We start from the raw sequence: 113,069 nt of genomic DNA on the forward strand, positions 1-113,069 counted from the left end.
GTTTTTTCCACAGATGGAATCCGGGTTCTGGTCACCGGAAAGCAGACTCGCCCTCGATAACCTCAGGTAAGAAAAGGGGGTTGGGCTCATCTCCCTCACAAGCGCCTAAACGACTTACTGAAGAATAAGATCAGCAAGCTATGTGCCACGTTGCATAAAACCATTAGCACAACTATCCCTTAGGAACACACCTAGTTCTGGACGTCACCCCATCAGAAAGTGACAGAGAGACTTGTGAATGCGCAAGTACCTGCTACTAGAAGTAAGGTACAGGGAGGAAGTACAGCTCAAGTTTTGAATTATGAAATGCATGTCTGTCTCTCTGAGCTAACAAAAGCTGCAAAGTTAATTTCTAAACAGGTAACCAAAGGAAAGGAAAAGCGCGCCACCGCTGATGTCAACCTCCCAATTGTGCACATGGGCGACGGGGTGTATGTGAGGAACTTTGTCTGAAAAAGGAAGGACCCAAAATTCGACGGTTCTTTTACCGTGAGGATGGCCACCCCCACTGCCGTCAAGGTAGATGGCAGAAAGCCATTTGGATGTTTGGATGAATCCTGCATAATGTCAAATATGGCCAGCGATGTAAATGGAACAAAAATAGCCCCCCTCCAACTCTGCATTTGGACAATTTTTTGAATCAGCAAAATTAAAGTTATGTATTTTTGTTTGCTTTTTCCCTTTTTGTCTTTAGACACTATTGTTTCTACTATTGCTTCCTTATAGTAATGCATATTTTAGTTTTAATATCACACACCTGTGAAGAGAGCTGTCTACTCATACCAATGTATCTCATAGTATTCATACTAGGCTGTTGGATAACATGTGGTTTCAACATGTCAGACATAGGATTAGAAAGTGCCAATGAATGGTATTTTGTGTGCTAATTAAATCCTCATGCCACAGGATCCGATAGGTTACACTCAACTAAAGAAGTGACCCGAAGCACAGCTTTATGTCTTTTGCATCTCTACATGAGTAGGATTAAGGCCTGAATGCAGCCAACACATATTTGGGTAGTACAATATCTAGTTAATGCTACAAAATATGACTCTTTAGCAGAGGTTTTATATATCCTTACAGAAAGGCAGGACATTAAGAATGAGCTACCATGAATGAAGAAAACAGGTCGTCCTAACACTGCAGAACGAATACAAATGGTCTTAGGTTTAGGGATTTTAGGAGTGACACGCCTGCCCACCGAGTGTAATAGTTACTTAGTAAATCCTTTACCTCCAGATTGTTTTCGTAGGCCAAGATTTAAAGTTACTGGATCAGTTTATGCCCATGATCAATGGCATTCCGATATTGAATTCTCTTGTAAGGCCATGTCTTTATGGAATGGTACTGATATTAGTCAAGATGCTGTAAAAAAAAGTGTGCGTGCATATGGGATTTGTAGGAACCTGGGGTCACCAGGCCCTATAGGCGGTAGCGTGGCGCGAGCCGGTCGGGCAACCAGAGGGCTATGTGTTAAGCAACCATACACCACACGCTTCTCATGGACTAGAGTCACACACAATAAGGGACGCCACACCGTTTAAATTATGCAAATACTTCAAGTTTATCCAAGTATAGCTGGTCAGATGCAGTTCAGGAAATAACAAGGTAATACATGAATCATAATACCGTTGTGACATTACATTCGACACTCTGGGTGATATCTATGCAGTGCCTAACCTTGGTCTAGCGCCGTGCGCGCTTACGTAAAGTCTTTCCCTGAACCGGCCGTCTAACTAAGCGTAATACTTGAAAGGGGACACATTGGGTTCACTAACATGGCGCCTGTAGAACTGAGCGCTCCTCGTGATCAAGGGCCCCTAGTACTGTGAAGCAAGGCATATAAACATAGCGCTACGCGCAATCAGTTGCATGTGGATACGTTTGCGTAGAACATTTAATACATCGCGTGACTCGTAATCAGTCGCATGTCATTACCTTTTAGCAGAGCATATAACACAGTGCGCTACTCGCATTCCTGGGCATGTAACTACTTTCGAGCAGAGCATATAACACAATGCGCTACTCCCATTCCTTGGCATGTAATTACTTTCGAGCAGAACATGTAACACAGTGCGCTACTCGCATTCCTTGGCATGTAATGACTTTCGAGCAGAGCATATAACACAATGCGCTACTCGCATTCCTTGGCATGTAATTACTTTCGAGCAGAGCATATAACACAATGCGCTACTCGCATTCCTTGGCATATAGTTACTTTCGAGCAGTGCATATACCACATGGGGTTACTCGCCGTCCCGGTCCCTCCGGCTGAGGAAGCAGAGTCGGTGGCGTGAAGCGCCACACGAGAGTAATGTCTGTCAGTACTTGGAACGGCTTCCAGCGGGGAAGATTACTGGACTTGAGGAGCGAGTCCCTATGCTCCGGTGCAGTTCACAGAGCACCGCGCTCAGTAACACAGGAGGGGGGACACGGACAGGATCCCTCGGCGGGGTCTCTCCGTCGCGCAGGCAGGGGAGGGGATTCCCACGGAGGGGACAACCCGGGCCAAGTGCGGTGTGGTTTCCAGACCAGCAGGGGGCGCACCAGGGGGGATCTCGGCCTCCGGGCTTACCTCCGTCTCGGCGTCAGCAGGCGTCCGTCCTCACGACGTTGGGGGAACTCGGCCCCGACCTTGCGCTTCTCCTCACACGGCTGCGACGGCAGCGACGGGGCCCCGGACTTCGCCTGGGCCTCGCGACACAGCAGGGCACTCTCCCAGGCCTCCAGGCCGCGGCGGTGAGCGCGCTGGCTTCGTCGTCGCAGGGGGGGGGCTCAAATTAAGGATGGGGATATGGTGCTCAGCGGAGCACGCTGCCGGGGGTCCCAGACCAGGGCAGGGAGCGCGGGGGTCACAGCGCTAGTACCTGGTCGATCCCCGGTGGCTTGGCAATCGGCTTAGTATTTTGTTCACTAGGGTAGCTTGGACACGCAGTCTCAGCTCTGGCATTCAAGGCTTACAGCTCGCTCTTGTCATGCAGTCTTGGTTCTTAAAGTTAGGTTTCAGTTCTCAGTTGACAGATGAAGTCTTTTGGCGCAGATGTATCTGGCGCCCTTAAGGGGTTCTGTTACAGGGGTAGGGATGGCGAGGGCGACTAGGTCCTTCCTAGTCAGGCTGGCAGAGAGTCTCTGGGTCCTCCTACTACTGGGCAAGATCAGTGGGATTCACAGGGCACCTCACTCACTTAAGAGGCAGTACCTAAATCCTGTCACTCTCAGAGGCATAAGTCCCTGGCTAGGCCCTACCGCCTACACTCCTGGTGGATTCTTCCAGCTCTGCTTCACCCCAATGGCCAACTCACCACAAAAGCTTCCCTCCCACTCTTAAGTAGCCCTAGGTCAGGTGACCTCTAGCCAAGGCGGCAAAAGTAAAACCCCACCTCCCTTCTAGAAGGTTCCAGCTTCTTCCAGGAGCTTCCCCACTCTAACTATGGGACAAAAAGGTGGGCTGGTATCGCAACATTGTTGTGGGTCCCAGCCAGCTCCTGGCAGCTAGGGTGCTACTATGAAAAACGACCACCCTGCAGTAGCAGGGGTCTGTGGCAGCCATCTTGGGAGAAGGGAGCACCTGCACCTTAACACTGCCTGGCAATGAAAAGGCGCCCGGAGACCTAGTCCAACATAAAAATGAGGGTGGAAAAAATGAGGCACGATACAAAAATAGAAGGGGAGACCACCCTAGGGCTGACAGGTCCAACAGGATTATATTATTGGGCAATACACTTGGATGGATAGTACAGTGAGTCCTCAGCCACAGTGACTCCTCAGACAGTCATGAGATTAACATATGTTGCTTTATGTTTCAAAGGAAACGGCACCCTTAATGTTGGACAGAATATCAACTGCAGTGCCACAATAGATAAGGCCAATATGCAGGGAGGGAACCTCCAGTCTCATGGACTATTATTAGCAATGTGGAGAACTATTGTACACTCAGCTACTGCCGAACTGGAGAGGCCTCTGCTCACTTGTGTTTTTGCACACCCATGTCTTGGTAATTCCAGGAGTCAATATTACAAAGCTACATGTACACCCCATGAGCCGTCCAACTACTTTGTTACATCATCACCGAAGAAGAAGAGGGACAGAATATTTTGGCCCTACCACTTGGAATTATGTTCCCCAAGTAACATAACATGTGTATTTATAAATCGCACATTCAACCATGGGCAGCTTGGCGTTGAATAACAAATGTTTATTGTTACACAACTCAATGGTACTCATTTTATCGACCTCAGAAGGATGAAAAGCTGAGTGGACCTGCTGGGATTTGAACCTGTGACCATGAGGTCAAACACAGGTCCCTACGGTGGACACATTAGTCTACTATGCCGCCAGACCCATACAGGTTGTTTAATGATGCTCTGTTATTCTTTGGAAGCATTCTGCCATTCGTTCAGGCAAAGGCAATTGCTCAATGACTACAAATAGCTAGATGGGAACTTCTAAAAACAATTAATACCACGAAAGATGGATTTAATGCCATAGAGAATTATGTTTATTCAGCATCGTTATGTACTTGACCTTATGACGGCCATGGAAGGAGGGATTTGTGCCAAGATACGAACTGCTTTGAGAATGATGCAGACAATGAAACTTTGTCAGAGGCTGTACAAAGTTTGCATAATCTACAGAAGAAAATGGTAGATGGAGGAGGTGCCCCAGATAATTGGCTTAACGGGTAATTTGCTTTAGTACCATCCTGGATTCCGGGACTATTAAACGCTTTATTGCCAGCCCTTGTTACACTGTTGTTAATATGTTGTGATATACAATTAATTATAGCATATTGTAGAAGGATCATTCCAAAGGCGGGAGGGATGTTTACATTTAGGGCCCCTACACTAGTAGTAGATTGTCAGGGCAATACATATCATCTAGTGCCAAGTACAAACACAGGATTAGAGCCAGCAGTTTAAATATAAACAAGAGGGGGGAAAGTTAGAGCGGAAACTAAATGTAACTAAGTTGCCCTACCGCAAACATCAATAGAGAGTTTCACAGAGTTATACATGGTGAAAGAGCAGTACAGGCCTGAGTTCCACAATGATGCAAGAAAGTGAAGTGTTCACTAGGAAATAGAGTGCATGATCAGCAAAGTCTTAGTTAAAGGAAAACTCAGGTTTGCAAGCCTAAAGGAATTTATGGTCACAGCACAACAAGCGCGCATTTTGTGTTCTTGGTAAATTGAAAACGTGACTGAAGGATATGAACAGGAGATAGAGTTAGCCAAGAGTACACAGAATCTGATAAGAAGTCTTGGGAGCAGAACAATAAAACACACATGCATACGAAAGAAGCAAATAAATGGTTTGTTATCCATTGTTAGAATTACGATAAAGAATGTGTAGAGAAAAGGTCAGGAGTTTGAAAACATAGGTGATTTGATATTTTTATAACAAATATGTAATTATTGAGTAACTTTTTCGTTACCTTTTGCGAAATCACATTGTTCGTGTGACTATTTAAGAGGCTGCCTGCGAGCAGCCATTTGAGACCAGCTGTTTACGTATGAAGGGATAGCTATTCTCCCTGCCAAGACAGCAAACCTGCTGTTGCCTTGTCAAGAGGATTCCTGTTTTTTATTATTACAGTTTCACCGCAACAATTTGTAACATTATCTCAATTTATTTTAATAGTTTATTGTTTTGTGTTTCTGTTTCCACATGGGAAAATATTGGATTTCACTTCTGTTCTTATTCTTTTACTGGCATGGACATAAAAATACAGACTTGGCAGGTAAAATACACTGCACCCAGTTCTTATTCATGCCTCTCAAGTCAAATGATTTAGGAGTTGGCCACCCTCTTTTACAAGACCTTCACCCTCAAAATAAATTAAGTGCACCCCACTGACTGGAATTGGGTCACCTGTTAATAATAGTTATCCATTGATTTCAAAGGGATCACCATACAAAAGTCCTTGATGTCATCATTCTTGGAGATTCAAAAGGTCGAGACTTGTGCACACATGCCTGCCAAATGTACCCATCTCAAGTGTATTAACTTCAGCACCAACCTGAAGCATAGCTGCCACGTTTCCCAGGTCCATGCGTAATGTGCTTGTCAAGTCCAAGTTTTTTTCTTTGAATTCTGGAACTTGTAGTCTTGTTTATTCCATTATAAAGCAGGATTCTAAGTCCCATAATTCAAAGGAAAAAACCTGGACTGCATTAGCACATCACGCCTGGACCAAGGAAACTAAGCAGCTATGCTTCGGATTTTTGTAATTAACACTTAATTGGACTCTGAAACCGGTAATTTCGCTTTAAACACAAGTATGAGGTTGTAATGCCATGACGCAACTGATGATAGCCAAAATATAAAGATGGGGATTAAAGTAAGTAAACTATCGCTTTAATTAAATACTTCGCACAGGGATATAATCAAATGTACTATGGTGAAACGCTTCCGTGTGGTAATGGAAGACACTTTCTTGAATTTTGAAGATACTATTTCTATTTTTACAAAATGTTTGACCCATGGCTCCGCTCTCCCTGTTAATCTGCTTGCTCGCCCATCTCTAGTTTAAAATGCCACACGTGTGCCACAACGCTCCTCGGCAGCGCTAAATCTGCAAAAGTCGCACTTTCAACCAGAGCTCCTCCTAATGTTCATCTGACAGAGACAGACGTAGAACCTTCCTCCTATTCGCCAACCGTGGGGGCGGGGCTACTCGGTGTTTTGTGTGTCAAGCCCCGCCCCTTCCTCAGGTCATCCAAGCTGTCTATTGGCAACATGGCTGCCTCCTGGGGAAGGTTACTGCGAGCTGGGGTGAGACTGCAACTTTGGGGCCATAGCGAAATATTGCATGAGACAGCAGCAGAGTTGGTGATGTTGTGGAGTGACGGTAGCGAGCGAGACTAGTGCAAGAATAGGGGTGACAATAGAGACTGGGACAGAGAAGACGTGAGACTGCTGCCCGAGCATTGCATGGGGGTAACGTTGGGTCTGGAACCCTGTTAGGAGGGTGAAGCTTCAGCCTTTGTGAGGGAGGAGAGATAGTGGGACACAAGCCCTGGAATGTGGTTGAAGAGGGACTCTTTAATTTTCCTCTTGCAGCTGTCGAAGTGATATTTTTTTTTCTTTTTTCGGAGTTTCATATAGAGCGAACTTGACCCGAAGGTAGAGCGCTTTACATGAGCACCAGTTGCATAACAGACGGACATATTCATTTTAGTTGCGCATGGGGAGATTAAGTGACTTGCCCAGAATCACAGGGTGTTGAGCGTCCCTGCCGAGACTCGAACCCGGTTCCGCAGCTTTGTGGTCGACCGCCCTAGCAATAAGGACCACATCCTCACCTATGGGGGAGGGGGGGGGGGGGGGGGGGGATTAGTCGGCGTGGGCGAAACTCGAAAATGAGGATGAAATAGCTTTCGGGTCGTTCATCCAGGGACTATCTCATCCACCTCAGTGTTGGCCACAAATACTGTGGTTTTTTTTAGCTCATGCTTGCATTGTAAAGAAAAGAAACTGCAAGTCTCGAACGCCACGTGCTGTTGGCCAAAAACTCCAGGATTGGGTGGGACTAAGTGTTATACAAACTTGGGACACTTGAGCAGCCATCCAGATAGCGTGGTTGTGTTCGAGGCAGAGAGAAAGCTCTTTCAATATCGGTTAATATGTTGCAAGTCTTTTCGAAGAGAGTGTGTTAGTTAGCCTGAGCGGAAGAGAAGAGGGAATGGCTTGGATAAAGATAGAATCCAAAGAGGTTCCAGAGAGTGAGCAACTTCAAGAAATATAACCCAAGGATAAAGGGAGTCAGCTGCCCAATTAATTGTAGATACATTTAAGTATAGAGTTAGTGAGACGACACGCAGGAAAGAGGGGGGCAGCTTCAGAGCAGGCGCCGGGGAATCTAGCTGCCAGGGTACAGTAGAGATGCAAAGCAGTCCTTTAGGGAGTTGTAGCATTTATATAGCGCTTCACTGAGCAAGACAGCGCATTATCGGGTGCATACAGGCGCGCAACGCCCACTGGGCATAAAGTGCTTTAATACCCCCCTTCCTCGGTCGTTCTCTATCTCTATTGCCCTCGCAGCTGCAGCCTCAGGATACGGGATTCTTTCTGCAGACGGTTTTGCTGGGCTATTGTACTTAGCAGGCAGTCCAAACACCTTTAAAAGTGGAGGAGGCTTTTTTTTCTTTAAAAAAAAAAAATAATTTCATCCTTTTGCTGTCTGCGGTCGACCTCTCTCTCTTCAGCCCATTTGCAAGGTTTCAAATACTTGGTGGGAACAGTTGAAAGACCCCATTAGCATATCTCTCTACTCTCCCCATTGACAAATACAATGTAGCGGCTACTTGTCACATCTTAACTTCCAAAAAGGGGAAATAACACGCATACCTTTATTTTTAAATGTAGTTGAGCAAGATAGTTATATTGTCATTTTTATAGTGCTTTCCCTACATAGGCTTGTGAGACCCAAGACGCTATTGCATCTGGAAAAATAAAATTAAGAGGTCATGAAGATGTCAAACAAAGCCTTAACACAAGGAAAGACAAGGAGATATCCATTTCCTGGCAGATTTTTTCAAAGTGACACCAGAAAACCTGGAAAAATTGCAGCTTCATCTGTTAAATTGTGTTATCTAAGGCAAATATTTTATTTCACAAAAGCTCTTTTTTTACCTCATATCAAGTATTTCTCGATGCTGTGGGATCATGTGACCTATTAATGTCGAAGCTTCACACTTTAAAGAAAGACATTATTTTAAAACAACTTTATCATATTTTATGTCATACTTTGTGTGATTTATATAGCAACCATTTTTAGGGTTCGTGCATGGGCTCTAAGATCTGAGCAAGGCCATTTGCTCGGTTCTGCTCTTCCTGTAAATTTATTGGCCACCTCTAGCGTCAACACATGGCAGGAGAGCATCTCTGAACATCATGTACATCTGTGGCGGCCAGTGAGGAAACAGATTTGCTTAATTGATCGCTTTTGTGCTCTGACACCCCCACTCCCTCGCAAGATCCTCCACTCCCTCGCGAGATAGCACGGATGCCAGACCTTCCGGTGTAGAACAATTTCAGATGATGCTGTTGCAGTACGGAGGAAGCCTGCTGAGAAACTTTGCAGTGGCACTTGGCAAGCAACTATTTACCGGGGACCCAGGAGTCACTGACCCGATGTGGTGGTAAGCGGCAACCATTTCACTGCTTAGTAGCGCCCAGCTTGAAGTCATCAGTAGCAGCTGAGCTTTCGGAAATTGCAGCATGGTCAAAGCGGGGTGGGAGCCACCAGGCTCCGCTCTGAGGTAAGGTGAGACATTCTGTATTGAGGATTTGACTCGGCGAGTCTTCTTTCTAGCCAAGGGTCCCTGTTTAGGGCCCTACCCCTTCCTTTCTCCGCTACGCTCTGTGCCCTAGAAGAAATAATTTGAGTTGCATGTGGATAAAAAAAAATAGGCCTGCAACAGGAGTATGCAGCAGATGCATCTGAGGGGAGTTACAGGTACCACGCTGCTCAATCTAAAAGCTAGAAGGCGCGCTGCGCAATCGCGCATTATTGCAACCCGAAGAGAAAAAGGCAACCTGTCCCCGGTGTTCCTGGCTACTTTTGAAGACTAGTATATCATCTATAACTGTGTCTTCTAATACAAGTATTCCAGCTGACAACACTGAGGTGGTTAATCTCCCTCAGTTCGTTACTAGAGAGGGGGTGACGCAGATGGCCAGCATGATCCTACAAAATATTGTCACGAAGGAGCAGGAAATTCGAAAAATGCAGATAAAGGTTCTCAATACTACCTTTTTGTTTTCTAAAATTTGAAAGACTGGAACAGAGATCGTGACTGCAGGGCCAGAGGGGTTGATGCTAGAGAGATCAATGCCAGGCCCAGTTTCATTTGAGTCGGTACCGTACGACACGCACCCTCTGTTATGTAGAGTGCAAGATGCATCAAGTTCTTTGTTAAAACCCACACCAAAGGTAGTATGTGACCAGTCAGGATGAGGGGTCTACAAAACTACTTCTCCAATTCTATTTTCTCACAAACTACTAGACAGATTTACACCAAACTAAGCAAAGGTACTTCCCGGAGTAAACATTCCAAGTTTTGTGTAATTCTGTTCAGCTGTCTTATTTTTATTTTTATCTCAGTCAACCGCTTCCTGTAAGAATTTAAATGAGAAACATCACTATTTTTTGGACCCCCTTCCCATTTGTTTTGCCTTCAGTTGGTGGTCCAGCATTAATGCCATTTCGACGTGCCATGCCAAACCCCAGTGGATGGAGGTTTTTCTTTTTAAAATGTAAAACTCATGAGAGATGGAGCAGATTTCATATTACAAATGCTTTACACCTGGAAACAACTTTCTTATGATCACGCGCCTTCTTTACTGCGATTTTACCTTACAGCACAAAATAACCCCATGCATCCTTGTTTTGGTTAAATTATTTTAACACAAATATGTGAAAAATATGTACTAGTTTCACAAACTTGTTCTAGAGAAAATTACACACACCTTGACATAGACAAATGGGTAATTTTGTATGATTTGTAATCCTTTGGTTCAATACCTATCTAGGATGGAGTACTTAGGCTTTATGCCCGCCATCACAGAGCACTGCGTTTATTTGTTTGAAGAAAGGACATTGGCTGTTACTGCATTGAACATTGTGTGTTGGAGAGGAACATACTGTTACTTCATGTATGATGTGAATGGACCATACTGTGAATGTGCATGGGGGTTGCAGAAAATGGAGGTAGCTATGTTAATCTAGATCTCTATTAAATCAGGCTCTGCATTGCAATTTGTGTGAACACATTACTTCACAAAGAGTGTGACGGGGAATTCAGTGCATCAGTTGATGTAATTGTCATATTCAAACTCTGAAATGTTGATTTTCAGAGAAAGGTGGCATATGTTCTAGGTCTCTCACAAGAGAACAAGTCAGTGGAGGTGGTTGATTTTCTTACACCTCTTAATTATGGCAATAATTGGCATTGATTGTTTTCACTGGTTTTACGGTGCCCATCAGCACCCACTGAATACATTTCAGAAGAAAGTTGCGCACAAGTGCAGTCTTGCAGTTCATATCTCGTGCTGACAATATGTCTGGGCTATGCACTAGTATAGGTTGGCAGCAGAATACTGGAGACCCTGGATTCTGAGGAAAAGTTACCAAACCATAAATGTCTGTAGTTGACAAACTCTGAGAAGTTGATTGGAAAGTAACAGATGTCCCCCTAGCCCTGATTTATTGCCTTGAAGACTGTGCAGAAATAGAAATTTTGAGAATTGATAAAATGATTACATTACCCTATAGTCCCCCCCCCCCCCAACACTGGAGTATAGCTGTAGTAAAGGCCAACGTAAATCTTTGTTCCCCTGTTTCTCCTTTGTTGTGTTATGTGGATTTGTAGCGCACATTATCAACCGGGTAAGAGTCTAGCCCCACCTAGGGCTGACGGGGCTCTTTGAAGAGCCAGGTCTTCACCTTCTTGAGGAATTCAAGAAAAGGAACAGGCTCTAGGAGAATGACCAGCCTCCGGAACTGTGTTAGTGTGTGTGTGTGTTAGTTTGTGTGTGTTAGTCCAGCTGAGCAGGAGTGTCTGGAGGGTTTGTGGAAGGACAGGAGTCTGTTTAGGTAGGTGGGGACTATGTTGTTGTGTAGTGCTATTAAATAGTGAGCAAGGACTTTCTGTATTGGAAGCCAGTGTATCTCCATTAAGTGTGGTGTGGGTACTGCGTGGGAGGTTTAGGGTAAGTCTAGCTGCCCAGTTCTGAATATTTTGAAGTCCTCCGGTGAGTTGCTTGCTGATTCCTGCATAGAGGGTGTTCTTGTTGTCCAGTTTGATGACTATGGCGTGTCTGACGGTCTTCAGGTTGTTGCTTAGGAGCCATTTGAAGATTTTCCTCAGTATGTTGAGGGCATGGAAGTAGGATGCAGTGATGGCATGACTTGCGCAGTCATGTCCTGTTTGATTTCAGTGATGATCCTGAGGTCTCTGGCATGGGCGTGGGTCTAAGGTTGCCAGGTTACCAGTTGGAGTCCCATAGTAAGGTTGTTGCAAATCACTATTTCTGTCTTGTTGGTGTTTAGCTTGAGATAGTTGACCTCATCCAGCTGGCAACTTCGATCATGCAGGCTGTTAATTTTTTCAGTGCATTGTGGGTCTTGTCCAAGAGGGAGGTTTTAACTTGTGTGGCATCAGCGTAGGAGAGTATGTTGATGTTGTGGACGGCTATGGCTAGAGGGAGCATATACTCATTGAAGAGGGTAGGGCTGATGGACGAGCCTTGTGGCACTCCACAGACAAGTTTGAGAGTTTCCGATGAGTATGAAGTCAGGTTGACGGCTTATGTTCTGCCTGTCGGGAAGGTGCATATTTAGTGGAGAGCGGGTCCTTGGATGCCAATAACTTGCAGGCATAAGAAAAAGGTTGGAATGTCAAATACTGCAGAGAGGTCCAGAAGAATGAGGTCTGCCATGTCTCCTCTGTCCAGGACCATACATATGTCATCTGTGGCAGTGATGAGTGTTCTTTCTATGCTGTGGTCCTTTGTGGTGATAAATGGCATGCATAGGTTTTCATTGGGTTCAGTGGTTTCCTACAGGTGCTAAATACTGGGCTGGTGGCAATTTTGAAATAAATCAAGAAGTAATAGTGTTTTGTGGCTCTTCTCTTTTGGCGAAGAAGCCTTGTCCCATGAGGGATAGCTCAGGTGTTTGGGGCAGAACCTCTGGTTATACTGAAAGACAGCTTGGCTATTTAAATGCTCTATATATCATTTGTGTGTAATATGAAGGACACCTCTGCTTCCTGAAGCAGGAACCATTCCGATCAGTATCTCATAGTGCAAACAAATGTAAAAATTGCTGTAAGCCTATCTATGGAGAGGCCGTACAGCAAAACTGCTCGACTTCCATATTATTGGTATTGTATCACTGTGTCATTCCTTTCTAACTAGTGTAGTTTGGCAGCAAAATACTTGTGAACCCTAACTCTATTGTCAAATAAAGCCAGGTCTGTAAAATGCAGATAGCTCGGAGTATAATAGATTACCAATGCAATACACAAGGAAAACACACTTTGTGCTTAACACGTTTCAATTTATACATCAACCTTTTTCTTGTAATTATTAAAAGGTATTTAAGAACCACCTTTACAGAGACCGAGTCATTCTCCCAGACGGCGTTTTGAAGAAATTAGTAGCAAATTGCGCATTTTATCAAGCACATTGCCCATTCAAAATTTACCAGAAATATATTTTAGTGGTTTTGATACTGTTTGTGCTGTGGGTCTTAAAAGAGAATTGAAGCTGGTTGTTATAATAATATTACGAGACATTATTTCTGTTTTTTTCAGAGACATATAGCCACAGAACAAAGCACCAGCCTTTTGGCTCACTGCATCGATGAAGCTTGGTCATGCATTTCATATGAGAACTGCTCAATGTGGCGTACTAATAAAAATTATGATATGCTTAATTAAGATAGTGCAGATTCAAGCACTGCAAATAACATGTTATAATATTACCAACTGAGTGGTATTCAGTCTATTTCAAGAGGAATGAACGATGAATCTGGAATAAATCTGTCTTGCTAGTCATACACCCCAACCAGGTGTGTTAACCCACTAAGCTCAATTTTTTGAGACCTGTACATGAGTGCAACCTCCAACAAGCAAATATTGCAACATCCTGATGAGCGGACTGTAAACATACCTTTGGCCAACAATCTGGCAAGAGCGCCTTTCTATACATGCAATCATAAATACTTCATGAGCACGTTATACTGCCAGGAAGGTATTGCCAGAAAATTGGTAAAAACGGCCAACATTTTAAAATAAATTTAGAAAAACTTGTTTAATGTACTTTCTACGGAAATCTGTTCAACCTGCTTGTTACTTCATTTCTCTCAACCGCTCCTTTAATGTTCTGTGTAAGTAGTCTATAAACGTCAAATCGGCATAATCATGTTTGTTCCAATAGTATTGGGTTTCTCCAATATGTTTTAATTGTATAGTTTCACTATTTTGTTGTATTGGCTCTTAGAATAAGGCTGCTCCCAATTGTTTGAAGTATTGGCTCTGCCTCCATTGCTTGTTGTCACTTGTCACCCCCGCCCCGCCCCTCAGCTCTGGTCTAGTTGCGCCCCTGCGTAAATGGCACACTACGCTTCAGTGTAGTGTATGGCGTGCGTGGTAGGCAGAGTGTTGTATTTGCTGTGATGCTGGTAAGTGTGTTGGTGTATTGCATGAGTGATCAGAGAAGTGGTCTTATCTTGTGATACATTGTCTAGAGCTGTGATTTAGGAGAAGGTCTGAGTGACAGGTGCACAAAATGTAATTGTAATTAGCTGGTGGTAATAATTTGTTCCTTGTTATGTTTCTTATTTACCCTTTTTTCGGTGCTTGTCTTTTAACCTAGTCATTAATCAAACCTTGCAGGTTCTTAAAGCCCGGTCTGTGTCCTTTGCCGCTCCTTCCCCTGTAGCCTTGCAGGCCTGCGCTCGAACCCATCTTCCTACAGCCTGCGCCCTCCAGAAGCCAGCCTTCAGCACTAGTGAGTACAGCAGCACTGCAAGGGCGCCAGGGGCCACGGTGCAGGTTAAAGTGATGTGCCCCCTTTCCATTGGTTATGCAGTAAAATACAGCTATACTTGGGGATTAGTGGGCCCCTGCAAGCAGTGGCTCCCTATGTTACTGCATCTGCTGCACTTTTGTTAGCTATGCCCGGGTAAGAGCAACTGGTGTGAACCCAGCTTGGAGCTCACAGAGGGTCATGGGGGGCATATCACTTCACTTGCATTTATCATGTTGAACATAATTTTGGGAAATGTATACCTTTGTCTGATTTATCATTTTTTCACTGCATAAACAACTCTCTCAGTGGTGTTTAGTTATTTTCATACCGGCCGTGCCTAGACCCTGTAAGGGTTTAGCTTGCAGTTTTAGTAATACGCTCTCGAACATGGAGGTGCTGTCATCGGGGTCATCCTCCCTTTTTTCCAAATACGTAAGATTTGATAGATTGTGTGCCACTGACTTATCTTTGAAGCTAAGTAAACCTGCTTCGGTTTTCAATGGGAACCACGTGGGTCTGGATGGAAATACATTGCAATAAGTGGCATATTTTGTGGTGATGAGAACAGTCTGTGCTCATTAGATTCTATAAATGGCTCACTCTGTGATAAATATCAGTGTGAGCCACATCCCAGGTATGGCAGCAGCACACATTTGGAGGCCACCAGCTGCCCCTCCAGTAGGATGACCCTCTCACTCCAGCTCCATAGGGGGCACTGTCTCCAGCAATTAAAGTTTCACCTACAAATCACTGTTTTCAGGGCTGTCAGTCCAGTTCAATGGAAGTAAAACAAGACATACGACAGATAGCAGTCGTTTATAATAAAGAAAAGTACAGTAATAGAAACAGTGACCTTGATGGAGGTGGTCACCCTAGTTCCATATGAAACCAGCTCTAGCTTTGCTTCTCCCAATGTCGCACGGATAGACAGACACTGCAGGCATCAAACCACCTCTACTCTGGAGGTAAAATATTTAATGATTTGCCTATAATTAAATTCCATGTTAGCACTCTAGTAAAATTTAACACAAATTGGTAACTTAATCGTTTTACCCTTAACAGCTTCACTTTTGTCAAATGCCTTTGCTGATCTCAAATTGAGGCCCTCCTGTGTAAACCAGATTTACAACAGCCTCTAATTTCATTAAGTTAATTCTCACTATACTATTGTTCATTTTTTGCTGACACCGTTAACGTGTTCTTTTGAGCTGGCCACCCATAAGCCGTGACGGATCACTGACCGAATATCCGAACCAAAAATAGTGCGTGGGCAGAATATCTTATCAAAAATATCTAGGACAAAAGTATCGAGAAGATAAGTGCAAATAGGGAAGTACAGATTTACAATTCTTAACTCTACATCTACGTACCTTGAAGATGTATCTATCATCAAGGTACATATATGTGGAGCTATATATAGTAAAATTTTATTTACCTATACAAACTTACCTTCGCGATATTTTTGTCCTCTACATTCTTAACACCATATTTTGTCCCACTATATTTTTGGTTCCGCTATTCTGCTACACCCGTGAGCAAAATCCAATCACCCAAATAAATGATTTGTGGGGTTATACCGGATCTATAGGAACCCCCGTTCCACTCAGGATACATATTTTTGTAGTACTCTTGGGGGGGAAATACTGGTAAGCTCTTGATCATCATGATTTGTTAATTCTTGTGGAATTTTTACCGCGTTCCTAGGAGAGGGACTTCTGGGTTTCACATGGTTCTTTGCTGCAGTATTTTTGAGAAACAAAAAGCCAGAGATGTCTGGATCCATTTGTCAGTGTATTGAGACTGACGAATGTGGGGTGTCTTCCATTATAACCCCAATACACATTCAGCACGAAAAAAGGCAGACGTTGCTCTGATTAGCCACGGAGCAATACTGATGTAAAGAACATGGTAGAGATGGAGCAGCAGTAGGACACAGTCTGTTGGGTTACACCTGAAGGCCGTGCAGTGTCTGTTCATCATATAAAATGTGAAGACCAGCCCAAGTTCACGATGTATGTCTGACCATCCGTTGACTGTTTCTCTAATGTGGATTTTTGCCTGGCAGGTTGCTCGCGGTTCATGCCAGCAGTCACCCAGCATGCACCTTTCTTCAAAGGTACAGCTGTGGTGAACGGCGAGTTCAAGGACCTGAATCTAGACGACTTCAAAGGAAAGTATCTGGTGCTCTTTTTCTACCCCCTCGACTTGTGAGTATGACTGCCTGGCAGCAGGCTTTTTAATTTTGTTCCCAAACATTGTGGTTCCTTCAGGTGGCCCTCTTTTCTGCAAATTCAGATGAGGCAACATGATGTGTAGCTTGTTATTGAGAGCCATTTGTCTTTTTTGATGTATTTGCTTTGTAGACAGGATGGTAGTTTAATTTCTGATTGATGGCTTTTTTTGTTTAGAAAGTGTTTGCTGTTTTTATGATGTAGCCTGTCCTGAAAATATTGTTATTCACTAATTGACCTCAGTCTTGAATTTGATATACTTTGCTATCATGAAAACATGCAGTTGCTTTTTCGGATGTTTTTTTGTTTAAAACGTAAAGACATGGTCACACGTAGACTTTTGGAAATATGCCATTAAAGTACTGTATCTTAGTCAAACATACCTAGTATGCTAATGTTTGGTGCCTATCCCTTTTTAGTTCACCACTTTACTTTCACACACAATGTGTCTGGCAAACAACTTTAGTGCGATCCTTGTTACAGGCCAAGAGCTGTCACAAAACGGACAGCTGTAGCGCAATAATTTTTTATGTGAGGATCCCAGATCTCCGCATGAACAACAGCGATGCGAGCTTCTCAAAACTCAACCAGCGCAGAAGTAATGCAAGTTACATTCTCACACACAGCACAGGCAGCAGCCTTGCAACATCCCTCACAAACGCTTAGTACAGGTTCAGCAGCAGCACAGACAACAGCCTAAGCTTCTGTCACGCACAGATCACTAATACAGCATAGTCACAAAAGAGCGATTTCCCTCACACTGCAGATACTCAGCACAAGCTTCCTTCATATACATGAAACAATGAGGTTGATCAACAGTGAAAGCTTCATCCCAATGTAAAGGGAGGTGTTTTCTCTCTATAGTGCCCGAAGTCCATTTTAGGTACTTGAAGTTAATGTTGCTTGATGTCAGCAGGGCCACTATATTCTATTCCTGACCTTTCCTATTACGAATCCTTTTTTTCAGAAATGTTAGTCTAATTGAAGTGAACCAGTACTAAGAGTCTTGAAACATATATGGTTGTTAAATGACAATCCAGGAATTGGAGGGTGGTGTCGCTGGTGATGGAGCCTCCGGTAATCCTGTTGTTGGTGCCCCTTGTCCTTCCCTGACTCTAAATTACCCAAATTGTGATCTGGTCAAGCTACTAGTATAGTTTCTGAAACAAAAGAAAATCTTATTTAAAAAAAAAAAAACTCTGAGCACCGGTTTTGTGTATCTGCACATATTGTGGGCTAGGAGACTGATCATACAACAGTAGGTAGAAAAAAAGCTTGGCGCCTCCTTCTCCTCTTCCCATGTGCAACTGAGAGGCAGAGTTGGAGAAATCCAGGCATGACTCGGGCCTTTATTTCTGTCTCAATATCTCTGTGTTTATCATTCTGAGCTTTCATGTTCATGAAAAATTACTTTGAAAAATACATCTGTTTATTTGAGAGATGCTTAAAAAGGAAGTAATTGCATTTTAATACATTAACGGCCCTAGCAATAACTAGCCTTTTCTTTCCCATCCTAGTGTGAGATTCTTCGTTCTTCATCAGTTATAAAAGTAAAACAAACCTCGGAATATTTTTATGGCAGATACTAGTTTTGGTATCCTTATAATAATCGTTACTAATTACACAAACGATGGAAACAGATTTTTTTATTTTTTTTACTCCTTTTCCAGGAATATTGCATTGTCCATCTACTTGAATGCTGTTGGGAGTGTTTAGGGAATGTAACCTTTTCAAAATGGCATCTTAATTCAAGAAGTAAACAAGACAGTCTCTTAGCGGCAACTTCAGTCTTTGCATACATGTGCTTGTGGAGGCAAAATGTAAAGAATACTTTTTCTGCAGGCACCACTTCTGTAATATCAGTGGTGTAGTGTATCCCAAGTGCTATTAGCCGTAGTGATGCCCCAGGCATCTCCCCACTTAACTCACTAAAAAGCTGTGCAAGTAAAGATGCGAAGGGCTGGTGGGTTCACCTATCTGGTGTGGGAGGTTCTAATACCCTCCTGTTAAACCTGTTGAGCAGTAGGGAGTGTGGGATCATCCAAACTTTGATTGCACTTGTGCCTGTAGAACAGCTTCTCCCTTGACCTTTTAATAGGACAGGAGGACAAGTGTGCATTAAGTGGAATTTTAGACAGTCTAATAATAGGGAGACCTCCCAGGAGAGGATAGAGCTAGAAAGGCTTGCTACTCTGGTTAGCTCATAGAAGAGGACACTTTGGTCTGCTATGAAAGGCAGTACTCCTGTTTGCAGGAGAAAACACCCTCACGTACCCAGCTCCAGAGCATCATCGCAGGCCGTGATTAAAGACCTCTGTGTCCTTGGTAAGAGCTGAACTACAAGGGGTCGGATTGAGACGAAGCATCCAGATATTATTTTATCTGGATTACGACCATTTTCTCAAATACGTAGAGCATGATGGTTAGGTTGCTCGTACTCTGATCGTTAAAGGTATTTTCGGAAAGTCTGACAATAACCTCTTTAAAATATGACATCCTTTCTCTTTGTCAAGGCGATGGAATCTTGATGTTGGTGTGGCATAGAGATTCAAGCTTTCTGCTTTTTGTGGCTGTAAATTAGTCTTCGGTTGTCTTCTAATCTGCTTGCTCGGTTTGGAAAACATTAAATGGCTTTAGTAAACAAAGCAGACAGCTGTTCATTTGCCATTTGTATTCATAAAAGGATCTCGATGCAGCATAAGCGGATGGTTTGGTGATCAAGCTGAATAGTTTGTCGGTGATATTCAGATTTAGCAGTTTTTCCAGAACACTCCTGTTGCTATTAAGATGGCCTTGGGATAAGCTGCAGAACACTGTTTGGAGTTCATGTCGCATCTCTTGATTTATCGTTTTCTCTTTGCTCTTTCATTGTTAGTTTTAGCAAGATGGTCATTGAATCAGTTGATTCCATAGGGTGCCTTGTGGTTTATCACTTGCTTTGAATCTTTACTTGAATTGCCCCCTGCAGAAAAGCCACGTTGAAGTTAGGGTGTTTTAGAGATGGGGGTGGCAGATGTTGCAGATATGGTAGTGAAGTAATGTGTTAGAGTTGGAGCCATGTCATTGATGTTTCATCAGATTTGAAGTGATGGTCACCTGCCGTGTTTTGTTGGCTTAATTTGTTTAATATGTTTGAAAGACATGTGGGGTTTCTGGAAATGGGTAAAGGACTGGAGTACATTGACTCGTGTGTAAAGTTGTGCACTAGGATAATAAATATCCAGAGTAGAGATTACGATTACGAAGTAAGGTATCCAAAAAATATTAGTATTTTCTTACTCTGTCTGATCAACTCAGTGTGACAAAACATTGCAATGATGGCATGCTGAGGGTAGGGGAATTTTGGATCCACAGGAAGATGAAATACATGGAGGCAAGGGAATTTTTTGCCAATGTAAATGCCATCTGTTGCCCATCATATGGAGATGTGTCCTATCTTGAAGCTATGTTGGAGTATATTGCCCAGTTCTAGAACCCTAATCAGACCTCCACTAGAGTACTAAACCGCATTCTAGGGGCCATGTTTGGCACATCATCCAATGTCCTTGCTCTACTAAAGCATTGTTTGTTTCTAGAGTTTCACCCCCTCTCTAAAAAGACAACGTATTGGCAGCCTGTCTACAAGTGATTAAATGGAGGATGATTTCACCATGCGTCCTATGAAGGAAGGGATCATTTATTCCAGTGTGAATACAGTGTAAGAAATGAGGGTAGGTGTCCCTGTTTGAGACACAATAAAAACGTACATCTGGTAGAGTAAAATTCACTTTCTAACTAGAGTACACAATAGGAGAGTGCTTGCAACATTAGACTATTTTAAAGGCAGTTCGGTCTTGAAATGGCCTGCAGCAATCAATCAATCAAAGAACTTTATTTCGATCACTGTAGATCATAAAAGTACTCCATTAAACAAGACACTTACAACACAGATACAAACAAGACATATTATAAATAATCATTCACAATCTATTTACAATAGCACAATAGAGCGATCAGAATGCACCATTTGTACCATGAGAGTTCATTACAGTAGCAGCATGGCGGAGCAATAAAAATTACATCATTATTTGTACTTACAAATCTCATCATAGGACACTCTTAAAGCAGCAATAAAATATATAAAAAAGCTTAAAGAATGTAAAAGAACAATGTTCGCTTAAAATAGCACAAGGCACCCGACACGCGTTAGCAGGAACCATACAGCATGGCACCGCCTAGGAAATATCAGGGGAATAGTTGGTATGCCAGATCCACATAGCCAGTAGGATCTTGGTTATACAAAATACGATCATACACATGTATTTGTCTAAAGTATTCTATAGGCCTCCTTGTACTTTCTTACTCCCAGAGTTCTGCATAGTGGGGCTATCCATTTAGATCGAGATTGGTAGTACAAGGGGCAGAAAAATAGATCGTGCTCAAGTGACTCAGGTACCCCTTGGCAATAGGGACAGTTTCCTTCAACCCTGTCTCCTGCTTTGCCCCCTTTTCCTTTTAAATTATTTACAGGTAGGCAGCCATACTTAAACTGCAAGTATAGTTTCCTTGCTAGCGGGGGTTCAATTTCATCTATCCTAGCTCAAAGGACGGTGTCTGTTTAAAATTCATAAAAGCAACCGAAAGTGATCCTTTACAATTCATTATCAAATCGGTCTCAGGAGTTCCCCGGTATACAGCTTTGAGACTGAGTTTGCTAATCTGACTAAGGGTTTCTAGTTGACTCCAATATGCATCTAATCCTAGTTTTTGTAACAGTTTTAGCTGTGCGTAACCAGGGAATCTTGTCCACACAAGTTGGTTTCATTAATTCACGGAGACCCAGCCTGTAAGACGCAAGTGCTGCAGTGGACCATAGCCAGTGCCAAAACAGGAGTATTCTAAGAGCAATTTTATGGGCAATTCTTTTCTGGCCTAGATCTAGATAGAGTGAAATCAACGGGGTGGACATCGGAAGATTTAACAGGGATCTAAATAATTTTTATTCAATTACTGACAGATCGCTACAGTTTGAATAGCCACACAGCTCCGCACCATATAGGGCTGCACCTAGGGCTATGACGTTATAGATCTCTAGCGCCGGTGCCATCTTTCTGGATATGGTTTTCCTATGAATTTTCGCTATATTCTCCGTTTGATGAATCGGGGCTAGCTGCACTCATTCCAGTTGTGGAGCCCAACTCCTGTTCTGAGTGAGTTTGATAATCAAACTCAGTCACTAGTTCTAGGGGGGCGCGACCCACATACAGATGCTTCTTGCATTTGGTCCTAAGGCTTGTTGGAAAAAAAAGCATACATTTTGTTTTGGAGCTGTTTAGCTCCTACCCCTGTTCCAGGCAGAATGCCTGAAAATCATTTAACAGCTGTTGGAGCCCCTGTGGCGACTACAATATGAGTAGTGTTATCCGCAAAAAGGAGAGCAGGGACCCATTGCCCTCTTATTTTCGTAGAGTCACAACCATCCCTGCTCAAAAAGCTAAAGTCCCCATTGATGAACAGGGTGAACAGAGTAGTGAATGACCTGCAGCAGGAAGCAGTGATGATAAAAACGGTATCTGGATCAAAGGATTTGATCAAAAGGAGGCAGGGGCATTGAGAAAATGAGGTAAACCTGAACACCATGCATCCGTACAGAGCAGATACGAACTGTCTGCGATTGATGGAGGTGCTTTTATGTCGGCATATGCTTTGGCATTCAGCCATGGTGTTAGTCAGGGGAGATCCACTTCCTGAAATTCACATTCTATGCATGCATTAGGGATGCACAGAGGTATGTAGCTATACTGACCCAAAGACGAGCAAACTCCTACTGAAATATTGAAAAAGACAAGGTGCTGAATTATTGAAGGAAAGATGACATGTTATCATTGCACAAACAAAGCCTCTATGCTGGGGGTTATGTAAGCTATATGTCATCCACAGAAAATGTATCTTCTGCATCATTCTAGAACGTAGAAAGCTGGCAGGTAGTCCAGGCAGACTTGGGTTCTAAAGTAATCCTGGCTGTCCCAATTGACCACATGGTGTGGTCCACAAGAAATTCCTCTACCTCCTGTGCCTCCGTTTTGATACCTGGATAACCTAATCAGGTGACAGGTAGTCTGAACACCAGTATTATATGCTAAACAAAAGATGAATGTTATATTCACACATTTGTTTCAAACCTTCTCTCATGACCCTGCATGACCACCTATCTAACTTAATATGGCTGATATGTACCCATTACTTAAGCAATATCACCGGGTGGGCACATAAGTGGCCACATTCTGCCCTGGACTGGGGTGTCAGCTAAAGGGTGTATCTGACTGCACACACTTTCACGCACAAGGGCTGATAAGTCACGGGGTAGGAATTCTTTGTGCCCCTAGTATCATTCTCCGTCTTAGCAGCAACACAGGTTAAAAGGAGCTAGTTATGTATTGCTCGGACCTCAGGGTGTGAGCAGATTACCTCCTCCTTTCCATTAATACAGTCTCAGGTAGGGGAGATCTTTTCACATGTTTGCTCTGTCCAGTAGTTGGTAAACCTTTTTGCTTCAGTATTGTCTTCATTTTTGTGAAGTCCAGTTGAGCATAGAGATGTTTTGATTGAATGGCTTGTCTAGCCAATGACCAGGTCCGAGTGTGCCTGTTTCATGTATATATATGTGCGGGGGTAATGAGCTCACTGCTAAAGCTGTGTGAGGGAGTGCAGCATGTTGAGTTTGGTTTTTCCCTAATCCCTTAAAAGAACAGTGCAAAGGAAATGAAAAATTGAGCATTTATTCATCCTTTTCTATAATATCTCCTTAATAGTTTGTGCTTTTTTGTTATAATGTACAAGTTGTAAATGTGTCCGTAAAGGAGAGATTTAGAAACACCTTGTATAGTAAGGGGCTATTTCTGGTGACACTTGCTCCAAATAACAGTTGATTGTGTTAGCTTGTGCCACTGATGCATACGTCTGTTTTCAGCACTTTCGTGTGTCCTACGGAAATTGTGGCCTTCAGTGACAAAGCAAATGAATTTCATGATGTGAACTGTGAAGTTGTGGCTGTGTCGGTGGATTCGCACTTCAGCCATCTCGCCTGGATCAATACGCCAAGGAAGGTAAGGGCAGCTACCTTGTCATTTGGCTTACTATCTCTGTCAACGAGGTTATGCAAGCAGCCATGTTTCTCTCTGACTGTATCCACCACAAACAAAAAAACATAGAAACTGCCCTAGTGCGGACTGTTCCTTACAGTAGGAACAGTCCCAACTGAAACTGCACCGTGGCTGTCTATCCTCATAGGAAGGACAGTGCATTACTCTCTACATATAGTTTGAGTGGGGAGTCCCAAATGGTTTAAAGTGTCCTTGTCTATCTCTCAGAAGGGCATTTCTCTAATGTGCCCCCTACTTCCCTCCCAACATAGTCTTCGGCTGAGTGTCTTCTAGGCCAAGAAAACTACTCTGTTTTCCTTCTCCTCAGCCTCCCCCCAACCACTACCCTACCTTCCTGGCATCCACTTGTCATATTAACCTTCTCCTGTACAGTACTTTGTTAGATAGGGTTGAACTTTACAAAGCCAGTGCATTGCTGTGCATATGAATTTGAAAGCCGCAAGAGCGAGAGCGTCGGCGTCAGCGAGAGCAGTGAGAAACAGCGGAACGACAGTGAGCGCGGCCGGTGGCCGAAGGCGGGGGCCGAAGGATTAAGTACCAGGGCCAATCCCACCGACACCGCCGGACGAACCGACCGGAACGCGGGTGAAGCTAAGGGGGGGCCTGGGTAAAAAATCACCCTCTGCGAGCCCGACCGGCATGCCCGACTGGCGAAGAGCAGCACCGGGCTACTAATCACGGCCCCGCTGCTAGCCGAAATCGCTAGCGGAGCGAAGCAGAGCAGAGGTCCGCCGTCAACGGAGGGGAGGCGCTGCCCCCGGAGGATTACTAGCGGGCAGCAGGCAAATCTTCATCCCTCAACCTGGTGAGATCCTTTAGTCGCCGATGCTGTTGTTGTTGTTGGAAAAAACTGCATGTGGCGAAAGCTATAGGTGTAATAGGAAATCTGCAAGCCTTCCAGGCTTTGACCAGTCCCACTGCACCCCCTAGGCCCGCCCTGCCCCCTACCTCCCTTACTAGTGGGCAATCAGGCCGTGGCTGAGTGGAGGCTCCGGTGCGCGCCCCATTGGAAAACTGGATAACTGAAACTACACACGTACATAGAAGCAGGAGTCAAACCCAGATGACCCGAACACAACAACCTATCAATTAATTTTGTGAGTACAGTTACTTTCGTAATAACAATAACAACAACAAACTGTTTTTTGGGCAGTATCGATCACCTCCCAGTAAAATAAAACGTGTACTTGGTTACTATCCCGAAGCACACGCCCAGGAAAAACATGAGATCCGGCAGGACAAGAAAAGATCTATCTAGCACTAAATTGGCACAAAAAGCAAAGAAACCAACAAAAAGGAAAAAAATGCTAGACAACGGAAATCATGAATATAGTTTTGAGGCTTTTGTTAATGACGAACTGGACGTCCAGAAAGCAAAAAATGCTAAGCTTGAGACCAACAAACACCCTATACCGCATCCAAATCCAAGCGGAAATACAATCTCAGCGGATGATGAGCTAGCCAACTGGAATCCAGACCAACCCGGCCATTTCAAAATCGACACTAAGCGGACTACGCCAGCACCAAACGAAAAGCCAAAATCAAATTCAACAATCAATCAAACAACCACCCATATGGGAGATTCACGCCTAGACCCAGGAAATAAGAGTAACAAACACAGAGGGCTCATCCAAGCAAAAGAACTCGTATTCCTTTCAACCCAAGATCTTTACCAAATTTGCGTTTCTGAAAGACCCAGCATCCATAATATTTTCCAAGTCAAGTAACATTAAGGGCCTGCAAACACCCTTAGACCCAAGTAACTTCAATTTTAATTCTACCCCTGAAGTTGATACGAAACCAAAACTAAAGCAAACAGTGGCACAAATCCATTTGACGGACTTACAAAAAACTAACTTAACATTACAACTAGAACTTGAACAAAATGAATCAGATAACAGGCACCTCCATAATGTACAGTTCACAAAAGAACGCGTTATAAAAAATGTTGACATCTTAAAAAGGACAAAAATCAAATCCGGGACCAGATAATGTAATAGAAGCCTGTGCTCAACTTAAAAACGCGGACACGGGGGCCTTTGCCTCCAAAATTGATAAAAACTATACACAGACACAATCTTGCAGTCCCTTGATGCAATCTAAAGACAAAAAACAAGTCTTGTCCCCAACATCAAAGCAAGTATCCTTAATAACTATTCCCTACGAGAGCCTTAAAAAACCAAAGGATCCTCAATCCTTGGAGACAACACCTAAATGTAACTCGCCATCACAACTGCAAAACGCAGCCACAAGTATCAATCAGGCTAGCGCACAGAATTCAGAGTATCGCCCTGACCAAATACTAGAACAATCTTCTCTGCTACTCGCTTGCGCTACCTCCTCAGATTGCCAATTAACCAATGAACGCAAAGCTCAAATAACAGTCGACTTCCACCCTCAAGGGACTAGCCAACCGCAACTTCCCAATAGTCAATCGCAACATCAGCCAGCTTACGCATGCGAAGTACGACCAAACGCAAACGACCTAATTTTACGGCATAGACAAGCGCAGACCAACAATGACTGGTGTCGAAAGGAATCAACAATCTCAGAGAAAGAGGAATGCGAAAGAGACGTAAAATCCTCACCGAGGTCTAATCTGGCGACTGCCTATAACTCGGACTATGACATGTCCTTCCTAGCCTCCCAAGAATGGGAGGACTTAGTAGCCTCATATAACAATAAGTCTCAAAATAACAAAACCAGCCCAAAGGCAAAAGCCAGCGACAAACGTAAACAGTCCAAAGAAGTTCTCTGGGAAACTATTCTTAGTACCATGCAATACTCAACAGAAGCATTAAAATACCAGTCACACAAAATGGACCTACAATTGTCAGTACTCCAAACCCTGGCAGAATTTACATCTGCTATTGACACAAAGTTGGCCGACCTAAACGGGTTAATTAGAAGAGGACAGGATGCAGTTCTTAATGACAAACTCCTCCAGCAAGATTGTACCTGTGCTCCAATTATAGATAAACTCTCCATGTTACCATCACTACTTAGTGACATATTGTCTATAGCCGCGGTCACACCTCAAACAAGACAAAGTCTGGTTTCACCTACAAAGGAGACAACAAAATCAGCAGCACAACACCCGGAAAACCTACCCCTAATCGAAAGTTTACCTTCGATTAAGATGTACGGAATAGACTAGCACAGGGCGCTGCAATCCCCCAAAGTTTCCCCCTCAGGGAATGCTCCAACAAACCAAGCATCACCTAGCAAGGAAAACACAGGGAAAAACACTGGCCACAGAAATAAAAGGAACGGGAGAAAAAAGAAAAACACGGCCCGCGCCCAACCTTTGCTCACCTGGCTGTCACAAGATCAAGTAGTAACGAAACCAAAAATAACCAACAACCGAAATTCCCCTACGTTGCACCCGGTTGAAAGCCCTACAAGAAACCCCTCTTCAATTGGAACGACGACGTAAATTGACCCACAAACTCGCATTAAAATAAACCAATCACTGGCAAGTCCAATTGACAGCGACAAGATCAATGTTTGTTCCAAACTGGACACATCCTTAATCCTCGTAACCCAGGAGTCCCATGAAAATAAGCAATCTATGCCCACGCAAAAAAAGGCCCTAATATCAAACAAGGTAAATGAGAGCTTACAGCTTCAAGAGTCAACGGTAAGAACACAAAGCCATGAATCATCAAAAATCCAATATTTGTCTACTCCCAGAGGTCTAGAAGATAAAGGTTGGCACTCCCAAATTAAATCACTAAAAGAAAATAAAAAAAGTAGCCCGGATAATCGCGCACAAGATAGCTCTAGTGCACCCCAAGCCAGAAGTGTGGCCTCTCCAAGCAGACACCAAACCGACGATCACATCAAAATAGAGGTCTCCAACACGATTATTTTTGCCCCCAGATATAAGTCGCGTGGTCGGATAGACACTCTAAATAGGGGGAACATACTACGCCTCTTACAAGCCATTCCGTCCCTAACAACGATTCATAGCTCCGACCTATTGTTTGTTGAATTTCTACCAAATTACAACTTAACACACTCGGAAGCCTCCAAAACAACTTGGAAAACACCGGAGATAGCAGCTAGAATCAGCAAAGAAGTAACAATATTTCAAAATTGGGGGATAGCACTAACAATAGTGCCCAAACCACAATACCCAACCCCATTTTTAACTTCAGATAGCCCACAACGCACAACAACGTCAATTTTAAGGGGTGCAAGAAGTTGCACTCCAACAGTCAACCAGTTCATCTTAAAGGACTCTTCGGCCATGAGCCGAAGGCAAGATTTACAACGGACTATATTGTTAACAAATTCAAACTGACAAAAGACATCGCCTACACTGTTCCCTTACAAGGACCTTCATGAAATTAAAATAAGCACCTGGAACATTAATGGCCTAAGCTCCAAGCAACATGACCCGGAATTCTTGAACTACCTCAAAACGTTCGATATTATATTACTCCAGGAGACCTGTGAGGATACACCCTTTGACCTCCCCGGATATATCTCATGCTTCAAACCTGCAATAAAAAACACCAGATTTGGTCGCCGTTCGGGCGGCCTACTCCTCTTCTCCTCTATACTGAAATTTGGCGAGATGCGCCCGCTAACAATGCAAATCACCTCCCCAAGCTGCATACAAGCCTCAGTAATCAAAATGTCCCTTGACCAGAAAACTCAAAAGTTAATACTGATAAACGTCTACCTTCATTCGAAAAACAAAATACAATCATCAAAGGAAGTGGTCAAAGAATTAGCAAGAACAATGGATGAGGAAAATACCGACAAAGTCATCCTGGCAGGAGATTTTAACATGCACCTCTTCGGTACAACACAGGAAGACGATCTCTGCCTTGATTTGACTGGCATTTGGGGAGTCCCTAACCAAGGCAAAGCATCGGTAAACAAATCTACGAAGAGCTCATTACTCTTCTTGTCAGAACTCGAACACCTAAATCTGAGGGCAGTCAACGGCCGATTCAAAGAAGATAACCCTCCAGCTCCAACGTATCACTCTTCCAAAACATCAACGACAATTGATTTCACTTTTACTACATTAACTATGTTCAATAAAATTGTATCATTCAGTATAGGTAATAACACATTCAGCGACCACATGCCACAAGAGATGGTACTTCACTCTACAGCCATACTGCACCAGGAGGCTGAAACAATAATCGTCTCGGTGGGAACAATAAATCTTCACCGTATTAGGTGTAACTCAACAAGCATAGAACCCGTAGCTGTACAGGCTAAAGACGTGCTGAAGGAAGCTCAAGACAACTTAGCCCACCCATTGGAAATATGGGAGACCTTCACCGTCTCACTCGGAAAAAGATTTCCTGTAAATAAAAGTTCAAAAACGTATATAAACGCCCGTCCTAACTGGGAAAACAATAGTCCAAACTCGAAAAAACTGAAAACAATAAATTACACATTAAGACAATTACGGAGACGACCTGGTAACCAACACCTGCGAAAGTCGCTTCGAGAAACCAAAGCTCTCCTAAAAAAGAGAAGATGGCTAAGACGCACAACAAAGAACAATGATTTTTGGGCCAAATTGATATATGATGCCAAACAAAAAAACAGTGCTAAATTTTGGCAATCAATAAATAAACTGCAACAACCGCAGCATTGCGGAATTAATTCCAACATTTCCGAAGAGGCCTGGGCGAACTTTCTTTTTAACCATTTCAACAATAACGATGAATTAATAAGTCACCTTAAACCTCAAGCCTCTGGGAGTTGCATCAAGACTAATAATCAATTTGCCCTCCACAGCCAGTACTCACTTGATAACTTCAAAGGAATAGTGCCAGTTCAAAATGTAGAGCACTCCATAGATGCTATAGCAGAATTACTCACAAACGGAGAGAATACGACCCAAAACACCAAATTGATTATGGAACAAATAGCAAAGGGCCGATCATCAGGAGCTCCAGGTCCCTAACGGCATTCTACCAATACTGTTTAAAAGTGACCCGGACTTCTGGAGCAAGGCACTGGAACCCATCTTCCAATACGCAGCTACAAATTCCATAATCCCAGACTCATGGAAAGGCTCAATTATAAGCCCAATCTACAAGCATGGGGCAAGGGCAGATCCAAAAAACTACCGTTTAATTACCCTGATTGACATAGAGGCTAAATATTTTGCTGGGCTCCTTTTAAAAGAAATATCTACCTAGGCTGAAGACAACAAGCTAATTCCCCTGACCCAAACTGGCTTTCGGAAAAGGCAAGGAACTATTACCAACATAATGGCACTGACTCTGCTCATGGATGCGGCTAAACAGGGAAAATACCCACTTTTCCTATGTTTTATAGACCTCACCGCCGCCTTTGACCATGTCGACCGTACTAAACTATGGCAAAAACTTGACAGCTGGGGAATTCCTTCCAACCTACTTTCCCAATTAAGGAACCTGCATACCAACACATGGGTTAGGATAAAGCTTGCAAATGGCGGTAAAATATCGCGAAAAATTCCCACCACAAAAGGTCTTCAACAAGGATGTGTTTTAGCGCCCACGCAATTCGATCTTGCAGATCTACCAGAGACACTGAGTAGCAGCGTAGGCCACGCACCAAAACTTGGGAATGTTCCCTTACCTTGCCTGTTATACGCAGGCGACCTGGTTTTGATCAGCAGAACTCCAGTTGGCCTACAACACTTACTGAACGCCACTTTAAAATTCTCGCAGGATAACGCATTAAAAATAAACTTCAACAAAACAAAAACCATGGCGGTTAACTACCACAAGAGAAAACACCACAGCTGGTTCCTAGACGGACACCGCCTGGATCAAGGTGCTAACTACAAATACTTAGGGGTCATACTGGACCAGAATAACTCAGTAAAACCTCAACTAGAAGCTGTGCGCAGAAAGGGGGTAACAACATACCTAACAATCAAACCCCTGAAGAAGCACTTACTGGACTTGTCATTTGACCCCCTGCTTAAAATCATGCAAGCAAAATTCCAGCCAACTAACTACTACGGGAGTGAAACGCTGAAAGGAAAAGATGCCGCAACCCTGGAAAACATAATATCCAAGGCATATCGCGCAATTTTCCATCTCCCCAGAACGGCCTCCCCCGCTCAAATTCGACTAGAATTTGGACTCCAAAAACAGTCCTTGGAGCGCATGGGAGCCTATGTGAAATGCTGGCATAAAATTAAACACGATGTTAAGGGATCCCTGAACGAGCTACTATGGACAGAACTTTCCCTCCCAAGAAATACTCGGCAAACGCATACCTTCAGGAAGCTATAAAACAATTGGGGTTAATAGAACTATGGGAAGTCCAGGGTAACCATCAAATCTTTAAAAAAACAGTCACAAAGGTATCTCGTACCCTATCTGCACTAGAGAATAAAAATACTCTAGCTAAAAGATCGCACGGCTGGATGGTCTTACATACTTACAACAACCTAACACCCCAACCATACCTGAAAGTGGGCTTAAAAACTATCGTAAAGGAAAAATTCCTCCGATTAAGATTGGGGGCAGGCCCTTTCAATCAATTCTTGCCTCCCTGGGAGAGAGAGGATGAAAATGATCAATGCCGGCTATGTAGTAGCGGACAGAAGATGCAATTCATATCATATGCATTTGTAAAAAGTTAAAAGACATCAGGAGTATCCTATTAAAACCCGTCTTTAAACAACACGGTGCCAGAACATGCAGACAAGCATTAATGTTGTGCTTTAACCCTGACCGGGTGCAGCTAAACTGTAGGCTAATTAAATTTCTTGACATTACCACAAAGAGACTGGAGAAAAAAAACCTGGACTGAGTCGTCGAAAGACCAAGTTTAGATAAAATTCTGACTTAGTCACCTTCAGCTACAGTTGCTATAGCAACAATAGCTAACTTTTGCAAATTGTGCTAATAATTTTTACCGACCGTGATAAAAAAGTTTTTATTGTACATAGTGATTTTATTAGTAATGAGTGGAATTTTACCTCTGTATATGCAAAGGTTTTAATTAATCATGCATAATAAATAAACCTAAAACCAGTGCATAGCTTACAATACATGCTAACAGTGCAGAACTAAGCTCTATTAGACTTTTTTACACTTCAAACTTGTATTTAGGATCTCTTGACAAGTTGTGCTGGTGGGTGGGAAGGCTTCATTTTAGGATGACAGACATAACATTTACTTGGGCTTTGTCTTGTTAACGAAGTTTATAAATAAATTAGCAAATAAAAAAGGTAACCAAATATTTGTATTAATACAATGTGTAATCTCTGCTTTCTAAAACAATCTGAGATGAGTTCACACATTTATGGTTTGGGCTCACTAGCACGAATAAAAAACAAGCATTGGCATAGCCAATAGGTCTCGCCTTTGGGACCTTATAAGTGTTTAGCCATGCAACAGTTGCAGAACTAAATACTTATAAGGTCCCAAAAGCGAGACCTATTGGGTATGCAAAGCGGCCCTGCGGCCGTGAAAGTGATAACGATCAAACATCAAAGCGGCCGCGAAAGTGAAAGTAATTGCGGTAAAGCGCGGCGCACATGCACTGTAGCTCTAGGCTGGCCTGGTAGCACTTTTTGAAGCCCTCTCAATAAGTCTCGCCAGACCAGCGCATGCCAGGCGAGATCTAAAAATAGCCCAAAAGCTAGACAAATTTATGATTTCACAGAGCGGTTGCTTTGTTTTCCACATATTTACTGGAAATGTTCATGAAATTAAAAGAATGAGGTCGTAAGAGAATCGTGGCTGCTTGCATACCATTGTTGACAGTAATTATTAAATGGCATTAATGTATATGTCTTAGAACTATGTGAAATTGTACAGTAGATTTGGCAAAAGTATATTTTTTTAAAAGATTCACATGAAACAGTGTCTCTGAAATCTTATAGAAACAAAGCACTAAGTAGAAATATATTGCCATTATACCTTCCACACACTTACAAGTAACAGACACACCCCACGCATAGATCATGGCTAGGAAATTGACATCATAGATCAAAAGGTTGCAGGTGTTTTGTAGCAGGGAGTTACTGGTTGCAGTGGATACAGAGGGAGAACATAATTCAAGTGTGAAACGAGGATATATATATATATATATATATAGATAGATATATATATATATATATATATTTCACTTAAAAAACCATAGGTTTCACACATGTTATAGTTAGCTGGACATTTCACTCGTAAAAAACCAATGAAATTCCCCCGTTATAGTTACTGCAGGCAACTATAACTCACGCGACCGCAATCCTCTGCTGATGACGTCAGATATTACATCACTGTATTTAGACACTTATTTACCCATGTCTTCTTTCATTAATCTTTAGCTATACATATATTACAAATATTTATTTTTCATAAAGACACATATGTCATCAGTGATGTAATATCTGACGTCATCAGCAGAGGATTGCGGTCGCGTGAGTTATAGTTGCCTGCAGTAACTATAACGGGGGAATTTTATTGGTTTTTTACGAGTGTAATGTCCAGCTAACTATAACGTGTGTGAAACCTATGGTTTCTTCAGTGAATTTGTACGGTTTTTTAAATGCTAAGTTATGTATTTATTAATTATTTTTTTTCAGGTTTTTCACCGTGCACGCACCGTGAATTTTATTTAATTTTTTTAAATCGCGAGGTGCGCGCACCCTGCGCACGCTGTGGGCGCTCGGTGCGCTGCGCGCACCGAGCACCCACGGTTCGCAGTTCGTGCCGTGCGCGCAGGGTGCGCGCACCTCGCGATTTTTAAAAAATAAAAAAGATTGTTTTTTCCTCCCTTGGGGGTCCTTCTGTGACCCCCTGACCAAGGCTAGGGGGTCAGGAACTGTCCACTCTGCCCCCTTTTCACGTTCTCCACCTTTTTTTTTCACCCTCAGACTGCGAGAGACAAAATGGCGGCCGACACTTCCTGGTTTCGACAGATTCGAATCTTTACCGACATCTAACAACCAATCAGAATTGCGCACGGCAGGGTGCGCGCACGGTGCGCGCGCATAGATATTGATATGCTTTTAAATGCTATTTTCTCAGGAAATACTGAACTGATTTACACCAGTCCTGCAAAAGGCACTTCCTTGACCTTATGGCTACCTCTCTGCCAAATTTCACGTAATTCTGTTCAGCCGTTCGGGCTGTAGCTGTGTCTAAAGGTCCTATGGAAAATAACATGGGGAAAACGCGTTTTGGGACCCCCCTTTTTTCTCGGCCCCCGCTTGACGAATCACCCCGAGACTTTCAGGGTAGGAGCCGAGCGGAGCGCCCCATTAGTTTTGAAAATTACGCGAGGATTCGTCAACCGGCGCCAAAGTTATTCAAGATAGAATTTTGAGATTTCCTATGGAAACTAGGTTGTAACTATAACTATCTACTGGCGACTGCCAGTAGATAATATAATATATATATATATATATATATATATATATATATATATATATATATATACTTTTTTTTTGTTTAATTTTTTTTCTTTTATTGAAAGGCTGATGAATGAACCTCGCAGTAGAAACAGTTGAGACAAATGTGATCTGTACAAGATCCCAAAGTGTTTTGAGATGTTAGAAAATAAACATCTGTCTCCTGCCCTCGTAATTCACTATTTAGCAGTTGGACCACACCTCCTTCACTTGGAGTAGTACCAGTGAACACAGCACATTTCGAGATGCTGCACACACAGAGATGTAACATTGGCAGATCTCAGTCTTTAAACAAGAAACGGTAAAGACTCGTGGCAATCAATCAAAACTTTACAATTGTATTTGAAGACTGAGGTAAAGTCTGATTGTTCATCCTGAGCATGCCTCATTTTATTAATCAAAAAATCCTTAACTTCTGCCATGAAAATATTAGTGATTTAAATGAATGTTCTTCCAAGATGTTGATGAAGGATGTCTGGTTCGATTAAGACATCTAAGCAATGGGTGCTGTAAGTGACTCACCTTATTGTGATCCTAGGTTGTGACAAACGCAGTTGTTTTTAATCCTTTTTTAATCATCTTAAGTGCTTGAGGGAGAGTGGTCATCTTAGACAATATCCGACACAACATCCGTTGCAGCTGTGGACTGTGCTCACCATCCCGCTCAGTATTTTCACTGGTCCTTAACTTGCGGAAGAGATGTGCTCAATCCGAGTAGTAGAGCTGACCCCAAACAGGATAGTTGAAATAGAACAAACTTGTAAGACAAAATGGTACACTTTCTGACCGCTGACCTAATGGACTTCTCTCATACAGCAGCATCATTGAAGCGGGCGACAAGTCCTTGTTGACACTGCCACAGGCCTACCTGCTGTCACAAATTCCACCTCAGCTGAACCCTCAAAGTGGTGCCACAGTGACCTACAAGCACTGTTGAGCTAAAAGTGTTTATTTAAATTCCATGACGTGCTGACGTATAGAAGCTGTGTCATGTGATAACTGACTGAGCCCTAGGTCATCAAATATGCACCTGCCCTCTTTGATGACCTCTTGCAGTTATGTACAATATCTCCCACAGAAATAGGAGAGGCTAGAGACACCTTTGTAAGCGGTGGAGTGGAAATATTCAACTCCGAGAATCCATGATACACTGAATTTTCAGATGCCAGCTACTGCTCCATAGAACATCTGACCACCGGATGCTCTGTTAGTCCAGTGTCATACTTCATCTTGTTGACATTCTACGGAAGTCGGGATTGAGCTCTACATCTTTTTTGATAGAAATCACGGACCTAGTTTTAGCCACTCAATCCTTAATACAATATATGGTACTACTGGGGGGCTTCAGCTCTGGATGGATTAACTACAGAAACAACAACCCACAGAAGTATTTGACAGCTTCTGTGAAACCCGCATCACTAGCATGATCTCTGCCTCCACGATTAGTTAGAAATCACCGTACATTGTAGTACCTGTGGCTTGCAGACATCACACTTTGGTGCCCAGTCTAAGCCCTTGTCACTGTGTTCTCAGATCTAATTACACTCTGTTTCGCTGGCAAACACATATGTAGAAGCTTGAGGAAGATGACCATACCGATAACTCTTCAACTGATTTAGGTCCTTGCCTTCAGTTAGGCAAGCCTTTAACAACTCCTTGACATCTGAAACTTGTGGGGCGCAAAAGTAACGGCTGAGTGTCCTGTGGCGAGCGAGCCTGACTGTCATAATGGAGGTTCGGTGGGGGGGGGGGTCGGTGTCGGGACTCACCCCGAGAAGTTTTTTTTTTTTAAAAGAGTGGGCAAATGGTGCATTTTCAAGCAAATTTGAGAAAGCAAGAAGGTCAATGAGGCAGTTGTGAAAGTGTAGGTGTAGTTATGACCTGAAAAAAGATTTCATATGATGATGTAGGTAGTTGCTTATTTAATATAGCCGCAGAACTTCATAACAGACTTTAAGATAACACTACTGAGTACATCTAGGATTTCCTTATTTATTGATATACCTTTACAAATAAAATCTACTGAGTAAACACAAGTTATTGTGATTTGTCTGATTGGACACTATGATAAAGTGTTTCCAAAATAAAGATTTTTTGCAGACTCTAAGTAGGGCAGTTATTTCATAACTGTCTTTTAAAAGCACACACTTCACAGCTTAGCTGGTAGCTGCCTTACAATACCCCTCAAAAATAATAAATGTGTCATCAGGAAGCAATTTTTTGGTAACTGTCTTTTAAAAGCACACACATTACAAATCATAGGTGGTGCTCCCTTACACTACCTCTCAAAAAAAATAAACTTGAATCAGGAAGCTTCATGAGATTCCATCAATTAAAGGCAATACCGGCTTCCAGGCACCCTTTACATATGCAGAGTGACCAGTTGAGCGCATTTACATTTCTTTCTGGGATGCAGGCACGCTGGCAAGAAGGCTTGTTTTGCTGTCTGCCCCTCCCTCGGTTTCACAGCACAGGAGACTCTTGCCTTACACTTCTGCTAAAGCATTATTTCAATGGATGGAGAAGGAGGGAGTGTGACATGAGGCCGCTGCATAGCAGCAAGTTCTCGGTTGTTTGTTTACGTCCACATTACCATGTTTTCAGTGTGTTTGTATTTGACATTTCGAAGCATTAGGAGTATCTGGTTGAGTGACCCTGTATTCCAAGACGAACAAAGTAGCTATATCCGTTTTAAGGCATACATATCTGCAATTTGCGAAGCCTGAAATCACAGTATAAAGCATGAAATCCCTATATATTTTTAATGCCTTTTTCAAATATTTTAATTGAACTAGGAAAACAAATGTGTCTGGCAACTAAGCAAGAAATTGAGTGCCCCCGGTTTCAAGCTGTACTTGCATACTTTAAGGTGTGCAATACCTTCCAGCTTGCAATTCCTTTGCAATTTTAAATGGAAGTTAAGAATGAAACGAGAGGGATAGAGACTGCATGAGAGGTTGAAAATATTGAAACAACGTTTGATATGGAACCGGCACGCACTCTAGAAAAGGCTGTGCACTTCGGGTTACAGAAAGCTCTCTATAGCAGTAGCAGTGCTGACCCCATATCAAGCGTCACATCAATCATTCCTTTGTTTGCCAACCACACTAACCTGCCATTTTGGGACATTGGGTCGTCTCCTTCACTGTCGGAATGGTTGTCTTTTAGTTCATGTCCGTCGTGCCCTTCAGATTCCCCGCCACACACATAATCCCACCCAGCCATATGCAACTTAAGCCTGGTCAGTGGCCACAGCAGAGGTCACTTTCCATCTGGTCTCACGTCTTTGGCTTCGCAAACTTGTGCAAACTGTTAACCGCGTTTGGCACATGATTCACTAAGAGTGTCGAAGTGAGACGAGACTCAGACTGCTGAGCTATATTGCTCAGTGAGTCTTCACTCGAACTTGGCTTGTACAAAATCACGGTATGAAGCAAATGGTAAGTAACGTGTGCATTTTTTTAATCCGAAAAATTAAATAGTAAAAACCTGCCCACCAGACATTGAAAAGTCCACAAACCGCTAAAACCAGCCCACCAGTGAGGCCAGCTCACATGACACGTACAGATTGCCTTATGCCAATCTGACCCTGGGTCCGAAGGCGGTGAGAGGGAGAGAAAGGAGGACTTTGAGGAAGAGAAAGTGGAGGCTTAAATCAGCCAAATGATGGAAAACATGCTCTAGGCTCTCAGAAGTGATAGCGTGACAGACAGGTAAACAGGGCACTCTAACCCTCACATGGCCCATACCCTTTAAGAGAGTTTGACTTGCAGTCTCTGCTTCATCCTCCAGCAGTCCTTCGGACGTCAATGTCACCCGACCAACGTGCTCTGACCTGCTTGCTATCGATGCATGCTCCTGAGACTAGTTTTTGCATGGGGAGACTAGACTATCTCTAATGGGTCTCCCTTCCTCGAGACACACTCAGGCATGCACATACTGCAGTGCGGACCTTCATCATGAAGCAGGCATATCAATTGCAGGGCAATAGCTCGATTGATCGAACTCACCTGAATCACTCACACGATTAGAGAGATGGACTCCACTCATTGATCGGATGATATGCGCTTGTGATCGGAGTCAGGGCAAAAATGTGAGGTGTTGTCTACTCCGTATGGTGGGCTCCCTCTCGCACCAACTTTTGGCGCACTGGAAGAGGGGGTAGAAACACTGGCGGGGCAGCCCTGCCCAGCAACGGCAGAAATGGCCAATCACTGCGTGGCTTTACAAGAAGCCTTAAGGTAGTTGGTCCTGCTCCGTGGGCAGAGACTCCCACCCCCGCGGTACCACGGTTTCTGAAGAGACCTAAACTGGGCCGAGCAATCACGTCTGGCACCAATCCAGACACTGCCTCCTTGTTGTAAGTCAGCATGAAAGCAGCGGATTGGCTTAAGCAGGCAAATTCCCCGCTCAATAGGAGACCGGGGTTTGCAGCTTTGATCAGTCCCCAGTCCCTAATGTGCAGGTGCAGTTGGCCTCGAGCGCATGTCGGGCTGGCCGAAGAGAGGTAGCCGGCCAACCTGAGATGCGCTCTTTGGGCCTAGGTGCCGTGCACTCGTTCGATTGTCTCAGTAACGGAAATTCCACCCACTTCACAGCCGCTGATGCCAACGGCTGAAGGATGACTCAGACTGCTACGGGCACCCGGGCACACATGAAGATAAAGGAAAGTCAAAGTATTTTTTTTTTAATGAAAGTTTATTTAATACACACATAAAGTGGAGTTCAGGGGGCCAAAATATGAGTGGGGCAACGCTCCAAGGCAGGAACCGCCCCTGTTGAGCTGTTAAATGAACACCAGACCGCACTGCTGTAGCTTCAACTAGTCTAGAAAAACAAATCCGACTTTAAAGGCTGCCAGTAAGTGGATCCGCTGTCATCGAGCCAAGGTGAAGAGACTGGGGCACATCCTGGCACAGGAGGGGACATCAGATACAGCTAACAGGACCTGGCCTGGCAGTTCGGGCTGGACTGTTCCTATGGGGCACAGGGTCAAGACTGATTTGCATATGCTGGGTCCAAACTGGAATGGCATGGTGAGCAAAAAAACGATGGATTTAGGCCCAGATCTCTGTACTGGGGTGAATGTATGACATTGTTCTGCATTCTGTCCATCAACAGTTTTTGCATTAGTCACCCCGAGTGGGACGGGTATGCTCAGACACGAGTCCCGTGCTCTCCATGCCACTGGAATCAAGCTATCCTGGCTGAAGAGGGGTGAAATCCCGAAACCGGTCCTAGGATGCTTGTATCCAGTTCAGGGAGGACCTGGACTGGCAGTTCGGGCTGGACTGTTCCCATGGGGCACAGGGTCAAGACTGATTTGCATATGGCTGGGTCCAAACTGGAATGGCATGGTGAGCAAAAAAACAATGGATTTAGGCCCAGATCTCTGAACTGGGTTTAATGCAGCGCCATGATGCTCCCTCCGGAGCGAACGCTGCGCTTTAGAAATACCCCCTCAAATATCAAATATCAAAAATGTATGACCTTGTTCTGCGTTCTGTCCATCAACAGTTCTTTTGACAGTACCAGCTCTAGGGCACATGAGTAGTCCTAATGAAGCCTGGGGGGCAAAAAAGGCACAATCTATCCTATTGCTGGACTACACATAAAAACAAAACAGTAATTTAAAATATTTCAACAAGTGACAAAACTGAAGGCAACCAAGAAAGCGTATTACACTTCATCCCAGCACTGCAAAAATGACACCGCCTTTGAGGCAAAATTAAAAAAGATCAGAAACACCGCACCAACCACAGCTAAGTCATCCATCCCTCACTTCCTTTGGTAACAAGAGTCACACACAAGTACTTTATATGGCTGGAAACTGGAACAAAGCGTCAGATTGAGATTACCTTGCATAGTTAAAAGATTTATAACCCGAATACCTGCAAAAGCTCGTTAACCAAATGACACACAAGTGTGTGCTGAGTAAAGATGACCTGCAACAACTCTTAAAACTAGGGAGCAACTACCCGACCCACCTGAACAGTCTCAAATGCAGGGAAGTAGCAGGAATGCAGGATGTTTTATGATTTATAAAACCACTAATTATAAACCTATTCTACATTGGCTTAAGATCGGACATCGGCAAAAGACGTGATTGATAAAATACCATGGTCACTAGGTCAGAAGCGTGTGCTGGTGGGAGTTAAGCCTGGAAACGGGTGTTTTAAAAATCGGTAGCTTTGCTGTCTGGGGCATTGCCTCTGTGTGAAAGTATATGTATTTGTGATCGGAAATGATTGCATGAAGTGGGTGCACCGGTCTTAAAAGAAAACTGTCATTGTCATGTTTATCTCGCTTTTACCTTCTAGAATGGCGGATTGGGAAAGATGCATATCTCGCTTCTGTCAGATCTTACAAAGCAGATTTCTCGAGATTATGGAGTCCTTCTGGAGGGTCAAGGGATAGCATTGAGGTAAGGAGCATTTTGATCATTAGTTTGTGTGTGCAACAGCTGCTGGCATTTTGCACTTCTGGATATTCATCTTACAGTACTCTTCTCTAGAATACTTCTGTCACCTCTCCCTGATAATCCCCTTCTTGATAGGACTCTGCTCCAGCTCTGTGTTACTCCTTGCCCCCATCTTCTCAGCGCCTTTGTTTTTGGTCCCTTTCCTTCTCTTTTTACTTTGCATTAAACAGTTCTTTTTTCCTTGGTGCTTAAAGTTTTATTTTTACTTCAATTTTTTAGCTCTGTGTCTCAAGTCTATTTGTTTTGCTTTCCACTTGAATCTTTGTGTTATCGATTCAGTCATAAAGTCACATCTATTGAGGTGTTGTGTATGTCTCATATAAATTATGCCAATTTCAGCACAATTTGCTACCTTTACATGAATAACACAAGTCAAAGATCTTAAAATAGTTTGTATGGGACTTGAGAAAAAGAAGTAAGGAGATCCATGCCTGAATGAATCTGCTTTTTTTTTTTATAGGTTCTTTTGGTCACAATCAATTTAGAAGCTAAAGTGAACTTCCCATAGTGCCTATCTTATCCAAATATGTATGAACCTATACCTGCCAAAAGGTCCTAGGCACTGAAGCTCCTGACAGTGGATACACCACTTAAATCTTCTTTGTTGCTGTCCCTGAGAAATGGTGGCTTAGAAAACTGGTAGCTCCCAGGAAATTGCCACCAGGCGATTAGTTGGCATCAAAAGGATGTTCCGTGCAAAGAGTACAGTAAACGCAGAGGAATTAAGTCAACTTGAATGTATTCAATTAGAGAGCATGTTAATCACAGTGTTTCTCACTGGATGCAGAAGGCGATGAGGGTTACTTGTAGGATGAATCCAAAGTATCCCATTTACTCACCCAGAAGTCCAACATCCTTTGGTCAGACGATAGAGCTAATGCCTCCATCAACCCCCCCCCCCCCCCCCCCCTAAAGCCATCAATTGGTAAATTCTTACCTTCTCGGTTTACAGAGAGGGTTAGTTAATAGTTTTGCATTTTATAAGGCTGAACGCTAGTGTTCGCCTGTCCATCTTTAATCCAATTACAGACCATCCCTCAAAAAGTCTGATAGGAAATACAGGAATTGCTCTTATGGCTCTTCTAGTGTTTTTTTAGTTCTGCTTCTTATGGTGTGATAGAAAACGCTTGTGAAAGGGCCACAAACTGTGTCTCATCCGTATTCTCAGAGGCAGAGATGGTAAAAAGTCTGTCAGAGTAGTTTCTGTACAGGCTTCTCGACATTAGGTGGTTCTAACCCACTTTCTAGGGTGATCTGAGATAGAATTGAGCAGTTGATTAAAGCCTTACCACATTATCTCCTTCTGAATCACGTGTTGTTTTAGGAGAGTCCAAACTCTAAAGACTGGGGAGGGGGGGGGGGGGGGGGGGGGGGGTGTTAAGTGTACAGAGCATTGCTAAAAGAAAGATGACTGCTTGCTTCAGACTAACAGTAAACAAAGATGTGCGTGTTTACCCAATTGCATTTACTTTTAAGATTAGTTTGTATTTTTTGGTTGCAGTGGCTGTCAATGCAAGCATATGTTCAAAAGCCTTTTTGGCAGCACAGGATTTTGAAGCACTTCATTTAAAAACCTCTTAAAGAATGTAGGGAGGATGAACTTGTGAAAATGGGAAACAAAAACTCCACAGTCACAATTGTTATCTTATTAAATGTTCAGAAAATAGGGTGTGGCCAAGCCACCGACCAACATGGTCGCGAGGCATTGAAGCTCCGCCAGTCGCCCACAGTCCAGCAGTAATATCCCCGTAATCAAGAGATCTCAGCTCTGCCTGGCACCAGGGGGCTGCCCACACCGTGTCGATCGCACAGCTATACTTGGATTGAGCCCGGATGGCGGCTAGACGGGGTGGCATGCGATCAACGCCCGGCGGGGAGGAGTGAAGCATCGTCTGAGCCACTCCCGCTGCAAGCGCGGCCCACTTTGGTCGCAGATGCCTGCGACAGCGAAACTCTCGGCTTGACGATACGCCGATAATCGGGGTGAGTCCGTCAGGCACTGGTTACGGCTTGTGCTCTTCTCCCCCTCCCTCCCCCCCCCTCCTCCCCCCCCCCCCCCCCCGAGTGCTCCTCCATCCCGCTGGTTTGTGGCCCGTTCGGCCCGCATCACCCGACCCTACTGCCCCATAAGCCCCGTGGGACAGGGCCCGTCTTGGGCCTGGGGATCATGATCTCAGACTGCAGTGAGTGCGGGCCGGGGGGCTTTGGCGATTGAGCCGCTGTACCCGTTGTCCGGCGTCGCCTCTGTGAAGGCGGGCGGCCAGCTGGTTCCCGGCCTGTGACTCTGGCATCTGGCCTTGGGTTTCTCCTTTATGCCCTGCTCCGCCCCAACAGTCCGTCTTCTGGGCCGCATTGCCTCTATGCAGCTTGTCGCTCACCTCCCGCGGCCCTGAGTCTCAGACACACGCGGGGAGAGACCCTGCATCCACAACGCGTCTTCGTCGAAACCATACTTGTTTGGCAGGGAGGCCTTCACCCCAGGCTTAGTGGTGGAGCGCGCACACCGCTCACTGGGCCTTTGACCAAATCCTGGCCTTCCCCCACAGCCCATCATTGCCCGCATAATGAACTTTCGCGACCGTGACACAGCATTGCGCCTCGCCAGAGAGAAGGGGGACACGGACTGGCAAGGCTCCAAAGTAGTGCTCTACCCTGACTTCACACTCATGGTGCTGTAAATACAATGGGGTCAGGCCACACTCAGGAACTTGGGTCTGAAATACGGCGTGTTGTACCCGGCGAGACTGCGAGTCGATGTCAACGGCCGGTCACAAATTTTCAACGCACCCACGGAGGCACAGGAATTCTGCCACATTTACAGACAGAACAGCAGCCAGGCAAGGGCAGACGAGAGTAGCTCCTCACCCCAGGGCAGAGATCCAACGCAAGCATGGAACTGTTTTCAAGCTCTGGCACAGGCTGACTGTCGCATCCTACTGGGCGATCGACCGAGGTCATTCTTAATTTGGGATATTAATGTTCATCATTCCAAAATGTTTCTATTGACTTTTGACTGGCATGGCGTTGCCTCCCCTCGTGGTGTACACCTTTTGGTTTAATTTCTTGGGATTCGGATGTACCGGGTTGGGGTTTTTCTATTGCAGCTTGAAGTCTATTGGTACATCTTGATGCGTATTCAAATTTGGGGTTTGCCTCGCTCCCTTTTGGACGTGGCTGGGTGTGGGGTGGAGGTGGGATAGGCAGATCTATTCCAGACTGGGGAAAATGGTCATTGTTTCAACGTTTTATAGTTGGCTGCAGGATCGTTCACTGTCACAGATTTTTTTTATTATGGTTGTTTTATATGCATGACTCGATGTTACGCTCCCCCAATTGTTCAACTGGGTAATGTAGCTGGTCCTTAAGGTTTGTCCCTGATGGCTTGGAACGTCAGAGGCTTCAACGATCATCGCAAAAGGAGACTTGTTGTTAGTTATCTTCTCAGGCACAGAGTAGATATCGCCTATTTACTAGAAACGCACTTGCCTAAAACTGACCTGCTCCGATTTGCGGCGAGTTGGGGGACACACACGTTCTTTTCCAATTTTAGCGGCTGTGCTAGAGGCACGACCATCCTTATTCACAAAAGGGTCCCCTTCAGCTTGGGTTCTGTTATGGGGGGATAGCGATGGCCGATACATCATTGTCACGGGATCTCTCATGGGGCACAGGATGGCTCTGGTGTGCGTGTAAGCCCCAAACACTGACTCTCCTGATTTTTTCCATGCATTGCATGCTCAACTACTAAAATTAGAACCCTGCTTACTCTTGCTGGGAGGGGATTTTAACTTGCTCCTTAATCCTGTATTAGATGGTACTACCACATCCCCTGACACTAATACGCGTGCGCGGTGCGCCCTCCTGGCCCTAGTCGAGCAGCGCTCTCTCCGAGATATTTGGCACCTGCGCAACCCCGACATCACCGAATATACACATTACGCTGGTCAATATAATACCTGGATGAGAACTGACTTCTGGCTGGTTTCCCCAGGCATTTCTAACTGGTACCGGACAATTGAGACGCTCCCGAGGATGTATTCTGACCACTCCCCGGTCCAGCTCCTCCTGCAGGTCCCACTTCCGGAGTGTTTTGAACGACAATGGCGCTTCCTGAGTCGCACTCTTCTCGATGACTTTTTCACTGAAGAAGTGCGCAAAGCCATTGAAGACTACTTCACTATCATTAATGGCTCACTTGACACTTGGACAGTCCTGTGGGAGGGCTACAAAGCATACATTAGAGGCGTTTGCATAGCAAAACACGCAGGAGTGCTTAAAAGTCTCCGCACCACGATCTCCCGTATCGAACACGACCTTGCTGACCTAGATGCCTCCACCTTACACTCTGCTGTTCCGGACGCAACAGGTCGACGGTTAGCTCTCCTTATAGAATTCCGGGAGGCCGCGGACCGTGAAATATTGTATCTAGGCAAGTATCAAACCACCAGGCGGTACGGAGAGGGAGAGCGACTGGGTTGTGTACTGGCACAGATCTTGAGACCCCTTTACAGTAAAGCCTGCATCACTGAGCTGCGTTCTTCTACATATCAGACACTCTCCTCGACTTCGGAGATTCGTGATGAATTCCCGGATTATTTCACGGCCTTGTATACCACCAGAACAGGGCATGACACTTTGGCACAGGAAGATTATCTGTCAGAAATTGCATTGGGTTATCTGGAAAAACACATGCAAGACTTCCTTGCAGAACCAATCTCAGATGCCGACGTTCTTGGTGCCATTGATACCATCCGCTGTTCCTTTGCCCCTGGGCTGGACGGCTTCACCGGGAAATTTTACAAGACATACAAAGAGCTTCTGGCCCAGCAGCTGATTGAGGTGTACGCAGAGGCCCTTGAGAAACAGATTTCTGCCCCCCACGCTTAGAGAAGCGGTTGTGATCCTGCTTTCGAAACCTGGCAAAGATCCGACGCTATGTGGGTCCTACAGACCATTATCCTTCTTAAACTTGTATTATAAAATCTTAGCCAAGATCATTGCCAACCGCCTATCCCAATTGATGGAGTTTATCATATCCCGGCCTAATATGGCTTTATCCCCCATCTATCCACCTCTTTGAACTTTAGGACACTCTTTTTGGTCCTCCACAGAATTGATCCCGCGCACCGGCTGCCCCGATCCTGTTAGACATCGAGAAGGCCTTTGATTCCCTTGAATAGCCCTTTTGCATTTCCGTTATGCAACGCATGGGCATGCCAGCGGGCTTTATAGCCATCACCGCCCTGTTGTACTGTCGTCCCACTGCACGACTCCACCTCAACGGTACCCTGTCTCGTCCCTTTTCACTCTCCCATGGCACACGCTAAGGCTGTCCCTTATCTCCATTATTGTTTGTTTTAGCTATGGATCCCTTAATCCGCCACTTCCAGGAGCGGCACCTTCAGAGGAGCTTACAATTCAACACTGGCCCCCTTCTTGTCTCTCTCTATGCCGACGACACTATCCTCTATGTCGGAGATCCTCGTGTCAACCTAGAACCGCTCATTAGAGAAATACTACGATTTGGCCAATTCTCCGGCGTAGGCATCAACTGGCGTAAATCTGTGATTTTCCCCTTAACTCCTAGCACTACCCAGTGGGAGTGTTAATTCCCTCTTGAATGGTGTGCTGACTCCGTTAAATACTTAGGCATCCATATTCATCTCGACACCGCCCAGATCGTTCGCCTTAACTACGGGCAAGCAATCGCCACCCTTGAGGCTCAGATGGAGAGGTGCTTGCGTTTACCATTGTCCATAGCCGGTAGGGTAGCCATCCTTAAGATGATAGTGCTCCCCAAATTTTTATATCTTTTCAATAATATCCCCATACCCCTCAGTAACTTTTTTTTTTCTTGACATTACGCACGCACCTTATACGACTGGTCTGGGGTGGTAAGCAGGCTTGCGTCCGCTGGCAGGTTCTCACTCTCCCATACGAGGTGGGTATAGTGTGCCGGATCTCCAATTGTATTATCTGGTGGCCCAATGCTGCTATTCCTACGCATGGTTTCACCCAGACGCCAGGATCCCATATATCCGCTCGGAAGAAGATTTCGTCCTTCCTGAGCAGTTGTCCACCATTCTACCCAAAGGGGTTCCTAATGACATACAGACAGTGTCCACTACCAGCTGGGCCTGGGATAAGCTGAGAGGGGTCACCGGTGCCGCCGTCCTGTACTCCTCTGACTTGCCTGTCCCAAACACCAGCTGGCTACCAATCACCGGTGAACTGTTAATGTTAATACAACGCACTTTAACCAAATTTGATATTTCCACATTGGGAGACTTGTACTCAGAGGGGCATATCTTCTCCTTGTCGGAAGTTACCCATTTCCGTGACGTCACCTTTAGGGACAGCTTTGTACTAAGTCGAATCCGCTTGTCCTGGTCTCCCCCTAGAACCGGCCTCGTTTCCACCTCTCACACTGTTAATCGATAGTACGGGCGGGGCCCATCTAATTTCTAAACTATACAAGGTATGCGCTTCACTGCGGGCAGTCCATGATGGCAAGGTTCGCTCTGACTGGGAGGCGGATTTACTACACCCCATAACAGACGATCAGTGGGCTAAGTGCTGCGCAGTAACAAAGGACGTCTCTCTCAATGGCAGGCATAAACTGCCTCATTTTAAGTTTTTACGCAGAATCCATTTTACCCCTGCCAAAGCTCACAGACTGGATCCAACCAGACCACATACCTGTCGCAAGTGCGCTGCCCCGCAAACTGATTTTGCACACCTCACATGGACCTGTCCTACACTCCGAACATACTGGGAAGATGTACACAGCACACTAGGGGCCATGACAAAGCTGAACCTTGCCCCCATATCGGTAGTGGCACTATTGGGGTACACAGTGAACGTCCCCAAAAAGGTCAGACGTTTTGCATCCCTCTGTTTGCTCCTTGCCAAAAGGGAAATTTCTCTATTGTGGGGCCACAAAACAGCTCTTTCCCTTCAGGGCTGGCTGCGAAGCATGGCGTACTGTAATACCAACTATGAGGTGTATGCCGGTATTCTGCCCAGCTCTTCCCGGCCTAAAGACATTTGGGGTCCCTACAGATCATATGTAGAAAGCAGTCGGCAAGCCTCGGTTTCCCAATTAGAGCAGGGTATAGTCCCGGAAGGTGTGGGATGAGGAGCTCCTCTCCCCATCCTGCTTGTATTTCGTACCCCTTCCACCCTCCGCAAGGTGTGGTTATTTGCTGACACTATGGCTCTCTTTGTCTGTGAACTCAACAGGGGACTTGAATTGGGCCGCCAGTTGCTGTAGCCATGGTATACAGCTGGGGATCAACCTGTGGGACTTTGTATTCCTTAAACCCTGTTTCTACATCTTAGACATCATGCAACTTACGTCATGTCTGTTTTGTACTGATGATATTATGATATTATGTTCCTTTTCAAGTATTCCTTTTGGTGTAACGTCATTGTCTGTGAATTTGTAAAAATGCACTGCCTTGCTTTTTGCCGAAAACCATAAATAAAGTAAAAAAAAAAATGTTCAGAAAATATTGTCAGACAACGAGTTTTAGGCCATTGTGCTCAAGTCTAGATTCAAAGGTTTGCAGTATGGAAAGTTTCCTGTCAGACGGGGCTTAGCATTGAATGTTGTTTGGAAATGAGGACGTAACGGAAGTAATATGTTCTAAAAAGCACAGGTACCTAAACAAAAAAAGTATGTCATTTGAGTGCATAACTTGCCATAACACTTCATTTATTACCTTGCTTAGCTGCACAAATTCTTATTAAAGGTTCAACCTGGATAGTGGGTCTGTTGTCTTTGCGCAACATCAAACCACATTGTGATTTTATGGAGCAGAAGCAACCAATTTTATGTTCACTTGATGGGAGGAATAGGCCTACCGCTACAGTCCTCAAGTACGGCCACTGCATCTTGAGTTTCAAGTCTCTCATCTGAAAAAAAAACAGTGTCTCATCATAGCAATTAAATCTGCTAGACAGTCTAGTTAGCTGAGTGCTCTGTCGGGTCAAAAGTCACTCGATGTTTTTCTGAGCTAAAGAACGATGATGGATTCAACCCAGATCTGTGACTGGGGGTGAATGTCTGAACAGCGTCAGCGCACCGTCCATCATCTCCTTGTGTTTGCTTTGTTTGCCATAAGTTGGCAGGGTATGACCAGACGTGGGTCCCTGGCTCACTTTGCCACTGGATTCAAGCTAGCCTGGCTGATGAGGGCTCTTAGCCCGAAACCGGTCCCAGGATGCTTGTTTCCGGTCCAGGGAAGACCTGGCTTGGCAGTTCGCGCTGGACTGTTCCCATGAGGCACAGGGTCAAGAATGATTTGCATATAGCTATGTCTGAACTGGGATGGCGAAGTGAGCAAAAGAACGATGATGCATTCAACCCAGATCTGTGACTGGGGGCGAGTGTCTGAACAGTGTCGGCGCTCCGCCCATCATCTCCTTGTGTTTGCTTAGGTTGCGTGTTACCAGAATGGGACTGGGGACTGCAACAATGAATACTACCAGTTTGATCAGGCAGGTAGAGTGAAGTTCGGCTGTGGTGAAAATGTCTGGTGAAGACGTAAGAGCTGTTTGCAGGGTAAGCAAGTTATATAAGAATTGTCTCAAATCACGGTGGCATCCTTCAAGAACCAGAAGTCCCTCTGTGTGTGCCCGACCGAAAGCTAGAGTCTCTTGGCTCTCTCTAAAGCGAGATCTGCAAAGCAACCATATGAAAGTAATTTAATGCATTCTTCAAACATTACCATTTAGACTTAGGTGGTCAGTCATTCTCTCCTCGAACCAGTAAACGAATACTCATTCCGCAATTGTCTTCTCACTACCATCCTTTCTGCATGTTTCAGAATATTTCATGCTCAAGAAAAGACATGTGGAGTTAAGACAATAAACATGAACTAGACAGCAAACCTAGTCTAATTTTTTTTATAATTAAGGTACCCCAGCCAAATCTAGTCAGTCTGCTCCAGTTGAAGGCCACCACAAGTTACCGCATCGACAGTCTAGAACTTAATACAGAGGTGCTGGAATCGACCCCAGAATCAGATGGGGGGGAAAAGCAAGGAGAAGATACCATAAGAAAACTCTTTTCAAAGACCATTTTGCAATTATTGAAGAGTCCACTAGATGACCATATCCTACATTAAATGTTCCCAGCATGAATTGTAAGTGTGCAAGTTTTTTTCCAAAGAAGTCTTTCGAGTCACAAGGTTCTGTGACTCCTCTTCTTGGTTGCAATGCACATGGTCCTTGACTCCTTTGTTAGATCTGGTTTCATTTCCGCTGTCTGGTTGGGATGTGTGTTCCTTTGCTCCGGTTCATCACCGTCTTCGGTCATACCTGTAAAACCGTCAGTATTGTTTGCGAACGCGGTTTGATACTTGCATCACTATTTCGAACATTGATGTTGAATTAGACCGAGGGACTTAATTCGGTCACAGCCCACTAGGTCCTACACTCTTCAGTGTGGAATTCCTCTTTGTCAATCTCGACAAAGAATGTCCAGTCTGTGATGAAACTGACGCATTTCTGTTTCTGCCCCAAATTTGATGCCAATTTTTCACGCACTGATCTACAACTGGTGTGTAACTTGTGCCGTTCCCTAGACCACGAGGAGATGACCTGCGAAGCATGCAGGTCTTTTCAATCTAAGAAAACCATCAGGGATCAAAAGGCTTGACGAATGAAGTTGTCTCGACTAGCAGTCAAAATCAGAAGATCTGGAGACCAAGGAGGAGGCTCGTCCATCGGTCTCAGATGATGGCAGCTACTCTCCGGATCAATGCGCCTGGACCCACATGGAACAAGACATTCCTCCATGGTAGCCTGTGAGTACTTCTCCCCTACCACAGCAGATGTCAACCAAAAGTCGATTGCATCCAACTGAAAAGGCAAAGACTGTTGTTGGGCCATGGTCGACATTGACCCGTTTTCAAAACATCAAGCTCCAGCTCAGCACTGGAAAAACAGTCCTGACAGCAGGTTGGGGAATCGAGGCCATCCACATCGGAGTGGAGCTGACGGAGCCAAACAACCACCTGGCATCAGCACTGAAAAAATCGTCTTTGAAGATGAAACAATCACCCCCAAAAAACCAAGTGCTGAAACAAGCAGCAGAGCCAAAAAAGCATACTCTTTTGTAACCCCTGTCGAAACAGTAGAACCAGTGATAGAGAGACTTAACCAGAATTTGACTCTCGCCAAAAGCATCTGGTCATTCACCCAGACACAGGTCGTATCATCGCCAGACCTCCTCACTCAGACAGTTGTCTTTTGAGGAAGCCATAAATCTGCCTTTGCCTTTTCCTTCAAAGAAGGACGACAAAGCCACTAGTTCACTACATAACATTTAACCACTTCTGCCTCCTGTGCACTCTTCTCCACAACTCTCTCCAGTTCACACTTGGACACACTCTCCAGAGGGTTAAATGCATTCATACACAGAGGGTGGAGATCACTATTCACTCTCATCTCAAGATGATCTCTGAGATACTTAAAATACAGATCCACATGATAATACCGATCCAGATTTGTATCCATTTAGATCTTCCCCTCAGGATGATACCGCAACCTATTATGATCTCATAGGTAGGGCAGCCACATACCATAAAGTGCCTCTACACACACAGCCATTAGAGGAGGATTTCCTGTTTAAAACACTCTCATCCAATCAGTGCCGTATTTACCAACGCTCAATCATGGGTATGCTCATGCACACACAGGACATATTTAATGACCCAGTCAAAGCTAAGGTAATTGCTCCCAGGGTTGATTTTAAAAAGTACAAATCCTCACCTATTGACCCAACCTACATCAAGGGTCAGCTTACACCTGATTCACTGCTAAGGGCTACAACTTGTCAAAGAGCAACTTCTCAGACATCTGGTGATGCTCTGCCACCAGACAAAAGGTAAAAAGATAGATGCAGCGGGTAAGACAGTGGCTGCACAATCTGCCAACCATTGGAAAATTGTAAACTCCATTGATCTCCCTGAAGAATATAAAAAGCGGGCATATCAGATCGCCCCAGACAGCAAGCTCATATTAACCACCATACGGTGATGCTGCAGACACAGCTGCAAGGGCATTAATTCAAGTGTTTTTATTAGACACCATGCCTGATTTTAAAGCTGAAGTTCAGCAGAACCTGTCAGCTCTCCCCTTTGGCGGGAAACATCTGTCTAGCCTTTAGGTAGACACCCTTTTTGAGAAAATCAAAAAAAGAGAACGAGATGGCTAAATCCCATTGCAACTGGGCTCCTTTCACCACTTCTCATTGAGGATCCAAGGCACCATCCCCTGAGACCTCCACTGCCTATCATAAGACACATACACAAACATCCTCTCACAGAGGATATTACCAAGGCTCCTACAGGGGGCAACAATTCGCAGAGGCAGGTGCAGCTTTACCAAGCTTACTACATGCTCCTCTAAACCTTCACTTACCTGCTGTTCCCCCTGATCATACAACACCTGTCAGGGGATGACTTTAGCAGTGCTTTCGTGCATGGTGGACCATCACCTCTGACCATTGTTTGTTGGATATTATCCAACATGGTTATTTCCTAGAGTTCACATCCACACCTCCAAACATTTCACTGCAAAAGCACTGTCTACAGGCCATCAGCAGCTGCTTCGACAAAGCCCAAGTTCTCCTACAAAAGGAGCTATGAAACTTGTGCCATTAAACCAGCAAGGCACAGGGGTCTATTCACTATACTTCCTAATACCCAAAACTGACAAATCTCTTAAGCCAATCCTAGAACTAAGACCCCTAAACACGTACATTATATCAGAACATTTTCACATGGTCACTCTGCAGGATGTCATCCCTCTACTTCAACAAGGCAACTTCATGGTAGCATTGGACCTGAAGGACGCCTACTTTCACATACCAGTTCACCCAGCACATCGCAATTACCTCAGGTTTGCATGCATTTCAAGGTCAACACTTTCAATTTAAAGTGCTTCCGTTCAGGGTCACTGCATCTCCAAGGGTAGTCACCAAATGTCTAGCGGTAGTAGCAACTCATTTGCGAAGGCAAAACATACACGTTTTCCTGTATCTATATGACTGGCTCATTAAAAAGTACAGCGTATCGGAGCTATTTTCATCACACTCAGGCAGCAATAAAGCCTTACCTGCGAGTCATCCTCAACTCGCACAAGGGGTTAGCTTGCACAAATACAGCAATGATTCAATCCTTCCAAACACTAATTCCACAGTTTCAAACTCAACAGCGTATTCCAGTATGAACACTTATGTCTCCTAGTAACTATGACTTCATGCACAGCAATAGTACCTCATACCAGACTAATATGTATCCATTGCTAGAATGCGTAGCGCATCAGTGGTCTGAAGTGGATGCTCTGCTGGAGAATCTAGTGTTGATAAACCATCAAGATTGCCACTCTCTGCAGTGGTGGAACTCCCACAATCTGTGTCAGCCTTTCCTAGAACCATTACAAAGGAAGCATCACTTATGGGTTTGGAAGCGTACTCAAAGGAGCTACCTGTGAAGAGCCACTGGACATCTAGCCAAATTCATCTCCACATGAGTCACTTAGAGCTGAAAGCATTCCTTCTCACCTCAGTCAAGGTGATTCTCATCAAAATAGACAACATGATTACCATGTACTAACTGCAAGGGGGGCACCAGGTCACCTCGGCTATCTCCACTAGCGCAGATAATCTGGAGGTATGCTCTCCAGCACAACATTCACCTCTTAGTGGTGTACATACCGGGGTGGACAACAGTTTTACAGGTCCTTTCAGCAGGAGACCGCAACAAGTACACAAGTGGGAGCTCAACCCACTAGTCCTCCACCTAATCTTCAAACCGTGGGGACACCCAGACGTAGACCTCTTTCCCACAGCAGAAAACCCCAAATGCCTAAACTTTGTCTCCAGGTTCAAACGGCCACACACTATGGATTAGTTGGTCAGGGATATTTGCTTACGCTTTTCTGCCTCTCCCACTACTTCTGTATGTGCTTCACAAACTACAGCAGACGTCTCTGACCCTCATCCTAGTGGCTCCCACATGGGCCAGACAACCATGTTTAACCACACTTTTAGAATTCGGTGGCTCCTCACCAGATACTTACCAACTGGCAGGACCTTCTAACACAAAACCAGGGAGAAGTATGATCTCTCGATCTTGCAATCTGGCTCCTGCGGTCCTAGAATTCAGATATTTGAATTTACTTGGAGCGTATGGACATTCTAAAATAATCCAGAAGGCCCACCATTAGAGCCCGTTATGTGGCCAAGTGGAAACGCTTTGTACACTATTGTCATTCAAAAAATATCAACATATTAACAGCAAAGGCACAGAACATTGTCTGTTACCTGCTGTTTACAAAGTTCAGGGTTCGCTTTTACTTCCATAGAGATATACTTAACTGCAGTTGCAGCATAGCTACAAAATGGAGCACACCTCTATCTTCAGGGTCCCTGTAGGTAAAGTTTTTTACAGGGGCCTCAAAAGAGTTATCACACCCAGAGTTACTCCTACTCCAGGTTGGATTCCCAACATTGTGCTAACAAGGTAATGGGACCCCTATTCGAACCTCTCAATGCAAAGTTGCATTTCACATTGCAATCATTCCTCTCAGATGTGTCGGTGAACTTCAAGCATGAACTCTAGAAAAACCATTCTTCCAGCTTCATAAAGACAAGATGGTACTATGTACCAACCCTAACTTCCTTCCAAAAGTAGTACCTGAATTCCACTCGAACCAGTATATTGAGTTGCCTGTATTCTTTCCTCGGCCAGATTCAGTTTCTGAAAGAGCTTTACTCACATTGGTAAATGGGGCACTTAAGTACTTTATTGATAGAACTTAACCATTCAGAAAGACTCAACAACTCTTTCTGGCATTCAACAAGCCACACAGAGGAAGAGCGATTTCTAAATTAGGCATAGCACGTTGGCTTAAAAAATATATCCAAGCCTATTATGCAAAAGCCAAACAAGCTCTCCCTATCCCTCCAAAAGTTCACTCTACTTGGAAAAAGGAGCTGCTATGGCTTTCCTAGGAAATATACCCATGGCTGACATATGTAAGGCAGCTACATGGACCACACTGCACCCGTTTACCAAACATTACCGTGTTGATCTCATGGCCAGTTGGCAAGCCTCTGTAGGCCAAGCGGTTCGATGCACATTATTTCAAGCAAATTCACCCCCCATTGCTTTGGATAGAGAAAACTGCTTAACAGTCTATTCTAAGCATGTGTATCTACAGTATGTTAAATGTTACCCTGTAAGCATCTTCTTGTGGCATGTAGTGCTGTTGATCCAGATACGCCCACCCTCCTCCCCGGAATCCTGTGCCTATCCGCCTCTTTCTCTGTCAAACTCTTTGAAATATCAAACAGTTTAACAGAGAGAAAGAGGCAGATAGGCTAGCTAAAATTGATAAATTCATGGATATAAACATGTTAAGATTCAGTCAAATGTTCAGACTTTACATTTAAAGTCTGGTGTTTACCTGTCTTTTTATTTTGATGCACATTTTCCATACAACTTAGTCCCTCAACAATTCTTCTCAAATAGCTTTCTTTGATGTGTGATGGGTAGGGTATGTTTGCACTAGGGATTTGAGAAGGGACTCGCCCGTCTTATACAGGTGGGTTCTGCAAAATCTCACTATGGTCATTGCAATTCTAGACCTCCCAAGTCTGCAGTGTTGGGACCGGTTCCACGTGCACTAAAGGTCAGCAGAAATGTGTGTGCTGTGAAAGCAGGACACATGCAGAGGCAAGCACAGCCCCTGAACACCCCAGGGTTTAACCTTGCTCCTCCAGTTCCTCCCTCTGTCAGAGAACTCAGTGTTTATTAATACTGACACAAGAGGAACAGAAATACGTTGTTCATCACACTTTCTACATCTCTCACACTCGGGCACCGACTTTATATGTGAGGTCCTGGTGTTGCTGCAGGGAAAACGTGATGAACTGCTAAAAACATATGGAAAGCATGGAGGGTCCTATGTGACCGTGTACAGATATTTCTTTGATATCGGCACAGCAATCCGTACTTTCTACTTTATCTGCACCCCCCCCCAACCCCCCCCCCCAACTTACTACACCTGTTTTTATCTTAAAGAATCTCCCTCCTTTAACGTTGGACACAAATTTGATACATCATTTGCACAGTCAGAATGTTTTTTTTTTTTTTTTGCAGTTTTGTATAGTGCATACTGGACCCGAAGGAATGCAGGCGCTTTCCACAAGCACCAGTTGCATTTCAGATGGACACATTCCTTTTTATGCACAGGGAGATTAAGTGATTTGCCCCGAATCACAGGATGTTTGATGCTCCCGCTAGACTCTAACCTGAATCCCCAGCTTCAAAGTCGCTTTAGCTGGAGCATGTCAACACAGTGAATAATAATTAAAAAGCGTATCTTATTTTCAGACTTAAAATAAATGTTTAATTTAATGGTCAGAAATAGTTGGATACTGCGTAAAGCCTTATAATACAGGCAGTGATGAAGACTTGCACGGTCCCCAAAATTAAGACTTACCTTTTCCTCAGGGTCAGTACATAATCCATTCATTCCCTGGAATATTAAATGTCTATAATGATAGCTTTGAATCAATATATCACTGAAGTTTTTTTTTTTTTAAAAAGGTGGAAGATTTCCCTTTTCATTAAATCAATCCACCTTGCCATGTACTTGAACGATATAAAGTAATGAGCAGTGGCAGGACATTCCAACGGGAGAGCTAGCGTTCGAGAGCGCGTTCCACGATAACGAATATCTGTAAATAATATCTGAAGATTACCACGAGAACGGTGTATAAAAACACTACTTCCAATCCGAGACTCTCCAATCATTCTTTTATGGGAGAAAATAAATCCTGGAATTCAAAATGTTATACCCACCATTATTTGGGATTACATTTCAAAATAGAATTTGGAAATTAATACGGAAAATAAAATACAGCAAAACCTTGTGACCAACAAAATGTTTTTATTTTGCAGTCTTATATAGCGCAATCTCAACCCAAAGGTATTGGAGCGGCTGTTGAGCCTTCCGCTGAGACTCTAACTCAGTTGCCCAGCTTCAAAGTCGGCCACACTAGCCGTTACGACACATCCACGTTTGGAGTCAATAACCTAAAATTAGATTTATTTTTGGTTCACAATCTGCAGGCAGTATTTTTATTTGTGTACGCACACCCGAGACATCCTGGCACTAGAGGGCTACAAGTGAAACTTCACACAAAGAGAGAACATATTCAATACTTCATACGTATGAGAGTAGTTTTAAAATAAATTAACTGTCCACAGCTCCAGCCCCCACAAACGATTCATCCTTGCCTGCTTCCAAAAGGTTATGCGATAGAAACTTTCCCCTCTCTTCAGCAGATTCCCACGGTACTAACCTGTTATGCAGCCGGCTCCCCGCCTTCTGCAGGAGCTGGCATTGCTACTGCAAGCAGGGAGCTGCTAGAAATGCAGCTCCCTGTGTGCTGGAGCAATCATTCCATGTTTTTTCCTCCCACATGACAGCCGGCAAGAAAACAGATGAGAATTCCCCTCCCAGCAACTGAGAGCAGTTTGACAGTTCCCTCTCGCTGGGAGCGGAGTTATGTTTGCTCTAGCTTCCAAGTGAAAGCAAATTATGTCCCGGGGGTGCGCACCCTAGGAGATAGTTGGAGCCGGGCCTGAGGGGTGGCGGTCACCAGTGTCAGAACCTAACCTTTTTTTCAAAATTTCCACAGGAGCAGATGTTTAGCCCCCTGAATCCCTCCGGTGATTGTCGACAAGATCAGAGTATTTTCTAAAAATCTTTGTCTGACATCCACCCTTGGAATAGTGGTTCCCCAGTGTGTACACCACTCCACATAACGCGAAGCTCTCTGAGAATTATCCTGACTCTGAACTCCCAGAACAGGTTCAATAACGTGAATTCGGAATTTCGTCTTTTCTCTGGACAGACTTTTAAAAAGGTTAAAGTATTCTTGCTCCCTCATGAAGGACCCATTTAAAATGGAAACCTTTTCTTCCGCGCCTCGCTTATTTCCGACGATCTCCGTAACAATGTTTATATTTATCTTTAAACCCTTTCGAGTTGAATCTTCATTCAAAGCTGAAACGGCAACAATGTCTCAGCTTAATGCAGTCTTTTCAAACGTGCGATCGTAAACATTGCTTACACGGAGAAAAATACAGTTGAAGTGCACTGCTTCAAATGCCTCGTGCGCTGTTGTTAAAATGCTACAGCGCAAGGCAAAGACTAGAATGTCAACCCTAAACAACATGGCAGACGCCATGTTGGAGGTACGCGCTTTTAACGCAGCACAAAATACACTGCAACAAACTCCAAAGATGAGGGTGTCTTCTCAACCAGCGTGGATATAGAGCAGGATAAAACTGATGTTTCTTATTAGGGAGAGGAGAGGCAAGCAATCGTTTTCCTGACACCCAGGGCCATTAATGGCTCCAGAAGGGGGGCTGCCCCGTCTTTAGAATGCGTGGGCCAGCCTCAGGGAGGTGGTGGTCCCCAGGGCTGTATATGGCCCGGGGGCTGCATGGCCCCCTTCCATTATTATAAACATGGCCCTGGGGAGGTGGTGGTTCCCAGGGCCATTTTGGAAAATGGAAGGGGGTCTGCTCAGCTCCCCTCATAATGCCTCAGTGAGGTGGTGGTCCTCAGGGCTTGTAGAGCCTCAGGAGGAGGACTGCGTGGTCCTTCTCCACTGTTTTATAGAACTCTGCCAGCTCCGGGCAGGTGGCGGTTCCCGGGGCCATGATTGACTATTGGTAGGGGGGCCTTGAGCTCCCGCTTTGTTAAAATAAAAATAAGCCTCCGTACCTGGCCGACCACTTCTCCCTATTCCCTTCTTTCGCTGGAGACCCCTCCTTGTAGTCCATTACACAGCTGTAGTGTAGAATAACCACTAGACATTTACACAATGAAGTAGCACTTACTAATTAACCAGTAGAAAGAACTCCAGTTGTGTAGACATTTTGTGAAAACTAGGGCTCCTGTTGCATAAAGGGGCAACTGTCTGTATGTTCTGGCCCAGTCCCTCACATAGCTACTGACACAGCCACTCAGGCATCAACTCGCATACCCATACAGTCACTCACACACCCAGTCACCGACTCACAAAACCACTCACATACCCACTTGCACACCCTCAAACCTTTTCTCTCTCTCTCTCTCTCACACACACACCCACTCACACAGACACACAACCACTCACAAATCCATGCAACCACACACATCCAGTGACCGACCTATACAGCTACTCACACGAAGTCACTGACCGATACACCCACACTCAAAGGTTACACTTAGGAAATGTAAAAACCTTGGTAATTTACTGGAAAAAACAAAGGTTATAGTGACTTTATAGTTAGGCTCAGATTTCACTTGTACAAAACCAGTGAAATTCAACAGTTCTGATTATCAGAGCTAACTATAAATTACACCCCTGCAATCCCTGCTTATGACCTCACATATTACATCACTCATGACATGGTCATTGGCATCACTGATGATATCATCAAGTGGGTGTAAGAGTTTAGGAATGTTAAATATACTAAGCTACTACAAAAGTTGGATTAGTACACTAGGTGTACTGCGGAGTGATACCATTTCTAACATATGTGATCTGAGTGACTGTGTGACTGTCTGGATCAGTGTGTGAGTGGCTGTATAGGTTAGTGAGGTAAGGTTTCGGACTAGCTGAGTGAGTGGTTGTGGAAGTGTTTCTATGGGTGTGCAAGTGGCTCTGTGGGTGTGAGAGTGACTGTGATTGCTTGTGTGGGTATATGTGTGGGTATGTGAGTAGATTTGTAGGTGGATGTGTGAGTAGTTGTGTGGGTGTGTAAGTGGTTTTATGGGTAGGTGACCAAGTGTATGTGTCTGTGTAGGTGAGTGACTGGGTGTCTGAGTACCTGTATGGATGAATGAGTGGTTTAGTAAGTGGATGTATAAGTGAGGGAGTGGGTTTGTGGGTGCCTGTATGGGTTACAGACTGTATGTGTGAGGGACTGTATGGGTGTATGACTGGGTATGTGAGTGGCTATATGAGTGAGTGGGTGCGTGAGTGGATTTATCGATGGATGAGTGATTGAGTGTATGTCATTGTATGGGGTCTGTGAATGGGTGAATGGTTGCGTGGACATATGATTGGGTGTATGAGAGGCTGCATGGGGGTCTGAGGGGGTGTCAATGTCATCAGTGATGTCATTTTAGATATCAGTGATGTCACTGATATGTCAGAAGTGATGTAATATGTGAGGTCATAAGCAGTGCATTGCGGTGATGTAACTTATAGTTTGCCCAGGTACCTATAACTGCTGAATTTCTATGGTTTTGTGCATTGGAATCTGAGCCTAACTAAAACATCCCTTTAACCTTTGATTTTTTTCAGTGAATTTCTAAGGTTTTTTAGAATTCTATTTCGTAACTATAATACCTCTGTAACCTTTGGTTGTTTTCAATGAATTTTAATGGTTTTTTACATTTGAAATCCTAACTGTAACCTTTGAGAGTGGGTGTGTGTGAATGGCTGTATAGGTAGGTGTGTGGGTGTGGCTATATGGCTCTCTAGGTGTGTGAGTGGCTGTATGGGTATGTATATGTCTCAGAGTGCCTGTGTGGGTCTGTGAGTGGGCGCATGAGTCAGTGGGTTCATGAGTCTCTCAGTGGGTCTGTGAGGGAATGCGTGAGTTGCTGAGTGATTCTGTGAGTAAGTGGGTGTGAGTCTCTGGGTGTTTGGTGTCTGAGTGGGTCTTGGAATGGATGCATGAGTGTTTGAGTGGGTGTGTGAGTCTGAGTGGGTCTGAGTGTGTCAGTCTGTGAGGGGTATGTGAGTGAATGGGTCTGTGATTGTATGTGTGTCAGTCCGAGTGGGTGCATGAATGTTTGAATGGTTCTGTGAGTGGGTGCTTCAGTGGGTCTGAGTGGGTGCATGAGTGAGTCTGAGTGGGTGCGTGAGTGTCTGAGTGGGTCTGTGAATGGGTGTATAGGTCTGTGAGTGTGAATCTGTGAGTGGGTGCGAGTCTGTGACTGGGTGCTTGAGTGTATGAGTGGGTATATGAGTAGGTGCGTGTTAGAACTCTGAGCCACCACGTCCCTGGGGTATTGTTTTATCACTAGAGGGGGGCCATGGAGGCCCCCCTCCTGGGGCTTTATCATGTCTCAGGGACCATCACCTCCCCGTGCTAAATTTACAGAGTAAGCAGGGTGGCCGCTTGGAGGCCCCAGAGACCACCACCTCTTGGGGCCGATTACAAAAATTATGGAGAAGAGGGTCCTGTGGCCCCCCTCTCTGGGCCAATTTTGGCCTGGGGAACCACATCCTGTGGGGCCTGGCCACAACTACCTGGGTGTCCCAGAACCACCCAAAGTGCTTTACCCCCTCCTGCGTCTTTACTGTGCCCTGGGGACCACCACCCCCGGAGCTAAATTTACAAAATAAGCAAGGGGCCTGTGTGGACCCCACGGGCCCCAGGGCCACCACCTCCCCAGGGGCTAGTACAATCATATCTTAGCAACCTGGTTAAAACTCAACTCTCAACCGAATTACAAATCTGAAATCTACCACCAGGCCTGTTAAACTATTTCATCAACTGAAACAGCCCTATAGCCTACACTAATTCGACCCTGCAGTCTTGACTTACAAATCAGTGGTCTCCATAGGTATCTAAATGTTGTAAATTGATGTAAAGTCATCTTTGTCACGTACAAACTTTCCAAATTTAAATAACCCTATATCGAATGGTGGCACTGCTCGTGGTGGAAGTAGCGCTGTTTAGGGAACAGACACATTAAAAATTAGGCATGTAACTCATTACAAAGTTCCCATTGACTATGCTTACTACTAATTTAACTTTTTCTTCTTCATCTATGCTTTAGAGGTCTATAAGCACAAGCCATCCCAACTGTGTCTAGTTTTCACTAGCTATAATTTCAAATTGTCTTCAGGATAGCTGCACTGTTGCTTTAAGAATTTTTTGTGAAAGCTTGTACTGTCAGTTAATGTTCTTGGTCCTTTTTCATTTCGCACAGGGGCCTCTTCATTATTGATCCAAATGGCATTGTGAAACATTTGAGTGTGAATGACCTCCCAGTTGGTCGCAGTGTGGAAGAAACACTGCGCCTGGTGAAAGCCTTCCAATATGTGGAGTCGCACGGGGAGGTGTGCCCTGCCAATTGGACCCCGGATTCCCCAACGGTATGTAACGAAGTAGTTGAGCAATGCTGGAGGTATTGGAATGCTGTTGGCACAATCCTTGTAGGTATAAACATCATGAATGAGTGAAGTCTCACAGATCCAATAGGTCCAGAGCAACATAGCATACTGAACAAAAAAACAATGCAGGATGAGATTGGTGGGCCTGTGGTCTTGAGCTATGTAAGGCTTTATGTAACACTCATGCACAGAAACCCTCTGAAATGGAACTAATTACCTACTCCATTTTTTACTGCCCTTAGGTTGTTTTGTTTATTTATTGAATCTATTATTGTGCTTTTATCAAAAGCTTTGTACAAAACCTATCCAAACAAAACCAGTAAACAAATTAAAAGGTTGTTTTAGCAATTTTTAAATATTTTTATTAAGGTTTTTCTGTATGAAAGAAATAATTAAGCAGAACTCGTACCAAGTTCTACATGTTCACATGTAACACGCTAGAGTACACAACTGTGACAACTGTGACACTAGAACATTTCATCTGCCCACATATTCCAGGATAGGTGTTGTAGCATAGAGGGTTAATATGTCTCCTGCAAAGCACATTATATAACACGCAGTTGACCGCTTTTTGTTTTGTGTAAATGGAGAAGTGGATTACAGCTTTTAATACATTGATAGGTTTGTTACTTGCACTTCATAAATTGTAATACTTCTACTACACACAAATGAGCTATGAAGGACATGTGACTCCTACACCTTGTGACACTCACTGTCTTATTTAACACATCCTGTACACTGATATGCACTCGTATGATGTATTGTCAATGTGGAATGTGTACTAGTTATGTGACACCCAGCATTGGGATGAGTGATGCTAAAGTGCTGTAAAAGAAGTAAAAAAAAAAAAAAAAAGTGGTATTTAAATTGTCTGTATAAATACTGGGTCAGACTAATACATCTGACATTCTAACAGTGCATGCATATCTCTCATATACAGGGACTGAACAAAGTCAAAAGCATGCCTCTCCTTACTACTTAAGTGATATGGTGTGAGCCTTTGTTTCCCCTCTATTGAATCTATGCGTGAGGGTTCCGATAGCTCACAGCAGGATACTCCCAACAAAAGGAGGCCTGATAGCCCCTTAACTTTGGCTTTTGTTATGAACGAGCTGGAATCTAGTAAGCCCCTTCCCCGACAGCACATTGCTGCTCGGAACAAAATCAGACAACATGCAGGTGCTGTTGAAAGTGTCCTGGTGTCTGAAAATTACACATGGACAAGTTCAGCTTATTTCTGTGGGCTTAACCTCTTTGCAGGGTAGACTGCGAAAATAGTGGGTAGATTCCATTTAACCGTGTGTACCCGCGACGTGTACCCCGGGTCTACCCAAATCAGTTTTCCATGGGGTTCGTAATGCAGGTAAGTTGTCTGTCACCATGGATAAGGTAGCTTGATAAATCAATGAGGTGAGTCTGCGTCCCCCACCGAGGGGAAGGTCTGCAGCAAGTCGTGTGGGGAGCTCAGCCGAGCTCGCCAGTTAAAGACTGCTCATCAAATGCATAAGTTTGGCGTAGGTCACAAATTCCATCAGTGGCAAGCCATCTTCCCCAACCAGCTCATCGAACTTGTGAGCCCTGCCTTTTGCGAAGTAGTCTGCTACGGTTTCAAGTCCCTGTGTAACCCACTTTCATCCTGTGTGCCATGAAAAGCCCTTCCCCAGTCGTGAGTAAGCCAGACATGGAAGTGCAGGCGCAATCAGCGGGCTATGCTATGTCTTTTGGACAACAGATTTAAAGCAACTGAGTGCCAGGCTAAGTATCTCAGAGCGCCGAACTGCTTTTAGCTGCACCCTCCGTGTCAACCCCCCCAAGGACGCACCTGCAGCACAGGTCTCCCACCTCCTCCAACTTTGCAGCATTTGTTTTAGCAAAAAGTTATAAGATGCAGATCTAACAGTAGACTGGCCAGAAGCTCAAAAGAGTGGAAGTGCAGGGAAGTCTGAGGGATAAGAGCAACCGGGCTAAGGGAGGCCAGAGGACGCATGTCCAGAAGAGGAGGAAACCAGCATTGGCATAGCCAATAGGTACCGCCTTTGGGACCTTATAAGTGTTTAGCTGTGCATCACAACATCCCCCACTGGGCACATTTCTGTAATGGAATTAGTGCCCATGTAAAGTACTTTGATACCTTCATTTGCGCTATATAAAAATGCAAAAAATAAAAAGGAATGAAAGGAAAAGTGCTTTCAGGGTCTGGAGGTGGGGGGAGTGAAAAGATGCACTCTGTAGAGTGATTGAATAAAGAATGTTTGGATGTGAGGGCGATCTGGCTGGGTTTGATTTGGAGGGGGGGGGGGGGGAGAGGCACCAGAGGACAGAGGAAGTGAAAACGAAAACACAACCACTCTGTGGAATGCTCAAAGTAAAACAATTCAGTCACTTTCCAACCTAAATAAATACATATCAAAGATGAGCATGATGGCTTTGAAGAAAAACAAGCTTTGAAGTGCTTGGCTCCGCGTATCCTGCTGCTACATACTGACCAATGGGGTGATGCCATAAAAGAGCAACAAAGGCTTTTTAAGGATGCATCAATGTCCAGATGTGCTTCAAATGTTTCATATTTAGATCACCATCCACTTAGATTTGTTCACCTCAAGTACCCTTTCTCATTGGTAATAGAGTAAGGTTATAACATTTTGTACACATGTTGCAATAAACAGCTTTTCAAAAAGTATATGTTATGTTATGTTATAATACACTTATAGCGCACACAGATACTGGAGTGTCCCGGCGCGGGAGGTGACCGTGAGAGTGAAGGTTCTGAGGTTCAGATCGGCATATTAAAGAGTAGGGTCTTTAATTGTTTCTTGAATAGCCTAGGATCCTGAGTGTTCCGAAGTTCCGTGGGAAGGGAGTTCCAGGCTACCGCTGCTTTGACGGAAAGGTAGCAACCCCCCAAACGCGTCCTGCGGAAACGGGGGACCACAGCCAGCCGTTGCCCAGCCGAACGCAGAGATCTGCAGGGGACATAGAAGGCAAAGCGCTTCCTAAGATACGTCGGCCCTAATCCATACAAGGCTCTGTGAATCATAGTGAGGGCTTTGAATTAAACTCTGTGGGCCATCGGAGATCCCGCAAATTCTGTTTAACGCTTGACCTTCCTGAAATGCTCAGCAGAAGTCTGGCAGCCGCATTCTGTATTTGCAATTTGTTTAACAGGTAGCCAGGGATGCCAATGTATAGAGCATTGGCATAGTCGATGCGTGACAGGATAATAGTACGGGCCACCATTTCTTTGGCTGGCCTAGGTGGCAAGGAAAAAAACTTTATAAGTGATTTGAGAGTACCAAAGCATACCCCAGCAAGCCTCTTAATCTGCACAGAGAACCTAAGGTCTTCAGCCAACCAAACCCCCAAGTTCTTAGCAGGGTTACCCACTGAGCTGTGCCGAGGGTACTCTAAGGGCCACAAAGTTTCCCTGAAAGATGGGGGGGAAGGATCCATACAGCAGGACCTCCGACTTGTCCTCGTTGCACTTCAGCTGTGCTTGTGCAAGCCATTTGAAAACGGTAGAGACACATTTCTGGGCTATATCCGAGGACAGGTCGTTATCCTTCCAAGTGAAGAGGAGCTGGGTATCATCTGCATAGGCTATGATCTTGGCTCCCAGTTCCTCAGCAAGATAAATTAGGGCCGTGATATAAATATTAAAGAGCAGAGGACTCGGAGTAGGGCCCTGCGGTACTCCTGTGGACCCCTTTCTATGGGCCGACGAAAATGGTGGCATCCAAAACTGCTGGGTGCGATCCTTTAGAAAGGATTTGAGCCAATCCCAGGCATGGCCAGTCACTCCAATGCTCGCAAGTCAGGCAAGCAGTTGTTGGTGGGGCACCGTATCAAAGGCAGCAGAGAGCTCTAGTAAAATCAGAGCCGCTCTGCCACCTGCGTCCAAGCACTCCCTTATTGCCTCCGACATTTCGACGAGAGCAGTCTCCGTGCTGTATGACGCCCTGAATCCAGATTGGTCAGGGTGGAGAGCACCGGATGACTCAACATAGGCGTCCAGCTGTCTAAATACAGCTTTTTCGCACACCTTTGCCACTGCTGGAAGAAGGGAGATAGGGCAATAGCTGGCAAGTTTGGTAGGGTCTAGCATGGGCTTTTTTAGAAGTGGCAGCAGTTTAGCCTGTTTCCATGACCATGGAACCGTGGTGGTCTGGAGAGACAAATGTATGATGGTATTACCCTCTAGGTTAACCACCTCCACAGCCCCTGCTAATAGCCTAGCTAGACACGGGTCTGTGGGAGAGCCCGACATAAGTGATTTGAGTATAGACAGTGTGTCCGACAAAGCAGTGGGAGAGAATTCCATCAGCGGGAGAGCTGACGGAATGGGAACTGAGAAGTACGGGATGTGGGACACTGCCTGCTCAAGAGAGCCAGTCCCTAGACTGTCCTTAATTGTCTGTATTTTCTCGATAAAGGATGACCGCTCCTCACACCAATTTGCCGAGGCCGGGAGAGTAATGTGTTCAGCGCAGGGTGATAGGAAGCTCTGGACGATGGAGAAAATTTCCTTACTGTTGTTGTTGGTTAATTATTGTTAATTGTCATTAAAAGCTTTAAACACGAACCAACTACTCCCCAAGAACAAAAATTGTAAGCAGCACAAATAAATTAACTTAACAGAATGTAACAATGTATTATACATGAAATCTGGAGTGTTCAGCTAATTTATTTTTCTGCAAACTTGACTATCAAATGATTAATTGTAAAGACCTGCTTGATAACGCAAGTGGTACTTGCTCAGTTTGAAAGATGGCTTGTTACAAGAATTAATGTTTCAAAGCACTGATTTACTAAGCAATGCTTCGCATTCTTCCAGTGTAAAGTATCCTTTAAAAGTACAGTGTGGTAGTCCTGTGTGGACCTGATTTAAAATAACCCAAAAGCATTTCGAGCCAGTGGCTCTTATTCAAGGAGTGGTAAGATCATGCGTGAATTGCTGTGTCAGTCTGTCAATCCTGTTGAACTTCCAGGATGATTCAGCTTTGTTTCCTTGCTGATTTACGCATAAACCCGTTTCGCCATAAAGGAGTTTGGTAACCTACCTGAAATATCCCGAAACTACACCAGGAAAGACAAGCTGGCACAGCAGTCTTTGGAGTGCGCCCAAAGTGCATTTCAAAAGTGAGCTCTGCATTAAATGGTGACCTGAGTGGCAGGCGGATTCTCCAGCCTTTGAAGACTTCATCTCCTGGAGATCTATTACCAATGGCTCTAAACTCTTATGGAGACTACACGATTCTTCCTGTTTCATTAGTGCTATGTGAGCCACAGAAATAAAACAAAAAGTGAACTTGGCCAAGCTAGCACGCTGAGACTGTCCACATAAGGAAATGAGCGGGGGGATTCCATCAAGTGTCTATAGGCCCCTCTCCACCACTGGCTCACCTCATTGTGGACTGGCAATGTGCGCACATAGTTTCCTGATAGCTGTTGCGCTTTTAGGCTGGTGTCTCTGCGCGTATTTAAGGAAGACAAAATACGCAAGTTCTTGTGGGTCAGACTGTGAGATGCAGGTGCATTGCATGCTGTTAAACAGAGATGTCCTGTATGGACAACATACACTTTGGGAAAGCGGACAGCAGAGTGCCTCATCAAGTTCTCTGTAACCCCACCATTCCTCACTCCCAAGCCATTAAATTGTTTCCGGGAGGGAAGAGTGGTGGGATCGTGGCCAAGCAGGTGGGGAAGTGGTCATGAAAAGTCTGAACATATATGAATAGTAACCATAAACCCACCATTCCCGACCCCTGTTTGAAAACTAGAAACTGTAGTTCCTTGCGTAGAATGAAAGGAGGTGTGCTGGCTTTCATTAGACAAAGAGGGGTTATGCCTTTTCACTTGAGGTGGATAAATATTGTCCAGAGATGCAAAATGAGATGGAGGTTAAAACTGGAGTTAGAGCAGATAAGATGATGTTGCAACACCTTTACATTTTCAGCAAAGCCATGTCTCGTGTATTTTGTCTAGTAAGCTAGTCCATAACAGATTTCAAGTTGAGAGTGAATCCAGAGTGCCATCCAATATGTACCCTCCATGTCGCAAAGGAGAATGGACTGAGGGATTTAGGTTACTGGATGTTCTAAACGTGAAGCGAGCTTCAAAGTTTAGTGCTCTTTGGATCTTGCACCTGCAATGTTTTAAATTCACTTGAACAAAGTTTGCACAAGTAACATTTGTCCCTGTCTCTGGTATCTTGCTTGCAGATCAAACCCAGCCCACAGGGCTCCAAGGAGTATTTTGAGAAGGTGAACTGATGGTATCCAGATTGGGTCACAACACTGTTGATGAAGACTGTCTGCTGCTGCTGAAAGAACCAGATCTCCGTATTGAAGGAGCTGTTCCTGTCTCCAGGGATGGCATTAGGCAATGATGTGATGCATAACATTTCATTTTCACAGTGAAGAATAATGGAAAAAAAGAGATTTGATATTCTGTGACCGCTAAGTAGATGGCTGAGAGATTTTATTTTAATTAAAGATCATGGATTCCATTTGTCTGGCTCCTACATTGCAAATGACAGTACTGCACCAGACGTTCTGTGGTTGCCTAGAGAACACTACTGTATGTTAGCAGTATCTCATAGAAGTGACTTCAGCCTACAGAAAGGATCTCTTGATAGGTACAATGCCAACACTGATCACGGTGGCAGAGGTGTAGGGGACAAGCCGTTTTTCTTAATTTACAGACCACGAGAACGGATAGTGTCAAAGCTGAGCTGTGCTTGGTTAGAGAGATGTGTACATGTGCTTTCTAAGTGAATTTAACTCACAACAGGGAAGCTTTGTACAGGAAATGGAGAAAGTGAATTTAACTCTGTAGGAGAGTAGGATCTGCACTTATGTTGCCCCCACTTTTTTTCTGATGTATACACTGGTTTCTGGCTATAGTCTGGCTGGGTCCCTGCTAATCAGGGTCCCAGTCTCTCTGTTCTCTCTAAACAACTTTGAGTGCATACTAGATGCACTAGTGATTGGATACTGTGGTGCCTTATGAGCCCCTAGTATATGGTACCCTAGGTACCAAGGGCATAGGTACTTCACGGGCCTACCAGGGGCTGAAGCATGTATTATGCCACCCCTGGGAAGCAGACTAAATCTGACACTACAGGCCTGCTACTGCAGCCTGGGTGAGGCAGTGTTAGCACTCCTCACTGAGGTATAGTTTCCTATATCTCACCATACACACACACATAAACCTATCAGCCACCCTTATGGCAGGCCCTATCAATCCTGAGGGCAGGGTGCTTGGTTTACAATGTGAGAGGGTGCCTCTGCCTGAGCAGGGCCCCTCTGCAGCTGACAGGGTCTATTCCTTGTGGCTGTTTGTGGATGCGGTTAAACCATATACTCTTAAGTGCATTATAACCTCCCGGTTAATGCTAACTTTGGAATGACTGCATCAAAACATGTCGTGTTTGGTGTCAAACAACTTGGAATCATACCCCCACACCAGTAACTGGTGTGGGAGTATGATCCCACCCTTCTAGAGATCGTACCTAATGTGGTAACACGGTAGAAATCTGAAAGAGCCCTGGCATCACAAAAGGATGCCACCAGCACAGACACTGGGCTGCCCTCCTGCTGCTGACTGAAACTCGTAGTGGAGAAGGCCCAACAATAGGCATCCTGTCACAGGGAGGTGTCACTACCTTCCAGAGAGGATTTAGTGTATTGGGACTGGGTGGGTGCACTCCTAGAGTGCTTTGAAGTCCTGCACTGGGGGAGCAGTAGGCTCCTCTGTGCATATGCCAGCTCAAACCGGTTCAGGGGCTACCTGCCCCTGCTCTGGCGCGAAACTGGACAAAGGGAAGTGGGTGTAACCACCCCCTACCCTGACTCTCCCAGAGGAGTGGTCCTAGAGCTAGTCCCTCCCCTATCTTCAGTATAAGATAGCAAATCTTGCCATTGCAAAGCAGATAACCCTGGACAACGCTCTACAAAGAAGAATCCTGGCCCTTCGACGTTCCACTACCTTTGGAAGACAGAAGAATCTCCCTTGGAGTCAAGGAGTGACTCCCCTGCTTGGCAGGCACCAAAAACTTGAATCAACGGTCGCAAACTTTCCTGCTCCTGCCGGAGTCCGAAGTCCCTGCAGCCCCAGAAGTGGATTTCCTGACTTCTCGACGGCCATTGTGAGTCCCCAGCAGAGCTGAGGCGAGTGGACCCCACGAGTGACGAGTAACAGCAATACCCGGGTACCGTGCACTATTGTCGAGTGCAACCCCTTCACGACGTTCTACGAACTTGTGCTTTGGACCACTTGTGGCCCAAGCCTCCAGCAGGTTTTGCAGCGAAAATCAGAGGCTTACCCTGCCCCGAGTGACCATGGGTTCCTGTGAAGCATTTCCTCAAGAGGTGTCTTCGCGATCCCTTGCCCGTTGGCTTGTGGGTCCCACGAAGACTTTCTTATCGACTCAAAGGGCTCCCCTGGTTGCTCCAGGCCTGCCCTCACTCACCCTCGCTGGGTGAGTCCCTCAGACCTTGCTGGTCTGCACCATCGACTTTCTTCACTCCACACGAGACTTGCTGTTGCCAAGGCTTGTTGGCTCCAATCTGGTTGCCGACACTGCAGTCAGCTGCAGACGTCGTGGGACACTCCGAATACAGCTGCTGGTCATCGTCGATCCTTCCTAGACCTTGTGAACGAAGAGTCAAAACACCCTCGATCACCTGAAATCACCCGACATCCGTGGGCATCCATCTTCCTGGCCCCGGGTCACTGGCAAGTGACTGTGAACACTGTCCCTTCAATTTTCAGGTCATCTGCATCTTGAATCCAACCTTGGATTCCACCGGACACTTCTTCAGTCTTCGCAAGCAGCAAGTCTTCTTTGGTCTCCATAGAAAACAGCGATGCGACCCGACACCAAAAGACACCTATGCACCCGGCTTCCCTGGGTGAGGTAACTCATGTACTCCGGTGCCCTAGTGTGTGTTGGCCCTCGAATTACTTACCTTGTAAGTGGCTTGCTTGTAGACTTCCTCGAAATACCCTAAAACTTTAAAAATCAAACCACAACTTGCTCCATTATAATCAATAGGGAACCCGCGGCTGTGTTCACACACTGCATGCGTCTGCCGTGGGTCTGTTGCTTACCTGCTTTCACTGCAGTAGTGAAGCCCCAGCAATTCTACAGGCCCTAGGCCTTGTCATTCTGCAAGTCGACTTTCCTAAACCTCTTTTTTAGTATATGGTCTGGTACGCCCCTAGGGCCCCAGCCATATTTGTGCTTAACTTATTGTGAAACGTTGATATTTGAATGTGTTCCTGGCTTCTAATCTCATAAAGAGATTAGTAGAGTGTGTCTAGAAATAAATAACATATATATTTGATATATATACCTGTGTGGTGTCCTTTCATATGGTAATTCAAGAGATTATAAGGTAAAACAACCTGCTTTAGATTCCTCTGAGACGTAGCCTGAAGGCTGCTCTCTACAGCTATCACTAGGTTAGCTTTCTTTAAAAGGTTGTCTTAAACCTATCTCCCATAATAGTCGAATTGGACTGGTGCAAGGTGGCCACTATAACTAGTGACCAGCATATGCCAGGTCAACTTCTCACATTGGTGGGCAGCGTGTGGGATTCCAGCTTGCCATTGTTTTACCAGAAAATCTCTCTTTGAATTACTAACTGAAAACCACTAAAGGTACTCAAGGTACATATAAAAGTCAAGCTTAGTATCAATAAGTTCCACTGAACTTAGAGCTGTTTGTGAAGGGATAGCACACCCTTGCTACAGCTCAAGCTAGGATCAGTAGGCCACAAACTAGTGTAGGTAGTGCAACACTGCATAACACTAGAATGTCCTCAAGGGATGGAGCCAGTGGGTCCACCCAACCTCAGTATAAGGACATGACCTTCTTTGACTTGAAGGCCATGTGTGTTGCAAGACACCTGGGATTAGGACAGTGTCCCTCCACACAACACCTGATGAATCTACTTATAGCAGATGATCTTAGGCTGGCTCTAGGAGCTGGTGGATCTGGATCAGGGGGTGGGTCAGCCATAGTCTCTGGGTCTGATGATGAAAATCAAGATGACCTGGAGTCTGTTATTGAAGGGCCAGGCCCAGAAAGGTCTGAACAGGACAGAGGAATTCTCCCTAAGAGAGTTGGCAGAGTGGAAGAGAGACCTAGGTCCCTTTCAATGGAATCTAACCACTCATATCACTATGACAAGGATTCTGTCCATCAGAGGAACTCCTACTTACATAGAGAGACCTCCTCTGAAAGAAGGTATAAGATGCTCCAGTATGAGGAAGCTAGGCTTGCCCTCAGAACCAAGCAATTGGCTTTAGATAGAGAAGCCTTTGAGCTCTAGAGAGCTTCTAGAAAAGAGGGGTTAGATACCCCTGGTGGCAGCAACAGTGTCCCTAGAGGCAGAGATCACATTCCAGACAATAGGAAACCTGTCCAAGGTTGTTCCTCCCTACCAGAGTGGGGATGATATCCACAAATGGATAACTGCTATGGAGAGGGCCTGTAAAGTTCAACAGGTCCCCCAGAAACAGTGGGCAGCAATCTTGTGGCTCTCCTTTTCTGATAAAGGTAGAGACAAGCTCCTCACTGTTAGAGATGACAAGCTCCTCACTGTTAGAGAAGAGGATGCTAATGACTATGAAGCCCTGAAGAGTGCATTAATAGATGGGTTTGGCTTAACCACTAAACAGTATAGGTTGAAGTTCAGAGATACCCAGAAAGCACAGACTCAGGATTGGACTGACTTTGTTGATTGTGCAACCAAGGCTGTGGAAGGTTGGCTGGTTGGTAGCAGAGTTACTGATTTTAAGGTATTGTATAATCTTATCATGAGAGTACAGATCCTTAATAATTGCCAAAACCAGTTGTTGCATCAGTACCTGGTAGACTCGGATCTGACCTCTCCCCAAGAATTGGGAAAGAAGGCGGACAAAGGGGTCAGAACCAGGGTGAGGCAGAAAACCCAGAACCAAGGGGGTGACACCAAGAAGCAAGATCCTAAAGGCTCAGATAAAGGTGGGGATAAGGCAAAAGACCAGAAGTCTTCACAAGGGCCCCAAAAATCTGCATCTGGTGGGGATTCACAGTCTACAAAGGGAAAAGGCCAAAAGAAGCACTGGTGCAAATTCTGTAAACAGAAAGGGCACTGGACGTCTGATTGTACCAAGTCCAAAGACCAAACCACCACCACTCCAGCCCATAAGGCACCTGTTCCCCCTAGTGCAGTCATTGGTGGAGGTGGTAATCAGAATAAGGGTGTAGTAGGGTTGACCCTGGGTTCTGATGTGGACTCTGGCCTAGTCAGAGTACCAACACAGGCATTGCTAGTTTGTGAGGGAGACCTTGATATGTCCTTCCTAGTGAGCACCAGTAATCTGAGCACGTACAAACAGCAGCCTATAATAAATGGCAAACAGGCTTTGGCATTCAGGGACACAGGTGCTAGTGTCACCATGATGGCAGAGGATCTAGTGGACCATGCACAGATCATCCTGGGTGAAATGAACCAGGTTACCAATGCAAGCAATGTCGGGACCAACCATAGTCTGGCAGTTGTGAATTTCTACTGGGGAGGGGTAACTGGCCTCAAAAAGGTAGTAGTCAGTGCAGACCTCCCTGTTGAATGTTTGTTGGGCAATGATCTGGAGACTTCAGCCTGGTCTGAAGTGGAGCTATGGACTCATGCTGAGATGTTGGGCATACCTGCAGAGGTATTTGCTGTGACCAGGTCACAGGCCAAAATGCATAAAACTGAATCCAGCTCTGGATCCTGAAACTATGGACCAGATGCTACCCAAGAGGAGGAGCAGTAGGGTTAAGGCTGTGCCTTCCCCTCTGTCTCAGATCTCAGATTCCCCTCCTGAGGGAGGAGCAGCAGAGCCTGAAGAAGGAACTGCCCCAGAGGAACTTGAGCCTGGTCGGGTTGAGTTCTTGGGGGCAGGGGGACCTTCCAGGGAAGATCTGAGTGAGGAGCAACAGTGCTGCCCCTCTCTTGAACCCCTCAGACAGCAAGCTGCTGCTGAAGCTGCTGGGAGTGCTAGTGGGTCCCATAAAGTTTATTGGGATGAGGGACTCCTATGTTCTGAGGTTAGAGATCCTACCCCTGGAGCCACCAGAAGGTTGGTAATGCCTCAGAAGTTTAGGGGGTTCCTCTTGACCCTAGCACATGATATCCCATTGGCAGGACACTTGGGCCAAAACAAGACCTGGGACAGGCTTGTCCCACATTTTCATTGGCCACACATGTCAGAGGACACCAAGGAGTTGTCGCTCCTGTGTCACTTGCCAAGCCAGTGGCAAGTCAGGTGGCACAACAAAGGCCCCCCTGATACCACTACCTGTGGTGGGGGTTCCCTTTGAAAGGGTAGGGATTGACATTTTTGGTCCCCTTGACCCTCCAACAGCATCTGGGCACAGGTTTATCCTGGTGGTAGTGGATCATGCCACCAGGTACCCAGAGGCAATTCCCCTCAGGACCACTACAGCCCCTGTAGTGGCAGGAGCCCTCATTGGAGTCTTCTCCAGAGAGGGTTTCCCTAAGGAGGTTATAACTGACAGAGGTACAAACTTCATGTCAGGGTATCTAAATGCAATGTGGCAGGAGTGTGGTATCAACTACAAATTCACTACTCCCTATCACCCACAATGCAATGTGTTAGTTGAAAGGTTCAACAAAACCCTAAATGGAATGATTAAAGGCCTCCCAGAAAAGCTTAGGCGAAAATGGGACCTTTGCCTTCTGTTTGCATACAGGGAGGTCCCACAGAAGGGGGTTGGCTACAGCCCTTTTGAACTTCTGTTTGCACACCCTGTAAGAGGCCCATTATGTTTGGTGTCAAACCTCCCAAACAGAATGTGATGGACTATGTACTTGGTCACCGCTCCGGGATGGCAGAGTACATGAAGAAGGCAACCAAAAACCTTGAGGCTAGCCAAGAATTACAAAAACCTTGGTATGACCAAAAGGCTGTCCTGACTGTTTATCAGCCAGGCCAGAAAGTGTGGGTGTTGGAGCCTGTGGCACCAGCAGCTCTCCATGACCAATGGAGTGGCCCCCATACAATTGTTGAGAAAAAGGGAGAAGTCACCTACTTGGTGGATCTTGGAACTCCCAGGAGCCCCCTTAGGGTGATCCATGTCAACAGACTAAAGCCATATGTGGACAGGGCTGACATGGGCTTGCTCATGGCAACTGATGAGGACCAGGAGGAGGAGAGTGACCCTCTCTCTGACCTGCTCTCACAGAACCCTGATGATGGGTCAATTGATGGTGTTGCTTTGGCAAGCAGCCTCACTGATCATCAGTAAACTGAATGCAGACAAGTTCTGCAACAGTTCAGACATATGTTTATCCTGACCCCAAGTCAGACTTCCTGGTGCACCCATGAGGTGGACACTGGAGACAGTCTGCCTGTCAAGAGTAAAATCTATAGGCAACATGACCATGTCAGGGACTGTATCAGGACTGAAGTCCAGAAAATGTTTCGAACTAGGCGTTCTTGAGCCTTCAGACAGCCCTTGGGCTAGTCCAGTAGTCCTTGTGCCTAAACATCATACCCAGGGTGGTAAGAAAGAAATGAGGTTTTGTGTTGACTACAGAGGCCTCAATGCAGTCACCAGGACTGATGCCTATCCAATTCCAAGGGCAGATGAACCAATAGATACTTTGGCCTCAGCCAAGCACCTCAGTACATTTGACCTAACAGCTGGCTACTGGCAAATCAAGTTAGCGGATGATGCCAAGGCCAAAACAGCATTTTCAACCCCTGGTGGGCACTATCACTTTGTGGCAATGCCCTTTTGGTTTGAAAAATGCACCTGCCACTTTTCAGAGGTTGGTGAATAAAGTTCTGACTGGTATGGAAACCTATTGCTCAGCTTATCTTGATGATATTGATGTCTTTAGTTCCACCTGGCAGGATCACCTGGTCCACCTCAGAAATGTTTTGGAGGCCCTGCAAAAAGCAGGCCTCACTATCAAGACCACTAAGTGCCAGATAGGGCAGAGTCAGGTTGTGTACCTGGGCCACCTTGTAGGTGGAGGCCAGGTTCAACCATTGCAGAGCAAAATCCAGACCATAATGGAATGGGTAGCTCCAACAACCCAGACACAGGTTAGAGCCTTTTTAGGCCTGACTGGGTACTATAGGAGGTTTGTTAAGGGATATGGATCTATAGTGACCCCCTTAAATGATCTTACCTCCAAGAAAATGCCAAAAGAGGTTCAGTGGACAGCTAGCTTTCAAAAGGCATTTGATGACCTCAAGCAGGCAATGTGCACTGCCCCCATCTTGCAGAGTCCAGACTACAAAAAGTTAATTGTTCAAACAGATGCTTCAGAGCTGGGTGTGGGAGCTGTACTGTCTCAACTTAATGATGAAGGTCAAGACCAGCCAGTGGCTTTCATAAGCAGAAGGCTGACCCCTAGAGAGAAACGTTGGTCAGCTATAGAGAGGGACGCCTTTGCTGCGGTGTGGGCCCTGAAGAAGCTGAGGCCATACTTGTTTGGCACTCACTTCATAGTTCAGACTGACCACAAGCCCCTCCTATGGCTCAAACAGATAAAAGGTGAAAATCCTAAACTGCTCAGGTGGTCCATTTCACTACAGGGGATGGACTATACAGTGGAACATAGACCTGGGACCCAACATGCCAATGCAGATAGACTCTCAAGGTATTTCCACTTAGAACATGAAGACTCAACTGGTCAAGGTTAGTTTAATGTCCCTGCGTTTGGGGGGGTTGTTTAAGAGAGTAGGATCTGCACTTATGTTGCCCCCACTTTTTTTCTGATGTATACACTGGTTTCTGGCTATAGTCTACGCTGGGTCCCTGCTAATCAGGGCCCCAATCTCTCTGTTCTCTCTAAACAACTTTGAGTGCATACTAGATGCACTAGTGATTGGATACTGTGGTGCCTTTGCTGGAGCAGAGTTTTCAGTTTGAAAATTCTGGGGCTTTTGAAGCTCTGGCATGTCTATTCGTTGTATTAATTTATTAATAATTAATAATTAATTATTTGTCTTGTGCAAGTGCGTTTATATTAATCAATCCGTTTGTCCTAACAAGAGAAAGTTACACGTGAGTGTGCATAAATGTGCTGTTTTAAAAAATAACGTGCGTGTTTTCATGTTTAAACGTTGCTATGTGCTGTTTATTTTTGAGCACAAAACGCTTTCTGAATTAATGCTTTTCTATGTTGCAAGTGCTAGATAGATGCATACACATAAGGGTATTAGTGGGGTTAACACTGTTTAATCACTATGCTGTAGTAATGTTGTTTTTGTCTCTTTTAATTAAGATGGTTTATTAAGGCCTATGTTGGCCTAAGAAAAGATGGCCGAATTATGAGCCTGGCTGTGATTTATAATATGAAAACTGTGACGAGGGAGACCCCTGCTGGAAATGGTCCTGAAGCTAACTGACCATGGTCCTTGTTGAAAAACTTTCCATGAGGACAGCAGCAGTTTTTGGGAAGTCTCCAAGAGAAGTGAAAGTGTCCTTGGCAGCCTTGGGAAACAAAGGAGCCTTAGAGAGAAGCTCTGAACTGTGGCTCGATGGCCGAGGAGAAGCAGGATAATTGTGATACATGTTTTATTTTCTTGGTTCCTGTTCCGTAGTTTTCGTTATGTGTATTTTTCCTGAGCGGAGATTCTCAAATGTAGCAATGTTACATCCTTTCCTTCTCGCTCTGCTCAGCAAGTCCGGCGGACATTATAGTTTTTTCTATGTTCCCAATGTATCTTTCTATTGTTTAGAAACTATAAGAGATGTTAGCCTAGAGAGGGTTTTTGCCACTTGCCATTTTGCCTTTGCCGCGTACCGAATCTGCGTTGCTGAGGATTGATGCTGACGGGACTTCGTCTTGAGAGACATTTACAGAGAGACTTGTCCTGACCCGTTCTGACATTTAGCTAGAATAGGTAACTATGAGAAATGATTTGATTTCCTTTGACTAATTTTAGATAAAGCAATATAATTTTAAACATGGTGTTGGATATTCTTTCTTGTCAATTATTGGGTTTGCATTATTGATTATTGTTGTATATATTGTATAGGTTATGCTTAGGGACAGTCACAAAAACCAGGTCTTATCGACCTCGGTATAGATGCAGGGTGTTAGGAGTGTTTTCCTTCCACAGGTTTATTGCTGGTAGAGTATTTGAGCGTATGTTAGTGAAATGGGCCCTAGCGTATGATGTATGCATGTGCGTGTAACTGTGAGATTACTCTATCCGTGGTAGTGGGAATATTGTACACACCCTGATCTCTATCAATTTCCTGGTAGCAGAGATTGATGGTTTTTGATGATTGTCTTGATTAGATAAGATTGTTTTTATTGATTATTGATTATTGGTTCATGTTGGTATATGTACTAATACTATATGTTGGAGTCGTAATGTTGAGTTATATGTATTGCTTCTGGAACTTGGAAGCTGTAGCAGTTCCGTAGTAGGGCAGAGGGAAGTAAATGCTGCTCTCGGGAAAGACTGAATGGTGAGGAATAACGTGTGACAATTGAAGTTGCGCGTCACATTGTCTGGGTTCGGAATTTGTGACATCGTCGTATGTTACTATTAGATATTTCTGGTATATAAGGAGTGTGTATGATAGTGAAGGTTATCTGTGAAACTCTGGTCTTAAGTCCCAGGGATCCGTAAGGATTTCCGTTAAAGCTTCTCGCGGGAGGAGTAATAGGTATTCTCTGAGCTTATTTGAAGAACTGGGCAAAGAATGTTTGCTTAGTTAATGTGTGTTATAATTCTGTAGTGGAGCAGATTGTCTGTTCTCGGGAAGCAGGATTCTGTGCGTATGTACTATATTTCCTTTGTATGAATGTGCGTGAATGTTTGTACATTTAGTTGATTGTAAGACTCTTTGGACAAGTCCTAGAGGAAACGGTTAATGAATGTATGTTAGTAGGGCAGAGTAGTAGAAGTGCTACTGTGTCAATGAAAGGTTTCTTATGAAATAGACTCTCTTTTACTATTCTGTGGTTAGCGAAGCAGACAATGGAGATGTTTTTATGTTGTAACTAATAGATTTTGTAGAAATTTTGACACGCAGTCTACTGAAAAGATTTTGTAAAGGAGGGGTAGACGAGTGACAGAAGACAGGAGACAAACTGCAGCGACTGTTGACGTCAGAAAGACCGCGCTCTGATTGGATGGTAGATCAGAATAGTGCTCGCGCTAGGATTGGTGCGTTAGTGTGAGCCGCGCAAGGATTGGAAGAGTTATTTAGTGACGTAGACGTTCCAGGATTGGTGCGTTAGTTTGAGTCGCGCTGCAATTGGTTGAAAATTCGTATTGTATATTTATAATACGGAAAGAGTAGAGAGTTCTTTGTAAACGCTAAAATGTATTACCAAGAAGAGAAAAAGAAGAAAACATTTTTTGGTAAAGTTAAAAAGTGGTTTAGCAAGGATAAAGATGTTAAAACAAGAAAGGGTGAGTTGTTACCTCCACCGAAAACACCTGCATCCTTCATGGCTGCAAGACATGGGTTTCATACCTGTATATGGTTGGAGAATTGGGTTAGGTATACTAAAGAAGATGGTGTTCTAGCATTTCCAGAACGTGGTTCATTTAATCTGGCCGTGTTGAGAAATTTACGGGAAAAGATGCTATGTCTTGACCCGAAACCGAGACCTACACAGTTTGAGGCTTTAGTGGAATGGGAAGAGGAAGTACATGAGAGAGAGAAACAAAGATCTGGAGGGTACTATAGGTATATGTTTGGGAGGAGACATGATCGTGAGACTCATCATGATCGAATGAAAAGGTGGCGAGATGTTAGTATGTCAGAGGGATTATATCCGATGAGAACAGTTGAAGGAGGAGCAGAAAGGGTTACTGAGTCAGAAATAAGAAAATATGGAGTTAATGAGTACGAGGATGAGGTCTTGAATGACATGATTTACAAAAGACCACCTCCATATAGACCAGAACCGGACAAAAGTACACCAGTTGTTTCTCCGATAAGAGATACAGTTTGTGTTAGTGAGACAGAAAATGAGACACCTGAGGTAAGGCGTGATCATTACCTTGATAAGAATGCCAGACAATTAGCCAGAACTACAACAGAGTTGACTGAGAAGATTAGGGAGTTAACAAAGAATCTAGAAGCTGTTACGGTGCCTGTAACAATAGGTCCAGTTATGCCTGTATTTGACAAACAAAGGACAGGTGAGAATGGACTGGTGATTCCATATGTTGGGAATAATCTGACAAATTCAGTTGGTCCTTCAGGAGATTCAGGCAAAAGAGCAGAAAGAAATGACCTGAGACAATCAAGACATAACACATGTAGTGAAATATTGGATGCTAGTGAAGCTAGTTGTTCAGGGATGCCGATTTTAGAACCGCAAAAGAGAGTGGTTCCAGTGAGGAAAAACTGCTGAAATAACAGTTGATGATTTGAATGATTGGATGAAGGTTCTACAGAAAAAGGATAAAGATTCACAAATAATTGATGTAGCTAAGTTACGTGTAGAACTAGAAGAGCTTGTCACAGGAACAGTTCCAACAGAGATTCTGAAGAGTCATCATGATGGTGAACTAATGTTTATGTGCAAGAGTGTTACCTGGAGAGCAAGAAATACACATGACAGGCTAAGAGCAATAGCAAATGAACAGGGAGTTGACATTGATAAAGTGAAAGCTTTACAAAGAACTTACAGGATGGATTTTACAGAGAAGGATATTGAAAATTTGAATGCTACTGGTAGAACAGGACAGATTAAGGAAATGGTAGCATTATTGCGAAGATGGGGTGATGTAGAAAAGTGGAAGGATAGGTGGTACAAGAAAAGAGATGAGGCTGAAGATAGAACAACTTATTCAGCATTTCCAGTGAGAGAAAAGGAGAAACCAGTGGATAATTATCCCATGAGAGAAATACCTGGAGGAGGATATGTACATGTTCCATGGACTAGACAGGATATTTTATCATTTACGAATGATTTCCCTCGATTGAGAGAAAAGCCCGTCGAGTGGTATAGGCAGGTAGATAGGTTTGTGAAATTGTCAAAAGTGCTGTGGGTTGACCTGAATAGTCTGTTAGATATAATTGTTCCAGCAGACTTGTGGACTGAGTGTAAAATAGTTGTGAGTTGGCCTACTGAGGAATATCCAAGAGACCCAAGAACAGGGGCACCAGATCCAGAGGTAATGAGGAAGTATGATCAGGTGATGGTATACCTGAAGAGTAAAGTACCTGCAAAAGAGACAGACTGGGTAAAGATAGATCGAACACAACAGGAAGCGAAAGAATCAGTTCATGCTTTTTACGAGAGGCTGATACTGGCATTTAAACAATTCAGTGGAGATGAACACCTGGGTGACAAAGATTTGAGTCATTTTGTATACAGATTTGTATATGGCCTTAGACCTGAAATTGGTGAGAGAATTCGTGAGCACACAGTGGATTGGCAGAGTAAGAAAGTAGATGAGATCCTGAGGCATGCAAAATACTTCAGTGATGAAATTGAAGCAAAACAAAGAAAGCTGAAAGAGAAAGCAATGTGGGCACAAGTGAAAGTTGCGGAGAGACAGGAAGCACAGTTAGTAGAACAAGCGAATAATCCAGGAAACAATGCAGGGAATAGACCTAGATATGAGCCCCTCGTATATGGTACCCTAGGTACCAAGGGCATAGATACTTCACAGGCCTACCAGGGGCTGAAGCATGTATTATGTCACCCCTGGGAAGCAGACTAAATCTGACACCACATGCCTGCTACTGCAATATGGGTGAGGCAGTGTTAGCACTCCTCACTGAGGTATAGGTTCCTATATCTCACCATACACACACATATAAACCTATCAGCCACCCCTTCGGCAGGCCCTATCAATCCTGAGGGCAGGGTGCTTGGTTTACAATGTGAGGGGGTGCCTCTGCCTGAGCAGGGCCCCTCTGCAGCTGACAGGGTCTATTCCTTGTGGCTGTTTGTGGATGCGGTTACACCATATACTCTTTGTGCATTATAACCGCCTGATTAATGCTAACTTTGGAATGACTGCATCAAAAATTTTGCGTTTGGTGTCAAACAACTTGGAATCATACCCCCACACCAGTAACTGGTGTGGGAGTATGATCCCACCCTTTTAGAGGGGACGACATGTGCCTACTGTGGGAAATCTGAAAGAGCCCTGGCATCACAAAATGGATGCCACCAGCACAGACACTGGGCTGCACTCCTCCTGCTGCTGACAAACTCGCAGTGGAGGAGGCCCAACAATAGGCATCCTGTCACAGGGAGGTGTCACTACCTTCCAGAGAGGATTTAGTGTATTGGGACTGGGTGGGTGCACTCCTAGAGTGCTTTGAAGTCCTGCACTGGGGGAGCAGTAGGCTCCTCTGTGCATATGCCAGATCAAACCGGTTCAGGGGCTACCTGTCCCTGCTCTGGCGCGAAACTGGACAAAGGGAAGTGGGTGTAACCACCCCCTACCCTGACCATCCCAGAGGAGTGGTCCTAGAGCTAGTCCCTCCCCTATCTTCAGTATAAGATAGCAAACCTTGCCATTGCAAAGCAGATAACCCTGGACAACGCTCTACAAAGAAGAATCCTGGCCCTTCGACGTTCCACTACCTTTGGAAGACAGAAGAATCTCCCTTGGAGTCAAGGAGTGACTCCTCTGCTTGGCAGGCACCAAAAACTTGAATCAACGGTCGCAAACTTTCCCGCTCCTGCCGGAGTCCGAATTCCTTGCAGCCCTGGAAGTGGATTTCCTGACTTCTCGACAGCCATTGTGAGTCCCCAGCAGAGCTGAGGCGAGTGGACCCCACGAGTGACGAGGAACAGCAATACCTGGGTACCGTGCACTATTGTCTAGTGCAACCCCTTCACGACGTTCTACGAACTTGTGCTTTGGACCACTTGTGGCCCAAGCCTCCAGCAGGTTTTGCAGCGAAAATCAGAGGCCTACCCTACCCCGTCCCGAGTGACTGTGGGCTCCTGTGAAGCATTTCCTCAAGAGGCGTCTTCGCGATCCCTTGCCCGTTGGCTTGTGGGTCCCCCCGAAGATTTTTTTTTTTATCGACTCAAAGGGCTCCCCTGGTTGCTCCAGGCCTGCCCTCACTCACCGTCCCTCAGACATTGCTGGTCTGCACCATCGACTTTCTTCACTCCACACGAGACTTGCTGTTGCCAAGGCATGTTGGCTCCAATCCGGTTGCCGACACCGCAGTCAGCTGCAGACGTCGTGGGACACTCCGAATCCAGCTGCTGGTCATCGTCGATCCTTCCTGGACCTCGTGAGCGAATAGTCAAAACGCCCTTGATCACCTGCATTCACCCGACATCCGTGGACATCCATCTTCCTGGCCCCGGGTCACTGGCAAGTGACTGTGAACACTGTCCCTTCAATTTTCAGGTCATCTGCATCTTGAATCTAGCCTTGGATTCCACCGGACACTTCTTTAGTCTTCGCAATCGGCAAGTCTTCTTTGGTCTCCATAGAAAACAGCGACGTGACCCGACACCAAAAGACACCTATGCACCCGGCTTCCCTGGGTGAGGTAACTCGTGCACTCCGGTGCCGTAGTGTGTTTTGGCCCTCGAATTGCTTACCTTGTAAGTGGCTTGCTCGTAGACTTCCTCGAAGTACCCTAAAATTTTAAAAATCAAACCGCGACTTGCTTCATTATAATCAATAGGGAACCCGCGGCTGTGTTCACACACTGCATGCGTCTCCCGTGGGTCTGTTACTTACCTGCTTTCACTGCAGTAGTGAAGCCCCAGCGATTCTACAGGCTCTAGGCCTCGTCATTCTGCAAGTCGACTTTCCTAAACCTCTTTTTTTAGTATATGGTCTGGTACGCCCCTAGGGCCCCAGCCATATTTGTGCTTAACTTATTGTGAAACGTTGATATTTGAATGTGTTCCTGGCTTCTAATCTCATATAGAGATTAGTAGAGTGTGTCTAGAAATAAATACATATATATTTGATATATATACCTGTGTGGTGTCCTTTCGTTTGGTAATTCAAGAGATTATAAGGTAAAACAAGCTGCTTTAAATTCCTCTGAGACTTAGCCTGAAGGCTGCTCTCCACAGCTACCACTAGGATAGGTTTCTTTAAAAGGTTGTCTTAAACCTATCTACCATAAGAGTCGAATTGGACTGGTGCAAGGTGGCCACTATAACTAGTGACCAGCATATGCCAGGCCAACTTCTCACAAACTCACAACAGGAAAGCTTTGTACAGGAAATGGAGAGGTAACTGGAAGAGCAGGTGGAGTGTGAGGATGTCCTGGGAGCTGAGAAAGAGACTGAGATAGAGGACATCAACTGCAGGGTGAGTTGATGGTAATGGAGTGATTATGATTTTAAAGTGAATGGGGATGTTAATCGCTCAAGCAAAGATACTTTATTTGATTAAATAAATGTATCATAAAAGTACGACAGCTCAAAATGCTTTGAGGATTCCTTTTAAAAGCAAAAATAAATACATTAAAACTGCATGATTTTATGGCCCCGGGTAGCACATTTTAGCAGACAACTCAAAGCTGCAACGATATAAGGATACTATAGTATCTGAAGAAAAAATAAAGAAGGCCTACGTAATCTAAACTTATACATTTTCAAAGCTGGTGAAAAGAAAAAACATAGTATATTTAAGGTAAAAATTACAGGGAAAAAATAAAATGCAAAGGTGTTTGGGGAGAACCAGTGTCACATGGGCAAACTGGCACATTTGACTCCCATACTGGCCCAAAGGGAAACAGAGAAGACTCTCCATGGTACCAAGACTAATTCTCATCAACGGTGCACGTTCCCAATGGTCCGATATAAACTGCAAACTACAGTTTGATACTGTTAAAAAGTCTACTAATTGGCAATATATTTCTTTAAGTTCAACTTCATCCCTCAACCGCTGGCTGTCATCCTGGAAAGAGCACTTCATCCAGGGCAAGTCAGACTTGGTAACTACTTTTAGGGTAGTTAAAAAGGGATGGCCTACCCAAATGAAAAAAGTCTGATGAGAAGTATGTAAGCTAAGGGATATGCCCACCCTTATCACAAATTATTCAGTCCATGATTACTTGTTGGTTTAAGATGGCCTTACAAATCTTCCAAATTGACAGCCAAAGTCTCAGAGGAGCAAGTTTTACATGGTCCTCAAGGTAACTTGAGCCACGTTCCTCATGGCAAAAAAATGGGGACAAAAAGGGGGCTGGGATAATAACCTTTGATAGAAGCGATTTTCTTCTGTCTAAAGACAAGTAGCCTGCTTGATGCAGAGGTTCTGCGGGGACTCCTGGGGGTGCTCATACCTACTGCTGCGGCCTGCACACACAGAGAGAGATCGTAGTGGCCTGATTGACCCGGGATGCCCCTGTCTCGCCCCCGCTGAGGCAGTGAATCCTTGACTCCTCATCCTGATGACCAGGCCTCGTTGGAGCTACACCCGCTACTGCCCCGGCCACCGAGGTGGCCCGTGGCTGGTTTGAGGCCCACCCGATAGACTGTAGAGGATTCCAACCACAGACTCACCCAGCAGTCGAGAGTCTGGTGGGGCCCGGGGGGACCTGGGCTCTGGGCTCCGCTGGGAGGTGGGCTGCCACACAGACCCTCTACGCGGCCTAACAAGGCGACTTCCATATATCCATGGGCTGGGGGACTGGCTGCGAGGTTCTGCAGTGGTGGGCTCCTGGGACCCCCCTTCCTGCCCTTTTGGGCCTCACGGTTCCTTATGCAAACCACCCCGCTGGGCTGAGGTAATCACTTGCCTTCCACCTGGCTACCACGCGGATATACCTTGGCCAGCATCCAGGCAATTGGTGGCAGCCAGAGGTACCAGTTAAGCGAATGATCACGGAGTGATCACCTGCTCTGACCTTACCCCTGACCACCTAACTCAGCCCTACACACAGCTAAGCAGCGCTCAGTCCCTGGGTGAAAATGACTATACGTTGGAACTGACCTGCCCTCATCCAGGCTGTGGCATAGGTGCGCTGTGGAGGGAGACCCCCCTCTGTCCACAGTGAAACTTACCTGATCACCACCGCGGTCCCAGTCAGGGGGCGCACAGAGACCCCCACCACACTGAAGGACCAACAGTGATCCATGAGAGCACATACGCTACTTGAATAAACCAGCTAAAATACTCCTGGTGAGGCCGCTTAACTTCTAGCAGTACTGCTGCCATCTACTGACCTTTTCTGGACTTGCTAGCCATGGGGAAAGACCGGGGTCCAAAACCCCCTGCGACACAAACTAAAATGGACCAAAACACTGTCAATGAAACTGGGACCCAGTCCGAAGCTGCAGGAGGGCACACTCCAGCGAGTGGCGAGCTTAACTTGATCCTGCAAGCCATCGGCGCCTCACAGGCCTCAGTCGAAAACAAGATTGGAGAGGTTCGAGTTTATATGGCCCTGCTCCGGCAGGACCTCCATAATGCAGCAGCCCGGATAACCGAAACTGAAACCCGCATCTCCTTGGTCGAAGATGATGTTTTAAGCTTGAAGGAGCAAATAACCCACCTACAAACCCAGGCCAAAGAACTCCACAGGAGGGCAGACGATGCCAAGAACAGGTCCAGGCGCAACAACCTGCGTCTGGTGGGATTGTCGGAGGGCATAGAACATGGACCGATGGAATCCTTCATCGAGAGCTGGATCAACTCCTGGATGCCCAAAGACACACTATCTACCTGGTTCCTAACCCCCCCCCCCCCCCCAAAGCCCCCCCCCCCCAGCACCCAACATCGACCCATTATAGCCATGATCCTCAACTTCAGGGACAGAGATTTGATCCTGCAGCAAGCCAGAGTCCAGAAAATTGTAACCTACCAAAATCACACCATCATATTTCCGGACTATACCAGGGAAGTCCAAACGCAGAGACGTTCTTATACAGAAGTTAAACAAAAGCTTTGCACTCTCAACCTGCAATATAGGCTACTTTTCCCAGCACGACTGCATGTGGTCTTTCAGGACAAGACGCATTTTTTTGACAAACCAGAGGCAGCCTGGACCTGGCTGACGGAAGAACGCCCTCTTCGACTTAAATCTGCGGCTCCGGCTTCAGGGATCCAAACTGCAGCTGTAAAAAACCCTGCTCCGCGAAGAAGATGCACACAGTCCCGCAGGGGTCAGAAGACGGGCAGGGCCAGATCAGGCTCATCGGTGACAGATTCCCTGACTTCCCAGCTCTGGGTCCTGTCTCCGGATTCCCGAAATCACTCACCTGCAGGGAGCGCATCATCCAAAATTATAGGCATGGACTCAGATCTCTCCCACAGCCTGGCTCTCCCCACCTGAAGCTCCCGAAGAGCGCCACGAACGGAGCCTGACAAACTGTAATGCGCTCCTATGAACAATGGCGAGACACTAGATCAATCAGAGACGTCTGCTGATTTGTAATCTGATCCTATAACGAGAGGGTCCACCACGTTACCTTGACTCTAAGCGTTTTAGTTTAGGGCGGGAGGGGAGGATTTGCTGAACAAACTGGTAAATCCCAATTTACCAGTTTGTTCAGCAACTCAAGGTTCACAGAATCTCTGCTCCGCACTAGCACGACAAAACATCACAAGTGCTCACCAACAGGTGAGATCCATAGCTAGCATAATTCAGCCTCTAACTCACCCATCACGGAACAGACACCCGGGGCTCCAAGGGCATCTCACACTGATCACGATGCAATGATAAACATAGTGAACTCTTTCTGGATAATATTGTGGAATGTCAATGGCATACTAGAGAGGATCAAGCGGACCGGGGTCCTGCGGCACTCCCAAAGACACGCCCCGATATTCTCCTGCTCCAGGAAACCCACCTCATGGGCAACCCCTGTCCCTTCCTTGCAAGGTACGGGTTTTACAGATCCTGGCACTCCACTCAGGCTTTGTATGGGGTTCATGTGGGGTTGAAATCCTCCTGAAGCGCAACTTACCTGTCATACCTACTCAAATTACCAGAGACCCCCACAGCCGCTTTGTTGCCCTCTCTGGAACTCTGGGCGAGGAGACCCTCAATGTCCTCTACATCTATATTCCCAGCGCCACCCACACACAGACCCTAGACCGCATAGGTGAAATACTCTCCTCCCTACCGCCCATAACAACTGTGATTAGGGGTGGGGGAGACTTTAACGCTGTCATGCACCCCAGACTTGACACCACAGGGGCCCTCTCTGCCGTACGTATCTTACACGGCAAACAATTAGTGGCCTGGACCAAAACCATGGGTATCTGTGATGTGTGGCGGTCCTGGAACCTGCGGGAAACCCAATACACCCATACCTCAACAGCACATCACAATCCATCTCGCATCGACCTGATGTTCATGCCAGCCCCTGAGTGTCGTAAAGTCAGAGAAATGCGTATCCTCCCTCGGGGTATCTCAGACCACTCACCTCTGCTCTTGACCCTTGGCGAGCCTCCCGCTGTTCTCCGCCCAAGGTGGAGGATGAATGCCTGGTTTCTCCAGGACAGGAAATTTAAGGAAACAATTGGAGCGCAACTCAAACAGTACTTCCTCACGAACCAAGACTCCGTCTCATCTCCGGGCACTCTGTGGGAGGTGGGTAAAACCGCGATCCGTGGACTCGCCAAGAGCCAACTTAAAGCTCACGAACGAACAGCGCGGGACAGTAGACTCACAGTCCTTGAATCCAAGTGACCCAGCTCGAGAGAGATAATCTGGAGCACCAGATGAAGCCCAGTTGCGCCAACTGGCATTAGCACGGGACGAAATGAGACCGAACACACTAGACTCTGCAAATATCCTATGGAGGTCCTCCATTCCACGGGTATATGGTTGGGGGGAACAAAAATGGGAAAATATTACATAGATTAATATCTTACCCCTTAGTGAACCAGATAATTCCGGAAATCCGTGACACAGAAGGAAATACTCACCGCTCTCCCAAGGCAATATCCCAAACCTTTGCAGATTACTAAGATTTATACTCTGCCCGGAAACCAGAGCTCTCACTGACAGAACGAATCACTCCAGAAAACCTTCATCTTCCCAGGCTCAATGCAGTTGAGTCGGATGGAATGGAGGGTCCAATCACATGTGAAGAAATACAAGGTGCCCTTTCACTGGTCACTGCTGGTAAAACCCCTGGCCCGGATGGCTTCCCACAAGAATACTATTCCGCTTACCGTGACATACTAATCCCCCATCTTGCGGCCCTTTATGAAGAGGCCGTAGAAAAAGGCTCCTTCCCTCCAGACCAACACAGCCACGATTACCATTATCCCCAAAACGCAACCACCTTCGCCAACGTGTACGGACTATCGCCCTATTTACCTGATCAGTACTGAAGTCAAAATCTATGCCACAGTCCTAGCCCAATGCCTTAGGACGTACCTTGGCAAGTTGGTCCACCCTGACCAATGCGGCTTCATCCCGGCACAGAGTACCAGACACTGCCGAAGGCGCTTTCACCTAGCCTTGGCCAACTGACAGTCACTGACCCCCTACTTGGCACTCCTCCTGGTCGACTACGAGAAAGCCTTTGAGTCGGTCGACTGGGGCTACTTAGAGGATGTCCTAAAGGTTATGGACATGGGCCTTGACTTCTGCCGTATGGTTCATATCCTGTACTCCAAACCGACTGCACGACTGCTTGTCAATGGAAAGCTCTCAGATATTTTTACAATCAGAAGAGGGACGAGGCAGGGATGCCCCCACTCGCCCCTCCTTTTTGCTTTGGCAATGAAGCCCCTGGCCAACCTCATCCGCTCGGACAACCGGGTTCAGGGCTTGAATTGGGTAGGATCTCATGAATACAAAATTGCTTTATATGCAGATGATGTCCTACTCTTTTTCGTGGATCCGGCCCGATCAGTCCCTCGATGCCTACGTATACTACAGTCCTTTGAGAGAGTTTCTGGGTTGCCCTTGAATTCTGCCATATCGACTCTAATTCCCCTACACATTTCAAGGGAGTGTTTCGACTGACAATCCACTATTCCTATCAGGCAGCAATCCTTCAAATACTTAGGTATATGGGTCGCCCTACTTCCTGAGCTGGCCTGGGCACTAAACATTACTCCTCTGGTCGCTAAGACCAAGTTAGACCTCCAGAAATGGCAAAAACTACCACTCAACCCACTAGGGAGGATAGCGCTCTTCAAAATGATGATCCTCCCCCGATTCTTCTGTTATTCGAAATACTCCATTCCATATCTCCCGGGACTGGTTCAAGGGAATAGACAGTTTAATTACAAGGTTTCTTTGGTGTGGCTTACGGCCACGTATGGCCCTTCCATACTGCCAGATTCCACCATTTGACGGAGGCTTGGGTCTAACAAACTTATACTACCTTGCAACCAGTCTCCTAGCATTGCACGACTGGTTCAATGTGGGGTTGGTCTGACCCTGCTTATAGGACTGAGCTCAAAGACCTAGGCCTCTCTCAAATTCAGGCCATGATGTATGGGTCTCCCATCCCCGGGGACCTGCCCACAGTGACCCGACCAGTCCTCCTGGCCTTGCGCGCCTCCCTACGACACAACCAATGGAAGGACAAATTGATTTAACAAACACCCCTTTAGCAAGGTGTAAGAAAGTGGCTCTGTATATACTGTTCCCAAATAGGTACGGTGTGCACAGAGTCCACAGTCCCCAGAGGTTTGGCAGAGGCTAAAGTTAGATATAACCTTACTCTCTAAAGTGGTCGAGCAGTAAGGCAGTATCAGAGGACAGTGTAAAGCATTTGTTGTACACACTCAGTCAGCAAATGGTCTCACACACTCAAGAACTGAACTCTAGGCCAATGGTTTTCGTATAAAAATATATAGTTGTTTTATTTTAGAACCAACAATAGGTATCAGAATATACTTTCCCAGAATGAGATGCTTTAGATAAATACTTTTAAATAGGCAATAGACTTTTGAATATAACAGTTACAGTGGTTGCAATAGGCAACGCAATTTCAAACACAATAGTACATTGAGCTCAATGGGAATTTCTAGTTAGATGCAATTAGTTACTTTAAGGATTACTTTTCTAACCACAGGACTGGATCCTGGATTCAGTTCTGGGACATGTCCTGTAAACAATTGAGCAAAAGCGTTTTGGTTACAGTTGTGATTTTTAAGCAATATTTTTGTATTTTAAAAGTTGACACTTAGAAACTTTTTCACATAGAATCACCAATGTTATCCTACGGGAGGAAATTCACTTAGCAGGTAAGTGGGGTTATGGTTACTTTTCATAACTCAGTGGTGGATCCTGGATCCAGCACTGGTGCATCACCTGTAAACAGTTGAAAGAATGTGTTTTGGTTATACAGGCGATTTTTAACGAATATTTGTAAGGTTGTAAAATAGACAGAAGAAATTTCACAGAAAACAGTCAATGGTTTCCTATGGAAGAAAATTCAAGTTAAGCGTAAAGTATGTTCTCGTTACTTTTGTAATCCAGTGCTGGGCTCCTAGGTTCAGCACTTGGACATCTATCTGAAACAAGTAAGCAATTAGGTTTTCACAGTTGGTGCGATTTTTAAAGAATATTTGTAGTTTACACAAATCGATACTTGGAAGAAATTCCATAGAAAAATAGTCAATGGTTCCCTATGGAAGAAAATTGGGTTAGCGGTAAGTATGGTTGTAATTACTTTTCAGGGTCAGTGCTGGGCACCAAGATCCAGCGCTGGGATCTCTCCTGATAGCAGGTGAGTAAATTAGTTTTTGTAATTCGGCTGATTTTAGAGGAATATTTTAAAGTTTCAAAACTCTAAACCAGTCAGTGTTACCCTATGGAAGAAAAGAGTTATCGGCTTTTGGGTAAGTACTCGACTGGCAGAGTTAAGTTTCTGGGCATAGACTCAGGGGTTTCCCAGGGTCAGGTAAGTAAAGTTGTTACACCCTCAGCGGCACAGGGGCAGCCGGGTGCAGAGTGAGTTAGGCCCAATGTTATCCTACAGGAGGCAGGGGGCCTTTGGTTGGTGGCTCCTGGTTAGCAGGCCACACAGCTGTGGGAGCTGGGCTTCTGGTCACTTGCCCAGGGCAAATGGGGAAGTAGATTAGAGTAGAGAATGCGCTGCCAGGGGCACTCGGACGGCTGGGTGCAGGGTGCTTTTGAGCCGTCGGGCGCTCAATGGATTGCAATGGAGAAGCTCAAGAACAAAGGCTGCAAGCTCGGGGACGAAGATTCTTCAGGTGCGACCACCACTTCGAGAGGAAAGTTGGGTAGTTGGAGGATAGGTAGGCACCCAGGAGTTGGGCACAGGGGGCCGCAGGGCGCCGGATGCGGGGGTGCCTTTTGGTGTTGGGAAATCTTACCCTCTGCTGGTCGCGGTTGAAGGGGTCCCTGGGTCTGAGGCTGCAGGCGTCGTCGGGAGCGTCGAGGTGGGTCCTTGGGTGCTGAATTCGGGGTCACAGTCGCCGGGGGGACATCCTCATGGTCTTGGTTCCGTCCGGCACAGGCCAGGCTTGGCGGGTGCAGAGTGTACAGGGTTCGCGGTTCCTGGCTGATGCCAGGGGTCAGTTACTTGCTTTGAGCAGTACCACTGCTTGTGGGAGTCCCAGTTGCTTAGTCACAAGGTAGCCAGGTCCTCCGGGGCTTGTGAGGTTGCTGACCACTGGAGATTCAGGGGTTTAGCAGGAGCAGGTTCGAGGGTCGACAGGCCGGTAGGGCTGGGGCCAAAGCAGTTGGTGTCTTCCTCTTGTTAGCAGCTGCACGGCAGGTCTTCGTGTTTCTTGATCTTCTTTGCTGTTTCGGAATCTGGATCTGAGGAAGGAAGGTTCAGGGCGCCCCTAAATACTAGATTTAGGGGCGTTACAGGTAGTTAAAGGGCAGGTACCAATGGGTCCCCTCCCTGGGGTGGGTACACCCCCTATCCTGCCACTCTCTTGTGGGAGGGGGGCAGTAGCCTAGTCCTGATTGGGTAGGCTTCCCATCTTCAAGATGGCGAGAGCCCGGAGATGTGCTTTGCCTTGCCTCCCCCACCTGAGGGGTGGGGTTGGCAGAGGCTGGCACACCCCCTTTCCTTCCTTCCTTGGGGTTTCCGGCCAGTCTTCCCGCCAGAGTGGGGGTCAGAACCGGTAGGGACCAGCTGCTGACTACAGTGGCCTCGAGAAGCTCACAAAGGTGGCATACCTTTGAAGCTTCCCCTGCCCATCCTGGGAGAGGAGACCTAGCACCTCGCCCAGGATGTGCATTGTTGAAGGCCCAGGAGAGCAGATGGCTCTCTACCCAGGGGTCCAGCAACATGTCTGCTGTGTGGCAGCCTAGGCAGCCCCTCAGACAAGACGTGGATTGTAGGTTAGGTTCAGGGGGCATCTCTAAGATGCCCTCTGTCGTGCATTGTACATTAAATCTCACACTGGCATCAGTGCAGGTTTAATGTGCTGAGAAGTTTGATACCAAACTTCTCAGTCTTCAGTGTTGCCATCATGGTGCTGTGGAGTTCGTGTGACGATCCCCCAGCACCAGGAATGGACCTGTAAGTAATAGAAAAAAGCTTACAAAGAGCCTCAAATCAACAACGAGGGGCATTACTTAAAAATGAACAAAAACCAAAGGAATCAAACAACTCTACAGTAATCAGATTAATCACCACATACAGTGCAGAAAATAAGAGTCTAACAAAAATAATAAAAAAACATTGGGGTATTCGAAAACTGGACACGACCTTAACATCAATAATTGGCAACCATCCAAACATAACATATCGCCGAGCAAGAACCATAGGAGATCGAAATTGTCCATAGTCACTTTCAACAAGCACCAGTAACTACGTGGCTACAAAGAGAAGGCTTCTGGCCTTGCAAACATTGCAAAGTGTGTAAAATCGCAAAGCATAAACAAGAGATCGAGACGTGAGATGGCATTAAATGGAAAATAAAACAACATCTTACATGCAAAAGTAATTTTGTGATCTACATGGTAGAATGCCCATGCAAATTGCGATACATAGGAAGCACGATCTTCGAGGTAAAGAAAAGAATCCTTGAACACATTAGAGCCACGAATCACAAGGATCGTACAAATGCCATAGCAAAACACATGGAAGTACATCATGATGGCAAATGGGAATCCTTAAAATACTGGGCCTTAGAACAAATCCCATCAATGGAAAGAGGTGGAGACCGTAAGAGAATTCTGAGACAAAGAGAATCAAAACATATACTCTCATTCAGAACCTTAGACCCGAGGGGTCTTAATCAAAATGAGGAACTTTATGTACATCTCTAAAACAGTATACAGGATCAGAAATATCAACTATTTCCTCACTAAATACTCACCAGAGAGGCAAAAGATTCTTTTGAATAAACATTTGGAGATCAATGAAGAAAAGAGCGTAACAAAATGATCCATCATTAAGAATGGCAAAAAAACATTGAGGAACATTATAAATACTCACTAGAGAGTAAAAGAACTAATTGAATAATAAAGGACATTAAGCATATCATGCCACAAAAAGGCTAAAATGAAATAAGCCTTCATATCATAAAAAAAGAAGAAAAAATCACACTATTTCACTAAGTTAACTTGAATGTTACAAGTTTTGTTAAATAATGAACTACACTAACCATAATGCACTGCAACACAAACAGGAAGTAACTGTGTGCGTATTGAAATAAAAGATGCCCCCTTTTTTGTTTTGTGTTAACATCCCGTGAACAAGCCTTATGCTAAGGCAAAACGCGTTGGGCATGATGAGATTTGAATAATAAAACTGCCACAACTTCTACTTACAAGTGAGTGTGCTTCATAATTTCTGTCGCAAGACAGAGAACTGGCTTGGATATTTATCGGCACAGCCCTGCCGTGGGAAGCGCACCGCCCCAGCAACGAGCGCCGGCGTCAACAACGTTTGGGCTACATTGTTGCAAGATATATATATATATATATACATATATATATATATCCATCCAAAAAAGACGCCACCGTGTGCGGTTCAATATTTTATTTAAACTGCCGTTATCAAACGCATTTCAACTGCAAAGCAGCCTTGTTCACTGATAGCGAAATTCAAAACGCGCGGCCATTTTAAAGTGCATACGTGCTTGAAACTAATCACATGTTAAACTACAATCGTGACAAACGTGAAGACAGACTCGTAGTTTTTTCAAGTAATGCACACCAAAAGTCCAATTAGTTTCAGAATGCAACCTTCACATCATGTACGGCGTTTTTCATAATTAGATTCATGTCAAATAATTCAACAATTTTACAAAATATAGTTGCACACTCAACTTTGGTGTCATTATATTATGTTTGACATATAAACATTATTTGTCAATTCCGCTCATGTGAGCTTTACGAAAAAACGCTGAAACAATTATGCCCAAGTGGGCTTTCAATCTGTTGCAATTCCATTCTTTGATTTACTGGTAGATGCTATACATGGAAATCTTGCGAAATTTTCTGAGTCTGTCACAAAAAATCTATACAATACTCTTCCTGATTAAAATTCCTTACTGCACTATTCACATTTCGGCGGTTCTTCCCTTACATGATCGATCTACAAATGTGTGTGTAAGTCTTCCTCAATATTTAATCCTCCTGGTTGTTTGGAGTCTAACTCGATTATATAGCGAGACTCCAATCGTCTGAGTTTTCTTTCTCGGTTTCCACCTCTTAAATTTTGTTCAACAGCATCTATCACATAAAAAGTCAGGCCTTTGGTCTCTTTCCCATGCACCTTTTCGAAATGTCTAGCTACTGGGTATGCTCTATCCCCGTTTTTAATTGCCCTCAGGTGCTGCAGGATTCTTTTGTGTGCCTCTAAAATTGTGCTGCCCACGTACCGCAGACCACAAGGGCACTGTAGCACGTAGACAGCATAACTTGTCTTGCACGTATATCTGCCTCTTATCCTTCGGATTCCATCAGATAGACCTGGTCTGTATTGCTCAGTGTTTATGCCATGTTTACATGCTTTGCATTTAATACACTTCACAAACCCTTCCTTTTTGTTTAACCATGTTGTTTTTGGTTTAGCTTTTTTCAAGTTGTTCCTGACTAGAGACTGTTTAACCCCTTCGATGCTGCGCAGATTCCGCCGCTGTGCTGACGGAATCTTGCGCGGGCGTGGTCATGACGGAATGGTTCCGTCATGAGCACAGCTCAACCGTGGGTCATGACGGAACCATTCCGTCATGAGCACCGAAGGGGTTAAAAGACTTCGCTTTGCGAAACGTAATTTGTGGTCTCCGAGGCACATTTTTTCCGAGAACTGGATCGTTCTTGATTAAATACCAATGTTTGTTCAAGATACTCCTTACTTCTTGATGTTGCTGGCTATATGTTGTTATAAATCTACATTGTGATTCATTCTTTTCTTGTTTTTTATCTGTATCAAAAAGTAGTTCTTCCCTCTTTTTGTTTGTTGCTTTCCTTACTCCCGTGTCAATCCAATTGTCTGGGTACCCTCTGCTTTTGAATCTTTGTTTCAGAATATTGAGTTCTGCATTTGTCTCCCCTGTCTCACTGCAGTTACGCCTTACTCTAAGGCTTTCCCCATAGGGGATGCTACGCTTAAGGTTTACTGGATGAAAGCTTTTAGCGTGCAGAAGTGTGTTGCCTGAGGTTGGTTTCCTAAACAGCTTTGTTTGTACTTTGCCATCATGGACATATACAGTTAAATCTAGGAAATTAACATTGGAGTTACTGATTTCACTGGTGAAGCTTAGATTTAGTTCGTTCGTCTGAATCTTATCAATAAAACTTCTTGCTTCACTTTCAGTACCTTTCCATACAATGAATAGGTCGTCTATAAAACGACTCCAATGCATTATGTGGTTTTCCCACTCACTTTGATACTGAACTTGGATCACCTGCTCCTCCCACCAGCCCATATGCAAATTAGCATAGCTGGGGGCGAAGCAGGTGCCCATCGCAGTACCGCATACTTGATGGTATAATTGCCCATTAAACAAAAAATAATTGCTTGTCAGACATTTCTCAATCATTCTTATCACCATCTGTGTGTGTGCCCATAATTGTATTGGTCTTGTCCCTAGGAAGTGTCTCACAGCTCGTAGCCCATCATTATGTTTAATGCTGGTATATAGCGTTGACACATCAATTGTAACCAACAGGTAATCATTTTCCCAAGGGAGATCGTAGATTTTACGTAGAAAATCTCCCGTATCCTGTATATAGGATGGGAGTGTTCTAACTAGGGGACCTAGAAAAGAATCTACAAATTTTGATGTATTTTCTAACGCACTCCCCATAGCTGAGATTATTGGCCACCCAGGTGGGTTACTCACATCCTTGTGCACTTTCGGGATTAAATAGTACACTGGTGTTGTTGGCTGATCGATCTTTAAAAACATGAATTCATCATGTTTTAACAGACCCTGCTCAAACCATTGATTGAGTTCCCCATTGAACTCGATGTTACTAGTAATCATAATGTTCTCATTAATTTTTACATAGCAAGAGTTGCACCACCTTCCGTTGACAAAAGAAAGGAAAGGGCTGCGCGGCATCAGAACTCTCTAAAGCCGCGATCAGCACAGTCCGGGAGAGAAAAAATTGCCGAAACCACCTTCTTGGACCTACTAAAGGTGTCTCAATGCTCTAAATATTTACTGTGGAAACATGAATGCGGCAAGGAGCCTACTAAGGTAAACAATGTACCAACACGAACTACGAAGTCCAGCATGCTGCGCTCAAAATCAACGTGAATAACGTGGCCCACTGTGGGCGGAGAATAAAGGCAACATGCAAGTTGGAAATCCAAATGCCGCACTCTGAACAGAAACCCATGAGGAAGAGGCTGTGCCTCGAAACGCGTCGGGTTCAAGCAGAAATTACCCGAGAAACTGGTGTCGGCTTTCTACTGAAATTATCCCGCAAGGGTAGCCGTGACTGTGAGTGCATTCTTGAAAGCTCAGGCTCTTTGCATAAAATAATTAACACGGCGGCCGTGCCGTGAAGAGTTGCACCACCTTCCGTTGACAAAAGAAAGGAAAGGGCTGCGCGGCATCAGAACTCTCTAAAGCCGCGATCAGCACAGTCCGGGAGAGAAAAAATTGCCGAAACCACCTTCTTGGACCTACTAAAGGTGTCTCAATGCTCTAAATATTTACTGTGGAAACATGGATGCGGCAAGGAGCCTACTAAGGTAAACAATGTACCAACACGAACTACGAAGTCCAGCATGCTGCGCTTAAAATCAACGTGAATAACGTGGCCCACTGTGGGCGGAGAATAAAGGCAACATGCAAGTTGGAAATCCAAATGCCGCACTCTGAACAGAAACCCATGAGGAAGAGGTTGTGCCTCGAAACGCGTCGGGTTCAAGCAGAAATTACCCGAGAAACTGGTGTCCGCTTTCTACTGAAATTATCCCGCAAGGGTAGCCGTGACTGGGAGTGCATTCTTGAAAGCTCAGGCTCTTTGCATAAAATATATATATATATATATTTGATTAAAACTCTATTGTTTACAATGTATTGTTTACCTGAAGTATTTTCAAAAATATAACTTTACAGTTTAAATGTATTAAATAGTGGATATCCTTACCTTGTTTTTGATATTTCCTTCCACTATATTTTTGTCACAATATTTTTGTCATTCATGTTGTGTATATATAGGAAGATGCTATTCATGTCCATGATATTTTTGAGATAATATTTTTGTATCTCTTTTGGTTTTTAGGTCTCGCCTGAGCCAGCGCGCATGCGCTGCCCAGCGAGGCTTTATTAAGGGCTTTAAAATTCTAAACACACTCGTGCGTGTGCTTTTTTTTATCACCCGCAATTGGCCTTTGCATGCGTCTTTCTTAGAAAGACAGCACGCAATTGGTCCAAGGCGGGTGATTGTCCTGCCTTCTATGTTCCCTGGCCTAGGGTGCTCGGGAGCGAGCATTAATGCCATCTGTTTCCAATTATCGCGTTAATTGGAAACCGATGGCGCGATGGCGGTCAGCGCTGGTCGCGCTGGTTTTTAGCCTCCAGCAGCAGGCACAAGCGCGCATTACTTTCTGGCTTGTTTAAGAGGGGTGCAGTCTTCTTTAAACCATTCTAGCCTTCTCTTCAACAGTACCACACTCTCCTATAAACAGTGCAGCATTTTTTTAAGCTGCTTTCCTTAGAAAACTGCTGTATTACCGCATAATACCTCAAATGGAAAATTCTGGGAGAGGGTATAACACCTTCCAAGCGCGTCTTCGTCTTCACGGGCCAGGCCGTGTGACCATTAAAAGACTGAAGATTACTTCTTAGAGCTCGGAGGCACTAACTGGGGGCATATGTCTTTCCTCCGCGCGGCTCCGGCACTAGCCCCAAAGAGAGCCATTGCCTTTCCGACCACTCGCTCTCTCCCCACTCTCCTGTGCCGCGGCTTCCAGCGCACAATACGCGGTGGCCAAAACAACGGGCTCGTCTCTCGCCTGCCCAGCAGCGAGCCCAGCCTGCAAGCCCTAGCAGGCCCCGGGGATTTAAATCACTGTCCATCAGGGCTCATCAGCCGTGGGCGCCGCGCCAGACGTGGCGGCTTAGTCACCAGCGGCCAGGTGCGCGACTGTCATCAGTGCAGCAGGTGCCGCAGCACCGGGTACATGGGTATGAGGGATCCGCTTCAACATACACACCAACCGGTGGAAACAGAGGGGCATTTCCTTCCTGTCCCGCTGCCGTTGGAAGCAGAGATGTCAAGCGGCATTGTCAAATGTGAACAGTTCATCCACCCCCGAGTGTCCCCTTTGAATTCTGGAACTTGCGGTTCTTCTTTTCTCCCTTATAAACGCAATACGAAGCAAAGGTAAAACCAGGGTACTCACGAGGGACAACTAAGGATCCAGGAACAGGTAGGCAGGGTCGATACCACCCTTCATTATTTTAATTTGGTATATTCGGGAAAGGCCGGACGTAAAATCAAACAGAAGGGAATACCGCGAGTGACAGGAGATTACAACATTCGAAAGTTCGAAAGAGGAGCTCAGTTTTAGAGCTGCAGAAAAATGAACATCCGAGGTCTGTCTGGTTGGCTTCATGTGTGAGGCGATGGAACTTAGAGGAGAAGTGACTCCTCTGATTGCAGATTGGGGCAGGGCGGATCTCAGAATGCATGGCATATTGTTCAACTGCCTAGGAGAGCAGATTGGGACAGCTTGGGTCCAAAAGTAAATTTGCAACATTGGAGTTCTAGCCTGGCTAGGGTCTGACTCCTGGTTTGGGGATTGTTACTGGAGATGGGGAGTTGCTCGGTCAGGCGTGCTGGCATTTCCGCCATGACTTCCTTGTACGTAATGCAGAAGGGCCATAAGACGAAGCCAGCGCAGACCTTAGTGTAGGAGTTGTCTGACGACATGTGCCATGCCCTTTCATGAGTCATGCAACAGCAAGTGGGAGGGTTTGGATTACTGCCAAATATGGGTCCTTTAAACGTACACAACGCTTGGGGAAAAGATTTTCGGAGCACTGGCAAAATTACTTTTTTCTGTTTGAGCACTCATCCCTTCCCAAACTCATAGCAGTCACCTCATTTTTTTCTGAGACCATTTAGTATAATCTATCGTCCTCCTTCAGCGTCTTTTGAAAATGCCCTTTTTATATGAACTCTGATGTCACGCTGACCACTACCTGCAAATACGGACTGCCTAAAATCCACATAGGCCAGGGCCTGTGCTTGCATGGTACCTGAGGAAATAAAAATGATGAGGCTTATGTGTCCCCCATGTGCCCCTCCCAACGGATTTTTATGCACATGCATGTATGACATGCATTCTCCCTCCATGGCCTATCAACCTATCGACCATGATGCTTATGCTATAACGTGGCCTGCCATCATCCAGTCTCCCATGAGAGAAACGACAAATCTGCACTGAGGCCTACACGTTTTGCATCATGTTTTCCCGCATTTTCATGAAAGCCCATTATTGTGGCTCAGCCAGAGCCGAGAAGGGGTTTCAGGCCTCAGAACGCTCTGAAAGCTGCAGCTGCGTATCCTTGGCCTTGCACACTTGGGCCTCAGCCAAAGGGGCCCAGTCCGGGGTGCCGAGACAGTATTGAGCACGGTTATCTGCTTACTCCTAATGAAACACATTCCTGCCTGGAGAAGGAGGAATAAACACGACCCGTCTGCAAGAAGAGAGCCTAGCCTTTCTGTCTCTTTTTGTGTGATTGCAAAGCTCACGTCAGTGAAAAGCCCATAGCCCCCATGTAAGGCCCACGCAGTGAATAAAGAAATAGATGCCACATTGGCTCTTGGTGATGGGCAACCTATGTCACAGATCAGTCCCTGCCCCAGACTTTAGATATCAGATAATACAAGATGTGCTGGTCGTCCTGACACTGAAGGCCTCACTTCCAGACTCCCCGGTTGCACAGCAACCCTTCCCCACGTCAGTTACACGTCATGCTCGAGTTGAGCACAAGTAAGGCAAAGTTCCAGTAAAGTTCCAGCTGATCACGCAACCCCCTCCAGGCATCCACCCACCTATGACACTCACCTATTATCATCAAGTGGACGCCCACCTTCACGCCTACCTACACACCCACATGCTCTTATCTCTTATCTCATTCTCTCTTGCTCCGCCTGAAGCACTCCTGCTTACGTATATTATTACAATGTATATATACTGTACTCTGTGAATAAAGTTTGAGAATATTTTGAGAATTCTGATCCTGATCCCTTGTGGTGATGGAACTATTCTCCCTATAACTCGAGTTATTGGAATAAAGCCCTTTTGAACCTGATACCACAGACTCAGCCTCTTGCTTTATGCATGATCATATTGATATTATAGAAATTCTGAGCGCGTAATACTTTATTTACGACATACCTCGAGAATGTGCTTCCAGGACGCAAGATTTAAACTTGTGCAGAAGAAGGGACAGCTAAGAGCAGGTTGACTCAGCCCTTCTTACATGTGAGCTTCCATTGCTAGTGTCTTCACCGCTCCTGTTGCGAGGGAGATCCAGGCATTCACCACAAAACCTACATGCATTTGCATCCCATGTAATATGCTATTTATTATCCATGTGCAGTATGGGATGCAGGCATGGCTCTCAGAGGCAGAGTCTCTTGTGAGTCATAAGGCCCTCCTTCCCCACAGCATTGCCAGTGGATGCTATTTTCACACGGTACAGATGCACGAGTGCTTTCGGGACAGCCAATGGTCCAAGGCAGCAAAAGAATTGCACTGTCAGAACACGGAGTAAAATACATGTCCGGCACGGAAGCCCAGAGGTGTCAATTGTCAGTTTATGGATTTAAAAAAAAATACTGGATCAGTGTTTGCTTCTTTCTTGTTTTACATGTAGCCACACTAAGGATTGATCGAATGATTTGGTTCACTTATAGAACATCTTTAGAAGATAAATGACTCAGGGATGTTTGAGTAAAAATGTTGCTGTTGGTGCACTGACGGTCTATCATTTTGAATGATGGATATGCCATTTGGTATTTAATTGGGTGCGATTGTTGTCTGGCAAAGATGTGCAATTTCTCAGGTTTGTATGGCCCAACTCTGCATTCAAGGTACATTTATGATCATTAGGCCTATGATCTATCAAGACGTTGTGGCAAACATTTAGAACAATATCCAAAAAAACCAGTGTGTTCTAAAACTGGGGAATCAAAAAAGAAAATGAACATATAAATTAAAAGAACTAACAAAAATAAAAAAGCAAAAATATCTACTTAAAAAAAAAACTCTAACATATTAGGAATCAACAATAAAAGGTGTATGCACGTGACATTTCCCTTAGCTTTAGAGAAACAATTGATTAAATCAAATAAACAGGCATGTGGGGTGCCCCGTGAAACCAATACAAATAGAAAGCTTACCTAATTCATAAAAACCATTAAGACATCCTTTAAGTCCATACCCCTTTTCGATCCATTCACACATGATGCCCTGTACAGGTCGACGTCACAGAGTGCACGCGCGCATCACATGCTTGGGGCTGCATGGATTCAACAAGAAGCGCCCCGGCCAATGAACCACAGCGTTCTCAGCTGTGAAGGTCTGCTCAGTGCTCACAGCGTCAGCTAGCACAGTGATGCCCTTCTGCTGAACCTTATCACGTGGACTTGGAGTTCCATTTTATTAAATTACTTTACCTGCTTTTTTATGGCCCTTGTTTGTATTTGCAGAGGCTGTGTGCATCTAGGATGTGAAATGGTATAACTTTCTCATGTTCACAGTAAATATATGTCAGCTAGGAGAGAGTTGCGTAGACTGCACATTCCTCCAACATTTTTAGTTTCAAGAAGCATCAAATTAAACAAGACGAACCTCCACAACTATTACTGAATATATATTCACTTTAAAAAATACAGTGAAAATGAAATTATATTTCAGTACAAAAAGTACCGAACTTCTGTTATGGTAAGCTGCATGAACTTTTAACTCAGGCCTTCCCTACACTGCTCATGCCGTCACACATGACAGCGCTTATGACATAATCAATGGCAGTTTGTGAAAAAAGAACAATGTTTGATGTTGATTGTAGAATACAAAAAGTGATGGATGGTATGGGTGAATCAGTCTCAGCCACTGGTAGTTACTCAGGTGGCATTCCAATCCATTATTGTTTTGCACACCATGCCACCTCCGTTGGCACCCAGCTATATGCCAATGAGCCTTGATCCTGCTTCTGTGAAAACAGTCCTGCCTGAGCTGCTACCACATGTCCCGCCTAAACGGGAACACAGGCAACCCGGACCGATTTCGCTCTTATTAAAGCTTATCAACGAGGTATAGCTTGGTACCAGTCGCAAAATGTGCACAGGACCCACATCTAGGCATAACAGTTTCACCCAGGCCGGTAGACTGAAATATATAAAGGTGATGGATGAAATGCTTCAATTAATCTCAGCCACTGGTAAATAATAAAGTGTCAACCCAGTCCATTGTTATTTTACACACCATGCCACCTCAGTTTGGAGCCACCCACATGCAAATCATTTTTGACCCTGCTTTATTGAGAACAGTCCAGCCCAGACTGCCAGGCCAGGTCCTCTCTTAGGCTTGTCTTTAGATTGCCTCGGCTCGTGTTTGGCATGTTGTTGTTTTCAGATGCTGGTGCTTTCAGTTTTGAGAAACACACGGCATTCTTGCACAGATGTTGGCATTAGTTTAGAAACACATGGCATTCGCACAAACATCAATCGAAATGTAAGAAGTGGCAAAGGTGAGCACAGCGCTTTACCACACAGCATGGCCTCACTCCTTTATTATTTTCATTTTTGAATGGCGCCACTTTCACCTTGTGCACCTTTCTTTGTGAAGGGTGCTGCTTTTACATTTAAGTGCGCCTTAATTGATTGTGAACGGGGCTGATTTCACTTTGTGAGCGATGCCGCTTTCACTTTAAGAGCACCTTTACTTGTTATTGTGTTATCGATGTGCTGGATGGCCAAATACGTACAAGGTCCCAAAGGCGAGACCTATTGGCTATGCCAGTGCTTGTTTTTTTTACTCGTTATTCTGTCATCAAACCCCTATACGATGAATGCTTACTTACCTAGTTTAGTATGCTTCATCAGTGGGTTCCATATCTTATTGGGTAGCATCTGAGAGTACTACTGTTCACTGGTAGTAAAGTCTACTAGTTATAAGTTGCCTAGTTTGGGTGAGGTTATGTCACATATGATCTCCCTTTGTTAAGCTGTCTGACCTATATGAATTTTATGTGAGGGAGCTAAAAATGTATTTTACTGGTGTCTCCCTACCAAAAGTCTGAGCACAGGAAGGCCAAAGCAATGGACCGTACTTTTCTTTTCCATCAACGTGTTTTGGTGTTCAAATATTGCCTCTGTCGAGTCAGGCGTTTTCTCCAGGAATATAGGTATCTCACATCATATATGGACTTTGAAAAAGCCTTGTGACATGCTACTGGTGAGACTATTAGCATGTGCAGCATGCTTCGTATAGCAAGTCATTGTAATCATAACTAGGGCTCCCGGTTTTTCGTTTAAACGGATTTTTACATATAAATACAGACGGAAAACAAGTTTTCCTTTATCTGTATTTATATATAAAAACAGGAAAATACTAGTACATTTTGTCATTGACATCAATAGAATCACACCCCCAACCATCTGGTGTCTCCCCCTCCTGAGAGGGTTAAGAGGTGTCAGCCCGGACAGAGACAGCTTCCCGGGCACACATTCAGCCGCACCCGAGTACTTCACAGGTCTTTGAAAGACCGTTTACTTGTTAATGAGACTTTGATGTTCTTTCACCCCTTAGCCCCTGCCTCTTCACTCTGACGATTGCACCAGCACCCGTCTTTTCCTCGCAGACTGGGTTTTACAAGGGCAGCTTGCAATGCGCGCACATACAGGTGGTAGGTTAAAAAGGGCTTGTGCGGTATATTAAACCAGCCAGTTTACAGTCCACGCCCACGCTGCAAACTGCTTCAGTTACAGCCAGAGCATCAGCAGTAAGCAAATCTTCATCTAGCCTCCGGTTGCAAACCTGTGATGCGGTACAGGCAGGTGAAAATAGGAACCGACCTCAGTTCGGCTATTTTTGTGATGTATAGTGTCGATATTGTCCCCAGTCGAGGTGCCGAAGGACTCGAAGCAGAGAGGCATAGAATAAAAGGCCCTTGTTTTTAATACACGTCCTTTATTGTTTTAACTCATAAATTTGCTTGATGACTTAAGAACTGCCTACGTTGACTTACGTGAAAGACTGTTTCGCTTTATAGATCTGAGAAGAAAAAAACCCACCGGGGACCCAGTTTAAATTTCTGGAAACTTAAGACAAATGTCAAACTTAAAGTAAAACCCCCTCCCGAAATCGTGTCAACGAGAGTATTAAAAAAAGTGTGTAAAATGTATATTTAGAATCCTTTGAAAACATCGCATGTTATTCGCCAACTTTTTTCTCATGTCCACAACGTTGATGTGGCCCCACATCACGAGATGCACTCCAGACGGGATAGGATTAAAAATTTGCGAACATTCGTGACAAGAATTTTCAATTCTATTAAGGACTACGGAGGCGAGGATTATGCTTCTCAATCTTTACTAGAAGCTCACAGCAGCCAATGGAAAACAGAAATAAACCATGTGACAACCATAGAGTCTCTTCTATATAAGGTCCCTGTCAGCACATAGAGTCCTCTTTCTTTGGAACAGTAGTTAAGTCCATGCACGACCTGCTCTCGAGGATCACCGATAGCCAGGGCCTTCTCCAACCAAGGAACTGTAAGCCCAACGGGGCCGAACTTCTTCCTGGATCCCGATCCAGACAAACTCGCTCGTGAACGGAACACAGAACGGTAGTCATCCAGTCACCGATAAACTATAGTCCAGTTTACTTGCTGTCTGTACCTGAAAGAAAGGAAAGGAAACACCCCATAAAAGCTGTTCCAGAGTGCCCGGTAAAGCAACACTACAGCATGAGAAAAAGGGGGGAAAAACAGTACACAGAGAAATGCAAATCCTTAGCATAAGCAACAACATCACATGATGAAATATAAGCATCATAACATACCATGTGCAAAGCATGATGAATAAAAAGCATTACATCAAACAATGTGTATCTCTGGGTGGGATAATCCTCGCCTCCGTAGTCCTTAATAGAATTGAAAATTCTTGTCACGAATGTTCGCAAATTTTTAATTCTATGTCAGGACCGGAGGCTCCGATTATGCTTGTTCAAAGCTGCTCCACCACCATTGACGCAATATTCACAATAGGTTTATAGTAAAATGTTTTGAAAGTACTCTCATTAGACCAGTCAGCTGTATTCATGATATCTGCCAGGCTGACACCTGACGAATATGCTTTCGTAGCCATGGCTCCGCGTGCAGAATGCGCTCCAAATTTGGAGATGTCAATTCCCGCTTCGCCCATGAGCCAACGCATCCATCTAGATAAAGTAGCTGGAGTCACTGGGCGAAATGGCTTCTGCAGAGCAATAAGCAACTGTCCTTGCATATTAGTACGAAATTCTTCAGTACTTACCTCGTAATCCTTAATACATTGCACTACGCACAATTTAGGATTAGTAGGAAAACTTGGATATGTGACTGAAGTGGTGTTGCACTTGGTTCTCCTGGATAGGATGAAACTCACACCTTCCGGGGTAAATCTACGCCCCGCCAAATCCAGTGCCCGTACGTCAGACACCCGTTTGCAAGAAACCAAACATAGGAGCATAGTTAACTTGGCCGAAAGTTGCTTCCGAGATAAGAATCTGTTGGAAGGCCAGGCCTCAAGAAATCTAAGGACAACCGAGACATCCCAGAGATGAGAATACCTTGGGCAAGGAGGTTTCACCATCCTGACTCCTCTAAGCAATTTACACACCAGAGGATGTTCTCCTATGGGTTTACCTTCTAAAGGTAGATGTCCCGCCGATATCGCGGACCGGAAGTTGTTGACCGTCCTGTACGCTAAACCGGAGGAAGCCATGGAGGCTAAGAAGTTGACCACTAAAGAGACATGTGCCTTAGCGGGATCCACGTCCCGTTGAACGCACCAATCACACCATCTCCTCCAAGATGAGGAATATCTCTTATGGGTGTTGGCCGACCAGGCCTCTTTGATGAAGTTGCTAGCTTCGCTTGAAAGGCCCGGGACACTGCATCTGTCCCTGAAACCCGCCAAGCAACGAGTGGGAGCTGGCCCGATGCCACCAAGGGATGAGGATTCTGAAGAGGGTCCAGCAATAGGTTCTGCACCCGTGGAAGAAGGATCGGAATCGCACAACTCATGGCTAACAATACTGGAAACCATGCCTGAGCCCTCCACAAAGGGGTGATCAATATGAGTTCCGCGTGAAAAGTCCTGACACGCGTCAGTACCCTGGGGATCATGAGAAACGGAGGGAATGCATAGCAGAGAGATGTCGGCCATTCCTGTAGGAAGGCATCCGTGGCTATCGCCTCTGGATCCGGCCTCCAACTGAAGAATTGGGGAACTTGCTTGTTCAGTCGAGATGCAAATAAGTCTATCCGGCAAGGACCCCAAACCTGTGTCAGGCGTCGAAACACCGTGGGTAACAACCTCCAATCGCTGGAGTCTTGCAGATGGCGGGAATTCCAATCTGCTACCTGGTTGCTGGAGCCGGGAAGGTATTCTGCAACCACCGAAATTCTGTTCTGTAGACAGAAATGCCAAAAATCTTTGGCGATCTCCGCCAACATCTTCGACTTGGTACCACCCAACTTGTTGACGTAGCGTACCGCCGATATATTGTCCATCCGGAGGAGGATACAACAATCTGCCTTCTGTGGCGAAAGGCATCTGATCGCAAAGGAACCGGCCAATAGTTCTAGGCAATTGATATGTAAGCGCAATTCCTCCGAAGACCAGCGACCACCCGTGGTAAATGTGTCGAAACGGGCTCCCCAACCCCATCGGCTGGCATCCGATTCGATTATCACACCCGGTGCCGCTCCAAATAGCGCTCGGCCGTTCCAGGCCTCCATGTGATTTAACCACCATTCCATCTCCAGCCTCGCCTCCTCTGAGAGAGGGATCTGTTCTGAGTAACTGAGACCTTTTCGGAGATGTCGGATCTTGAGCCGCTGGAGGGCCCGATAGTGAAGGGGGCCCGGGAAGATCGCCTGGATGGAAGAAGACAGCAGTCCCACCACGCGGGCCAACGATCTCAGGGAAGTTGTTTGCTTGCGAAGGACAATTCGCAGTTCCCTCTTGATTGACTTTATCTTTGTCATTGGCAGGAAGAGCTGGCATGTTAGAGAATTTATCAAGAACCCTAGAAACTCGATGGATTGCGAGGGAACCAACATCGACTTTTGGGGGTTGACGATGAACCCCAAACTCTGCAGCAGATGTATCGCCCAGTTGAGGTGTGTTTGGACTGTCTGAGGGGAGGACACCAAAATTATTATGTCGTCCAGATATATTATGAGGCGGACTCCTCGAGCCCTGAGAGACTCCACTACTGGTCTCAGAAGCTTCGTGAAGCACCACGGTGCTGACGAGAGGCCGAATGGAAGGACTTTGTACTCGTAACATACTGTCTCCCAGATAAACTGAAGAAACCTCCTGTGGGGGGGGGAAATGGGAATGGATAGATACACGTCCTTGAGGTCCAACCGGACCATCCAATCTCCTTCCTGGAGGAGATCGCGTAATAGATGGATGCCTTCCATCTTGAAATGCCTGTAAACAATCCACGAGTTGAACTCTTTGAGGTTCAGCACTAACCTGGATCCGCCCCCTTTCTTTTCTACTAGAAAGACAGTGCTCAGGAAGCCATGAGGGTGTACCACGGAAGGCGCAATCGCGCCTTTCCGTAACAAGGAGTTGATTTCTTCCGTGATGAAAGTGCGATCTTGTTGGGAAAAAGACAGCGGGAGCGGGTGGAACTCTTGCGAAGGGGAGTTGTACATCTATAACCTGTAACCCTGTACAGTCTGCAACACCCATGCATCTTGCGAAATTTCGCGCCATTTGTCTAGAAAAGATGCCACTCTGCCCCCAAAATTACCTCCGAAAATGGAACCAGGCTCACCTGAGTTTGCGGCATCATGCTGGTTGTTGGAGTTCCCTCCAAATCTGCCACCTTTGCGGAATCTGTTCCTTGAACGGCGGGAAGGGTAGAAGTTGGAGGTATTGGCAGAATTGTCCTGGTAACCTCCTCTTTGCTGACCACGCTGGGCGCCTTGATTGTAGCCCCGGCCGAACGAGCGCCCACGAAAGCGTCCGGCCCTGCCGAAAACCGGGCGGAAAGCCCGCTTCAAAGAACCTTGGGCCTTGTCCAGCCCACTGAAGGTGGCCACGAACTTTGTTAGTTCCTTTAAAAAAGGTTGGCCAAACAAAAGACCTTGGGCCAGCGGACCTGATTCGGATGTGGCCAATTCAGCTAACCTGGGATCTAATTTCAGGAGGATGGATCGGCGCCGCTCCGTCGACAGCGCACAATTAGCATTGCCTAGTTGGCACACTGCCCGCTGTGCCCAGCCAATCAGCTCGTCCGGATTAATTAAGAGGGCCGACTCTTTGGCCCGAAAGCCCATCTCTAAAATCTTCGTCAGGGGACCAATAACGTCCAGTAGCTTATCCTGGCAGGACCGCTAGGACCTATCTAGGCCTTTCTTGGGATCTTTAGAATATTTTTTCAAATATGTCAACATTGACGGGTCCACCTCCGGGGTAGCCGCCACTTTGTCCGCCAGGTCTGGCCTAGGGCATTCCGACCTCAGCCGAGTTCGCACATCTGTATCAAATGCTTGGCGTAAATGAGACTGGACATAGTCCGCCACTTCCTGTGATGGTAACCAGGATGTAGAGTTAGGATGGATAATATCCACCGGTTCAAAGTTGAGACCGGCATGCTTTTCCTTCCGTGCCTTCTTGGCCGGTCGAGGGGATTCTTCTTCGTCAGAAGTAGGATCCGGGGAAGTATCGTGGCCATCATCTTCCTGGGATATTTCAGTAATCGTAGCTTCCCTAGTAGAAGCTGAGCGTTCTTGCTCCGCCATTGACTTGGCCAACTTAGCGAAATCCGCGGCGTGTGGGTTCGCCCTTCCTTTACCCCCAGATTTAATTCGGGAGCCAGATGCCGGCAGCCAACCTTGTTGCTGTGCATAAGAGCAAAGGTGGCGTTTTAGGGGCGCAATCGCCCTCACCAAAGCCGAGTTTACTGACTGCTGGACACCCGCGTCTAATGCCTCAACGAGGTCATATTCCATCGACCCAGAGGGTTCCTCATCATAGTAATAGTAATCCTCCTCATAGTACTCAGACATGATTTCAGCACGAGTGCAGTAAATGACCCTGGAGGAGCGTGAGTGACTTTATTCACCACCAATAATAAGATATTCCAATATGAGGTCAGGGGGAGTGGTAACCCCAGGCAAGCCCTAATCAGACACCCACAGGTGACCTTCAGTATAAGTTTAGAATGTGGAGGGAGGGAGGGCTTGCAACAAAACCCCACTCTAGGCAAAGCCTATGCTCAATTTTACAGCCCCTGAGAATGAACACACATCAGGGGCGTCAGAGGAGCAAAAACGAGCCTTTTTGGTGCCCAAATGCTCTAATCTCGGGTCAGAAGCATGTAAAAACGCTGCTCCGGCGTTCAATTGAAGTCCAAAGACGATCGTGGACAAATATGGCCGCCGCGCATGCGCGCTGGCCGAGGCTCGTAAAAGCTGAAAGGGGACTGCGCGTCCAGCCGATGCGCATCCCCGCTCCTCAACCTCCCGCTCCACTACTACCGGCGACGCGAGGGAAACCCCGCTGACACACACGCGCGGAACACGCGAAGGTAAATATTTAAAGCGATAGCAAGAGGGAGAAGCCGGTAGGCGCTCGCAGCGCGACGCGCAGAAAACACAGTGACACTCTCACCAGCTGAAGTGACAAACGTCTAGATCGCAGTAGCGCGTAAAGGACAGCGTGATGTTAACAATAAACGCTTAGCAATAAAGGCAACTTGCGATCATACAGTCATCAAGAGAAAATCTGAAATGCACTTAACTGGCTGCGGAGCAGCAAAGAAAGAGGACTCTATGTGCTGACAGGGACCTTATATAGAAGAGACTCTATGGTTGTCACATGGTTTATTTCTGTTTTTTCATTGGCTGCTGTGAGCTTCTAGTAAAGATTGAGAAGCATAATCGGAGCCTCCGGTCCTGACATAGAATTTCATCCAGCAGGTCGTGCGCAACGAACATACACCTGTTTTTAAAATCGGATTTAAGGAAGGTCGGTTATCGTCTTATTTAAATGCGCCAATCGGCTTAAAGGCGATTTGTAGAACATTTTGTCATTTCCGGAGTATTTGGGTGTGACTGGATTATGGTCAATTTCATACAAATCTAGTGCAGTTTTTTTCAAACACTCAATTATAGCTTATTATAGCATTCCATGAAGCGCTACATAAATACCAGTATAATACAGTATCTATATCCGTTTGAAAGAGCTTTCGGTGAAATGAAAACCAGCAGCTCTGGCGAGTGTTATATACGGACGGATACTGTAAGGGTCGGACCCCCCCACCTCCAGGTCAGCCACATCCCCACACCGGCACTCGGGGAGGCGGGTCTCAGGGGCTGCCTGTGTGCTGGAGGCGAAGCCGTGAATAAACAAACGCTCAGTGTCGTCCAACCAGGAATGCGGGGGATTAAGAGAAGTTTTCGAGATAAGATTTTTAAAAAATGAGAAACAAACATAGAGCTTTATTATGCGTGGGCTGAGAAAGGAGACAAGAGGCTAGTCGGTTTAAGCACCACAATGAAATAGATCCAAAAAAAGAAGAAACACTTTTGCTGCAAATGTCTTTTTCTGACATTTTTCTACTCCAAAATGCAGCCTCAGGAGGAGAGAAAAAAAGGTTTTAAAATACAAACAATAAATACATAACTAAATAAAGCAAGACAGAGTAGTCTTAAAGTGGCCAGATTTGTTTTATTTACACTGAAACACATTAGCGCCACCTTACAGATTTTGCCAGTGAAGCGCTACTTTTCTTTTCATGTTGTTAGCTTTTCAAGCAAAAACACTCATTGATTTCTGAATAATGAGTGTAAAAGCTTTAAGTTATATTCCCAATGAGTGTTTGCTTTTTTCCAGTATGTTGTTACTTTTTTTCAGGCAGCATATTACTGTAGTCTAATGCATAATTTGAATTGAATTGCTTCCAGGTGTTTATAGCGGGGCACAATTGGGTTGCAGCTGAAGGCAGTGTGACTTTCTCTCAGTGGGGCAGTATGGTGTTCAGTGGGGGAGAGGATGTGGCACTCTGCCGATGACAGAAACTGCAAGGCTCTGAGACAAATGGCTTGTGATAGCACTTTTAAGCATATTTGGGACATTCTGCAAATGACAAAGTTTTCAGATGAATGTATAGTGTTGACCAATAACAACCGAGCGCATGTGTGCATTGTTAATTTAAATAAATGTGAAAAAATACTAGCTGTAGCGTCGTCTTTTGCTTGTGGCAAAAATAAATGTGGATAAATACAGAAAAAATGCCCAAAAAATAGATATGGATAAATACAGACGGAAATGGCAAAAAACATAAATACCATAAAACCGGGAGCCCTAATCATAACCTTCATTATGATACAGGCCATTAACACTCTGCAACGCTTCAGACTCAGATGAATGAGTATGGGCAGTGGAGGTGCAAAGGCCCTGGCATTTTTGTGTGATTATTTAGACTCTTAAAACTGACTTTCTCCCTTTAGCTCCACTCCAG

General features: G+C 45.2%; 1 protein-coding gene across 1 annotated transcript; it reads left to right on the forward strand.

Annotated features, from left to right (window-relative positions):
* The first annotated feature begins 6,621 nt into the window (after positions 1-6,621).
* PRDX3 (peroxiredoxin 3) lies at positions 6,622-68,503 on the forward strand. The gene is made up of 7 exons (XM_085602922.1): positions 6,622-6,773; positions 14,405-14,519; positions 16,606-16,747; positions 23,721-23,856; positions 40,627-40,730; positions 61,815-61,980; positions 68,217-68,503. Exons 1-7 carry the CDS (start codon positions 6,738-6,740, stop codon positions 68,265-68,267), a joined length of 750 nt encoding a protein of 249 aa, XP_085459048.1. The 5' UTR covers positions 6,622-6,737; the 3' UTR covers positions 68,268-68,503.
* Positions 68,504-113,069: the final 44,566 nt, after the last annotated feature.

This window comes from Triturus cristatus, chromosome 1_2, assembly GCF_964204655.1.
Source record: "Triturus cristatus chromosome 1_2, aTriCri1.1, whole genome shotgun sequence".
Classification (NCBI taxonomy): domain Eukaryota; kingdom Metazoa; phylum Chordata; class Amphibia; order Caudata; family Salamandridae; genus Triturus; species Triturus cristatus.

What these genes read in the sequence shown, in the direction of transcription:
- PRDX3 (XM_085602922.1), top strand. Translation starts at nt 6,738, where the DNA reads ATGGCTGCCTCCTGGGGAAGGTTACTGCGAGCTGGG. An exon ending in TTTTTCTACCCCCTCGACTT is followed by an intron (nt 16,748 to 23,720) that starts GTGAGTATGACT and finishes GTCTGTTTTCAG; the next exon opens with CACTTTCGTGTGTCCTACGG. An exon ending in GGTCAAGGGATAGCATTGAG is followed by an intron (nt 40,731 to 61,814) that starts GTAAGGAGCATT and finishes CATTTCGCACAG; the next exon opens with GGGCCTCTTCATTATTGATC.